We start from the raw sequence: 144,179 nt of genomic DNA on the forward strand, positions 1-144,179 counted from the left end.
AATACTTATTATTAAATAGTAAATGTGATATTAATTTATTTAAAAATATTTAAAACTTTAAAAATTAATAAATTTAGTAGGTATTGATATGATTAAAGATATATATATATATATATATAAGAGAGCAGTGACAAATGTAAGGGATACTAGTGGAGAAACAAGTGAGTTCTTGATTATCATAGGACAAAGTTAATAAGACATTTGCAATCAAATGGGAGGACTGCTATTAAGTCCATACACTTTCGCATTAGTTATAAATGCTGAAATTGGTGTCTCCAATGTATGTTGGAATTAGGAATTCTGATCAATCGATAGTCTGGTTCGATCGATTGATAATATTCCGAATATATGAGTTTGCTCGTTGGATAGTTTTTTTTATTATATAAATTTTGTTGATCAACCATTTCAATTCGATCAATGGGAATAATTTGAAAAAATCAAATTTGCTCTTAGGACACTTTTGAGTATATTCGATTAAATGCTCAATCAATCGAGGGTTGTTCGATTGAGGCTTAGGTCGACGATTTTGTATAACCTCTGTGTAAGTGCGTTGTTTTATTTTTAATTCTGTAATCCGGCTATATAAGCTAAGTTAGTGCAAGATTAGGGTATTGCTAAGACATTTAAGGGTTAGAGAGAGAGAGAGAGAGAGAGAGAGAGAGAGAGAGAGAGAGAGAGAGAGCCAATCGATTTTGAAGAGAGAAAACTAGGGTTTTCTGTTTTGTAAGTCTTCCATCTCTTATAATTTCATTTATATACTGGATTGTCTGTCGCTTTGTGCGTGATTTTTTTCCACAAGTGTTTTTCTGCATAAAATTCGTGTGTTCTATATGATTGTTTTGTTTGCTTTTATCTTTCGTTTATATGATTTGACTATAGTGTTGCTTCTGCGGAGAATACATTAGAATTCGAGTTTGAATCTGAGACATAATGATGAAGGGATTGAACGTGAAGTATGAGACGGATAAGTTCACTAGGTAAAAATAACTTTGACCTATAGAAGGTGAAGATGAGAAGCCTTTTAGTTCAATCAAGATTGCAACAAGCACTCCTTGGTACAATGAAGCATCCTGCAACTATGAACGTTGAAGAGTGGGAAGAACTTGATCAGAGGACGATTGTCTCAATTCAATTGTGTTTATTCGATGATGTCCTCTATAATGTCTTTGATACTATGACGGAGATAATTAGAGATTATAATAGCAACTTAACGTAATGGAGCATGAAGATTGAAGTTACGGTGGAGATTTGACGCAGGGATGAACGTGATGAGGATAACTACTCCGAATCCACGGAGCTTCTCTGGACTCCTCACAGAGACTTCTCAAATCCACGGGGAAAGAAAGCAGAAAATATGAATAAATTATAAGAAATTCGAAATTGATTAATTGATGAATAAAAACGAGTTCACAACCCTTTAAATAGGGGTACCAAGCAATGGGAAAGAAATCAGAATCAAACTATAACTCAAACTCCTAGAATCCGCGACTTACTATAAATAGTAAACTTACTATTTATAGACGGTCGTGATGTCTACTAGTGCGCAAGGTTTTCGGCCAAAAATAGTAAGTGTCCTATTTGGCTTCACCAAACCATTCTCCTAATTATTTTAAGCTCTTTTCACGTTGGGCGCAACTCCTAAAGCCCGACGGATGAAGAGTTATAATCAAACTAAAACTTACTATTTATAGTAAAAATGAAATTAAAACAGGGAAATGACCGTCGATCTAGGGGTTTTTCGCAATTTCGAGCTGCGCAACACGGCGTAGCAGGGTTGGTTGGCTTCAGTAGCTCGTTCTACCCTAAAATCATATATTTTACGTCAAATAACTCATTCTGGATTGCAAGATACGCTCGATTTAAGGTTCGATGGTCTGGATCACTTATGTCGTCGATCGGGCCTTTTCTGATCCATCTTGGCCATGTAACTGTCCGCGACCCGCTTTACATCAGTCTCCTCCACTTCAAAAGAACTCGTCCTCGAGTTCTCGTTATGCTCTAGTTCATGATACTCGGTCAGGTCCGCGACATTGAAAGTCTGTGAGATTGTCATGTCATCTGGAAGATCAACAACATAAGCGTTGTCATTAATCTTTCGGATGATTAGTACCGGTCCAATCTTCTTATTTTTCAACTTGTTGTACGTCCCGGTCGAAAATCTCTCTTTGTGCAGATGGACCATAACGCGGTCGCCCACCTCGAACACTTTTTGTCGCCGATGCTTGTCCGCTTGTTCCTTGTACTTCTCGTTCGAGGCATGTAGCTGGTCTACACTTCTGCATGGATGCACATGATTTTGTCTGTCATATATTCTGCTGCAATGGTCATGCCTGGGTGCTTGGGCAAAGGGACCAAGTCAAGTGTGTAGCGAGGCACTCGTCCGTAAATAATCTGGAACGGTGATCTCCCTGTCGAGCGGTTCACCATGTTGTTGAATGTAAATTCTGCTTGAGATAAGGTCAAATCCCACTGTTTTGGTTTTTCTCTTGAAATACAGCGAAGGAGGTTTCCTAACGTGCGATTCACAGCTTCGGTCTGCCCATCAGTCTGTGGGTGGTAAGCATTGCTGAATTGAAGTCGTGTATCGAATCGATTCCATAAAGTCTGTCAAAAGTGGCTAATGAACTTCGTGTCACGATCGGAAGTAATGGTCTTGGGGACCCCGTGTAGCCGTACGACCTCCCTGAAAAATAAATTCGCTACATGTGTTGTATCGAGAGTCTTCTTGCATAGGATAAAGTGCGCTATCTTGGAGAAACGATCTACCACCACGAACACCGAATCCATGCCGCGTTGTGTTCATGGGAGACCAAGCACGAAGTCTATTGATAAATCCTCTCAAGGACCATTAGGCACAGTTAACGGGGTGTATAGGCCCGTATTCTGAGATTGCTCCTTAGAGGTCTGATAAACATGGTAACGTTGTACAGTTTTTTCCACATCGCGTACTAATTGCGGCCAGTAATACCGTTTTTCCACAAGAGCTCGCTTCTTGTCTCACCCCAAGTGTCCACCAAGGCCACCTCTATGTAGCTCCTAAATAATCTGCTCTCTCAGAGAACTTTGGAGGATGTACAATCGATTCCCTTTGAAGAGAAAATCGTCCTGTATATGAAGGTCACTGGGGTGACCTTCTTGGCACTTCATCCAAAAATCTTTGAAGTCTTCATCCTCGACATACAGCTCCTTGAGACAGTCGAAGCTGACCACCTCGTTGCTCATCGTAACAAGTAGTGATGCACGACGGCTAAGTGCATCAGCCACCTTGTTCTGCTGCCCTGACTTGTGCTTCAAAACGAACGTGAATTCCTATAAAAATATAACCTATCTAGCATGCACACGATTCATGTTAGTCTGACTATTAATAAACTTTAATGTTTGATGGTCAGTTTACAAAACAAACTCTTTTTGAATCAGATAATGCCGCCAATGTCGCAGCGCCTGAACAACTGCGTACAACTCAAGCTCATAAGTCAACTACTTCTTTCGGGCTTCGCTGAGCTTCTTGCTGTAGAAGGCTACCAGCCTGCCTTCCTTTGATAATACTCCTCCAATTCCGACGTATGAAGCATCACACTCAACCTCAAACAATTTGTCGAAATTAGGAAGCATCAAAATCGATGTTGTAGACAAATGATGCTTGATCTCATGAAAGCTCTTGTCAGCTTTATCAGTCCACTGGAACGGTCTTTTTTTCATGCAATCTGTTATAGGCGCAACTATGGTGGTAAAATCTCACACAAATCAACGATAGAAAGTTGCCAACCCATGAAAACTCCTCACCTCATGAATATTTGTTGGGATCGGCCATTCCCTAATAGCTCACACCTTTTCATCGTCCACACGAATGCCTGTGGACGTTACAACAAATCCTAAAAACAACATGTTGTCAGTTAAAAAACTACACTTCTTCAAGTTGAGGTACAACTTGTTAATTTGTAGGACCTGCAGTGTCACGTCCCAAACTCGGAAAACGGGCTCACAAAATTCTCGATCGCCGAATCTAGTGCCGACAGCCTCCGTAGTGTCCCATTCTCGGATTCCGGCACTCTCATGCCAGATTCCGATCCTGGGATCCTACAAGGAGGATTTTCAGTAGAATTTTTTTTTTTGTAATAGAGCATAACCATAAGCGTAACCAAGTCACAAAACAACATCACCACATATCCACTATATCGAAAACTTTTAAGTACAATGCAGAAAGGGAAATACAGGGTGATCAAAAGCTTCAAAATAAACTGATGTGCACTCCTGCCTCAGCGCTGCTGCTATCTCACCTGCATGCAAGGTCGTGCATAAGCTTACAAAAGCTTAGAGGGTGCGTGTGTGAGCAATGCCGCCAAGTGTACAATATCCGAGTAATGCGGAAATATGCGATAAGTCCATGAATGCTATCACCTGTATCAACGCTATATGATGCAAGACATGAATCTATCGGCCATACCAAGGCCATGCGATGCGAGGCCTATGTAGCCAAATGTCATATGCGAGATGCGAAGCAAGCATGTCGGTCCTCATCAAGTACACATATCAGTACAGTTCCTCTCCGAATATCACCGGGGTCTAATACACTCCACACAGACTGCCTCCTCCCTAGTTGCACAGTCGAGCAAGTGGAATAGACCTCACTATCCGCCTGACCATGCCAATACCTACCTGGCTCATCGATAGCGGACTCATTTGCGAGCTGGTCAAACTCAGCCTAGGTTATAGCCCCCTCACTCGGGCGGATAAGGCCACACCCCCTTCCAACCGACCACGAAACGGTGAGAGATGTGACCTACTGATATTCGGTACTCGGGTACTCGTGTATCCACTCGGTCTAGACATTGGAGCATTTCCTGGTACCAAAAAGGTTATAGGACTTTCACCTAAGGACATCCTAAGTGCCCACAGTGCCAGAACCAAACATTTTTGGTATCCGATACGGCCATCCACGATGTGTCTATGAAGCCACGACCCTGATGTCGCTAGGGCGTGCAGTGATCACGACACACATATGCGAAATGCATGAGTCACATCGTCAAATCATGCAGTAATCCTGTGCATACTACGCACTCATGTGGGGGCACTCCGTCTCATAAGGAGTCCCGTAAATGTCACAGCCCAACGGCTTATGCTATGATCAAACAATCCTCATATCAAGCATACATATGATGCGTATGGGCATGTATCATGGAGCTATACAAGCATATTATAAAGTGATGAATTATCCCTACAATGCAGATGGGCCTAGAAGGCCTACACACCACAAGTACGGCCTATCAATGGGCCTTAGGGAGAGTCGTAATGCGGACATTTAACCAACATTATACTTGCAATGTGGACGTCAAACCAACATTGCTCCCAAGGCATAGCTTGCCACAAACCATGGAGAAATCATGCATTGCAATGGACCCTAAGGACAACCCGTTGGGCCTCGATCCATGGGCCTTAGGTACATCAAATGGGCCGTATCATATGGGCCTTACATTCATCAAATGAGCCACATTAATGGGCCTTACCAACGGGCCTTATGTACATTGCAATGGGCTATAACCTATGTGCCTTAGAATATATCAGAATGGGCCTAATCACATGGGCTTTATGTATCTCAAATGGACCACACCAATTGGGCCCCATATGTAGGTCAAATGGGCCTCATAACACGGGCCCTATAAATGTCAAGGTGGGCCTCCTCAAATGGGCCTTAAATATGATGGGTGGGCCACATCGCATGGGCCATATGCATATCAAATGGGCTACACCCAAATACAAGTGGTGGTAATGATTTCCACCATTAAATTTCTAAGGCCCACCATAATATTTATTTCTCATCCAATCTAATTATAAGGCCTCACAGATCTGAATTAAAGGGAAAGACCAATATCATATTTGGTCCCAAACTTAGTAGACCAAGGGTCTTAATGGTGGGCCTTCAAACCCTATAATGTGGTCCACCTATTCCTAGATCCGTCTCATTTTCTTTTTGAACTCAGGCTTTAAAATAAGCTTTCAAGTGGTTGGATGATTTGGATGCAACACATGCATCATGGACCATGGATCTGATTCATTCTTTAGCTCACGCTAAAAAATGAGTTGCAAAATGGATTGACGGCTTGGATGCAACACACGCATCATGGTGGGTCCCACCGTCCAGGTGTGGACGGTGTGGATAAACACATAAATCATGGTGGGGCTCACTGGCCGTCCAGTCCCTGGACGACCGTGGTGAAACACATAAATCTGGTGGGATCCACCGTCCACAGCAGTGGACAGTGGGCCTAGAACACATACATCCCTGTGGGTCCCATGTGGGGCCCACCATAATATTTATGTGGCATCTAATCCGTCCATAAGGTCACTCAGACCTAGATGAAGAGTACAAACAAATTTCAGCTTGATCCAAAAACTTCCGTGGACCCAAAAAGGATTTTAATGGTATACATTCAATTCCACTGATTCATATGATGTGGGCCACCTGAGTCTTGGATGTGGCTGAAATTCGAAGGAGGCCCGCCTCAGGAGGTGACCCATCGAATGAACGGATTGGATGACAAATGTGCATCGTGGTGGGGCCCACGGCTGGAGCCGTGGGTCTGCTGGCCGACCGTCAAACGCAGCACGCTGCTGCTGCTGTGTCAGTGGCAGTAGCCACTGACCTTCTTTGTTTTTAATTTTTTTTTTTGAAAAACCGGTATTTTTGTGGTTGTTCACGTGTGGGGCCCGCTTCAAGATAATCCACTCTAACCATTAGATTTCACGGTTCAAAACAAGTTTATCAAGTCCAATATTGGACTTGTTTCAGCGTGTAGAAAAATTCAGTGAACTTTAGACGGTGGAGATCACTGTTTGTCAAGCAATGGCCCACTAGAATCTCAGATTGACCTCATTTTTCGGCTCAACGCCTAAAATGAGATGGTTAATAGGATGGACGGCGTGGATTGAATCCATTCATTAAGGTGGGGCCTAAACAAGTGGGCCACCAAAAATCTTTATTAACCAAGCTGATATTGGTGTTTCACGTCCAGCGTCCAGGGGACGCTGGACGTTCTGGCGCATGGAATGTTATAAGGTGGGCCCTACCTCGGTGGGCCACCACATGGCTAAGTGGTGTAGAGCAACACATAAAAAGTGGGCCTCACCTACAATGACTCGGATCCAATACATGCTTCATGGTGGGGTCCATCCAAGTGGGCCATACGGCCATGTCATCACACACCAAGATGAATAAATAAAAAGAGAGGGAGATAGAGAAAGAGGAGAGTGGGACACGCGTGATGGAGGGACCCCGGCACTATGGGCCCTCCATTTCAAGCATCCAATCGTACATCAAGTGGGTCCCATTGCATATGGGTCCACCAAATTGAAAATCAACGGTGGAGATCCTTTCTCCACCAAACTAGAAGGTCTAGATGACCATATTCATGCATGAAAATAAACATCATGATGGGGTCCATGGAGAATGGCCCCATCATGGAATGATCTTAAGCATCAAGATAGGCCATTAGCCACATCAAGGGTCCAAAGTGAGATCCATACCATTGATCGGTAGGCCTCACTTGGCCCATCATAAGAACATGAAAATCTAGCCTATAGAAGCACCCACCGGTCGATCTTCTCGGTCCGTTGAAATGCCGATCTCCTTAGGCTTCACTTCAACGGTGGAAGATGGAAAATGAAAGGCTAGGATGGAAGATTTGGGATGGGAAAGTGGGCCACACACATGCACTCTCTCACATGGAGAAGCTTGGACGTGAGCTCTCTCCTTGGTTGCTTGGAGTTGAGTTGAGAAATGAGAAAGAGAGAGGGAGAGATGGGATGTAAAGAGAGAGAGTGATGGATGTGAGTGATGGGTGAGGTGATGTGTACTTGACTAGCATGGGTGTGTAAGAGAGAGGGTGAGAAAAGGTTGACTTTGGAGAGAGAAAGCATGGGTTGCTTGTACTTGACATGAGGTGATGGATGGGATTGATTGATGGGATTGATTTGACACATTGTAGAGATTCTCTTGGGATTGCAAACGCGTGGCGTTTTCTTCGAAATAAACGCCGGCTCACATCTTCCTGCCAGGGTATCGGATCGGTGCGAGAGACGCGGCGTCGGAACCGCGGCGACGGTGCGGTCGCAATGGTACAAGTCTTGATTTAAGCTGACTCAAATGTACAGCATACGACTTAGGGTCGATCGCAACGTCAATTATACGTCACGGGTTGTCGAAATTCGACAGGAAGGATCGCGGGACTCGATGGAACAGTACGGACTAGGATACGGGTCTTACATGCAGCACCTGCCTAAGATGTTTCCTATGCTCCGCCTCATCCTGGCTATATATCAATATGTCATTAAAATATACTACCACAAATCGGCCAGTGAACGGTTTTAGAACTTGATTCATCAAACGTATAAAAGTACTTGGTGCGTTCGACAGGACGAAGGGCATGACCAGCCACTCATACAACCCTTCCTTGGTCTTGAATATCGTTTTTCACTCATCACCGGGTCGAATACGAATCTGATGGTATCCGCTCCTTAGATCTAGTTTAGAGAACACCTTGGCCCTTTCTAACATATCGAGCATGTCGTCCAACCGTGGTATTGAGAACCGATATTTGATGATAATTTTGTTGATTGCCCGACTGTCGACACACATGCGCCAACATCCATCTTTTTTTGGCGTTAATAATGCTGGTACGACACATGGGCTTATGCTCTCTCTCAAGAGATCCTTACGGATCAATTCTTCCACTTGCCCCTGAAGTATCTCACACTCGTTCGGACTCATCCGATAATGAGGGCGGTTAGGCAGGCTAGCCCCAGGGACGAGGTTTATGTGATGTTGGATGTCCCTCATGGGGGGTAATCCATCAGGTAAATCCTCAGGACAGACTTCTTTGAATTCGTTTAGCAACAGTCTTAAACTTGGAGGGATGTTTGAGGGTTCCTCTTCCTCGCCCTTCACCACTACAACTTATACCTCGCCGGTTTCTTTGGATTCCTTCATAAAATTTCGAATGGTCAAGAGGGAACTCCCCTCCACTTTAGAGGCTTCAGGGTGGTTCTCTGGTGCCATAGGGGCAAGGATTATTTTTCGACTATCCTTGACGAATACGTAAACATTATCTCGTCCCCTATGGGTCGCATCACGGTCCGACTGCCAGGGTCGACCGAGTAACATATGACAAGCTTCCATATTGACCACGTCACAAAGTATTTGATCCTTATAATTTTTACCAATTGAAAACGAGATAGTGCATTGTTCAGTTACCTTGGTCTCATTCACCTTTTTTATCCAACTGATTGAGTACGGGGAAGGATGTTTCATCATTGGTAGCTGCAACTTGTCCACCATCACTCTCGAGACGATATTCTCGCTACTACCACTGTCTATGATCACATCACAGACCTTTCCGTTGACGGTGCACCGAGTACGAAATATATTGTGTCGTTGTGGATGTAATTTCTTTCGTGGGGCATACAGTAATCGCCTCATAACTAGAAATTTGTCACAATCCTCGCCCGTCATTTCATCGCCACCTGCTATTTCTTCAGTAATTTGTTCATGTTCATCAAAGCGATGGTCTTTTTCTACGGCCTCATCTTCAGTGCCCCCTTCGTTTATAGTCAAGTGTGTTGTGGGACGTTGAGGACAAGTGTTTGATAAGTGGTCTGGTTGGCCACAGTGGTAACAATTGTTCAACCTTAGCCGAGCATAAGGATTTGGAATCCTGCTCGGACCCACTGTTGTGGGTGCTGCACGTTGAGGTCTGGATGAGCCGCTCCCCGTATCACGGTTTGTGGTTGTAGGAAGTTGAGGTACTGGGTTTTTTCCTCGTGGCAGCACAAGATCCTGCGTGGGACCCGTCATGGGGGATCGAGTTGAATGATATGGACGAGCAGGAGCTCTTGCAAGTTGTGTTTCTACCCTTCCCGCCAATTGAATTGCTTCATCTACAGTCCCGACTGGGTACATCTGAACTCGGTCCTGAATTGTTGGTCGCAACCCACCTATAATCGTGCCACCTTTTGTGACTCAGATTCTGACAGATCGTTTCGTGTAGCCAGCCGTTGGAATTTCTCAGTATAATATGTGATTGTTCGATTTTCTTGTCTGCAATTTTGATATTGTTGGAATAATATCTGCTCAGAATCACTGGGGAGAAATCGAGATCGAAGAAGACGTCTCATCCGTGGTCATGATGAGATGGGCGCCTTGTTCTGGCGGGCTCGTGAGAGTTGTAATTGTTCCCAGCATGCAGAAGCACCAGATTTTAATTTAAATGCTACCAATTTTACTCTTTTATGATCTAGCATGTCCATGTAATCAAAATATCTCTCTACTTCGGCTAGCCAATTGAGAAAATCTTCTATACGTAATAAACCGTTAAAACTAGGAAGTTCAGCCTTACCTCGATAGTTTCTTTCAGCACGATATAGATGATCACCTAGATGGATTGGTCGTCGAGCAAAACCTTCATTAAGGTCATCATCGCTAGAACTTGAATCATCTGGTGTAGCCCTACCGTTTGCCACTGGTAGTGCTCTACAAAAATTGGGGTTACGTCGTACAGCAACCATGGGTGGTGGAGCCACCATGGGTGGGGGAGCAACCAAAGGTGGTGGAACACCGCTTAGGGCTCGGGGCGGGAGTAGCGCATCCGTAAGACGGTCGAGAGTTGCCTGCAGCCCTTGCATGGTCAACTGACTCTCCCGATAGAAAGCTTCCATTCTTTCCGAAAGATAACGAATCCCTGGATCACTGTCCACAGGATTTTGATTCATACCTTCATTGTTTGTCATCGGCCCGAGGGGAATCCTCGCTCTGATACCAATTGACGCAGGGATGAACGTGATGAGGATAACTACTCAAAATCCACGGAGCTTCTCTGGACTCCTCACAGAGACTTCTCGAATCCACGAGAAAAGAAAGTAGAAAATAGAAATAAATTCTAAAAAATTCGAAATTGATTAATTGATAAATAAAAATGAGTTCACAACCCTTTAAATAGGGGTACCAAGCAATGAGAAAGAAATCAGAATCAAACTACAACTCAAACTCCTAGAATCCGTGACTTATTATAAATAGTAAACTTACTATTTATAGACGGTCATGATGTCTACTAGCGCGCAAGGTTTTCGGCTAAAAATAGTAAGTGTCCTATTTGGCTTCACCAAACCGTTCTCCTAATTATTCTAAGCTCTTTTCATGGGCGCAACTCCTAAAGCCCGACGGATGAAGAGTTATAATCAAATTAAAACTTACTATTTATAGTAAAAACGAAATTAAAATAGGGAAATGACTGTCGATCCAGGGGTTTTTCACAATTCCGGGCTGCGCAACCCGGCATAGCAGGGTTGGTTGGCTTCAGTAGCTCGTTCTACCCCAAAATCATATATTTTACGTCAGATAACTCATTTTGGATTGCAAGATACGCCCGATTTAAGGTTCGATGGTCTGGATCACTTCTGTCGTCAACCGGGGCTTTTCTGATCCATCTTGGCCATGTAACTGTCCGCGACCCGCTCTACATCAAGATTGTTGAAAATGGTGTCTCTAATCTATGTTAAAATAGAGAATTTCGATCAATCGATAGTCTAGTTTAGTCAATCGATAGTACCCTGATCATATGAATTTGCTCGCTGATAGTTTTTTGTAGTTTCGATCATCTGATGATCTGAGTTCGATCGGTCGAGGTAATTTGAAAAAATCAAATTTGCTCTATTGGCACTTTTGATCATTTCTAATTGATCGTACATGGAGTGTGTGTACTGACATGGGTGTTTACTGACAAGCTAACCCAAATAAAAAATAAAAAAATAGCCGACTCCAATTTATCTGGACAAGGCTACAATTACTTATAAATCATAGACAATATAGATATAAAAATGATTTCTTTTAAATCTTGAGCTGTATTATATAATTTCAATTGAGATAAATTAAAAAATCTACGTGATTTTGAAAATCTGGGCAACATTTGCACGTGGTTTATATATATATATATTTTTAAAGGAGGTCGGTGGAGTGAAAAATCCGTCACCTTCGGTATCTTAAAAGAGAATGTGTCTGGTCCAATCGGTTGGACCACAAGTCATGATCCAGTTAGTGGATAATTTCCAACTCATTAAGTGCACGTGGAATCCAATCCTTCTAGAAGGTTGGCCCACCACAGATATCACCGACTCCAAAAGTCAGTCCTGCATATTCATCAGATGAGCCCCATCATATAAATAAATTTCTAGCCATTAATAAATACCAAAATATAAGTGTGGTCCACTTAATAAATAGATATGACTTGATGTTTGCACAAGATGACCATAAGGGTTGGATAATGCAACACAAATGAAAGGTTGAAAGTGGATGGTCCACAACTTATAATCCAACCGGTTGGATTTGCCTTCTCTATTTTAGTATCCTTGTAATTAAAAAGGAAACCGGCGTGTATCTTCAGAGGAAGAAAGGGAAAATCTACAATATCTTGATCAGATATTGTGGGGCCCAGCTAGGCTTCTTTTGGGTCGCCATGCTTGACTGAGGACTGCCACATGACGAGAAATTACTGGCTTGATCTGCGGCATGGTTGAAGGCCGAGAGACTTCTCCACCGTACACGTGTCAGGTCTTTCCAAGTATTGGACCGTCAATCTATTGGACCTTACTACCGTGGAGAGGACGGTACCAGGCTTGCAGCCACAGCTACAGAGGTATGGCTGGACCCGGGCTGAGCAGGACCGTCAAATTCCCAATAGCTCGACAGAGCCGTTCAATATCTGGGCCTTAGATGATTCATGGCCCACCTATCGCCACCGCTAAAGAGAGTTGTCCTTGTAATAGTGTTACTGACCTTCAAACGTACACAAAAAGAGAAAAGTAGCTAACGGTCGATATTAAAGGGTTAAAAAGTGCAGAAAAGTGATATCGAGATCATAGGTGTGTCATTTTTTTTGTAATTGTCTGCAAATGAGAATGGGTGGTTCAGATTGATGTAAGCATGCCATGTGTACGGTAAAGATGAGACTTTTTATTCACGCGGATTGGCCAGTGACCCTGCCATTAGCCAATGGCTATTAGTCGGTACTCTGTAGGGCCCACCATGATGTATTTGTTTCATTCATACCATCCATCCATTTTTCTTTTTCTGCATTATGTTATGGTCTGAGCCCATAAATGAGGTAGATGTAAATCTCAAGTGGACCACATCACCTGAAATAGTGTGGATGGAATGTCTACCATTAAAAACTTATCGAGGCCACAAAAGTTCTGAATCAAGCTGACGTTTGATTTTCCCTTCATCCAGGACGCGGATTTCCTGTGAAAGCCTTTAGCAGGAAGTTCCTGCGATGGAAACTATAGTGGGCCCACCGTGATGTTTGTGCGGAATCCATTCCGTCCATCCGTTTTGTGAGCTCATATTTATGAGATGAAACTAAATGTGAGTAGGATCCAAGACTCAAGTAGGCCGTACTAAAGGAAAAGGTGGTTAGAGAAATTCTCACCGTTGAAACCTCCTTGGATCAATAATGATGTTTGTATTTAATCCACACCGTTTATAACGTCATTCCTACTGGGATTAATTTAAAACAAAAATATTAGAATGATTCAAAACTTCTGTGGCCCCACAAATATTTCAACTGTGTATGTTCAATTATCATGTTTTTGGCCCACTTGAGCATTGGATCCGGTTCATTTTTGGCATAATATTCTAAAATGAACTCAAAAAATGGATGGACGGAGTGGATTTCTCACAAACATCACATTGGGCCCCACTTGGTTTCGAGCGTAGGAACTTCTGCATAAGGCTTTTGCAGGAAATCCACGTCCCTTCATCCACGTCTGCATGACCTAATCAGCAGGTTGAATGTCAAATAGGCATACATTCAATCTCGCTGACGCCGATTCCTGCCGATTCCTGCGCAAGGATGCGGGTTAGGGCTCACTGAGATGCTTGTCAGAAATCCACCCGTCCATTCATACTGCGAACTCATTTCAGGACATGTAACCAAAAATGAGGTGGACCCAAAACTCAGGTTGGTCACGCGAGAGAAAACAGTGGGGATTGGGATTCAATAAGCACCGTGGAAATAATCTTATAGCCATAAAAGTTTTGTATTGGTATTTCTTATTTGTGTTTTCACCTTATCCAAGTGAGATTGGACTTATAAGCGGTTTGGATTGCATATAAATATTAGGGTGGAGCTCAGGGAGGTTTCAACAGCCAGTTTCCCACTTTCCTCCCAATCGTTCCACTTTAAGGCTTATTTGTTTTTCAAAGAAATGAAAAATACTTGGGAAATAGTAATTAATTTGAAAAATCACAAGAATTTGTCCCTGTGAAATTGGTTCAAAAGATGTAATTTTAATTTTTAAACTGCAAGGTAATGCAATTGATATATTCATTTCGTCAATGTGTTTTATTATAATATTTTGGAACATGAGACAAAAAATGAAGCAGATCCAACACTCAAGTAACCCATGCCAAAAGAAACAGGGCCCTACAAAGTTTTTAACCGGAAGTATTCAATTCTCTTTTTTTATGATGTGATCCAATTGAGTATTAGATATGCCTCAATATTTTACTCATGCTATGAATTCAACTGGAATAATGGATGAACAGTGTAGATCAGCGAAATGCATCACAATGGGACCCATGGATATTTTGTAATATTCTTAGTTTTCGTGTCAAAAAGTAAGTATACAAATAAGGTAAGCTGTAAATGCGTAGGGTAAGTAATAATTACTTTTTTACACCACATTTATCATTTCACTGAAAATCAAACACGCCGTTAGTTTTGGATCAACTCACTTTCGGTCTCATGTCTTGTATTAAAATGAGCTCAAAAAATAAATATACTTAAAAATATTTAACAAACATCACGGTGGGTAACTATGGCGAAATGCTTTAGCAGGAAATCCGCATCCACATTTACCTCCTATTTAAATATTACTCAGCCCTAAAATGATACTGAAGAACGGATAAAACACATTCATCCTGGTGGGGGCATGGAGCACCAATCACTACCCATTACTAGCCAAAACCGTGTCTGATCAAATCTACGTGTGTCGTTTTTTGGCACGTGAGAGTGGGTGGTCCGGATTTATTTAGCCTGCCATGTGTACGGTAAAGAGGAGTCTTTTTAGTCTGGTTCAATCTGTTTCACCTATCATCTAAGCCGTGCATGACACGACAGCTCTGGCCAATTTTAACTCCAGTCAACTTTCAGTGGGACCCGGCATCTTTGATTGTCCACTCCAGGTTTCATGGGATTTTAAACAAAGCTAGGGGCATTTTAGTAATTAGAAATTGTGATTGATGCGTACGGTTCAAATTTCACTCACGAAAAAAAAGCCATCAAATAAATTTCAGAGAAAATCACCGCTCGGTATGCTACCTTTCATCCAGCGTCATTTATGAAAGTCTAAAACTAACCTTCGCAACTTAGACCTCGGCGGACAAAGCTTTTTAAGACCAAAATACCCCTGCTTTTCACGTAGTAGTGCACATACGGACAGAGTATTTTCATCCTCAAATGCTTTGTCCGTACATACAAGGTCTAAATTAGGAAGGTATGTTCGCGCTTTTCGTAAAAGACGATGCATAAAAGGTGGCATGTACAGTGATAATTTTCTCTAAAATTTACCTGTGAACAGCTTTTGGCTATATGTGTGTGTGAGTGTGGGGAAATGGTTCTATGTGGCCGAGCTCATGGGAACTTCCCAAGCTGTGTGGGCCCACCGTGATGGGTGTCAAACATCTACCCCATCACTCAGATGCACCATTCCATGGTGGGCCTGGGGCTTAAAAATCAAGTCAATCCGTGACTTTTGTGGACCACACCACATGCAAAAGTTGAGAGGGGTTACCCTCTATTAAAACACTCATAATCATTTGTTGGGCCCGCCAAGATGTGGTTCACAAATCTACCTCATCCATTATGTGTGTTCCACTTGGATGAGGTGTTAGGCCAAGTTTTAGACGCATCCAAATTTCAGGTGAGCCCCACAAAGTGCTTTTATATGTTTTAGGCATGTCTTCACATGATTTTAGATGGTATGGCCCACCCGAGTTCCGTATATAACTGATTTTTGGGATATCCCATAATTTAAAGGGGACCCATCGAATGCACGGTGTTGATGGTCGACACACATCACAGTGGTGCTCACACAGCTCGACCTTATGGAAAGTTCCCATGAGCTCGACCTAGAGCTGGGCATCGAACCGAGTCGGATCAAATTGGGTCTAACTCGACTCGGTCCAAAATCTATATGGCCTGACCTGAACTCGATCCGATCCGGGACCAAGTCCAGGTCATCTGACTCGAACCGATCCGAACCACCACTAGCCTGATTCGATCCGAGTCCGACTCGGTCAGCAAAACTGATTCGGATCAAATTCGACAAGGTTCGGATTCATTTTCGGTGAAAATCATTATCCTCGCTGCTATTTTTGATGTGGTTCATTTAAGCTTTAGATATGATTCATTTTTTTTTTTCAAATGCTCTAAAATGATCACGAAAAATGGATAAACAGTATGGATATAATAAATACATCATTGTGGGGCCCATGTAATCTTGATCTCATTTGAGCCGTTCGTATAACTCGAAGCTCGAGGCGTGTCTGCGATTGTCTTATGACACATTACTATGTTGACGTGTTGTGCACGAAACTACATGGCGTGTGGGAGCTTATTAGATACTAACAAGGTCAGTACCAAATTGCTAACGTCACCAAGCTCTGTGGACCTTACCATGATGCGTGTGTTTTATCTATACCGTCCAACCATTTGTAGAGATGGTTTTATGGCATGAGAAAAAAAGAGAGAGATAGATCTAAAGTTCAAGTGGACCCACCACAGAAAACTGTGGGATCAGTCACACCCACCGTTGAAACATTTATAGGGCCCACTATGATGTATTTTTTTAGATCCAACCTATCCATAAGTTAACATAGAGATAGATGAAGTGAAAACAAAAATATAAGCTTGATCAGAAACTTCTGTGGCACCTAAGAAGTTTTGAATGGTGGATGTCACTGTCCCCACTGTTTTTTATGGTGGGGTCCAGTTGAACTTTAGATCTACCTCATTATTTTTCTCATGCCATAAAACGATCTCTCCAAATGGATGGACAGTATGGATACAACACATGCATCATGGTGGGGTCCACAAAACTTGGTGACGTCACTACTGACTTCGTCAGTATCTAATTCGCACGACATATACCTACAGGCTAAGGCTACAGGCTACAACATCAGTGGGGGTGAGGGAAACCATAGAAAGCAAGGAAGAAACCATAGAAAGCAGGAAAGAAACTAATGAAATGCCTGCTATTTATAGCTCAGATTAGACGCATGTTAGTTTTACACCATTAAGAAAATGGTGGTGATTATCCAGAGCTTAGCTAAGTGAACATGCTTATGCAACAAAGCTCACCACATATGTGCTAGCATGGCATGATAACTCCAAGATCTAGTCCATTCATCAGAAAGGTACTGCTATATTGATGCCCTAGCCTAAGAATCAGCTTGATCCAATCATCAGGTGGGCCACAGATTGCAAAACAAAGATTTGGCTATGAAAATTAATCCATTGGCCTGTTTCCAATATTGGGGCCCTCAAGTTGAGTGCTCCAGATTTTTATTTTTTATTTTTGTGAAAACATGTACAAGGTTGGACCAACCTGATGTACGGATTGGATCTTGGTGCCATGTTGGCACACGTGTGGCATCTAGCACATGCCTGTACACCTAGCAAAACTAGACTATCCAACTGTACACAAGGTACCGTTATGAGGTAATCCAGACTATCCAAATGAAACTGCTGTGGATGGAGCATAACTGAATATTTGAGACGAAGGTAATGTCAACCAACAATTTGATAGATGTTAATTGGATGGTTAGGATAGCTTGGTCGGTGTGACTTGGTAGATATGATGGGACTCACAATTTGGACGGTGAGGATCGCTGTGCATCAGTGCCACACGATATGAGATGAGTCACCATCACTTTTTAAATAGTGCAAAACTAGTATAGGAGTATTTCAAAACTAGTAGAAGCATGCGAATTGTCTTTCACCAGTGTCCTAACACTGATGGAATGGGATGGGATTGGGAGGACTTAGTGCTTGTCTTCGCACCACACGTACCTACAGGTTACAGCAGCTATATTATATAGCTGATGTGTGGTACACTAGCCAATTCGTACTGAGTAAACTCTGTTAGGGCCCACCGTGAATGCATGTGGTTTATCCACGTTGTTCATTCATTTTTTCAGATCATTTTAGTAGTTGAACCCAAAATTGATGCATATCCAAAGCTTAAGTGGACCATACCGCAGGAAAAAGTAGAAGTATTGATAAGAATTACTCTGGATTGGGTCGGATCGATCTGGATCCATTTGGATAGGGTTTTCAGATCGGATCAGTTCGGATTGACCACGACCCGATCTCGATCCGAAAAACTGTCGGATCTGAATGACCCTACTCGATCTACACTGATCTTAATCGTCGGTTCGGTTCGGAACGGGTCGGATCGGGTTTGATCGGGTCGGATCCACCAGATCAGGTCAAACATGCCCAGCTCTAGCTCGACCTCATAAAACATTTTCCCATACACACACACACACACACACACACACACACACACACATACACGGTCGAGCTCATGAGAACTTCCCATAAGGTTGAGCTGTGTAGGCCCCACTGTGATGTATGTCGACCATCAACACCATGCACTTGATGGGTCCCCTTTAAATTATGGGATATCCCAAAAATCATCTGTATAAGAAACTTAGGTGGACCATACCATCTAAAATCATGTGAAGACATGCCTAAAACATATAAAAGCACTTAGTGGGGCCCACCTGAAGTTTTGATGCATCTAAAACTTGGTTTGATCCCTCATCCAAGTGGGACACACATAATGGATGGGCTGGATTTGTGAACCACATCTCAGTGGGCCCAACAAATGATTATGAATGTTTTAATGGAGGGTAACCCCTCTCAAGTTTTGTATGTGGTGTGGCCCACACAAGTCATGGATTGACTTGATTTTTAAGCCCCAGGCCCACCATGGAATGGTGCATCTAATTGATGGGATAGATTTTCAACACCCATCAAGTGGGGCCCACACAGCTCGACCTCATGGGAAGTTCCCATCAGCTCGACCATATAGAACCTTTTCCCATATATATATATATATATATATATATATATATATATATAGTAGGCCTCATATAACCTTTCCATGGGGTTGAGCTGCATGGGGCGTGTGTGATGGACATCCACGCCCTGTATTTAATAGGACCTTTAGGTTACTTGATGTGCCAAAAAATTAGCTATATCCGGAACTTAGGTGAGCTATACCATCTTGAACAGGGAGAAATCATGCTTAAAACACATAAATGCACTTGGCAGGGCCCACTTGAGTGGTGTGACCCCCTCATCCAGGTGGGACACACAATGGATGGGCTAGATGTCTAAACCACATCACTCTCAACTTTTATATGTGGTGTGGCAAACCTAATTCATGGATTGCCCTGATTTTTAGGCTCATGGCTCACCTTAGAAGGGTGCATCCGGTTAATGGGATGGATGTCCCTCACACATGACAATGGGGCCCACAAATTTCAACCTCACACACACATAGGCACACACATACACATTTACTAAACCTTTTAAATGATGCATGAAATGTGGAATAAGATATCGGAATGGTTCATTCAATAATATCAATGAGAGGAAGTCATAGTGTAAAAATCATACCATTTGGATGATCTAACCCTTTGAATGAGGCCAATTAGTTACAATTGTCTATTAATTACAAGCCATGATCATCAACCAAAGTATTACTTTAGAATCATAAGCAATACAGAGTGGCATCTATCTAATAGATATTTTAAGACAATGATTGCAAATATTGCTCAATCTTAGTTGTTTATTTTCCATGATATTGATTGGACACTTAAGATTATCTTACTGACATGATTTTCACACAATGGCCTCCTCCTAATTATATAAATGAATGAACAATTCATATCAATAATAAATTATCCCATGTACCATTTAAAGCACCGGGAATGTTGCCAACCTCCCATGGAGGTGGGGACATTAGCAAGCGTCGTACACTTGTGTGTAGCCAACATCTTTTTCTTTTCATATTTTTCTCCTCTCTTTACTCTTCCCTCATCTCCCTCTCCCCGTTACCATGCCCCTAATTATCTTATGTAGTATTCATTTAGGTTGTCGAGTTCTACGCTCGAGTTTCATGGACAATGGCAATTAGAGAAAGACGCATGCTTTTGTGAATGAACTTGTTGTATGGATGCCTTGTATTATGCTCAACGGAGCTTTGTTGGTCCAACCGACAAAGTGATAGATTCTCTCAAATGGTGCAGAGTAGGACATTGTCGGTCCGACCAACAATATAAGAGATGTATTTCTCGGTCAAAAGGCAAGGTTGTGTTAGTCTGAACGGCAGTGAAATGTCTGTCCGACCAATAGTGTTATGCGGATTAGCGTAAGTTAGGGTCTATAAGTTTGATTGTGATTAAAGCTTAATTAAAACGAGTGTTATCTCTCTAAGGAAAATGGTTTTGCGAGGTGAGAGGGTTTTATACACTTGTAAGGTCTTATGAATGAAATTTCTTAAGGGTTAAGGCTTTCCTAACATTGCGCATTGCAAGGGGAGATCATGTTGCACCGTCGGCCAGCTTTATTACGGCTTAGAATTACAACAAAGTGGTATCAAACCTAAGCTAAATTCACAATAGAACTCATCTTTTCTATGTCAATTCATTTTGCAGAAACCATGACTTCTCAGGTAAAGGTGCCAACACCTTAGCTTTTGACTGCCCTTGAACTTATTAACTTGACCCATGGGCTGGGCTTGGGTCCGGCATGCATGATGTGATCAACTTTTGAACTGGGTTGGGTTGAAGTCATATTAGCTCATCTTGGCTAGGCTCAACCAGACCCATTCCAACTTCATGTGTGCCTGTGTTCTATACTACAAACATGTTACTTCAATTCTCAATTAACCAAGTTGGGTTTGTATGACTTGGTATGTATGACTCAACTGAGTCACTGTCCCAATCAGCTGGGTTTGTTTCAAAACTACAAAATGCTTGGGGGAAGGGACAAAGAGGCAATCTCTTCTATAAAAGAGAAAAGATACTATCACTGCACTGTAATGGACATTCATATTTTCTTTGGATATTTTAATTATTTCATCCATGATGGACAACTTTATATAAATTAAATAATAAAATTTTAATCATTAAAATACAGAGTCGAGTTGATTAAAGACTCAGTCGAGTCTTTGAGTTGACCCAAACTGGTTACAAATGAGTTGAGTCTACTTCTAAAACTGTGGTGAGATTTCGAGCCAAGATACTGGAAACTCAGTCCTGGTTACGACTTGACCCTGACTCGAGAGAATTCTTCGAGTCAACTCAGCCATTAGGTGGGCTGTAATCAAACCCAAGACCTCTACCAAAGGCAAGAGGCCCCACTAACCATCATGTGTATGTATGATACTTCATAGTCTATTAGTCTCTTTCGAGTTCCGGGCTGGGTTAGTCGGGTCACTTGTGTTGCACTTTCTAACCTGAGCCTAACCACCCATTTATCTTGGCCCAAGCCCATCCCAAAAGTGGGTTGTACCAATTGACTCGCTGGTCAACCCGAACCATTGCACTTTAACTGCCATTTCTATAGTTTGAGAGTGGCTGTTTTGTATTTCTGTTCCCTTATATAAACCAACGATCAAGATCTAAGATCAACGGTTGAGATTTAAGCCACATTATTCTAGTATAGTCAATGACATGTAAGTATACAAAACATTATCAAACTAAATTCATATTGTTTTCTATAATTATTTTCTTATGTATCCATGGAATGCGTGCATAGGGTGTACATGAACCAAGCTAGCTCGGTTAGCTCGCCGACTCGAAAAAGCTTGATTCGACTCGGTTCGAAGCTGAGTTCGAGCAGAGTCGAACTGATTTTCTGAGCTTGAAAATGAGTTCAAGCCGAGTTCAAGTTGGCCCCAACTCGACTCAGCTCGGATCAAACCCAACTCGAATCGAACTTAGATCAAACCAGTACAGTGACTCGGTTACTTTAATAATGATATTGCTCATAAAGTGTTTGATGAAATGACTTAATGAAGTGTGGCTGGTGGCGAGAAAGGTATGTATATGAAACAAATACTCTTTCTTTTTTTCTTTTTTCTTTTTTCTTGATTTTTATGTTGCTTAGAAGGTGTTTGATAAAATACCTGTAAAACCACTACATCTGTTTTACATACAATGAGATTTTGAAGGTGCAGTCCATGTGTTCGTGAAAATGCTACACAGGTGAACTTGGATCGAACTAGCCCGAGCTGCTGATTGAACCGAGCTGAGCTCGGCAGTCATGCTCAAGGATCGAGCCAAGCCAAGTTCAAGCTAGGGTCAGCTAGTGGCTGAGCCGAGTTGAGCTAAGGCTAGCTCGACTCGATGTACACCCCTATGCGTGCGTTTGGGGTTGGAAATTAGGATGGGCCAGGTTGAGCCCATGAGTCCTGGCCCAGCACATCTGAGGATCAATTTCATCTGATCAAAGCTAGAAGGGTCAAACCTACTTCTCAAACCTTGAGGCAGATTCGAGCCCATGTCCAGTTTGTTAGTGGGCCTAAAATAGGCCCAGATGCAACCAAGGGAAGCGGATCTAGTGGAAGATCGTACAGGGCCAACTTGATCATTGAAATCATGATCTGATTACAACGTGGTCCACCTGAGATTTGGATCTACTTAATTTTTTGAATAATGCCCTAAAATGATATGAAAAAACGGATGGACGGCCTGGATATGTAATACATTATTCAAGGTGGGCCCCATACGGTTAGGGTAACACCACTAACGTGTTACCCGGTAATACTTGAGCCGCTCCCTCATCGCCGTCAGGACCCGTGAAAGAAATCTTCTCCTCAAAGTGAGAGAGAGAGAGAGAGAGAGAGTCCTGATCATCTCGACATGGATCAGGTAATTTTCTCCAAAATCTCAATCGATCTGGATAGATTTTCCAAGCATTTGTTGTATGATTTCGTTCCCATCCGTTTCGTTTCCTGCAAGATCTTGATTTGTCCTCTTTAGTGTAATTTCTGCTCCTCCTCTTTCTTTTTTTTTTCTTTTTTTTTTTTGTGATTTTTTAGGAATTTGGATGATATTTTGTGGATCTGATGCATCCTGCAAGATCCTCAGCGAATCTCTCCTTTCTTTTTTGAATTTTTAGGAAATTAGATGTGATTGCGTTGGAACTTGATTTATCTGTTGCTCGGCTGAATCATTTTTTTAAAGAATTTTAATTATATAATTTGATAAGAAATCACAAATCGCGTTCTAGAAATTCATATGCCATGGTATATTGTCGTTGGATTAGTTAGGGAATTAGTGTTCTATCGTCAATGAAGATCTGAAAATGATGACGATTTTCATTGTAGGGATATAATCCGGTGTGGATGAGATGTATTGGAGACGGTTGATGATCCAGTCATCAATCTGGTCCATCTGTCCTGTGGGCTCCATTGTTGCTCAGCCACCAGACAAGGTTTTAAATGGGTATGTTATAGTTCACTACCGATACTGTTACGTATCGCCCCATATTGCCCTGCATCAGGCTGTTTCAGGACGATACGGGGCCATTAGACTCATATTGTTCATGGCTGATACAAGTACGTATCAGGTGATATATACCAAATTCAGATGAGACTTTAAACCCTTGCGATTTTGATAATCCAAATAGGGGCAGCAAATGGATGGGTAACATAGAACAAATTCACGTTTCCATGCCAGCAATCTGTGGGTAGTTAGGTTTTCGACTAGTGAGAATATTTTTAAGCCATGGGCAATGAAAAGTGTTGCTTGGCCAACTAGATGGACGGCCTAGATCAATGCTTGGGATCTGTTTCTAATAATGAGAAATGCACCATTTTACTGTCAAATGAATTGCATCATTCTATTTCACTTTCCTAGAATTATTTCTAGTATTTATATTTAACAAAAATTAGTTCGATCATGTCTGGTTGACTATCTCTCTCAAAAGAAAAAGAAAAAAAAATGCATCTGGTTGACTTTCTTGATGACTCGCTCATTCTATGTGATTATTTCTTGTTTCATCTGTTTTATTATTTTATTAAGAAAAAATTCAGGCCTTTTGGTAGTTACTGTGTTTGGACTATTTCATGTGTTCTTATTTTATACTTGCATTCCTTTTTTCCTAAGCTGTTTGTATTACTTTCAATCGCAGAATCTCGGGGAAAATTATGCCAATCCAAAGACATGTTTTTTTCATGTCCTCTTCAAGGTCTACTATTTCTGAAATCTGGGTGTATTTGATTTTGCTTGTTTAGACCTTTTTGGGTATGCCACTTACTGTTTTCATGATTATCACAGGCTGCAGCTTTGGCATTCTACATTTTGTCAGCGCTATTTGTTAATAGCTTTGTCATCATCTTTGTGATTACTGTTCTTCTTGCTGCTCTTGATTTTTGGGTTGTCAAGAATGTCAGTGGACGGATATTGGTTGGTCTAAGGTGGTGGAATGAAATAGATGACCAAGGAGAGAGTGTGTGGAAATTCGAATGCCTTGATCAAGAGGTTCTTTTTTGTTTGCTATTGTGTTCTTCTTCTTCTTCTTGTTTCCTTCTTTTGCTGCACTGAACTTGCTTTTGCAGTCTCCTGTATTGCAAAGCCTCTTTCTGGCTGGTGTATCACTTTTTTCCATTACACTCTTCGCATGTGAGGATTTCCATTCTTCTTCTGTTTTATGTTTTCTATTTTGTAGTCTTTGGCAAGAATGAACAAGAAGGATTCATGGCTCTTCTGGTGGACACTTTACCTTGCAGTAAGTTGATCAATTAGTATACATGAAGATGTATCTTAGTAAATTGAAATGTGTATTATGATGGCTCCTTCACTATTTCTATACTAATAATTATCTCCATTTTACTTGAGGACTGTTAATCTTTTGCCATATTCTAGATGGCAGTTAAGGTGTTGTTTGGATATCAAGGATTCCATTTTTTATTTTTTTAATTTATTTTTATTTTTTGAAGGATGAAGCAAATTTATAAGGGCAAAACAGCCAAAAAGACAGAACAAACAAACATAAACAAAACAGATAAACAACAAGAAAACAAAAGCAGACAGAAAAAGAGAAGAAAAATACAGAACAAACCTCCCTACAAGAAACCCAAAAACAGAGCTCAGGCCAATCAATTGAAAAAGGAAAAGGAGATTTCCTTTGATGTGATATTTTGGATCTTTGGAAAGCAAAGGAAAAGGTGGATTTAGAAAACGATCATTACACTTTTCCATGGTTAGGATTCTTTTGCACAATAAATTAGGTGACCATTGTGAGAGGAAAATGAGATTTCCACTTGCTATCCAAACAAGACCCCTAAAAGTAGCATCCATGTTTCAATTGCGCTCATGGAAATAATCATTGCACAATTATTACTTTTTCTTTTCTTTTTTCATATATCAAAACATGCCATAAATGTTTCATATCAATGACCGGCTAATATAGTGCATTTTAATTTATTGGTAACATATTATGCTCACATATCCAGTTGTATCTTTATTTCATTTTTAAGGCTGGTGCCAAATGTCTGGAAAATAAGATCTTTCAAAAAAAAAAAAAAAAGAGTCTGCAAAAGATCAATATTTTGATATGCATGATATTAAAGAGATGTTAAGAATCTCTATTAGAGACGGCGTGCGAATATAAAGAAATGAGATTATTGGAGAAATTGTGTCTGAAGATTTTTGTTTGAATTTGGAGCTGATGCTAACTATTATTGCTATATATGGTACCAACAGATCCATAAACTGCTGCTGTTAGATATTACAGATGGTATTCATTTGATGTTTTCAATCATTTTTTTTTAGTCAAATTTACTTTGGTCTCACCTGACACTTCAACACTTGCTACTCATTTTAAAAATTGGTATTTTAAAATAGATATATGGTTCCTCACCTCACTTTTAGCAACAACAATGCCTTATGGATGAGTGAAGGAGTATGTGGCTTGTGCAAAGCTCATTTTGTTTTATTTTTATTTTTTGAATGGCAAGAATTTCATTTACAGAAAACTGTGTTATGAAACCTCTGAGCAGCCAATTGTGAGTGACCACCTTGTCATGCCATCCTTCGTGAACCTGTTGGCCACCTTGTTAGCATCCCTCTGGAAACGAAAACAAGATACATCTATAGTTGTAAAACTCTCTGACTTGACTCTGTGGGATTGAACTGATTCACTAGGCAACTTGCTTGCGAGAGTCACTTGATCCCTTTTCAACAGGACTTGTCATGTCAGGTCAGAGTTCACCTAGTCAAGCCTTTTTTTTTTTTTTAAAATGAAAATTATTAGGCATGGAGCTTGAACCCACGGCCTTTTATTATTATCATTTTTATTTAATTATAGGAAAGCAGGTCTTTACCAGTGTACCATACACGTTGTAACTATCTATTTCATCCACTTTACATTACTTGTGTTAACTACTTTTTTTTTTGAAGAGCTATGAGTGATTTTATTAGAAATCAGCTAGACAAATTGTCAAGCTGAAAGAACAAAAAAAAAAGAAAAAAAAGACCCAAAAAGGAACGCTCTACATTGCTATCAAATTGTTGAATATTCGAAGCCCATTCCAAGGCGCCTCTCTTTTACTTCCAAAGGACTTGATCCGATGATTTGAACTTGTTGTCAAAGCAACACACATTACGTTCGCCCCATAGATTCCAAAGCATGCCAGAAGGCTCACATTTACATTACTTATGATAACTATTTCGATATTTGTTGATTCACAAATATTAAATTAATTATTAAATACCAAGTTTTGTCAAGTAAAGACTCGTTCAAATCTTCAAGTCAACTGGACCTGGCTTGACATTGAGTCAAGTGTTGTTTTTGAGTTTTTGAACTATGGATATATCCAACCAAGCCCAATGAGGATATAGTCTTCCTTATACATTCCCGATGCCTCAAAGTCCCCACAATCCATTGGATCATATGTCCAACTTCCCTGTCTATGATTAGCTTAATCTCCCTTGGGAGTATTCCTTATGTGTCTAATTTTAAGATCGTGGGCTTCTTACTGTACAGGCAGTTGCATGGATCTTTCTCGGGATATTCTCACTCATAAGGTTTCAAGCTGATTATCTTCTTGTGGTTGGAGTCTGTCTTAGCCTTAGCATTGCAAACATCATTGGCTTCACAAAATGCCGCAAAGGTATGGAATCATTTCAGTGTAACCCTTTCAGTAGTCAATAGCAGGGTTTCCGATTATTGCATGCTGTATTCTAATATTGTCACCTTTCTACTGATATTAGTAATTTCATTATAAGTGCTGAGGAAAGGTTAAAGATTACTGGTAAAGTGCACGAAATGCAATTTGAAAATAAATAAATATTACAGAGGTCTGTTATATTGCCCATCAGCTTAATGACCATGCTGCTGCAGATGGACTGTAGGGGCAGTTTAACCCTAGCTAGACCTATAATGCATAATCCAGTTGGGCATATTCACTTGCAAATAAAATAGTCAGTTGCATACTGTTAATACTCATGTTAAATTTCTGCCGACAGTTCAAACTGAATCTGTTATAGATGACCCCATCTATTCCCCCAACCCTCCCTCAAAAAATAATAATAATAAAAAGAAAAAGAGAAGAAAAAGAAAAAGAAAAAGAAATAGGTTAAGAAGGAAAGAAAAAAGAAAAAGGTTGAATAATCATCAGGGCATATATCGTCATCATCCCCATCATCATCTAAGCCTTGTCCCCAACTAATTGGGGTTGCCTAATAAATTCAGGGCATTTATGTGCAGCCAGAAATACATTTGCAGTTTCTCTTGAGTTCTTCACTCGTTGGTGTTCTGCAACTGAAAGACATAAATCAAGTGCTGATTACTGCCGTCAGTTCTGTGCATTGAACATGCCCCTCGTCTATTGGTATTGGGCATTTTCTTGATTTCAGAGATGAAGTTTATTTAGCTGATTATTATCTGCATCTGGGATAGATTTCCTGAATATCGACTGACTAATTAGGTCTGATCAAAGTCTGATGATGTTCATAATATTAGAGGTCAATTATGCTATATATTGGATTTTCATCAAAAGGACACCACTAGGATGCTGTTGCAATTTTTTGATACCTATAGTAGATGTTTCTGGGCAGAAGAAGTGGAGATGTGCCTATGGAGTTTTATGTGATTGCCGAGTACCAATCAAACTGAAGGGGCAATTCTGTGGGATGGCTTTTAGATCAGCCATGCTTTATGGGACAGAATGTTGGGCAATTAACGAACAACATGCTCACAAGATAAGTATAGCTGAATTTGCTGTTTTTAGGTTCTTAGTAGCCTGTGTAGCTCCCTCAGCGGAGCAGGCTTCCTTCTTTTGTTGTTCCCTTCCTTTTTAAATATAATATGTGACTTTTCAAAAAAAAGATAAGTATAGCTGAAATGGGGGTGTTGAGATGGATGAATGGCATGACAAGGAAGGGTAGAAATATAAAGGAATGCATCCCAGGGAACTTAGGAGCAGCACCAATAGGCAGTAAGATGAGGGGCAGTAGTAGAGTTAGTTTGGCCATGTGCAACGGAGGCCAAGTACTGCACCAGCTAGGAGTTGGTTCAAGTTGAAGGGGCTATAAAAGGGTAAGGGGAAGGGGAAGGCCCAAAAGGATTGTGGGTAGAGGGAGTAAGAAAAGACTTGAGGACCTATGGTTTAATTGAGGATATGGTCGTGATAGAGTGGAATGGTAGTGTACGAATTTTGTGCTTATATATATATATATATATATATATATATATATATATAGAGAGAGAGAGAGAGAGAGAGAGAGAGAGAGAGAGAGGAATGCTCACCTGCACACCAGTTCTCATGAGAACTTTTTGAGAACTCATCTACTTTGATATGAGTGCTGGAATTCAGCTACATTGAGAGAGTTTTCAAAAAAAAAAAAAGACTCTCCTACACTCACTGAGAGACTCTTGGAATTGCAAGCGGATTTCTCCTGAAAGCCTTTCGCATGTAGATCCTGTGCAAGGATTCTGCGTGGGGTCCACTATGATGTTTGTGATAAATCCAACCCGTCCATCTGTTTTTCGAAATCATTTTAGGACATGAGACCAAAAATGAGGAGGATCCAAAGCTTAAATGGGTCACGTGAGAGGAAACAATGGAGATTTAGTGACCACCATTGAAACATTTATATGGCTACAAAAGTTTTGTATCAGTTTAAGTTCCTGGTGTTTTCATTTCATCTCAGTGAAAATGACCTTATAAACGGTTTGGATGGAATATAAACATCAAGGTGGAGCCTAAGAAGGTTTTAACGGTAAGCATTCCTTTCCCCATTGTCTCATCTCATATGGCCCACTTGAATTTTGGATCCTCCTCAATTTTGGTATAATGTCCTAAAATTATATCTAAAAACTAATGGATTGTTGGATTTCACACAAACATCACAGCGGGCCCCACACAGAATCCTTGCGCATGATCTTCATGGGAAAGGCTTTAGCAGGAAATCCGGGTCCCCTGGAATTGGGAAACATATTGGCTACTCCCCTGCCACCTGCCAATGGTGGGTGGTCGGTGCTATGTGGGCCCCACCATGATGTATGTGTTTCATCTATGCCGTCCATCTGTTTTTCTAGATCATTTTATGGTATGAGACCAAAAGTGGGGTATATCTCAATCTCTAGTGGACCACATTATAGGAAACGGTGTGAAATGGACGTAGGCCATTAAAAATTTTAGGACATTATACCAAAAATGAGGAGGATCCAAAATTCAAGTGGGCCATACGAGATGAAACAGTGGGGAAAAGAATGCTTACAGTTGAAACCTTCCTAGGCTCCACCTTGATGTTTATATTTCCATCCAAACCGTTTATAAGGTCATTTTTATTGAGATGAAATGAAAAAACCAGGAACTTAAACCGATACAAAACTTTTGTAGCCATATGAATGTACGGTGGTCACTAAATCTCTACTATTTCCTCTCATGTGGCCCATTTAAGTTTTGGATCCTCCTCATTTTTGGTCGCATGTCCTAAAATGATTTCGAAAAATAGATGGACGGGTTGGATTTATCACAAACATCATAGTGGGCCCCAAACAGAATCCTTGCGTAGGATCTTCATGCGAAAGGCTTTCACGGGAAATCCGCTTGCAATTCTAAGAGTCTCTTCGTGAGTGTAGGAGAGTCTTTTTTTGAAGATTGCATTTTATGCATATATAATTATTTTTTTATCATTTTTAAATAAAAATATGTTCTTTTTAAATACAAGAGTTGTGGCTGGTCTCTCTCTCTCTCTCTCTCTCTCTCTCTCTCTCTATATATATATATATATATATATGTTATAATTTGGCTAGACTCAGAGTCTCCTCATACGCCTAGGCTGAACTTTTGACTTGTAGGGGAGCTTCGTCGTCTTTGCTAACCTGACCAATAGATATCTTATCCGGTCAAGGGGCTATTACACGAGCATTTACTCCCGTACCTTGAGAGCTTTTCCTACCGCTTATAGCTTGTAGAGTTCTTCCTTAGAACACCTCTGATGAGGACATCCGAGCTCCTTTTAAAGTTTATCAGAGATGGAGGAGAGCTACCCCAGTTTCATTATGGTTAGCTGATCATTACATGGGGCCCAATGGGCCCAATTTAAGTTCCTAGCATTGTTGAAGACCCCACATGCATGATCATGCAACTTTGAAGACCCTACACTAGGAAGATGCAAGTAGGTTGCTTAGCTGAGAGTGTTGGACTGTTGGATCATGACTGTGGGATTATCTTGATCGTGGACCCATTGGACATAATGGATCCATTGGGATGGCTTATTTTAGTTATTTTGTTGATTTATTTTTGGCATTTTAGTTTATTTTATAATTAAGTTGAAATAAGGGTGCTTTAGACATTTTATATGCAATAAGGGTATTTTTGTAAATACACCCTAAAAAGGCTATTAAAGGGTCGTGCATGTGAAGCCCTAGGGGGGGGATTGCAAATAAAATTTTCGTCTTTGTTGCTTTGAGCAAAGAAAAAAGCATCATGTGATTGAAGTTTGGTGTGAAGCCATGGAGTGATTCCAACTATCTTCTCTCTCATTTTCTTCTCTTCAAGGTATTCTTTTCACTTTTCTTTTCTTCCCTCTCTTTTTCTTTTGTTTTGTTTGTTGTTCCCCCCCCCCCCCCCCCCCCGCCAAATTCCATCCCCACCATCCCCAAAACCCCTCCAAACCTAAACCTTATCCAACCGTTCAACCGTACGGACCACCCCTCCTATCCGTACAATTGTATAGATGCAACCTTATGGCCAGCCCCATCCCCCCTTCTTCCTCTCTTTTTGGTCTTTGATCCTTCTCCTTTAAAACCCCATAACCCTAAACTTAAAACCTAAAAACCCTAACCCTAGAACTTAGAATTCCAAACCCTAATCTCCCAAGTTCCGTAAACCTTAATTTTCCAAACCCTAATTCTTTCAAACCCTAACAAAGTGCAAGTGAATTCTCAAATTTAGATCAAATCCTATGCTAGATGGAAGTTTAACCTTCCATTGGGCTGTTTCCGATCGATAATCTTAAGATCCATCCGCAGGATTGTGATGTGACCTTGAATTTGAGCATAGTTGATTACTTGGTTTCTTTAGATTTGTGATAGATTGGCAATATTTTAAACTTTGATTTACTCTAATAATCCGTTTATTAATTCATTCCCATCATTATAGTTTAGGCTGGCATCAACCTCACCACTCAAGAGAGCTCGCGTTGAAGGCTGTATTGGTAGAAAATCTCCAAAGAGAATTTTCACATGTACAAAGGAAATTCTTTAATTCTTTAACTTTTGTTATTTTCATTTTATTATGCTGAATATATACATATTACAAAACTAAAAACCGCCTTTACAATTCCGTAGGTTGTTTCGTAAAATCATATGCTAAGATTCATTTACAAACTCGACATTACAAGAATTGACATAAATACTCTTTAAAAAAGTAACTAATGCATAATGTAAGACATGATATATAGACACTTTACAAAAGTAAGATTTCACATAAAGACTGACATTTATAAAAAAGGTGACTAGACAAAGCAAAAGATGTTGTATCTCTTGCAGAAGCTTGAAATATTCTACATGGTGATGCAGACAAACTTTTCTTCCTCTTTAAGCAATATTTACAACTTTGGATCTTCTAGTTAAAGAAGATTAATTTTCTCATGCATGGAGGTTTCTTCTAGCTTGTCCTCAATTAAAATTTCATCTTTGTAGTTTGTGGTATCGGACTTGTTCTAGATTAGTGAAATTAATTCTCTGAAAAGCTCTACAGAGATTAGTTTCCCAATTGTCGAAATCGAGGATGGCTGTAAGAAAATTCCGAGATACTTTATTAGTGTAAAGCTGTTGTTAGATTATTAGAATATCATCAAAGACTTCCTTTTCTATGAGCCACAATATAATATCTAATCCAAGCCCTGTCAATCGTAGATTGTTAATGATGTAGTTGATTCTTTCTGAGGAAGTTAAGAGGAAATCAACGTTTGGATATTCCCCTTGAATTGAACTTTGATTAGGGAAGCCATTTTTAGTTCTCCAACTTGCCTTTTTTGAAAATTGGTATAGCATATTTTGATGGTTCATATTCAAAATAATAATAGGCTTTCTTTTACTTGGGAAGCTCATTTGGGTAATGGTCGTCTTGATGAACTTTCCATTTCGAACATAACCTTTTTTCAAGAGAGGGACCTCATCATTGAAAGACTTTGTCACATATGAAGCCATTTTTTTTTAATCAAAGGAAAAACAAGGAAAACATTTTAGAACAACAGTGGGATAATAGAGACATGGACGGATCACAAAGAAAAATAATTAGTTGGACACAAATAGAGCATACACAGACGGAATTGAGATGAACAAAGAGAGTAGGAAATAGACTTGCTTTTTTTTAATTATTATATAAAAGACGACTCAAATTGGATAGATGGTATCATTGACTCAAAGAAAGAGAAGAAACAAAAGAGATAATTGAATGAAGGATTGTTATGCAAAGAACACATCATGGGTTGCTTTGATTGAACAGAGGCGCATGAACTCCAAGGAATACACAAAGTAAAAACCTTATCCCATGCGGAGGCCACTCTCCAACTAGTTCCTTTGTTCCTTTTTTCTTTCTCATCCACTGATATTTTTTATCTCACCGCTGTTCTAGTTTGTTTTCTTTGTTCTTCTTTTTATTAGAAAAAAAATTTAAAAAAATGAAAGGAGAAATGGCCCTCATCTGCATTACAAGAAAATCCAAAGTCCCCGTCAATGCTCAAGTCCTACCTGAAAATCAAGGGTGCATGTTCCGGACCAGCTGTTTTGGGTGAAAGACTATTTTCCTAATGGAATTCCAAACCGTCAGCCATCCTTCGTAAGGGCAATATGGTGATTTTCCTGCATGGCAAAAGGAACATAATCCATCACCATATGATCTTGAATTCACCATCCCTCTACATCAAATGGAACTTCCCAAGTTCAAACCTGGTGATCATCATGAAGAATGGATTTCTGATCCATTTCCCACCGATGAAATTTGCAATTGGGGAGGCTACTTTATCAATATTGATCCATTACCCTCCTGTATATAACGAAGTTGAATTAGTAGGACCAAATATAGATCCTGAAGGGGTTCTATCATAGGTGTTCTGGCAATTTTCGGATTTTTAGAAAATCAAAACTTTCAAGAAAACACAAAGAAATATAGGTTTTCTAGGTTTCCAGAATAAAAAAGAATTCAATTCTCCACAATTAGTTTAACTCAAACCCATCTTCATCCTCCAATTCAACCCACTCTTTACATTGACCCTTTGTCATTCGAAATTACTTAGTCGCCCAATTGAGATTCTGCACAGATACAAATGATGTGGTCCTACCGCACCTACACAGGCTGAAAGCATGTTTGTAGTTGACGGAGATTGGCCTCCGAAAGCAGCTTATGTGACATCAACGGCTGAACAGTTTGCTAAAGACATGGACAATACAACGCTTTGAGCTGATGTCAGTAATCTACTCCTTCATGATGCCAAGTCTCCCCATCAGCAAAAAAGATGAATCTAGACAGTTGAATTATCTTATTCATTGGACCACATATGTAGAAAAGCAGACCAACTCGTAGAGAAAGCAGCTCAAACAAATTCAGCAGAGTCTGGAAAAAGTGGAGAAGCGAAAGGGAGGAAGAATGAGAGGCGAAATGAGACAAGAAGGAAGTGGCAGTACAAATCCACAACGAGCATCTTCGCTTACTTGAAGCTAACACTGAAGAATTGAAAAAGAGAAAATTGGTACACTCATGAAAACTCTTCATGAAAGCTAGAGAGCTGAAAAGGCTAGCATCCGAAATTTAGAAATATGCGAGGAGTCTTCACATATCAAAATTATGCGCACAAAGCCTGAAGGCTTGAAAGGAAAGCATAATACCTATCAGGATGGGTATATGCCTATCCTAAATCTCGAAGGTATTCAGCTTGAACCCATTGAAGACATGCTGGTAGTCTAGATCAAACGCATGTATATGATCCAAAGCTTCGAAAAAGCTTCCAACGAAAAAAATTTCGATGCACTTATGGGACGCTTTGTTGGCCGAGTTTGACATTGGTGGAATTTCCTTTCTAGTGAACAGAAGTAGACCATTGTAAATGGTGGATTGCAAGAATTGGGATCAAAATTACTGGCATAACTTTACCCATCATGAATCCACCAAACCTCGGTAGACTTGCTACTTTTGAACAAAAGAAAATTAACCAATCTGGTCAATTTTGAGTAGTGCACGGACAAATACACTGCTGAGGTATATTGTCTCGGGTTGCGTAGGTACACCACCCCCAACATTACATTTCTTGCATCCCTGCCAGACGCAGTGCACTCTCTTCAGAAGATATGGCCATCGATACATTGGTCTGTGCTGATCTCATTGGGTATGTTTGGCAAGAAATTTGGAAATAATGTTACAATGTTCATGCAAAAAAGGAATTGCCGAAAATAGGGTTCAAAGAATGCAATGAGATTCCAAGGGCTTAAACATATAATCTACTAAGAAGGCCACGATTCTGCAAGATTCATAAAATCAGAAATTTCAAGCTCTACAAGTTCCTTTAGCAGAACACATAACGAAAGCTTGAACCCAAAAAAGGAGCTGGCTACACCTGCAATCAACAATGGTATGTGGCTTGCAACTGCCCAAACAAAATGCTTGTGCAGATTAGAGCCATGTTTCAGTGAAAGGATATTTGAGAATATTGATCTTTGAGAAGGACAACCCAATGAGAGTTGTCCAAAGGATATTCCTAGAAGGAAGAAATCTTAATCTTAGATTCGGACACCGGCTAACAGGTAAGTAAAAGGGAATCTCCTTGCTTCATGCCTAATCATCTTTATGTACATGTCAAAGTATTTATGTTAAGTTTTGCCTTTGTAAAGTGTCTTTATTTCAAGTCTTGCTTTATGTATGCCTTTTTCTTTTATAAGGAGTCTTTCCGTCAAGTCATGTCAAGTCTTACAAATGAATCTTAGCCTATAATTTTACGAAAGCAGCCCACAGAATTGTAAGACCACTATATATTCAGTGGCATGAAATAAAAATAATAAGAGTTGAAGAGTTGATAAAATATCTCTTTGTACTTTTGTGTAAAAGTTATCGCTTGGCGATTTTCTATAAATACACCCTCTAGTACAACCTCCCTTGAGTGGTAAGGCATTTAAAGGAAAGCTCTCCAGGTATTAGAGTTATGGCCCATGTGCCCCTATAAGTTTGAAGTTCGGCCTGGGCGTATGAAGAGTCTTTGAGTTTAACTAAATCGCAAGTTGGGGGGGGGGGGGGGGCGCTGCTGGCGGCGCGCGTTTCTTTTTTTCCCATGCTGTGCAACCTACGTTACAAAATTCGGTATTCTGAAATACCTTAGAATTCCAAAATTGTGAACTGATTTTCTCAAGGTATGAGATCAGTTCCTCATCCAAGGGGCTCACAAATAACCAATAGCGGATCTTAGGTTTGTGTTGTTGTTGTTGGATGTGGATGTGTACTTACAAAGCAGCTACACATCTTATAAAAGCCAGTTTGAATTCTCCCAAAAATGAAAATGGCTGATGCGAAAAGTCTGCTAGCCACACGCATAGAGTTCAACCTACACTGCTCTTACCAACCTGGCATGTGGTTAAGACACCATAACATGTATCAGTTTGTCATCCAATTTTTTGGGTACATGTGTGACCCACTCAGGATGTATTACTTGGGACCTGTCATTTCATTTTTTTCCCATTGGTGAAATTTATCTGATTGCTGTTTAGAGCTGACATCAGTTGCTGTGGTACTACAAGTTTTGTGACAAGGCACGAATACAGAATACCATACATTATTCTTATTATTATTATTTTTTTTAAGGTGACATTATTGCCCTCGCCTCATCTATTTGTATTGCAGATGCTAAGAAACAGATTCAAGCATTTGCTTCTCAGACAATTGCTTCTCGCGTTTCATCAACAATACAGTCAGCATTCAGCGTCGTGTGAAGTATTATCATACAGAAATATGAAGATTAGGATGCAGCGGACATTCAAAGTGTTGGTGTTGTAGTGGGACACCCAACGAGCTTTTTGGTTCATTCAAGACTATCAGCTGATGTTTGCAGAAATTTGGCACCTATATAGTCAGGCTACGCATGCGTTGTTTAGAATTTTCTTCTTTTTTGCCTTTACACTCAAAAAGCTGACAGTTATGGAACTGTATTAGAGTTTATTGGGATAACATCTGTTGTCAAATTGAAGAATGCAACCATTAAAAGGGAGGTCTAGTACCACCATTTTCATTCTTGGAGGTCATCATGATTTGAACGATTCATTCATCAGAAGGTTCCATAGATGGATCGCATACCAAAATCACATTGATCAGGAAATCCAAACCATGTAAACCATTGGAAAGATCACCAGCAAATTTTAGCAGTTTATGCAACATTCTTGACTTTGCCAACTCTAAAGAATTGTCTGCCACATACTGTATAGAAAAAATGGAAGCAACTTCCATCATCTCCCTTCAGATAATGTTGGCGTGAGTGGCCCACAGTTTAGCCCTTACCAAGGACGGACACCATTTTGATTCATATTATTGAATGATGTTGACTTAACGGAGGCATTAGGGCCCATGATTCGGTAATCAAGACCATCCAAGTCAGTTCCTTATTTATTTTATGCACTTTTGTTATGCTTCACAGAACACATTGGATATGTGGGACATGTTTATGAGATCCTGACGGTTCATCTAACTGGCCTCTATATGCCTCACCACGTTCTTTGGTTGGACGATTATTCTTCACCAACAGAACAGTATGCCCCTCTCGAGTGGGTTAGAATGAATTTGTAACGCTGGTTGAAAAGCAGGATAGGTAAGATATACATAGAGCTGGCACAGCGATTTCTTGAATTTATGCACAATCTTAATTTACGGGTGAGGCATCAAATCACCATGCTGCTACTTAATAATAATAATAATAATAATAATAATTTTTTTAAAAACAATCAGAAGAAAAAAGAAAAACCAAAAACAGAATAAAATAAGATCATGACTATAACAACAGACATCATTCAATGTCATTGCCGAGATTGCTTGGTCCAGCTTATCAAAATCCATATTTTCCACGTTTGATAATACACTTTCCTTTTCCCTTTGGGCAAGCTCCTACTTATGTACATATTGGTATGTACATGCTTTTCGCTTTTTTTTCTCCATCCTCTAACCAATCCCTTTGTAACTAGCTCCATAAAAACAATAGATGTCCCTCCTACCTCCGCTATACTTCAGACGTTTTTGTTGATGAGAGCCTGGGTGGCCCGTCAATGGCAGTTTTAATCCACAAGTAGTACAAGTAGTCATGATGTTTCTGGGCTTCATCAGCTCAAATCGAAACCAGCATCCGCATTTATTGCATACATTAGTTTCATTTCCAGTTGCTCTTTGCTGTAAACCATGAATATTCCAGCGTTAGCTAAAGAAAAATGTTGCTCTGGAAATCACAAGAGATTTATGCAGGGATTAGGAAAAACACATACTATGTCGAATTCCTGCTTCTTCTTCTTCTTCTTCTTTTTAAAAAATAATAATAATAAAAAAAAAGAAATCTAACAAAGTGCCTTCTGCCGATTTTCGAAGAAGTCGAGCAAATGTTATAAAGTTGATAGAAAGATGGTAGTGATAAAGGGCACAGGAAGCTAAGATCATGGGGGCTTTATATGGCTAGGATCCATAAATACAGGGTGAAAAATGGCTGCAAACCAGAACATTCTGAATGGAAGAAAAGAATAGGCAAGGTTTTAAATTAGGTTTTGCGAAGCCCTTCTCATGTTTAGCCCTGCCCATCAAACATTCAAGCAAAGCTTATAAAGGTGGGCGGCAAGCGTGTGCAAGATCTGAGCTGTCTGTCAGATGGGCCACACTATTTAGATCTTCTGGCCCACATAAGGCCTCAAGTGGGCCACAATGTAAATAACAAACGGATGGCCAGCAAAAGAAATAGCTTTATCCATCCATTAATTTAGCACAATTAGTGGCCCACCTGATTGAGATGGCCTGATTTTAGGTCAGAAGAACTAAACATTTTGTCCCACCTGAGGGATAGTTCACATCTTGCATACACGTGCCATTACTTGTGTGGATCAACTTAGGCTTCATACCTTGTGTGTCTAGCAAACCTCTTTAAATTAATTCCTCTTTACAAAATCATAAAAAGAAAATTGGGAAGGATTTTTAAGTATCAAAATGAGGTGATAGATGCCACTATTTGAGCTATAGCTCAGATGGCACTGTGTTGAAACCATGTTGAAGTGGGCCACAAAAGAAAGGTATATTGATTGTTCTGAAAAAGGAAGTGGAAAAATAAAAATGTTTTGCCTCACGCAATGAGGAATTATTGGATATTCAACTAAGGCTTTGCATATAATCAGGTTTTAAATTCTAACAAGTGGGGCCCATGGTTCAGTGGTCCAGTCTATTGGTCTACTGGAACCCACAGTGGATGGACAATAGCCCAAAGTCTCCTCAATAGAACAATCCTAATCACTTGATTGGTGGCCCACAAATTGAGGGACAAGAATACAGACGGTTGACATTCAACCAAGAAATGCCAAAGATTGGTGACTAGGATCTTCCAATTTGGGGGAGTTTTGTACATTGTACATTGTACATCGGTGGTAAGACAACACACCAATGGCCTGGATTACTCAAACCAGGGGCCCACTTGTCAGAACTGAATACCCATGTACATATGCAAAGCCTAGAGTCAAGGATCATATCCTAGTTCTGCTATATGGATGGACCTACACCAACTTCTTAAACATCCACAACTACCAACGACATTTTCTACACCATCTCTGAGTAGGGAATAAGGATGGCAATGTACCAGGCACCTGCCTAGAAAAATTGCAATTTCAAATAGACCCAGCCTGAGCAGTTCAACAGTCGCCTGAAGACTGTTCAACCTTTTCTACTTTCCAAATGATAGACCATGTTAGTCGTAGTGAATGCAACGAACTCGAAGTACAGGCACACACCTTCTATATGGTGGGAGCTTTAGAAGATTCATGCAAGTTGCCGAAGTTGGTAACCGGTCAAGATCTTCTTCAGAAGGATCTCCAGGAGCAGCCCTACAAAATAGAGCCAATAAAAACAAAATGAATCAGACACCGTAGATTTTATGATATAGGAAGAAAAGATGGAAAAGAGACGAAAGAGTTTTAGGAGAGAAAAAGATGTTGAGAGATTAACCTTCTCTCACATCTCATAATCACTTCATTATGAACATAAAGGTACACTATCCTGAAGTAGCACCAAAAGAAAGGAAATACCCATACAAGTATGCACACACATACATGCAATCTCCTACACATTAATGTGGTCTATGGGCAAAAGCAAAATATCAAGAACTAACCTCTGTATGCAGAATGGTGGTTCCAGATACTTGAACCCGAGTAACGGTCCTCGAGAGCATCCAGTCACAAACCTGCAAAAGACTCAGAATTGTCAAAAGCTTTCCACATAATTCTATACAATATTTGGTGACCTTCTAGAGGAATAATATGACAACCCTCAACCTGAAGATATACATGGTATCTACGAGTTTTAAGTTTGCCCCAGTGGGTACAATGGCTCAGTAATCCAGAACATTTTTCCGATGAGCCCCATTGTGGATGGACCTTGCATCGAGATGTCCTAGATTGGAAGATCCCAGTCATCCAATCTTTGACATTTTCACTTTGATTTTGACTGTCTTTACTTAACCGTCTCTTTACAGGCCACCAATTGAAGGCTTAGAATTGTCAAGGAGATTTTCAGGGCATGGTACATCTGTTTAGGGCAGAGCAATCTCTCATACCAACAGTATGGGTAACTGAACCATGGGCCCACTAATACAACCTGAAAACCCAAGCACACTGCATATTCAATGTGCTTTGAAGGAAAAAAGAAAAAGAAAAAGAAAATAGGCTTAGTAGTTAAGAGGGGCCACCCAACCATCCATAGCATTTCATCTTGATCTCTAATTGACCAAAGATTGTTGTGGAAATAACTAAAGAACTTAAACATAAGGAGATAAAAAGGAAAAAAGAAAGAAACGAGAAGGACATTAACCAGATCAAATAATGCTTAAGAGTAGCAATCTTGGCATAACAGAAAATAAATTTGCTAAAATAATTACTCTGTATTACTATTTCAGCATGATCAACTATTTTTTACCTACAAAAGTTACATGATGTGGAGAAATCAATAAAATCCTACAGTGGAACCATAGAACTCACTTCAGAAATTTCTTCTGATAGTCCGAAGGGAAGTTTTTGAGAACTTCCCAAAAAATATGGATGACCTGATGTTCCTGCCAAGAGAAACTTCACGAATTAATGACTCTTCAATACCCTGATGAATATAAATTCAGCAATAAACAATCGTGTTAGTTGGAAGCCTTGTGCAAATGTAAATGGCAGATTTCTGACATTCCTTTAGAATATTTAGGAGGCAAATCCATTAGTTTATCCAGTTTCCTTTGGGGCACAGTAGGCTTCCTGTCCCCAGTTCCACACTGGTGGGTTAGGTCGACAGCTTGCAGTTAAGAAATACAGCTGTGAATTCCAAAAGGTTAAATGTGAAAAAAAGAGGAGGAAAAAATGACAAGCATAAACCTAAAACACTAACATGACAGAGAAAAAAAGTCATCAAAAGAAACCACTTTTTTTTTTCCCTTCTAATGATAAAGAAGAAGGAAATGATAAAAAAGAAGGGAAAAAAAGGGCATGAAACTGACTCAGATTCAGATGCATTTTTCGGTGGTGCATAATACTCAAATGGCTTCTTTGATAAGGAGGTCAGCTATCTCACTAGTAACATGCAAAATGACTAATTAAGCTTAAAGGAAAAACTAAAAAATTACTAAGCCACTTGAAATATCCAAAATCTATCGGTATGTCACTTCGAAACCCACAAAACGCATCATGTGAGTCGCCTTCAAATAGATTTCTCCTGACAAAGATTCACAAAATGTATTTATCCTTGAGCCATGAACATCAAGTGTTTGTCATTTTGGTGGCAACACCTGGCTGCTGTTTCCCATTAATCCAATTTAAGCGTAGGAAACTACATTCTTTTCACAGGAAACTGTGACTCCTAGGGTGGCGATAAGCTTAGAGTTGCAAAAAGCGTGACGCACAGGATCAACAGATTCAAGTGCAGGAGTCGGGAAGTGTCTGTTTCAAAATGTCAGCCAGCATAAGCAGCTAGGAAGCAGGGGTAGAAATGTGAGTCTGAAGCATGATTTGAAGCTGGAGAGAGATGTTTAGAAGGATGGTACTCAGGTAAGCTTTGAAGCAAAATGTTTTATAACAGAATGCCCCATTTTAGTTTACCATCAACTCTGAACCTTTTGCCTGGTTCAAAAAGACCACCACCTTCCTGTCTTATTGCTGTATACAGGATTTCCAACCAAGCTAGGGCATTTAAGTTCTTGGTTTCATCAGTGCCCACTAAAGCAGGCAGCAAGTAGAATGAGCATGTCATTAGTCAAAATATGACAGAGTGCTCAAGTTTCAGCATCACTGGATTTCCAATTTCAATAGGGTGTCCAAAAGGGCCAAATCAATTTCTACTTCTTTGTTTGGAAAAAAAAAGAAGGAAGAAGAACACTGATCATCCTGTCAGACCTTTGGATTGAACATTAGTTGTTGGATCTTCAGATACATCCTTCCTGGTTCGTGAAGTTTAAACATTGATTTTAAAAAAATATAGCAAGTAACTCCAGGCTTCATTGGTTCGGAGAAACTGATGAAATAAAGACGCCATCAGCTATGTGATGATCTGCTTCGCACCAATGTTCTTAAATAAAGATTGAGATTCATTGCAGTGACTTCAGCATAAGCCAGTTTCTTTAAGGTGGTTAATTCAAAGTAACATATTGTAAGGTATATAAAGCAGTTGTATTTGTTGGAAAGGATTGAGGATTTTCTGCAATTCTTTTGGAAAGCTGATCGCTGAAGGTAACTCAGTAATTTAATATCTTGAGGTACAAAATAACATGCTCAACTCCCAAGCTGAAGGGGTTGTGAGAGAGAGCTTATGTATTGGTAGTTACTTCCCTCTCACCCAACTTAATTTTCTGGTTCTTAATGAAAGTTTTCATCACATTAGAAATAAATAAAAATTATGTCTGATCCATGAGGTTGTCATTTTTCCCCTTTTGCCATGAACTTGCTTCCAGGCTAAACATTTCCTTTGCCCATGATGTCAGCGGGATGAATGATTTGTCCAGCACCTTAGGAAAACAAGGTATAAGTAGGGGAATTTTTGCACAAGAACTCTTTCTTTCTTCTTCGATATCTCTCCTCTTATTGAAAGAAGGATTGTTATGTCTCAAAACCAACAGAAAAAAATACAAAACAAAAATTTGAAAAAGAAGAAACAAGAATTAGAAAAGAAAAAAGAAACAAAAGAAAGGGGAAAAAGAGAGAGAGAGAGCTGTATTAGTCATGAAGATGGTCTAATCCTTCAAGAATTTTGAGGTTCCTTATAAGCATCTTTATTTAGAGCCAGCAAATGGCATCTTTATTTAGAGCCGGCAAGTGGTGCAGCTGACATGTGATCAATAATAGAGCTTCTAGGTCAGATAGAGAGGTTTTGGTTTAATCTAGAAGCAGGTTCTGTTGCCTTATTTGTCAGCTTCCTGCATGGCTAATGAAATCCATCTTCACAATCCACAGAAAATGTATGTTGTGCAAAGAGAAGTCCATTAGTGGGATCAATTTGTTTCCAACACATACTGCACCATAATTGTTGTGTCCCCAATGAAAATTGATTGCTTACCAAAAGAAGAAGAAGAAGAGGAAAAGAAGAAGATTGATTCATAAATTGTAAAAGTAGAAAACCTTTTGAAATTGCCTTGTCACATTTTTTAAGTCCAATACATTATCATCAAAGTTTTCTACAACATCTTGAATTGACCAGTTACAAAAGCATCATTTTACATTTATTGATTTACCTAAATAATATTCAAATTATAGATTTAATTTTATTTTTAAAAAAAAAAAATGAAAACCTTCAATTGAATTGATATTTGATGGGATGTCTTACCAGAAACATGATGTGAAAAGATAGAAGAAACTACAATCAACAATACTGATGTTAATCTTCTTTCCTTTTTGAAGGATGAAAGATAGAACATAAAGCTTACCTCATTATAGCCACCTGCATAATGAGCATTAGCCCGCAGGTCATTGACATCCATGCCCTCAAGTGAGCCTGATATGAGAAGCTGGAAAAGCACTTTATGTTAAATAAATTTGCAATCATCTCCTTGAAACAAAATATATATGAAATATTTATCTAGATATAGAAAAACTACTTCCATTTATAAATGCAGAAAGTCAGGGAAACAAAACAACCCAATTCAATTTCTCATTTGAAGTCATAAAAAAAATAAAAATAAAACCCCGAAAAGCCTCATGACCATGAATAGTCTAAAAGGATGGAGTTTAATAACCATGTGATTTCCACCCAAAGGAAAAACCACAACACTAACCCAATTCACAACTCCTTGAAATCAAAGACAAATATCCAATGTGCTCAATTAAAGACCAAGAATTCAACTCTAAAGTGACTCGCTCCCGAAGATTTCCTCATAAGCTCCCACAAATTTTTCTTTCAAATAACAGTAGTGAATTGTCTACTCTCTTTTGTTTCCATTTCAAGCAAATTCTACTCTATGGATCCACCAAAGACAACACTAGTGATCATAGTGCCATTGTGATCACTTGATGAGACATCAAATGACATGGTTGTCTATTTTCTCATATAACACTATGAGAAAACTTCAGAAGTGGCATCCACAGCAAATTCTGTCATTGCAGATGCTTTTTTGGGAAAAATCCTGGTAGCAAAAGGCGATGATTAGGGATGTAAGGAGTAGATGGATGAAAAACATGGCCTCAGACATTAATAGCAAAAGAAAAATGGTCGATGTATTAGGAATCAATAACTCTCATAATTTGTTTCGTGAATGTTAACTGAAAGAATTGATGGAGAAGGAATAGAAAGAGGAGGAAGAGAGAGAGGTATTGTGTGTACCCTCTTTCCTTAATAGTTTATTTATAATCTTAATTCCACAGTAATCCCAATTAGATAACAATAAGGATAAATAAAAAGATAGAGGTTAAATATAGTAGACGTGGCTTTTGTAAAGACATCTGCTAGCTAATCTTTTGAACGAACAAAAGGAGTATGTAGAAGCTTAGCGTTCATTTTTTCTCAAATGAAGATCACCATGTAGAAACACGTTTTTAATATCCAATTGATACTGAGGCCATTGACAATTGATGGCAATAGACAATAGGATACAAACATAATTCAATTTGGCTATCGGGGCAAAGGTTTCATCGTAATCTTCACCATGCTTTTGAGTAAATCCCTTGGCAACTAGCCGCAATTTATATCTATCTATTGAACCATCAGCGTAGTATGTAACGCTGAAAACCCATTTGCATCTGACAATACATTTGTTAGGTGGAAGAGAAACTAATTCCCAAGTATTTTGTTTTTCCAGGGTAGTCATCTTTTCTTCCATAGTTGCTTTCCATTTAGGGTCGCCAAGGGCATAATGCAGGGGCATTTCACACCGGGTTCAAGTGGGGTCGCCTGTGGGATGCAGGGGCACACTCGGGGTGGGCGAGGCCCACGGGGGAGGTCTCGTGTTCAAGACTCCTCACCGAGAGTGATTAATGCGCATTTCACACCGGGCTCGAGTGGGGTAGCCTGTGGGATGCGGGGCCACACTCGGGGTGGGCGGCCCGTGTTAGGCGGTACCCATGTGATTTGGGGCCCATGAGGGGGGTTCGGCCAAGGCCCTAACCCATGAGATGTGGGGCCTGGGCTATGAGATAAAGGGATTAATTCGTCATACTCTAACAGTTTGAGCTTTTAGAGCAAGTGGTTAATTGTCTTGCATCAAATTGGTATCAGAGCGGGAAATCTCGTGTTCGAGATTCCTCACCGGGGGTGATTAATGTAGGGGCATTTTCACATCGGGCTCGAGTGGGCTCGCCTGTGGGATGCAGGGGCACACTCTGGGTGGGCGGGGCCCACGGGGAAGGTCTCGTATTCGAGACTCCTCACCAGGAGTGATTAATGCGCATTTCACACCGGGCTTGAGTGGGGTAGCCTGTGGGATGCGGGGACACACTCGGGGTGGTTGGCCAGTGTGAGGCGGTACCCATGTGATTTGGGACCTACAAGGGAGGTTCGACCGAGGTCCTAACCCATGAGATGTGGGGCCTGGGCTATGAGATAAAAGGATTAATTCACCATAATCTAACAGTTCGAGCTTTTAAAGCAAGTGGTTCATTGTCCTGCATCAGGGCATCTTCAACCTTGGTTCGGATATTGAGAAATGATATAGAAGAAAGGCATGATTGGTAAGAGGGAGAGAGATTTTCGTAAGATACAAAGTTACCAATGGGATGATTTGTGCATGACTTGGTTCCTTTGTGAAGAGCAATTGGAAGATCCACTAAGAGTGGTGGTGCTCGGAAAGAGTAGAAGTCTTCTTACGCCGAGTGTAGACTTTGAGTTCTCTGGATTCAGTGGAGCACGGTCCATCTGCAAGTTGGGATTCATCTATGATAGGAAGAGGAAAGCGTACAAGAGTTGTACTTTCATGTGAATTGAAATAAGGCACATTTTCAAAGAATGTAACATCCTTAGAAACGTACCTTTTTCGATTAATATGACAATAACACTTGAAGCCTTTCTGAGAGTTTTGAGTACCCTAGGAACACACACTTAATTGACTGTGGTCCTAGCTTTGTGTGAGAAGGTCCAAGAATATGGACAAAACAATTGCACCCAAATACTTTTGGCGGCAAGACAAATAGAGATGCATGAGGTTGTAAAACTTGCAATGGGTAGTCACCCTTGAGCACATCAGTCGGAGTTCAATTAATTATATATGTGGCAAGCATTGTTTGAATTATCTCCGATATTATCGTTATCTCCAGGTTAACGATACCGATAACCAATGTTCGAAATATCGGTATCGCATAACATATCACACCCTTAGGATACAGATACGTATCGGTTATCGCATGGGATATATCGGTTGTATCGCGTAACGTATCATTGTTGTTGGAAACATGGGGAAACATTGGGAAATTTGGGGAATTTTTCAATGAAATTTTAGTGATTATTAAAAGACATCAATACGTACTTATAACTTAAAACATTACAAAAAAAAAAAAAAAAAACAAGTGCACATAATAGGTTTTCTTTGTATGGGGTCTTTTTTCTTTCTTTCTTTTTTTAACACACGCAACACACACCCACGCACTCACACCACTGTGGTTTTTCACCATAATGGGTACTCGAACCCATGGTCTCATGTTGAAATTCTTGTGAGTCTACCACTAAGGCATGAGTAAGGACCCAAAATCTATTCATATATTGTCTAACTGAATTGATACAAGTATATTCAAAATCTATTCATATAATTTATAACTGTAAGAAGACGTGTGGAAGAACAAACAATACATTCAAAAGCAAAAGAAGAATCACTAGATCAGGTTACCTACATGTTTGATTTTATGTTTGGACACAGATTGCAACCGATTGGCGAGAAATTGAAATTTTTTTATTTTTTTCAGAACATGGCCCATCTCCTCCAAATCTCGAAATCGAAGTTCGCAATCCATGATTTTTCATGCAAAACATGAAAAATCATGGATTTGTCGCAATTTGACACCAATTTAACATTATTTACAGAAAAAAAACAAAGGATCGAAAATTGAAAATGCTCACTGGATCAAATATGTGGGATTTATCCCACTACTTATGTGTTTCGTATCGCATAGGTGGGATACAAGATATATCGTGGGATATATCGCCCGATATCATCAATACTAGAAACAGTAGGGGGAAGCCTCCCCTCTACCTTTGGGACAATCCTGGAAAGGTTGGAGCGGAAGCTTTCCCCATGGAAAAGCAAGCTTTTGTCATTGGGTGACAAGATTAATCTAATCAAGGCTTCTTTGTCCAATTTACCCATTTATAATGTCTCTGCCATGAGTTGGCCGCCCATTTCTTTTCCTTTTTTACTTGTTATCTTTGGGTTGTATTCTTTTCCTATCTTCCGTTTTCTCTAGCGAGCTTTCTACTAAACTTTTTGCTCTCTCTCTCTCTCTCTCTCTCTCTCTCTCTCTCTCTCTCTCTCCAAAAAAAAAGTGGGGAGAGGAGGACCTCATCTTTGGAGAGCCTAGTTTTAATATTGGTGAGTCGATTTTACCGCTTGATGTTTTATATATTGGTTCTTGGTTATTAGACTGTCTGCTTTCCTTTAAATGATAACCAAAATTTGTTGACGAAAACGGAAATAGGAAGTAGAGTAAATGGCAGGGAAGAGGTAATAAGATCCAACAACTACAAATCCTCATCACCCCTTCTTTGGCAAGAGTGTTAACAAACATTATTTGCCTCCATTAATTGGACTACCAGCCTTTTTTTTCCCTTTGGGTTGTTGTCTTCATTATTTGCTGCAGTTTGGGATCTACTGCATGTCGATTGGTGTATGGATCATTTTATCTCCCTATGACCCAATCTATGCATATTAAGACCATGGAAAACTATGCAGAATGAAATGTGAGGATCAAACGACAAGAACAAGTGGATCACGAATATCTAACCGTTGATCACCTGTCATGTCTTTACTATGAACATCCAACCAAAGACGAGGATAATGAAGAACCCAAAAAAAAAAAACAATCATAATTTACATCCTGACAGAAGATGAAGAATGACATAGTTAAAGACACCAACAACATTACCTGAAGTTCATGCTCATTGAACATTTCCATCCAATCTTTCTGTATAAGTTGCTGAAATCCTCGCAAAAAATGTGAACTTTGATGACGTATCTGTATATGAGAGGCCTTCAATATTAGATCTGCATAAATCTAGGGGTAGATATACAATAGGAAGTAACTCAAAAGTAAATTGCAGAGCATCACATCACCTGAAAATTCAAACGATGGTTGGCAATAAGATGTATAAATGTAATAACATTCTCATTTGTAACACGCATCTCTTTTCCACCTGGAAGGAGTTCCTCTTCTGTCTGCTCCCCATACTCATTGTTTACAATGACAAAATACAGCTCCAACTCTGAAATATCTCCTTCATAATGCTGTAGATAATTACCCATAATTGACATCTCTAGTCAAATGATGCATACAGTCAAACTAGACAAATGTTCAAAATTTTAGAATGAATGGAGAGAAGAAGCTACATAGCTCTACTTACCCAGACTACAATAAAATATTTGCACTTAAAATAATCAATCTCTCAACTTGAGGCTATTTGATTGCAACAACTTCAGACATTGTGGGCCTACGGATTGATGAGATTGGACAACATTGCTTACCTACTGAAGACTAGGCCGTCTGATTGAAGATCATAGGGGCCCCAATTGAAGATCAGGTCTAGATCAATGGACCAGATTGAGCTGATTAATAGGTATGGAGACTTCAATGATCCTGATGCGACATCTGGACTAAATTAATGGTCCAATTGAATTGTGAGACTGATAGATCCAACCAGATGGCCATATCATCCACTGATTGGACAGTGGGGCCCACAGATCAAATCAACTATCTTCTTAGGGTTTATACACAAGGCCTAGAGCATATTTTAGATAAAAGCTCTTTATTTAGACTTTTCTTCTAGTTTTCTCTTTATTTTATTAAAAGTTATGATAGGATTGTTTAAATTAAAGGCTCAAACCCTCTCTATTATACATAACATGTGTAGCCATCGGCAAAACTTGCATGAAATTAATTTTTGCAATGGCAAAATTTTGCACTATACACTGGTACTAGAATGTATCTTTTTGGAGATATGAGGAGAGAAAGGTCGAGAGAGAGAGAGAGAGAGAGAGAGAGAGAGAGAGAGAGAGAGAGAGAGAGAGAGAGAGAGAATGTGAACGGTTTTTCCACCAAAAACGATAGGGGGAGGGACGTTGCTGCAAGTAATCGATCAAAGGGGCTGATTTTGTGGGAGAGGTAGGGCAAATGAAGGGAGGGGAGGGAAACGGTAGCGGTTCGTTGCGGGTTCGTGAGAAGAAACCGATCTCCAGAATCTCGTCGGCATCAGATCTGTTGGAACTTCCAACGCTTTTTTGTGATAGGGTTACCTAGAAGGATGGCTCCCAATTAATTTCACCAGAGTATTTGGGAGGGCCAAAGAAGTTATGGCAGTATGCATCCCTCACGATCAGGATACTTCCCACTACCATGGATTTGCATTCGTTTGTATGAGCATGGAGGAGGAGATGGAAAGAGCGATCAAGATGCTTCATGGCAAGAGTTTTGGGGGGAAGAAAATAAAAGTTCAGTGGGCCCATTTCAGTTTTGCCATGAAGAAAAGTGAAAGGAAAATGAAGCAGAACTTAAAAGGAGCAGCTGCTTCAAAGAGTGGCTAGAGTTTTCCAGTCAAGCAGAACGGGTCAAACTTCTCTAAGGAAAATGTGTCCTTTCGCGATGCTGTTGTGGGGACGCAAATACAGAAATAGGTAGTGTAGCTGGGCTCAAAATGACTAAGTAGATACTCCTGATGCTCCTAAGGAAAACGAAGCTCAAAACAGCCAGAAATAGATTTGGCCAGAGAAATCATCGGATGGGCTGACGGTTCATATCAGCCCGCAAATAATTAATAAAGCTCTGTAAACGTTGCAATAGTCCTTGATCGCGGAAACAACATTCAATGTATACCTACCTCAGATTCAGCAATGGATTATAATTGTTGTGGCATATCAGAGCCGGACTTTATAATGAAATCTATCGATCATAATATGGTCTGGATACATTTCAAATCAGAGATGGATTTATACAACGCTCTGTTGGGAGATTCTTCAATCGGAGTCGGACCTATCATTAATCTCAAGAGGTGGTCAGAAAACACCCATTTCAACAAGGAAAGTATGGTTTTTTAATTTGGGAAGTTCCTATGGAGCTTTGGTTTTCGAGATGTCTTCCTCATGATTGGGTCTTGCTTGGGCGATTTGGTGTCTATCAATCAAGTGACAAAAAATGGAGAAGAACTTGGTATAGTTTGCTTGTGCGTCAAAAAGAGACAAAGCTCTGCCAACTCTGCCTCCATCAAGGTTCTTGTTGGGGAAGAAGAACAGATTCTGAAGGTACAAAGAGAGGTCTGTTGGGGAAATCCTCCACGGTGGGGTGAGAAGTGGCATAATCGTCGGATTGACAATGTGTTACCCTGCGGCAATCGGGCGTTGGGTGATGGAGTATCATCCTCGTGCTCTGGACCTACACCGGATGTTATCCCTACGTCATGCGAGCTCCTCATTGGCCCGTTACGGGTAGGTATGTTGAGGACGAATGAGAGTTCGTTTTTATTAGTCTCGATGCGATGTGGGTGTAGATACTTCTTCATGTTCTAGCCCAAACTAGAAAACGGCACCAGGTTTGCAATCGAACCTCCAGGCCCAATCTGATTGTGTCTGCTTCAAGCAGCCTCGGGAGGAGCTTCGGTCGACGTGTGACGAGGAGAGAGCGGTCGAGGCTTGTCATCGGGCCTGGATCTGCTCCGACCGTCTTATTTCAAATAACTCAAGTATTGCAAGCGATTTCGACACGTGGCGATGAACCCTAGCTCTCCCTTGTGCTTGTGTCTTCTCCCCCATGTAAGATCAACTCCTCTTTTTGGATGCATGTGGATAAAGGTCGCACGTTGGAAAATCTAGCCCTTTTATTCCTGAACCTTCCGAGCTTTTGAAGGCCTTCAAAGAAGCTAAGGTCCTATGTTATGTTTCTCAAATAGTTGTAGCTCCGGATGAAGGCTCTTCTCTTCCCGATGTAGTAGATGCAAGCTAGCCCAATGAATTAATTCATGATGACGATCATTAGGATGAATAGCCAACCTCAGACGGACAATCAAGTATTGATGATTTACTAGAAGAGCTTAATGGCAATGCTCTTGCAATGGAAGTTGCGATCCCAGAAGATGGACTTTTGGAGAACGCGGTGGTAGTTACTCCGTTGTGTGGCTCGGTCGATGTTAGTGCATGTTCTCGGGTTACAGCAGCTGAACCTTTGGGTGCTCATATTGAATCTTCTGAAAATCATAACCTATCCTCGGCCCAACTTTGTTGGTCCCAGGATGTGCTCGAAAGGGTAGAAGGTATGGTTGGTCTTTCCTTCGGAGCCAAAGAAGAGGATGTTTATGGTTTTATTCAATTCATTAGAAACAAAGGGGCCCAACGTCTTCAGGAAGAATAGCTGTCAAAGGCCAAGAAGTCACCTAGAGGCTGGTGTGAACTTCTGAATTTAGAATGCTCGATTAATAACAATTCTTCAAGCAAGTCAAGTGGCAACAAGAGGACCAAAACGGGCAAAGTTGGTGATCATTGCTAATCCTTTCCTAGAATGCCAGAGGCTTAGACTGAAACGGGCCAAGTGAGGCAGATTTGCAAAAAGTCAAAGGGCTGAGATCATTGCTCTGCAGCCTATAGGAGACGAAGCTCCATAACATTGACAAAGGTATGCTATCTTCAATTTGGGGAAATTAGAATACTGATTGGGTTCAGCTAAGTGCTTCCGGTTCTGCAAGAGGTATTTTAGTTGCTTGGAATAATAATATTTGAAAAAGGGTCAATAGTTCTGTTGGTTCCTTCTCCCTTTCTATCATTCTTCGGGATGCTGCTTCTGATTTTCTTAGGGTTTTCATTGCAGTTTATGGCACTTGCCATCCTAATTTACAAGATCAGTTGTGGCCAGAGTTCTCATCTGTTAATTAGAGATGAAACCTTCAGTGTGTATCAAAGATGACTTAACGTAGTGCAATTTTCCCACGAAAATTCTACAGGGGGTCATGCAACCAACAATATGCAGAAATTTTCAGACTAGGTTGCTGCTCATGAACTAATTGATCATCCGTTACAGGGTGCTAAATTTTCATGATCAAATAATCAATCTAATCAAGTCCTATTGCGTTTGGACATATTTTAAGTGTCACAAAGCTAGCTTGATTAACTTCCCTTGGTTAATTAATGGGGTCTTCCGAGAGCCATTTTTTATCACAGGCCGACGATTTTTGAAGTGTCAGATGCAAATTGGGGCCAGAAGGCATTTAGATTTGAGGCGGCTTGGCTAGAAATAGAAGGCTTCAAAAATTTGATTTCGAAGTGGTGGTCCTTCCATGTGGTTGGTTATGTAGGGTTCACTCTTAGTCGTAAGCTCAAGATGTTCAAAGAAAAAAAAAATTGGAAAAGGGAGGTTTTGGGTGCTGAAGAAGTCGAATTCGAATCCATCTTGCCCAAGATTCATGATCTTGATATTAAGGAAGAGGCTGGTCTTTTAACGAAGGAAGATATGGTAGAAAGATTGGCTTTGAAAGCTCAATATACCTCAATTTCTAAAGAGGAGGAAATTAAATGGCGACAACATTCTAGAGCTTTGTGGCTTAAAGAATGGGACAAAAACACGTGCTTCTTTCATAATATGGCAAGCACTTGTGCTAAGTTAACAGAATTAGCAACTTGGTGGTGGACAACTCTAGAACCTTGGACAAAGGGAAGATTTGTGTCTCCATTGTTAAGTATTATAAAAGATTGCTCTCTTTGATCAATGACATAGACCGGAATTAGACGACCTAGTACTTCGTCTCTCTATTGAGGATGCAGTCTCCCTCAAGAAGCCTATATTGCAAGAAGTTAAAGCGGCCTTGGATTCCATGCATGGAGATAAGGAGCATGATCCTGACGGATCCCTGATGTTGTTTTTTCAAAAATTTTGGTCAACGATTAGGGGTGACGTTTTGAGCTTTATTATATTATTATTATTATTATTATTATTATTTTAAAGTCGCATTTGTAAAGATCTTGGTGCCACCTTTGTAGTTCTAATCCCAAAGGTCAAAGGAGTGGCTCAATTGAAAGATTTTTTCCCCATTAGCCTAATTGGGAGCCCGTACAAGATCTTGGCCAAGGTTCTTGCTTTTAGATTTAAAAGCATTCTTTCTAAAATCATTTCGCAAAATCAAGGAGCCTTCATCTCAAGAAGACAAATATTGGATAATGCACTCATAGCCCATGAAGTTATTGATTCCAAACATTGTGAAGGAAAACGAGAGTTGGTTTACAAGCTTGATAAAGAGAAGGCCTACGATCATGTCGATTAGAAATTCTTAGACTATATGGTAGAGAGGCTTGGTTGCGGTCCCAAATGGAGAGGTTGGATTCAATCCTACATTTCGACTCCGTCATTCTCTATTCTAATTAATGGGAATCCTTTCGGTTTCTTTAAGGCTTCTCGCGGTATTAGACATGGTGATCCTCTCTTCATATCTTTTTGTTGTGATTGGGGAAGCATTTAGTATGATGCTTCATAAAGCTGAGGAAAATGGCTCAAGTAAGGGCTCCAAGGTATCGGATGTGGGGGTGCAAGTTAGTCACCTCCAATATGTGGATGATACAATTCTCTTCTGTGACGATAATGTTACAGTAGTTGATGACCTTTGTAGGATTGTTATTTGTTTTGAAGCAGCCTCGGGACTTAATGTTAATGTTTCTAAATGTGAGATACTAGCAATCCATGTGGATCGTGAGGAACTTCGTCAACTAGCGAATGTGTTTAGGCGCAAAAATAGTACTTTCCTTTTTTTATTTTGGGTTGGCCCTTTGCATCGGGAAGCCGGCTAAACACTTATGGGACAAGGTCATCGAAAGAATTGAAAGGGAGCTTTCATCTTGGAGGCATCAATATCTTTCATTGAGAGGTCGGCTAACTCTAATCAAAGCATCTTTCTCCAATATGCCTATATATTTTGTCTCATTTCAAATGTCCTAAAGCCAGGGTGTCCCGTATCCGTTACGATACGGCCATATTGGCCGATACGTAACGGTAACGGCTGGCACCGTTACGCGATATGGGGTCAAAACGGGCACCCCCCGATTCTGTGACCGTAAAGGCCGTTACGGGCAAAAAAAAAAAAAACCATACCTTTTCTTTCTTCTTCTTCTTCTTCTTCTTCTCTCTCTCTCTCCCCCTCTTCTTTCCCTCTTTTCTTTTTGGTTTCCCTCTCTCTTCTTTTTCATTTCCGGCATCAAAAATGGAATGGACCGCGTGGTTGTGAGCTGCGGCCCTGCTGCGGCTTCGACCGCAGCTTCTTTCTTCTTCTTCTTCTTCTTCTTCTTCTTCTTCTTCTCTCTCTCTCTCTCTCTCTCTCTCTCTCTCTCTCTCTCTCTCTTCTTTCCCTCTTTTCTTTTTGATTTCCCTCTCTCTCTTCTTTTTCATTTCCAGCGTCGAAATTGGAATGGACTGCGTGGCTGTTTCACAGCCACGCACTTATTTATTTATTTATTTATTGTGTTCTGCGGTGCACGCTAAACAATGCACTTACACTGTTTTGTTACACGGTCCGCTATAATGTTTATTTTCCATCTAACCTGTTAATTGGGTTACACTGACGTGGATGAAGGGAAAACACACATGTCAGCTTGATCTAAAACTTTTGTAGCCCCCAATAAATTTTAAATGGTGGACGTTTAATTATTGTTGTTTCTTATGGTGCGGTCCACCTAAGCTTTGGATGTGCCTCATTTTTGGGCTCATGCCCTAAAATTATTTGGCAAAATGGTTGGACGGTGTGGATATAACACATTCATCACGGTGGGGCCTAAAAAACTTTGACACTCGTGTACTACACTTCACAATCCGAGTCTCGCCTAATTCGGGCCCTTAAAAAATTGTACACAAGACATGTATTAACTTAAAATTTACCAATTAAATTATGAACTATAGTTGCTAACTCACAATGCCAAAATCAAATTGTTTGAATAGTTATAATTGTTAATTTGTGGACGCTTATGTCTTAAAATAGGGCCTTTTGATTTTTTTCATGATTCACCATCCAATAAATGTCCACTAATTTATAAGTGGGATAATGCCAATAAATTGCATGAATTTGAGGCTGATTTGGGGCATGGATTGGTCCTCCAAGACAGCCCCAAATTGACAATGCCATCTACCTGAATTTAATTTCATTTAAAAAAAAAACTATTGGGAGAAATGATATCAAATTGTTAAGTATATAAATTATATATCTAGAAAATTAAATATATGAATTTTGTAGTCAAATTCAGGTTATCTGGTTCATAAATTCATCAGACAGTCCGATACAACTTCTCACCAAAGAGTAGACCGTTACACCACCATAAACATGTTCCAATTTATAAATGAATGCATATTTGGAATGCTTAGAATATTCCGGATTTAATCCATATTTTTTTGGCCAAAAAAAAAAAATTTGCACCGTTATTGGCCGTTACACCCCCATATCCGTATCGGTATCGGAAAGCACCGTTACGCCAACCGATACCGATACGGGATACCTTGCCTAAAGCGGTCTTAGAAAGACTCAATAAATTGTGAATAGACTTCTTGTGGAAGGGACCGAGTATAAAAGGGAGTTTAATCTGTTCAATTGGGACAATGTTTGTAAGCCAATTGACAAAGGCGTCGGGTAAAATATTTTGGGCCTTATAAATTGCTTTTCTTGGCAAGTGGCATTGGAAGTTTGGGTCGGAGGCGGGGAAGTTATGAAGGGAACTTCTAATCTCCAAATTTGGTACTCAACTAGGTGATTGGAACATCAAATCCTCTTCTCTTTATCGCGCATCTTATGTTTGGAAGGCGATTGTATCCATTGAGCTTATATTTCGTAGAGGAATTTCCTTTTCTCTTGGGAGGGAGAATTGTATTCGCTTTTGGGTGGACATTTGGTGCAGAGACGGGCCATTGCAATATTTTCCCAAGTCTAGCTAATATTGCCTTGGATTGTTATATTTATGTTGATCGTTGTTATGCTATGGTTGGAGGACATGTTGTTTGGTCTCCACCTTGTTAGAAAAATTTGACGGATGATGAATTCAATGATCTTATTTGCCTTCTAGATCATTTGAAGCTTGTTTTGCCCCAATCCTTTGAAGAAGACTCCATGATCTAGGCCAATTGCTCCAGTGCTTTCTAATTCTCGGCGCGGTCTTTTGACAGTTTCATCTCTAAACCTTCTGTTTCGGCATCCTTCCTATTCCATTGTTTGTCGTGCAGGGCCCCTCCGAAGATCTCGGTGCTTGTCTGGCATGTGTGGAGAGAGTGCTCTCCATAGACAATCACCAAGGGTCCCTTATCCTTCCAAACATTTGTTTAATGTGCATGGGAGATGTGGAGTCGATTGATCACATTTTCATCCATTTGTTCCTTTGCTACGAAAGTTTGGGAGCATTTCCTTCTTTTCCATATAGCTTAGGTGATGTCGAAGTCGATTAACCATCTCTTATGGGCTTGGCATGAAGGGGCGGTAGGTGGAGCTCGGCAAGCTATTTGAAGGCTTCTTGCGATGGGAATTCTCTGGTTTATTTGGAAAATTTGTAGCGATCTTCATTTTCAAAACAAGGAATTTTTAGTCGAAGAGGTTATTTGCTTAGTGAAAAGTGTTGTTTCAGAATGGGCCTCATTTGTAGAAGTAGCAAAGTCTGCTAATCTTTCTTCTTGGTTTTTGTCCTAGTCTTGGGTTGTATTCTTTCCTCGTCATTTGGCAGGCTTTTCTAATAAATTTTCAGCTCTCTAAAAAAAAAAAAAAAAAAGGTTGCACCATTCGACGCCATGGGAAGGGTTTTAACCCAAGTAGAAATATGTAATTTACAATTGAGTCCATACATGTGTTGCAAAACATGTGGATAGGATTTTGCCCACCCCCCTTAAGATAAGAGGATGGTGGAGATTTTACCCGCTCGCTTAAACCTACTCAGCCCCTTGCTATTTACTTCAGGACTATAGCACTTTGTTTAAAGCCATTTTGAAATGATCCACACTATTTATATGATGGACAACAAAGCCGAGGTTGATAACCAAAATAAAAATCAAAATAGGAAGACCCTATGGATGGCCCATGAAAGACTGTTGAAAGGACATGGTCCGTATTCAAAGGAAAAGAGTTAAATGATCAAAGGGTTGAAGTATTCCAATATGAGATTATTATTTTTTTCGGTATCCCCCCATCAACAATGAGGACCGCCATATAAACAGTTTGGATCATTAAAAAAGGACCTCAAATTCAACAACTACAGTACATACATAAAAATAGCAATACCTAGAGACATATTGTGGCAAACCCCTACTTACAGAACTTTTCACAACCATTTCTCCATCATTTTTTTCCCATGCCTTGCAAACCACTTCCTCTCTCTCCTCCACGTGCTTTGTGTATGCCATATCCGCTAACGTAAGTAACCGGTATTACAGAAGTGCAAACATAATCATAGCAAAGAATGCATTACTGTTCTTCTACCCAACAAGAAATGCAAATGAAAAAAAAAAAATTTGAAACCACGCTGGATCCTAAGGTATTCAATAACAGTAATGGTGCCGTAACGGCCACCACTATTACCGTTACGATACAGGCCGCAGTAGTCATTAAGACCCTTTAAAAAAGGCCCCCTTGTTATGGGCCATTTTTCCATTATGGCCCCATATCGCATAACAGTTCCCGCCGTTACCGTTTTTTAATAACTTGTTGGATCATGTGATTCATCATCACCACCACCACCATCATCATTAAAAGTAACATATGAAAACAAGTTAAATATCCTCAGCTGGTGTTTGAGACACTCACCAAATACTGATCGATTGACGATCTTACAATTCTTGAACATGATTTTATAGGTAAAGTAGAATTCTTTGGGGCATGTTTTGGAAAAGAGTGTAAATAAGAAAATCATTTACTGTGTATCACCATCCCTTCTTCAATTCTTGACCATTTCTTTCGGGCCGAGAGGAATAGTAGGTGTTTCTGAAATTGGCATAGCTTCCGAATGAAGTGTTCAAAAGGGTGAGTTTGGCTGTTATAGCTTGGCTTTGATTCTAAAATCTTTTCTATATTGCCTGTAGCTTTTTCTGGATTCTTTCCAGTCTCTCTTGCTGTAGTTTTGTGGGGATTTCTAGTCCTCCCTTCTTCAATAAATTTATCATTATCTTTCAAAAGTCAGCCATATATTCTAGAAAATAATGAAAAAGGGAACAACGTGAAATCATTATGCAAAGAACCATGGCATCTTTCAGAAGTCAGCTATATATTCTAGAAAATAATGAAAAAGGGAACTACATGAAATCATTATGCAAAGAACCATGGCATCTTTTTTTATTGTTAAGTATATTAGCAATAAGAGGCTCGCAAGTAATATCATTTTTTTTCAAGATTCCCTATAAGGAATTCCCTTATGACATAATTTCTTGCTACACCAAACTAAATAAATAAACACTGCTGCATTGTAAAATCAGCAACTCTTAGCTAAGTGAATATTTTTGAAAAATTCCGCGGGATGGTGATCTTTGGTGAATTATCTATAATAGTTTAGACATGTGCCCATGTAAATGAATTAGGAATACTTTAGGAATAATAATTATTCTGTTCTTTCATGTGAATTTATCCAAGAACTATAGTCCATAGCCAAGTTTGGTTGTCACCATCAGATAAAAATACCATAATCCAAAATAACATCTGAATACCATGGAAACTGTTAATAACTATTTGATATGACCAACAATCCAGAGAATAAAATTACTAGAGAACTTCACCTTTAAGAAAAGAAGGTGCCGATATAGCTCAGGATCTAGTGAGGGCAAATCATTTAGATAGTTGTACCTAATCAACACAAAAATGATTTCCCATATTTAGATAATGTAGAAAAAGATATAAACAGTTGGGCACATTAATTTAAAAATGAGACTGTCATACTAGCATCATATACTAAAAATTGTTTACGGTGCTAACAAATACCATTCCATGAACAGGAAACTCTTACTAATAGATTTAGTTAATCTATTCTCAACCACCATGACCATATGTCCAGCCGTTCCAATATAAACAAAAATTTTAAAAAGATAAACAAGAAAACAAAACAATATGCAGTGTCTGCCAAAATTATCTAAACAACTAAACTCCATATCGACAATCTCAACATAATCGAAGGAGCTTGGTTTGCAATGAGAAAAAGAAGAGAAGAAATTGGGCAAATGTGGGTTTGGATCAAGGTGTCCCGTATCGGTATCGGTTGGCGTAACGGTGCCCTCCGAAACCGATACGGATACGGGGGCGTAACGGCGATACGGAGGCGTAATGGCCCGTAACGGCGCAAAATTTTTTTTTTTGCCAAAAAAATATGAAAAAATATGGATTAAATCCGGAATATTCTAAGCATTCCAAATATGCATTCATTTATAAATTGGAATATGTTTATGGTGGTGTAACGGTCCACTCTTTGGTAAGAAGTTGTATCGGACTGTCTAATGAATTTATGAACCAGATAACCTGAATTTGACTACAAAATTTATATATTTAATTTTCTAAATATCTAATTTATATACTTAACAATTTGATATCATTTCTCCCAATAGTTCTTTAAAAAAATGAAATTAAATTCAGGTAGATGGCGTTGCCAATTTGGGGCTGACTTGGAGGACTAATCTATGCACCAAATCAGCCTCAAATTCATGCAATTTATTGTCATTATCCCACTTATGAATTGGTGGACATTTATTGGATAGTGAATCATGAAAAAAATCAAAAGACCCTATTTTAAAAAATAAAAGTCCACAAATTAACAATTAAAACTATTCAAACAATTTGATTTTGGCATTGTGAGTTAGCGATTGCAGTTCATAATTTAATTGCTAAATTTTAAGTTAATAATGTCTCGTGTACAATTTTGTAAGGCTCGAATTAGGCGGGAGTCGGATTGTGAAGTGTAGCACACATGTCAAAGTTTTTTAGGCCCCACACGTGATGAATGTGTTATATCCACACCATCCATCCATTTTGCCAAATAATTTTAGGGCATGAGCCCAAAAATGAGGCACATCCAAAGCTCAGGTGGACTGCACCATAAGAAACAATACTAATTAAACGTTCACCATTAAAAATTTATTGGGGGCTACAAAAGTTTTAAATCAAGCTGACATGTGTGTTTTCTCTTCATCCACGTCAGTGTGACCCAATTAATAGGTTAGATTGAAAATAAACATTACAATGGACCTTAAGAAATTTTTAATGGTGAGCATTCTATAACCACTGTTTCCTATGGTGTGGTCCACATGAGATTTGGATATTATTAATTTTTTAGATCCTGACGTAAAATGACGCGGAAAAATGGATGGACGACATGGATAAAATATATACATCATGGTGGGGCCCACTCGGGTCTGATCAAATCAGATTGGATGGAAAATAAACGTTACTGTGGACCCTACGAATTGTTTAACGGTGAAAATATTATCTCCGCTGCTATTTTTGGTGCGGTCCAGATGATCTTTGGATATAATTCATTTTTTGGGTAGTGCTCTAAAATGATCTCTGAAAATAGATGAACGGTGTAGATGTAATAAATACATCACTGTGGAGCCCATATAACTTTGATCTCCTTTGAACCGTTCGTACAACTCGGAGCTCAAGGAGTGTCAGCGCTTGTCTTAGCGTGACACATACCCCTAGCTAGTGCGCGATATGCCTGAAAAAAAAAAAAAAAACAGAGAGAGGGAAACCGAAAAGAAAAGAGGGAAATAAGAGAGAAGAAAAAAGAGGGAAAGAGGGAAAGAAGAGAGAGAGAGAGAGAGAGAGAGAGAGAGAGAGAGAGAGAGAAGAAGAAGAAGAAGGCCACAGCCGGGGCCGCAGCCGCAGAAGAAGAAGAGGAAGAAGAAGAAGAAGAAGAGGAAGAAGAAGAAAATAAAGGAAAAGAGGTATATTATTTTTTTTTTTTTAAAGGCGTAAATGTTTTAGTATTAGTCTAAAAAAAAGAGGAAATAGGCTTGGGAACATAACCCTCGGTACCACCGTTACGGTTACGTATCGGCCGTTACGGCCGATACGTAACCGTTTTGGGACACCTTGGTTTGGATTGTGATTTAACACTCAAACACCTCTTCAGCACTCTCAAAGACAACGAATTCCTCTCTCTAAGCTCTAAAAGTCATTACAAAGCCAAAGACAAGTTACATTGCAGAAATTTCAGCTTATTCATACATTCGCAATTAGCAACCCTTCTAAACTACCCTAACAACCTCCAGATACCCAACTAATTCTTGCTGAGGTGTCAAACCCCTAACTAACCCTCTAACAACTAACCAACAACAAAAGGAAATCATAAAAATAACCCTGAAGCCACTGCCCAAATGAAGTTGCTCAAAACTGTCCCAAAACAAGGTGCACACATCACTCGGCCCATTTTTAGGCCGTCCTGTCTCAAGTCTCGACACTCCAAGAATATGAGGCACAGTTGGGCTGCATCGGTAAGCCACCCCCTTTTTTTTGAATAGTGTAAATCATTCTATCTACTTCTGTTATGAAGAAAGAACCACTGAAGAAGGATAAATTACATGTGCATCTTGGAAGGACTCTAGCAGGAAGAAATATTAATGCAACAAATCAAGAGCTTTGAGAAACATAAAGCCATCATTTGTTTTCTTTTTCTTCTTCTTCTTCTTCTTCTTTTTGGAGAGAGCAGCAATTTGTCAGAAAACTCACCAAAAGACGAGAAAAAATACAGCCCAACTCTACACCTCAAAAAGAGGAGAGATTAGCAGACATCATGACGAAGTTAGAAAATAGAAGTTCATTTATGGAAGCAGCTCCAGCATTGTTTTGAAATTTCAAAGAACCCAACATCTGACTGTCATAGTAATGCACGCATTTCTTTTACTGTCAGAAGTGCTGAGCAAGCACCCACCTTGTTCTTGCATATACCTTATTGGGTTATCAAGGTATTATGTAACAGTATTGGCCACCGTATCAATCTGTGACACTCAAATCAAGCATGATTTGGTGGATTAGGCCCGTTACATCTAAATATACCCCCCCCCCCCCAAAAAAAAAAAAAAAAGAAGAAGAAGAAGAAGAAAGAATATATGAAGAAAAAAAATTGATGGTTTATGTTTTACCCCTTCTTTTGATATTTCCCAAAATGGTTCACTCTGCTTTGATTCATCAAACCCTTCTCAAAATTTGTGTTTTGATCCTCAAAATAGGCCTAGATCTAGTTCAAAATTAGTTTCTAAGCTTCCATCATGATTGAAATGAAAAAAGAAGTGGAAAAACAAAATAAAAATTTTCAAAATGGACCCTTTATGGCAGTATTGGTCTGCAACAATACAGACCTTTTTTTTTTCCATAACCGACCAATTCACCCCCATATCACGTAACGGCGTTGACCATACCTTTACGATTCGTCTGATACGTACTGTTTTTGAATACCATGATGGTTATACAAAGAGAAAGGTAAGCCAGGAAAAAGTTACAAAAAACCTTTAATAAGCATATTGGTATCATGATAAAAATATAGTGGAGTTACCCAACAAGGTTTGGGTGAGCAGCCATCACTGTGGGTTTGCTCCCTACAAGTATGGGTTCGACTCCCCTCCTCAGCATTACCCGATACACGTGGTTGTAGGTGATTGTACGTATCCGCAGGGAATAGTCTTGCCTCAAAAGGGGCAGGGACACCCCATGTCTTCAATATATATATATATATATATATATATATATATATATATATATATATATATATATATATATATGGAGTTGAAATTTCTGGATGAGTGAAAGTGACCTATGGGAATGAACAACATGCCGAAGAAACGGAACGGGTGAAATTGAAGTATAAAAGGATTTAGTCGGTGCCTTGTAGTATCATATTGTACCCACACCTGGCATGGTTCATTTAACCAATGTTGGTAGCCTATTGCTCTCTTAGCTGGAGGAAATATTTCCTTTCCATAGCAGGAAAAAAAAATATTTCAAAGACAGTCAATATGACAGGTATAACCGAGAGATGCAGATGTTCAGGTTTATAAATCAAACAGAGCAGCAAAAATCATTACTAAAACATTTTAGTAACATGTTATGGGTGATAAGCATTCATTTTTGGCTTGATATTTCATACTTGTGGCCAGTGGAGAACTGCTAAACAATCTCTTAAACATTCTCTACATTATTTATCATACCTGTGTATTCAACTTTTTCAATGTGTTCGAAGCATTTTAGACATTCTATAGAGTCATTAGTGCTTTGAATGCCTAAGCCAGTTCTCCCAATTAGACAACATGATCTCCAGTTATCACTTAAGGCAATGACCTTTTATTGGTGGAAAACAGCATATTGACGATAATTGAGGTATCTCTCCTGGGAAAATATATCCAAAATTGGATTTTTTATTTTTTATTTTTCCCTTTTTCATTTCAATCAGCTCTCACATTATTTGACCCCCGGATGTTGGAAGTCCTGTTTGCACCTGAGAGTCCTCTACAATTTCCTTATGCATGGCTGATAATTCCTGGGTGAAAATATTTAGGTACATACAGTGAGGTTTGTGCCGGTATCAATTCTGATCTAGTTTTATGATCCAGATACACTTGTTATTCTTTTTGAGAACCCAAGAATAAATGTTTTCCCACATTTCAAGCAACATTAGCAGTATTCTAGCACCTGCTAGTCACTGTTAGAGACATAAAATCTCAAAAAGAATCCTTGTCTAGGCTTGCTGAAAATATTGGTACATAATTTAAGATGAAAGATTTGAAGCAGCTAGAAAAGGTTCACTATGGGATGCACAACTTACTTTTGTTTTAATTTGCTCAAGAAGAATGTTGCAAATGGTATATCAACAAGAATCCCTTCAAACATTGCCTACAAGAACAGATAAAAAGAAATGAAGATCAATAACAAAAAGAGCATTTAGATAAAAGTTGAGGTTATGCAGACCAACACTCTTGAGGACATTCTGAAATAAAACTGCTTGGTAAATAAAAGGTAACAGAGATCGATAAACAATGGGTTGCAGAAATAGCAGAGCCATATAATAAGCCACCTTGTAAATAATGTTGATAACATTTGCGGTTTTGGAAAGATCATCCCCATGTATAGAGGACTAGATATGATGGTGTAGCTCATTCCAGGACTCCTAAAACCAACCAGATTGGATTGGATGGAGGCACCCACCTGCCACTAGACATCCCTAAACCATCTGATCAGAATGGAGCAAGAGGGTGTTGCACCCAAACTCCAGTTCGCAAGATTTATCACCGTATAGGACCAAACTAGATCAACCCTCCAATACAGGTTTACCCCCACAAAAAAAAAAAAAAGAGAGAGAATTTCAGCCTTGCAATTTTATTTTTTTCGTAAAAAAATTGGCGAGGAAATTGGATTTCCATGTCGACCCTTATATTTGCCTCAACCTTCAGGTTTCAAGAAACAGCTTCCAATCCATAGCAAGGCGGAATTTGGAGTTCTTTCTTCATCTCCGAATCTCTATAGAGCCAAGGCCCTCAGTAAAGAGCAAGAAGAATTTCAAGACAGTTTTCGAAAACAGCATTGCTACATTTCCATCATGATTCTAAAAATCGATATTGTAGAGGCCAATAAGCGTGTATCATGTCCGTATAAGCTCGATATGACCGATATGGGTATAAAAGAGCAAACACAACCCCCCCCCCCCCTTTTCCTTTTCGATCTCACCCTACCTCATTTCTCCTCCAAGCTTTCAAATCACTCAAATACATCATCATATAGGGATTTTCGACACCATTAACAACTACTTGGAGGATCAAAACATCAACTTTCAGCGGATTTAAAGGATCAAAACAGTTTCTGATATTTTTTTCATATTTGTTGGCTTAAAAAAAAAATTGACCGATATGGCCCCAATTCCGATATGCGATGTTGTATTGTACCATTTTTCCGCGGGGCCGATACCATCATTCAAAACCATGACTTCCATCCATTCTACACCCCAATTTCTCTTTGTTTATTCTCTCTTTTTTTAATGTCCTTTTGAGTTGGGGATTATACCCTTAAGCTCTAATCTTAGAAATCTTGATAACTATGAAGTGGAGAGCATGTGTAGAAGCGGGTGGAGACGGTTCCTAATTTCTTCTTTTCCATAACCAAGGGCCTTGCCTGGAATCTCTGAAATGCTAGATGATAAGTGGAATCATTCAATCAAACTTCTAATCCAAGCATTTGGATATGTAGCTCTATGGTTTCTAGCATCCCGGGGAGAGATCATCAGCTAGTGGAAACTTCTTTTGTTTGTAGAAATTTTTTGGCGAGCTTGTCTGTCTGTTTCACAGACTTGGTAAATAAAATGTAAAATAGATTGATAAGCAATAGGATGTGGAAATAACAGTGCCATATAATAAGCCACCTTGTAAGTGATGTTCCTTTTCTTTATTTTTTAGAATGGTACCTTGTAAATGATTTTTGTTTTGAAGGGTAAGATACCATAGAAATGACGTTGAGAACAATTGAGGCTTTAGTCAACATTTTTTAATTATAACTGCAATTTATTGAAAGAGAAACAATGGCAAAAAATGTGACATGATGAGAGATCGTCTCCCCTGGATAGAGGACTAGAGATGATGGCTCTGTTGGTTATAGAACTCCTGAAGCCAACCAGATCATCTCCCCCAAAAGGAGAGATGGTGACACTGCTATACTGCAATGATCTCAAAAGGTAATTAGCATTGATGTATATTATCTTGTGTTGTACAGATAAATGGATGAGCACATTCACAATTGGCTTGAGGAGGGAGAAGGGACATGAACACTTGTAAACTTTCCAAGAAAGGTCCTTCAAAATGAATATCGGCGAAACAGGACTTGTAAAGCCAACCCCAATTAGCAGGGACAAGGCTACGAAGATGATACTCATAATACATAACTGATAAAGAAATCTCATTCATATCCATTCTAGAGCAGAAATACCATAAATGAGTTCAATATTGAGAACGCAAGTTTACATTCTCTAAGAGTAGTGCAGATGATGAAATTCCTCTATGCCATCCCAACCCATGTGACCACTCCATGCACTGACAGTCTGACACTAGTAAACAGTCTATCTCTAACTCAAGGAAGTGAAAGAAAGCATTTCCCTTGTATGCATTCTCTTTTAAAAACGAAATCACCTCTAAGCCAGTCAGCTCTCCTTTCCAATGATTTGGAAGCATAACAATCTTTCCTACAGGTGCAAAATCATTATTTATCAAAAACATTAGTTAGTTAGTTCATTCCAAAGTAAGGTAAATTTGTTCTACTCCCTTCCCCTCTCATTCTGCTGTTTGCCCTCATCCCCAACTCATTTTCAGAAAAGATTAGTTTTTTTTTTTTTTTTTGTATAAAGGTAACAAGATTTATATTAAGACAAAACAGTGTACAAAAAAGGAGGAAAATCCTGCTGAGTTAGCGAGAAAAGATGCCTTCGGAAGACAGAAAAATACAATCCTTAATATAAGCAAAATTATAGGCCATTCAGCAATGTGCTGCTGCACTTTCTGAACTGTTGCTTCCACTGAGATATTGATATCATTGAAGCATCTCCCATTTCTAGCTTCCCAGACTGACCACCAAACCGCCATGAGACAGATTTTCCATATCTTATTTCTCTGGATTCCTAAATTAGAACCAAGCCAGGCTTTGAAGAGATCCTCAGCAGAGCAAGGAAAGCACCAAGAGATATTGAAGGATCTGAGAACAGCAGACCATACTTGGGAAGTGAAGGGACAATGAACAAACAAATGGTCCACGGATTCATCCGATTGCATGCAGCAGAGGCAAATATTGGGGATAATCATTCCCCTTTTTCTCAAGTAATACACAGTCAACACTTTCTTTTTAGCCACTAACCAACCAAATGCTGAAATTTTTGGAGGAACTTTTAATTTCCAGATTTTCCTGAGCATATCCTTTTCCTTTACTGCTAGATTTGAATTGATGAAATCATACAGAGATTTAACTGAAAATGGGTCTGAATTTTCACGTCTCCAAAGAAGGGCGTCTTCAATAGATTGATCAGGCTTAAAGCAGGATAACCGACGTTGAAGAAGAGTGAATTCCTCAATCTCCCATTCATTGAAATTTCTTCTGCAAATGATGTTCCAGACGTGATCTTCCCCGACTTTTGAGACACAATATGCCACCAATATGGAACGATTTGGAACCAGACGATATATGTTGGGGAATTCATCTTTGAGGAGGGATTCACCCGCCCATAAATCTTCCCAGAACCGCGTTTTATTTCCTTTACCAATTGCTATGCTAATTCCAGCCACGACCTGTCCCTTAGAAGATAGAATACCTCTCCAAACAGCAGAGGCTCTATACGTCGATGATTCTTTTGTCCCCCCCCGGCGCAGAAATACCGTATTTGCTTTTGATAATTATGTTCCACAGGCTACCTTGATCTGTACCCAGACGCCACGTCCATTTACCTAGAAGGGCCTTATTCATAATTTTCAGATCTCTAATCCCCATTCCTCCGTGATGCTAGTGCTTACACACTTCCTCCCATTTGGCCAAATGAAATTTCCTGTCCTCCTTTCCATTCCACAAAAAGTTTCTTCGAATATTACCAATAGATTGAAGAATGGCACCCGAGCATTTGAATAGGGACATGAAGTAAATAGGGAGATTGGACAAGGCAGATTTTATTAACGTGAGGCGACCTCCCAGAGAAAGGTATCGACATTTCCATCTGGCCAGGAAGGATTCAAATCTATTGATGACTCTATCCCAAAGATGGAGAGGAGGCTTTCCAAGACAGAGGGGTAGGCCTGCGAAGGAGGTCGGAAGAGAACCTATCGGGCAATGAAGACAATCGCATAAGTCTGAATTTCTTCGATTTCAGATTTACACCGACCATCTTGGATTTAGCTAGATTACTTTTGAGACCCGATACTACTTCAAAGCAACGAATAATGGTTCTCAAATTGTTAACTTTTTCTTCATCTGCGTCACAGAAAATGAGGACGTCATCTACGAACTGAATGTGGGAAATAGGCAAATGCATACCTTTCACCTTACAACCACTGAAGAGCTTTTCTTCTTGGCCTTTAATCAACATTCTGGACGGCGCCTCGCCCACAATAAGGAATAGAAAGGGAGATAGGGGGTTACCCTGACGAAGACCTCTAGAGCCACTGAAGAAACCTTTTGGGGAGCCATTTAGGAGAATAGAGGATGAAGCGGACCGGACACATTCCTCCATCCATCCTATCCATATAGCACCAAAACCCATACGATTCCTTATGTAAGCCAGAAAAGTCCAATCTACACTGTCATAAGCTTTTTCAATATCCAACTTGCAAATGAAGCCCTTTGAACCCGATTTGTGGCACGAATCCGGGCACTCGAGAGCGATGAGAGAACTATCGATGATTTGTCTGCCAAGGAGGAACGCACTTTGATTGTCTGAGATGATATTATGAAGGACTACTTTGAGACGGGCTGCGAGGACTTTTGCCAGAATCTTGTAAGGGGAGCCTAGCAAGCTGATTGGTCTAAAGTCAGATATAGACTCAGCTCCCGGGCGTTTGGGAATTAATGCAATGAACGAAGCCCCTAGATCTTTAGATAAGCGCCCTCTTTTATGGAATTCCAAAAGAACATCCATAACGTCTCCCTTTAGGACATCCCGGAAGGCTTGGAAAAAACTGATTGAGAAGACATCCGGGCCCGGAGCCTTGTCACCTTCCATAGCATCGATCACCCCCTTAACTTCTTCGTAAGAGAACTCTAGTTCAAGAGACAAAGCTTCCTCGTTTGATAGATGACCGAATTGGAGATTAACGAGCTTTGGTCTATTCCAATCTTCCTTTTGATACAAATTGCTGAAGTATCAGATTGAAGCTTCTACGATTTCTTCCTTATCCTTTGTACAAATCCCATCCACGGTTAAGCTGGAAATTTTATTCAATCTTGCCCAGGCGTTATGAGTGCATTCTCTTTCTTTTTTCTTTATTTGGTATGTGCTTCCAGTTGTACTCATATGCATTAAGAGTGGCTTTTTTATGCATTTCTGACTGTATTCACAGACTAGATTCACATTTGTATCCAAGAAGATTTAGAGGTTTTGCTAGTGTCCAGAAACATTTTGAGGCAGGGTCAGGCAATCACTTTTTTTAGCAAATAACCCTTTTTTAAAAAAATAATGGAGCCATCCTAAGTGGTAAACAACTCGTAGCTTTCTTGACTGCTCTGGTTTTGTATCAGCAAGATGATCAACTATGCTTGCATTATTCCATCAGAGAGATATGCTGGCAGTTCCTTGCATGAAAATGAATCATCTCACATGTAACCTAAAAATAGTAAATTCCTACATTTGCCCAAAACCTTCAATACATTCAACCAAATCTTTACCCACTCACAAACTTTTGTGCAACAATTTCTAATACATATATGGGCCTCATGCATTGATGGGGTGAAACACATATGGAAAGTTTCTGTCAAACAACCATTTACTCTAAAAGCTTAGCTTAAGCTTTTAGAGTAAATGGTTGTTTGACATGGTATCAGAACGAAAGGTCTCATGTTCGAATCTCGAGAGTAACAAATATGGCTCACTAATATATTATTCTCCCACGGGGGGTCAGGAAAATCAGGTCCGGCCTAGGGACCGGGATATCAAGCCCGGCCTATTTATGGTGTGAGTGTCCCTCCACCCTTGTCAATATGTTCCCGTGCGGAGTTCCCACCCCGCACGTGTGGGGGGGTGTTAAAGTGATAAAGTCCCTTGATATACATTGATACACCACACTCTGACAACTTAAGCTTTTAGAGTAAATGGTTGTTTGACATGGTATCAGAGAGGAAGATCCTATGTTCGAATCTCGAGAGCAGCAAATATGCCTCATTAATATATTATTCTCCCATGGGGGGTTAGGAAAATCAGGTCCGGCCCAGGGACCGGGAAATTAAGCCCGGCCTATTTATGATACCATGTCAAACAACCATTTGCTCTAAAAGCTTAAGCTGTCAGAGTGTGGTGTATCAATGTATATCAAGGGACTTTATCACTTCAACAGTTTCGAGCATGAAGCTTCTTTCCCAACCATGCATTACAATTATCAAGGCATGCATTTCCTAGCCCGACAACATTAGATACCTCTCTTTAGAGTGTGAAACTCCAAATGAGTCTCAGTACAACCCTAAGAGCCAACCAAGCCTAACAATACCCCGTGCCCTTTGTCAAGTGGAATCTCAACCACCTGAAGAGTTGCATATATGTTATGCTCTTCACACAACCAAAATTTTCAAGGTCAAGCACAAAAGCTGAAAACAGAAGCATGATAGACAAATTGAAACGAGCTTCAGTAATTTTACTTAAGCATCCTCATTGCAGATAACCAATGCGCACTTCACATCAAATTTGATCTGGTAGACAATGAAATACCATTTAAGAATAAAAGTCAAAGTAAACCACAAAATATTTCGAGGAAAACATATAATATTGTTGTCCTGCTTGCCTACACAGCTAGGATAGTCATGCTACATTATAACCAATAAAATTCTATTCTCTCTCAAAATAGAGAGAGAGAGAGATGCATTGAAATCAGTAAATTTGTCATGAGAGCAAACCCAATATTCTTGCCAGTACAAATATGAAGATAGATACAGCAGCAAAACCAAACATAACCATGAAAATCAATCATTAAATACATATGCAGAGATATCATCTTTTAACATAATTGGTAGTCCAGAAATTGAGTTTGAGCTTGATTTTGTACAAGGCGCCTTCTTCTGGCTTCATCAAAGGTTTTAGAGTCGGTAATCCAGAAACTAAAATCTCGCATCTTCAGTTTGCGGATGACACTCTTTTGATGTGTGAAGTATCCAGGAGATAAATTTCCATCTGAAAAGGCATCCTTTAATGCTTCATAGCAGTATCAGGTCTCCATGTCAACCTTAATGGAAGTGTTATGGTGGGGATGGCTGTGAATGATGATATAGTCAAATCTTTGGCGGCAAGTATGGGGTGCTTCCTGGCACTTAGTTGGGTCTTGCCCTTGTAAGTAAGCTGAATATCACAACTTTTTGGGATCCCATTATCAAAAGAATTGAGGAAAAAATTAGTGACATAGAAGAGGCAGTTTCTATCCGGGGGGAGGAAACGAAAGAACTGTGGAATAAGGTGGTGGTGGGCAAATATAGTTCACTGGAGGGAAGTTGCTTCCCAGGCATATGTCACTGATCAAGAGGTTCTGTGGTGTGGAAAGTTGTTAGCAAGTTGGCAAGCATTCATCAAAGATGGGGACATCTCCATTCTCCACTAGGGTTGGTGAACAATTTGGCAAGGGCATCAGGTTTCTAACTGGAAAAAAAAAAAAAGAGGAAGTGAGTCATCTAGCTCGTCTGTTTGGTTGCAGGGAGGAGGGGTCATTCCCTACTTCATCCTTGGGTCTTCCTCTTTCCATTGGGAAGGTGCAAAAGCAGCTATGGAATCTCGTTATTGAACGGTTTGAAAAGAAACTGCTGATATGGCAGGGTAAAACATTATCTTTGGGTGGTAGCCTGGTAGGATAACTCACATAAAATCGGTTCTCTCGAATCTTCCATTGTATTACATATCTCTCTTCAAGTGCCCGAAAGGGGTGATTAAAAACTTGGAGAAGAATAGAAGGGATTTCCATGGGAGGGCGGGGAGATGAAAAAGAAATTCCATTTGATGAATTGGGTGATGTGTGTAGATTAGAGGAGGAAAGGGGAGTAGGGATTAGGAGCCAGAGTCTCATGCATGAGGCATTACTAGGTAAATGGATTTGGAGATTTGTTTCGGAAGAAGAGGTTATCTCTAGAAATTTTAGGGTGGAGAGGGAGGGTCGGCGGCCTAAGAAGGTCCGTCATATAGGGGGCCGGGTGTTTGGAGATCCATTATGACTTTAAAAAGGAGGTACTCAAAGGGGTGGGTTTTGGGGTGGAAGATGGGTCTAGGACTCTAGGGTGAGATTTTGGAAACATGCTTGGTTAGGAGTCCAGTCTTTCCAAGATCTTTTCCTAAGGCTGCTCTTGTAGCAGCAAATCTGGACATTATGGTAAAGAGTTGCATTACAAGTCAAGGTGCGTGGCTTCCTCCATGTAGAAGAAACCTTCTCGATGATGAAATGGCCAATCTAGCATCTATTTTAAATCTCTTGTAGTTGTCGGGAATATGGCTTTCAGGTGAAATCAACTTGGCGTGTGGGCTGGAATAGAGGTCAAGTCAATTTTCAGTTAAACCCCTTTTCTCCATGCATTCAGGGGGCCCTGGTAGAGGTCCTAAAGCACACACACCTTTTATTTATGGTTCTACACAGCTCCCTCCAAAGTGGCGGTGTTTACGAGGCTTCTTGGATAGAATAGGGTTCTAACCATTGACAGTTTAAGAAAAAAGGGGTGTACTCATTGTAAAGGCTTGTCCTATTTGTTGGCATGATGAGAAATCAATGAACCATCCCTTCCTTGACTGCAGGTTTGCTAATAGAGAGGTTTGGAATAGTTTCTTCAGCATTTTTGGGGTGTTTTGGGTTATGCCAGAAACAATCAACGCTTTCCTATTGCAGTGGCATGCAGGTGACTTAGATACTCTGGGAGTTGAGGTGTGGAGGATTTCTCTCCTTGCAGGATCATGGGCCATTTAGACGGAGCGGAACAATTGGTGTTTTTGGAATGTATCAGGTTGTCCAAATGGTGTGTTCCTTAGGGCCAAATCATATGAAATAGAATTGACAACGGCTTCCCCTAAATTTAAGGATTCCGGGGTTGTTTGGGGTGTAATTTGTTCACTTTCGTGCATTGGGTGTCTTTCTGTTTGCTTTGTATTCTTTCGGTTTTGCCACTTTAATCAATAAATTATCATCCTTCAAAAAAAAAAAAAATGGAAAAGATGATAAACTGCAGTTTCAGAGAGATGCTAGGCTAATCTTCTAAGAATATTGGTGATGTGAATGTTGACGTTGCTCCAAAGGATACGAATAAGTGTGGAGATGGTCTCTACATGGGGAGTTTGTGGCTAAGCCCTCAATGCTAATGGAGAGTGAGGGGGATTCTCCTCATGCAAGATTGTAGAAGCCTCTAATTTCCCCCACGAGTTAGAGCTTTTGCATGCGTTGGTAGTTGCGACAGCTAACAAGATCCTTACGATGAACAACTTGAAGAAACAACACGTGGATTTTCCAAACATGTGTTATGCGTAGAAGAGAAGTCTATCAACCACTTGTTCATTCATTGTCCAATGGCAAGGGTGAATTGGGATTCTCTCTTATCTCTCTTGGAGGTCTCTTGAATCTATTGGTGATGTGCTTTTGGAATGGTAGGGTGGTCCTCTCGAAAGCCATAAGAAGGTTATTTGGAAGATGGCATTCTTCGAGATCCTATCGGGTTTGTAGAAAGAGAGGAACAACAGAAACTTTAAAGGCAAGGTTGCATACAATGGGTCAGTCAAAAGAAGTATTTTCTTCATGAGAATTGAGTGGGCACTCAAAAGAAAATAATTTAGAGGCCACTCTAAAAACTGACCATCTGTGGGAATGGGGTAATCTTTAGTTGCATTCTATTTGGGACCCATCTTGTGGGGTGCCAAGGTAGTTTTGTTTTTCCTCCTTTTCACCTTCGTCGCCAAGTGACGAGTGGATGAGTTGCGATGGGCTGTTGTTGTTTCTATTTTCCTCTTTTTAATAAAACTGTAGTCTTTCAAAAGGATAAACATAACCATACCTTTTAGTATCCCCTCCCACCAGCTGAAGAAAATTTTAGTGAAAAGGTAAAGAAAACAAAGGGAGACGCAAAACCAGCAAACAAGCAATTCAAAAGAAAGAAAGAAAAAAGGAAAGAAAAATGAAAAGAAAAGAAGAAAGAAAGTGACCACAATGCTAGGTCTAAAGATGTCCATCTTTTGCCAATTTGTCAGCCAAACAGTTTCCTTCTAAATGAGTATGTGAGACAACAGCAAAATCATAGAAGGAGATATGTTCAATCACCTAATACTTATGAAAGGACCACCAGCGCAGAAGAGAGTCTTTTCTCAACCATCACATTGCATTCAGATAGTTGCCTTCAGTTCATAGGAATAGCTTTGATTAGCACATCACATCTTCTTATCAGAAACTAATTTTTAATCTATATAAACATACAGAACTTTTTCCCTTGTTGACGAATTCAGAACTTTTGAGTGGCAAGCCTTTGCTAACAACTAATGCTGCAGAAGCTGCAATATCGAGGAACTAAGGTGCACCAAATAACATAACAGAAGCTCCAAAAGTAACACCAATAAATAAAGGGCCTTAGTTACAAAAAGAAATAAGGAATAGACTTGCAAACTATATTTCCTCAGTACAGGATACAAAATTGTTTAGTTTTTAGTGAGTTTGGATAACAAACGTACTACAGCAGAAATTCCTAGAACACTTCAAGAAAATGGAAAATAAAATTAAAAATGGAGATGCAAAGCAACATAGTAGAAACATTAACCTACCTTTCCAAGAACACTTCCCAGAAAATGGAAAAATTGGAGGTGCCGATCATGTATTAATCCTGACCCCGGGTTTGGGTATAGTAGGTGATCTGTTGTTTCCTGAAAATATTGTGAATATGATAAAGAAGACCATCAATGATATAAATGAATGCAAAACGACATAACAATGCAAAATTGTACATTTTACAAACAGGAAAGTATTTATGTTAGTGAATATCTTAGTATTAAACTATTAAAAGTTTTTGATGAGGACGACACCAATTCCTTGGATGTCATCCTCTAAGGGCATGAGGCCTATGCACCAGCTAAGCAAAGGAAAGGAGAGTGATTATGAGAAGTCGATTGCCAATGGATTTCATCCTAACAAATTGCAAAAATACCCCCAAAGTAATTTCCAATCCAAATAACATAAGGACTACACTAAAATAAAAAGAAAACACAAGATTTTCTCCCATCTCGAACCTGTAAATCATCAGAAACCCCTATAGTGCAGCTTGAAAAAGGTATGAAGTGTTGAAAAGTGAATATCAAAAATTTTATATTTCAAATAATTGTTCTATGGATGACATTTTTTAAGAGTCAACATGTAAGAACTATGTAAATAGGTGGCTCAAGAAACATGTTATGGAGGGAAAGATAAGGGCAATTCAACTAGTGAATCAGCAAAACATAGCGGTGGAAAAGGTGGAGAGGAAGCTATCAAGATGGAAAGGCAGATATTTGCCATTGGGGGGTAGGATAATGCTAATTAAAGCAGCCCTGTCCAATATGCCACTTCACTTTATGTCCCTTTTAAAATGCCTGAAATCAGTGTTGAATCAATTGGAGAAACTTAGAAGGGACTTCTTGTGGCAAGGGTCGGAAGACAAGAATAAGTTTCACCTTTTATCATGGAAGGAGGTGTGCAAACCCCACAATGAAGGGAAGCTAACATAAGAGTTTTGGAGACTATGAACTTGGCACCTCTTGGGAAGTGGTGGCAGCAGTTTGGGATATAGGAAATTTCTCTTTGGAGAAAATCAGGCCTCCATAATGCCATATATGGTTGCAAGGATGGAGGATGGTGGACAAGAGATACTACCTTCTTTCGAGTGTCTGGGTTGTGGAAGGGTGTCTTTAGTGTGAAAGCAAAATTTAAGGAGGGGATAAGTTTCTCAGTTGGAAATAGAGAACAAATCAGATTCTGGAAGGATTTTTGGGTGATGGAGTCCACTTTGATGGATGAGTTTCTAAGGTTATCCCGGTTAGCGACGGATGGTGACATATTGGTTGTGAACTGTTGATCGGTTAGCAGATCCTCAAGGGTGTTGTCGTCCCCATGACATCAGAATTTGTCAGATGAAGAGAGAATACTTTTTTAACTCCTTCAAAGAATCCACTTGGATAGCCCTTCTACCAGGGAGCATGACAGTTTGGGTGTGGCGAAAGAAAAGATCACGGCATTTTCGGTTATTCCTTCTATAAGATGTTGCGCTTCCACTCATTCAAGGGCCAAGCCCCGACGGCCTTGCTATGGCAGCATGGGGCTCCTCCAAAAGTGGCAGATTTCATGTGGTTAGTTGGTATGAAGTGAGTCTTGACCATTAATGACCTTTGTAAAAGAGGAATAGTGATCACAAACATTTGCATGTTGTGTATGGGCATTGCAAAGAAAATTGATCATTTGTTCATTCATTGTCCCTTTACTAAGGGGATTTGGATTCTATTCTCTTTGTTCAAGGTGCAATGGTTCATGCCTGCCTCGATGGAAAGTTTATTGGAGGTGGGGCATGGGATTCAAGGTGTTCAATAACAGTAATGATAGCCATAACGGCCACTGCCGTTACTGTTATGATACAGGCCATTATGGCCTTTCTTTGAAAACTTGTTTCGAGACCATTACGGGCCTGTTACAGGGCCATTACAGGCCGTTACAAGGATTTTTTTCTGTAACAGCCGGTATGGTCGTTTCAGCCCTGTAACACGTAATGATTATGGTCATTACCATTACATAACCGTTTTTGTATATCATGATGGGGTTTGTATTTAAAAGCAAGCTCGTGCGGAGTGGTAGTTGGTGATCTTAGCAGCTTTGGTATGTAGGCCATCCATCATGCGGGGCGCACCTTGGATGTGGGCCATTCATCATTAGGGGCCAACCTTTGATGTGGACCGTCCATTATATGGGGCATCCATCATGTGGGGCCCACCTTCAATATCCATTGCTCATCACGCGGAGCCCACCTTTGATGTGGATTGTCCATTTGTGGGCCCCACCTTCAATGTGGGCCGTCCATTATGTGAGGCATGCCTTGGATGTGGGCCATTCATCATTAGGGGCCAACCTTTGAAGTGGACCGTCCATTATATAGGGCCCACCTTGATGTGGGTCACATCCATCTTGTGGAAGCCACCTTCAATGTCCACTGCCCATTCTGTGGAGCCCACCTTTGATGTGGACCATCAATCGTGTGGGCCCCACTTTCAATGTGGGTCATCCATCATGTGGGGCTCACATTGGATGTGGGCCAATCATCATTAGGGGCCGACCTTTGATGTGGACGATCTATTATGTGGGCCCACATTAATATGGGCCATCCATCATGTGGGGCCCACCTTTGATGTGGTCCGTCCATCATGTGGGCTCCACCTTTCATGTGGACCATCCATCATGTGGGGCCTCCTTTGATATGGACCATCCATCACATGAAGAGATGAGAGGGAGAGAAGTAGAAAAGTTAAAGTTAAAAAGACAAAAAAAATAAATAAATAAAATTATGGGGATAAGTAACTTTCATCACACAAGTTAAACTTAAGTTTTAAAAAAGTTACTTATTGGAGAGTATCCAAACAGGTCCTAAATGAGACAGTCACAAGGATTAAAGTTACAGATTCTATCCAAAGATTAGGATTTTAATGTATGGTAGTGAAGCTAGATGTTACAAATCAAAATAATAATAATAATAATAATAATAATTAAAAATAGATGTAGAATTCAGAGACAGGCCGTGTCCAAAAATGATATAGACATATAGTGAGTGGTTATTAGCAATACTGATGCCAGAATAACGGCATATTGGAATGGAACAAGACTACAGATTTGGTTAAGTATAAATATAAATAAAGAGATTATGGAGAACTGCAAACCTTAAATAGCCCATATTGTACATCAAAAGCTGCTCGAGTGATGTTCTCCATGAAATCCTTGAAAATCCCACCACCATCAATACCAGCTTCCTCAACTCCAAATTCATTGACAAATGTTACACGTATCTGAAAAACCCCAGATGCAGTAAAATAATTACAACTCAGCACCAGATCAAATAAGAACAAACTAATAACTCAAAAACATGTTCACATCTGAAGATGTCATCCTAAACAGGCAGAAAAGGTTCGAGTTTGCATTTGAAGATTGACAAAGGGCACAAATTATTGTATTGCAAAACATGAGGCCATACCATCCCTCGAAGATCCTCCTCAGACAATACACTGATCTGATTAAAAGCATCTTCAAAAATATGATCTCGTCTTATTCTGAAGCGATGTCTGGTGAAAGCAGCATTGTGACCATTTCTTTGCCTGGCAGCTGCTAACTGTGACTGATAGAAATTCAACAAGTTCAGAAGGCGAGTGAAACAGAGGAAATGAGCTACTCTGAAAATATCTTTCCGAGGACCACCAAGCCTCCAAGAAAGCAGCATTAACAATGCAATTTCAAATGAAAAGGGAATTACTCATACCAGACCTTTAATCAAGCTTCTTATCAACTGTGCAAGAAAATAAGCAGGTGAAAGGAATCAAAAGCTAAGCAAGTTACAAGTTAATTACTCACAGTGAATATTTTAACCCTGCTTGTAAATGGCACCAAAAAGGGAGCTTGTTTTAATATGTCGTATGCTCTAGTATTTTCAACTGCAGCCTGGAAAAAGAATGTATGAAAAATAAAAACATAGAAGTTTAAGAAAACATCTTCAGAGGAAAAATGCATGTAAGAAATTAATACCTGAGAGACAAAAATATCATCCACTGCTTCTTGTGCATGAAAATCAGAGGGGGGTGTAAACTGCCGTCTGTTATTCCAGTCTTGCAACTGAAATGACATAAAAACAGTAGGAAACAATGGATTAAACATTTTGTTTGGGAACATGAACCAACATTAGATTGCTCAACAGTTCAAAAACAAGGCCAAATGCAATCCAAGTGTTCTACCACTGAAACGCGATTATGAACATAAAAGAGTTCCAAGAAACAATAGCCAATAACTTTTCCTATTAAGGTAAAACTCTTGATATCAAGGCAAATAAGCAGATAGTTCAAAGAGAAATTAGAAAGGAAGAAGCAAACAGTTACATAGAATGAACGAAGTTCAGATACTAATATCTAGCATCAATCATTGTCAAAAGATAAAGTTCAAAAATTCACAGCGACTTCACTCACCTGAGTGAGGAGCTCAGAGGTTACAATGCCAACTTTATGTTGAATGAAATGTATAGAAAGTCTCTTATGATCAGAGAAGTTGGTAGCAGACTTCTGGAAGGTGGAGGACTTTCCAGGAATGACCCATAGGAGTTGCCACAAGGCCTGCAGCACAGAGAAAAATGATGATATGAAACAACGATTGGAAAGCAAAATCACAATGAGGAAGTATGATTTCTCAAATATGTGGATCTGTCAAACAATAAATGGTAGCCTTAAGGCAGAGCAGTAATGTGAATGATTCAATTAATTGATTCGGTCATAGTTGCCAGGCTGATAAACAACTGCAAGGGGTGAAGTGAGAAACAGACAGGAAATACGTTGTGTTAAAACAATTATCATAGTAGACCAAGATGTGGAGGATGCAGGTATAATTAAAGGGAAATGGATTTTCCTGGGGTTATGGGTCTCATCACAATGTTTAATACAGCAAAAGTTAAGACAATATATAGGGCAATGTAGCAACTTCATATGATGAGAAAGCTTTTTAAAAGGCAGAAGTATCATTTGGTCAGCCACAAATTCACAGCTCCACAAATAAGAAGCATTCAACTATAGTTCAGCTTAGGCAGCTTAATCCACAACAATATGGAATCTAGCTCTTCCTTTTGAAGTGAGAGTTTAGATTTCAATCTCTTAAGGACTAGTGGGCATCAACTCACGAACCACAGACCTTTCTCTAGGACTTCCTGACTTTCATCAAATTGTTTATGCAGTCCTTTTCTATTATTGAAAGATATTCAGCTAAGGCATGTCTTTATTTACAAGAAATATAAATGAGATGCTGCAAACAACCTGTTTTAGAATAATAATCAAGCCTCTGATATCCTTCAGTGAGAGTGGTTTCTCTTGCTCGTAGAACTCCTCATTATCAACTATCATGAGCATATGCCTGAAGCAACACATAAAGTTGTACACTAGTCACAACAGCTCACAACTGACCTTAGAGCTCACTGTTTTATTTTCTTGATGACAAAAGGCAACATATATTCAAACAAAAGGATAATCATAGCAATTAAAGAATGTTGGACAAAAGGAGTCCATCCTCAAGAAACACAAAAGGCCAAAGACCAAACAAGTAGTCTTACTTATACACAGGACAGAAAACAGCGAGAGGTAATAGCCAACCAGGAGCATCTCCAGATAAATGTGCTGTTTGCTCAGATAAAGATGGCCATTGTTGACGCTCATGGCACCGCTTCATAAATTTCCAAAGTATAGGAACGAGCTCAGTTCTGTAAGCTAGTGCAGTCATGATGCGTTCAAGGGGCAAAATATTGAACGTACAATGCAGGAAAGCACAAACTGCACCCACGGCCACCACATCCGCATTGTGCATCCCATTGCTAGATGAGGCATCTTTAAACAAAACATTTACCTGTTCATGGAAGACAATTTCAGTTCCAACCAGAATCTAGCAATTCAATTGCACCCACAGGAGCAAATTAAAAGTTGTGTTACTTTGGAAACTGACACAACAGAATGGATGAGTTTTGAAAGCCAAACCGGACCAGACAGTTGGATTAGACCCATCCACCAAAACAGGTCAGGTGACTAGAAGCCCATTTAGGGAAAGTTATCAAACCACCCTTGTCAACCGGTCTGACCATATAGGTCAACTGGTCAGACCTTTATTTAATTTTTTATTCATTTATCATGTCATGTTGTCAACGCAGGTCAGACCAGTTTGGAGTGGCAGTTGGATCAGTTCACACTGAACCGTCCACAAAAATGGTACGGGGTCAACTCCTGGTTTTGAAATATACGGATGGATGTTAATGAATTACACACCAACTGCTGAAGGAAGAGTGGATCTATTGCATTGGAAATCTGTCGCTCCAAATCCTTGCTCAGAACTTCAACAAATTCCTCATCAACAGCCATTTCAGCTTCACCCAATGTCGAATCTAAGAAAAAATAAGTTAAACGTTGTCATAAACCTTTTTATTTTCCGATTGGTAAGTTATGATAAACCACAATGGAGAAAGTAAAAACATAGAAATCATGATAAGAGGCCGTCTACTTCATTAAAGCAGCAGTCTTGAAATGGTTGGTGTTTTGAGAACAAGGATTCTTCAGTTCAAGAGGTCATCTACTACGTTAAAGCAGCAGTTTTAGGATGGGCCCCTTTTGTTGAGGCAGCTAACGCTGCCAATCTTTCCTTTTTGTTTCTTTCTTAGCTCTGTTGTTCCTCTTTCCCGTCTTCTGGCGGGTCCTTTTTTATAAATTTCAGTTATTCTTCAAATATATATATATATATATATCCTTTTTGTTTCTTTCTTAGCTCTGTTGTTCCTCTTTCCCGTCTTCTGGCGGGTCCTTTTTATAAATTTCAGTTATTCTTCAAATATATATATATATATATTGTGACAAGAGAAAATGTTTCACAGTAAGCTAGTAACTGCTAGAAGCTAATACCACTACACCTCGAATATGGTCGTGTACAATGCGCCTGATGCAACAATATGAATCTGGACACAAGGTTTTTCAACCCAACCACACATCTTTGAGTTAATCTACAATTAAGCCTAGCAGCTGCAGTTCAATTGATTTTTCCACAATCCAATCCAGAATCTAATAAGAAGAGGACTCCACCACTGTAGGATCTTGTAGTAAGTTGGAAATGATTCAGAGGCCTTCACGCATCAACTTTGTTTTTAATTCCACTGTGTCAATGTATCTTGTTGTCTTAGAGAGTTATATCCCTAATCATCACCCTAGCTATACATCTCATTCTCAAAACCAGGTGGTGGGCTTGGCCTTCTAAACCTTCCTCCAAGGCTGATGCAGGCCAACGGCCCACCATAGGGCCCGGCATATGCTGATTTTGGACTGTTTATTTATGGAGTTGGGGCCTAAATATCAAAAGCTACAATTTACTATTTGTAGGAGATATGGGGATGTGATTGATGATATGGGGGCTGATTTAAATATGTGATTGAAGATTTTCAGGATTAATTCCTACATTTGCTTTTACTGTTGTTAGGCTTTTGCTACCTTAAGTAGAATAGATTTATTTGAAATCAATCTCTTAGTTGGGGGGACTCATTAAAAATTCATTTATGTTCTAAAAGGGGGGATTGTGCATGAGTGATCGGTGATATGGGGGCTGATTTAAATATGTGATTGAAGATTTTGATGATTATTTCCTACATTTGCTTTTACTGTTGTTAGGCTTTTGCTACCTTAAGTAGAATAGATTTATTTGAAATCAACTATGATTGATTTGAAATCAATCTCTAGTTGGGGGGGATTCTCATTAAAGATTCATTTATGGTCTAAAAAAGGGGGGTTGTGTATGAGGTAAGCAGTCCAAAATTTCCTTAAGTGTGAGTTTTTCTCAAGTATTGTAAGTAGAAGTTTGATATCAATAAAGTTATTTCTCCCTCTCTACCCCATTATTCTTGTGGGTGTACTCTTGTCCATTTCTTTGCGATTATGGTGTTGAGATCTCATTGACTCGATAGCTAGGTTGCGGCAAAGGCAAATGAGAATCCCTCTACACTCAACTCTAGCTTCCAACAACCAGAACAAACAAACACTCTCCTCAAGATCTCTTTGGCTAGACACATGAAAACAGGACTTACTTTCTAGGTAGAATAAAGGGGTGACTCCACTACTCCAAGGGACATCCTATCAAGTAGTGTTTAATTTTCACTATTACCTTATGTACCAGCCTCACTTCATCTTCAAATATTCCCATACTCCTAAGTTCTTTCAAGTATCAGCATCAGCCGGCATATCAGCCAGCATGCTGACTGGTACAACCCAATCTCATAATGGCCGTTTTTCTTTTCAAAATTCTCAAAAAAATATTGAAATTCAACAAAATGTGAGGATCCCTAATATGTTTTCTTTTTTGTTTTCGACATGTATTCGATGGTGTAACGGGCCATTCTTTGGTAAGAATGATGTCTGTTAGGTTGCCTGTTTAAAGTTAAGTACTAGGTACCCAATTGATCTAAGGGCATGTTTGTATATATGGAATCCAAGGCAAAAGAAATGGAAAAAATAAAAATAAAATAAAAAGAATAATTATCTAATGATGATTTCGATGAGAACTATTGAAACATAGATTCCAATTTTGAGTTCTTGTTTTGGTAGCAAGTGGAAATTTCAAATTCCTCTTACAATACTCACCTAGCTTCTTGTGCCAACAATCCAAATTATGGAAAATTGTAATGACTACTCAGTTAAACCCACCCTTTTATTTGCTATCCAAACTTTTTTTGAAAAAAAAATTGTCACATCAGTGGAAAACCCTTTTCCTTTTCCACTGTTTGGCATGGAATCTATGGTTTACAAACATGACCTAAAATTCTTATGTGATATTCTAAATATCTAATATCAGTAAATAAGATTATAAGTTGACACAATTACACAAACCACAAGTGAGAAGTCACTAGTATAATGTATGATAAACAGATAAAGTGATCACAGTCAAAGTGTCAAACACAAACGTAGATACAAATAAGTAAATAACTAATAAATATTCACGATTGAGTGAATAACACACACGCTAGTGCATATCACTAACCTATATATGCCATTTCTACTCAAGAAAACTGAGGAATTTTGTTTTTAAAAAAATGGACGAATAGTCCTGGCCTAATTTGGGTACACACTTCAATACCCTGAAAACAGCCCAAAATTTGTGCAATCCATGGGATTCATCCCACTAGTGCATCTATAATCTATATATACTATTTCCCTCAAGAAATTTGAGGAAGAAATAAATAAATAATGATGAATGGTACAGTTACTACTATCAGTCATCTTCTTAAGAGCACAAATCAAGTAGGCCTCAATTGGAATGGGGCCTGTTATATTGAATCTGACCAAACAAAATACAAAAAAAAAAAAAAAAAAAATGGTCTACCAATTTTTTTTATTTTCTCAAAAACAGACCAAAACTGCTTCAGGCATTTGATTTGCACTCAAATCCCCTCTTTCGATCTTGTATCTAGGCAATAACGTGATTGAATCTAATAAACATTCCTCTTGCGTTTTTCTTGATAAAGAGGTGAAAAGGTGGGAAAAAATTAAACGGAATGGTTCTTATAGGTGTAACACCGACGCACTGTTACACCTCGTGCGTCATGGTGCTGATATGCCCTGATACAAGGGACTTTACATGCCCTTTTTTAAGTTCAATTGGTTCCCCCGGTAATGTGTAATGGCAGTGACCAATGCAATTACATAATGGCCAATATGGCCATAACGTGACCGAATCTCAAAACCACACGTACTTTGCCATATGAAAATACCCCACAAGACGGCACCTGAGAGCATTTGCCTCTAATTTTCCTCGTTCTCTAAATGAACCCACCTGCCATCCTTCAAAAGTCTCTGCCACTTTATGACGAAGAACCCAACAACAAACAAGTGAACGAATGGGCTCCAAATTGCAGGAGCCACTATACAACCCACAAAAAGGTAGGCAATATATTCCTCTGCTTCTTTCCAGATGAGACATTTGGAAACTGAGAGAAACCAGTGCTGAAGATGATCCAATCTGAGGATTTTATTGGTGACCACCATCCAGCAAAATGTGGCAACCTCAGTCAGATTGGTTGTCCCGAACAACCTCACACATGGATAGACCACCTATCAGTCCATGTTTCTAAACAGCATCACCACTGAAACATCTGTACTTCAACTTACTAGGTATCTTTAAATTCTCTATAATATTTGTATACACGTAAATTCTCATTTGTTTCCCACATTGGGTTGTTGCTTTGTCAAATTCTGCTTGTTAGCCATTGTACCAACATCTCCTCCCAGATCGGGTAAAGGAGAAAGGTTGATGTCAGGTTGGCTGCCGATCACCAAACTACAGCCAGAACAATGCCAAATAGCTGCTACAGAGTTACTGTGATGATGATGATGATGACGACAACGACGACAATATGTTTCAAATATTGACCCATTGCAGTGTCAACTCAGCTTGTTCAATGAGATAATGATAAATAAATAGTTACAAAATAGTGGATGTTTTAAATTAAACAACACAAAACTTCCAAGCAATCAAACCTAGTACTGGGGTAAATGTAGCAAGCTTAAAAAATGTAACCACATTCCATCTAAATCAAGTAAAAGACCTGCTTTAATTGTTGTGTTCATTGGCAGTGTGAAAAAACAGACCTCTCTGGAAAATAGTGTGTTAAAAGAAATAAATCAAGTATACAATAGAGAAGGCAAACTCTTCTTACTTGCTGTAATGGAAGATTTTATAGGCGGCAATGCCTCCAACAAAAATGTTGAAACAGCTGCAAAGTCTATGGCCTAATACAGATGAAAGAATATACATAAGTATTCAGCATCTCAATATTTCTTATCAAAGTTGAATAACAAAGGCACATTTTTTAACAATAAACAATTAAAGGCAGATGTATCTCCATCTACAGCAACGACCAGAAAATGGAAAGAACAGTCAACTACCGGGTTACTTGTCGGCTAGACCTAGATGCCATGAGAAATTAACATATTATCATCATCTACATCATCATAGCCTTGTCCTAGAGCTGGGACAAAGCTATGATGCCTTGTCCCAACTAATTGGGGTCAGCTGCACGAATCCTGTCCTGCCATTCCACTCTATCAAGGACATGATGATGATGATGATGATGGTATGTTAATAAATGGAACCTAACTAATAGGATACCTAATGCATGTTGCATTAGTAACCTGTGCCTCAATTGTTTTTTTTCCTATATATAGGAATGACACTGTTCAATTACAAATGTGAACGGAAAAAATGGAAAGTTCAATAAGACCTTAAGGCCTCTGTTTGGTTTTCCAATTTCCTATGAAATGCAGGGTAAATGAGCCATCATTATCATTTCCAGATGTTCGTTTAAATGGGAATTATGGCTCATTAATCGAAATTTAAATACACTTGTAAAAGTAGGTAAAATAAATGGTAAGCATTACATTTTCACATTAAAGAACTACCATTTTTACAATAATTTTTTAGGTGAAACAAACAATGTAGCAAAATCATCATTGCAGTCAAATATAAGTGATGTCACCATACAATTACGAGAGTAAATAATCATTACCCATTTACAGCAATTTACGGTTGTAATTGGAAAACCAAACAGGCCCTTATCTACTAATGGGAATAACAGTGCTTAACACAAACAAATTAGCTTTATCTACATTATTTGATCTTGGCATCTTGCTAAGAAGACAACTTCACGAATCACGCCTATGGGCCAGTTGCGATGACAATCCCGAATGATTTTCTGAAAACAGATATCAATGGAACAGATATTCTGGTACGTCAGTTCCCTATGGCTGGTTTAATATAAAATTGTTATTTGGATGGCAATGTCAGTTTTCATGTTTATTTTTATAATGTCATTTGCATGTCAATGTCTTGAAAACAAAAATCATTTTTATAAAAAGAATGCAGTATCGAATGATAAGAATGATGAACATGTGGTGGGCCTTGTATTTACAACATCCAATATGACGATAAGGATGATGGTGAATGGGATAATCCACTTCAAAAATAATTGGACAAAAATCAGAATCCATCATCACCATCACCATCACCATTATCCGGGCGTCATCATCACCATCATTATCTTGGCATCAACATCATCATCATCACTATCATATCATCACCATTATCCGGCATCATCATCACCATCATCATCTAGACAGCAACATCATCCTCGTCATCGTCACCACCACCACATTATCCAGGCATCAATATCATCATCCGACTATCATCATCATTACAGTACAGGAACCATCATCATCATTCGGGCATCATCATCACCTTCAACATCAGCTGGTCGTCATCGTCGACGACGACATGTCATCATCATTATCGTGTCAACATCACCATCATTGCATCATCATCATCATCTTTTGAGAAGATCGCATGATTCATTACAATAGACAAAAAAAGAACAGTACAAAGAAAGATATGAAGAGCAGAAGGGGACCCTATCATCACTCTGCATTGAGGCTACCAACAAAAAGGAAAAGAAAAAACTGAGGCAACATTCAAGTGCAGCATCCACAGCCAAATCTCCAAGATAATCACCAAAAAAATTATTCCCAACCCCTTCGAAGTAAAGCAAGAGAAGTCCCTGCAAACTCAGGAAGCACCAGAGCCCACCCAAAGACCAAAGAAATTATGGACTGCTAGAGACAGGAGGGGAGACTTGCCATAAAATATTCTAGCATTCCTCTCTCCAAATACCCCGCAAGACATGAATGGGAATAAATTCAAATTAATCTTCTGTGCATCAAGAAAGGACCATCAGCCCATTATGCAACGACATCAAAGAGTGATCTTTACACAGTCCACTGAACTTTAAATATCTCGAGGAAATGATCCCATATGGCCTAATGAAGAAACAAGTAGTCAACTAATACCTCCTCATTTCTACACATAAAGCATAGGCTCGGCATGGCTATTTTCCTCTTCTTGAGATTATTGACCATTAGAATTTTATTCTGCAGCATGCCACAAAAAGGCTTGCACCCTTGGAGGAATAGAAGCCTTCCAAACATTGGCACATGAATATCCAGATTTACCATTCTAGGAAATAGAAGAAATTTAGAGGAGAAGCTAACACTTGCCAGCCACTTCCCATACTTTCTAGCTCCACTTGAGGCACCAATGCTAGGCATCACAAAGAATGCTAATGAGATACCTAAAATCCCTCATTTCCTATCATTAAAATTTCTTCAAGGAACACATTCCACACAATGGAACCCCCCATGGATACAAAGCAGCCCATAAACTTAGCCACTTTATTAATTGCTAAAGAGAATAGATATGGGAAAGAAACTGCCAATTGTGTATCCCTAAGCTAAACATCCTTCCAGAAACCAAATTACATCACCCCAATCCACCATAATGCAAGTCCCATCCTCGAGCAACCTACCTTCTTTGTCATGGATTGGCTGATCATCATGACCTGCTCTTCTTTTAACGTGACTAATAGCCTTCCGAAAATTCGACCAAAACCTCTTAACATTCCCAATGTAGAAGCCTTGGTCATCAACATACTCAAGCTCTCAGCCACAATTGTGAATAAAAGGAGGGATTGCAATCCCCTTGGCAGAGACTTCCAGAATTGGAAAATAAAAAACAAAAACCGGCAGATAATAATGGGCGTCATCGTTGCAACCACCACCACCTCCCCGGCATCATCATCATAATCACCATCCAGCCAGCATCCCTATTATCATCATCACAATCCATGCATCATATCACAATCATCAACAACCCACCCACCCCCCCCCCCGGGGACGGACATCACCATCGTTGCCATCATTGTCTAAAGAGATAGAGAGACATCATGAGAGAGTGGGAGAGAAAGGGGAGGAGATCTAGAGAGCGAGGAGATTGAGAGATCCTGAGAGAGAGTTCTGGTGGGAGATTGAGAGATCCTGAGAGAGAGTTCTGGTGAGAGATTGAGAGTGAGAGACCAAAAATCTTTGGTTTTTTCTTTTTTTTTCAGGAAGTAAAATCGAATTACTCATTATTTACTTCAGACAGTTTTAAGGGCCGAATTTGGCTCCAAAATGATTGTTTTTTCTCCATTGACAGCCAAACACATCCCAAGTGTGCCTATTCTGGCGGAAATTGGTGAAAATGGAATGTGCACATTTTTTGTAGCGCCTAAATAGGACCTAAGCATATTAACACACTACAGACATGTCCAAAATATAATACAGTGTTGATATGCAGGTCACCGCATAGAAATTCCATGTAGGTCCCAGATGTGTATAAAGAGCTATTATCTAGTGCAGTGCTGATATGAAGGTCACTGTGTAAAGATTCTATGCAGTTCCCACCAAGCAGTAAATGTCACAAACATGTATAGTAATCAAGACTCTTGTTATGATGGACTAGCGCATGGAGTCATGGATAGGCCATATCACAAGGATCAAGGGGATTGGACTGTGGTTGTCTGATAAAGATTAGAGCAGCAATCCAAATTTAACCAGCAAACTCACAACAACCAGATGTTGGAGTCATCCTATCACTGCAATTTTCAGCCAATCGCCTACAAACTTATGCTTAGCAAGCTTCTTTGCCATTGTGTGCTCTAGAGTCTAGACTTTAACTGTTCACAATTCTCCTTTTTCTGGTAACACAACATAGTTAGGCTAAAACGCAGTTTTAGGCTACGATTATGTTGCATGTTAGTAGTGTTTGAAGTATCAGGTGGGCTCAATGCTAGTCTTTGCAGCCAACTACTAGAAAATATCTCTTCCACTTATGGTTCAATGAAAATGGCATGCACAGTGGGCTACCTGCTATTCTTTGCAGCCAACCACTTGAGCTTGTCCTTTCAACTTATGGTCCAACGTTGGTACATGTTTGTGTCAGTGCCAACTTGGTGCCTACGTTTATTACCTGATACAAGGGTCGTTAATGAGCCACGCAAGTAGTGGAGATTTTCCCAAAACAAAAAGATCTAGATAACCCCTCACTAGTGAGGTTATCTGGTACCCCACCAGCCTCAGCACATACATATGTAAACATAGCATGAGCGGATTTGTGAAATCAACAATTCCATCACCAATCACCAATGCATGCTAGTTTGATGCCTCTTACATTGCCCACAAGATGAAATTACTAGAGTCACCTTCAACCACTTGAGGACCCTCCAAATGGCCTTTGAAAATTTCCAACCCTTGAAGTAAGGTTCCCGCCTCCACCTTAAATTGATGAAATTTGGTCCAAATAAAATGGCCTGTGCTTTTCAATTTAATTATTTTTCAAAAGATTGGTATCTTAATTAGAAATAAGAGTGTCTATATCTGATACCTTAATGGGAAACTGTCCAGGGGATCTTATGTCATTTCAGATAGGCTATAAACAAACTTAAAAGTATTAAACCATGGCAACCCCATGAGGGGCACACTGTCGTCTGATTTGAGGTTTGGAGTGTGATTTGAGGTCTGCTGTGCGATGGTATGCTTTGCCGATTAGAGCCAGTGCTCAATTATGTTCACAAATTTTATCATTCTAGGAGATTGGTATTTTCCCTATCTTCAAGCAGGGAAGGGAAGGTCTACAAGAAAGATAACTCACTTCAAAGGTCTAATCAAGACCAAGGGAAGAAGAGATACTAGTAAGGTCTAAAGAGCATTGAGGGTGGACTTGCATGGATAACCAGAGTGAAGCCCTCATGCAAACTATCAATATAGGGAATGAGGCACACCATCATTCCTTCATAAGGAAGATTAAAAACCAAGTGAATACTGCATTAGTTGATCTGGAAGAAAGAGGGAGAAGTGGACCTCTCTCAGCAACAAAGCGAGTTTCGTCTTCTAGAAGGTTATAATTTACCATCCTGTATATCCTTGACTCAAATAAAGAATTTTGAATGCAATACTGAGGAAGGATAGATCAAAGAGGTCAGTTGCTTTTATTGTTGTCAACCACATTTCCCGAAATCAATCATTTGGGTGGATGAAATTGCGGATTAAAAAAAAGAAGTTAATTTTCGAAATGGGGAGCTTCATAAAAAACTGCCTACCTTTCTTACCATATAAAATTACATCTATGTCGGTGCTCCTAGTCATGGTTGTTCTATTTCTCTAGTCTTGGCTTCTTGCTTCTCAGTTTCAATGTTACTCTAATGTGGTGGTGGTGGTGGTGGCAGCGGCGATGATGTTATCTATGCCTGGATAATGTGGTTGCACACTTGTTTCAAAAAAAAAGAAAGAAAGAAAGAAAGAAAGAAAACCATACCACACACAAGTTCACCTCAGAAAAAAGAATATTGTGAATAAAATTGCAGTGTATTACAGTGACCAGCAATGTCACAGGACAGAGTTCTTGTATCCTTCGGCAAAATGGTAGAACAGATACAGATACAGTTCGTGAACCACATAAAATAAAAAATAAAAAAATCAAGAATAAAGCTACGATAACCAGCATGATTGGATCTATCTCAATACACAACGATCCTCCAGCGCGCCTCCTAACTTGACATTTAATACAGCTGTGATGCTGTTGAAAGCAGACTGCATCTGGTACTAAGGCAATGCATTTTCATTTCTCTTTCCCATAACAAATGTCTACTCAGCAATATCATGAACCCACAACTCACATCAAGTAACCAAATATATTCTTATTCTTGCACGTAAAGAAAGTATTTGAAGAAGGGAAATAAACTTCAGTAGCATGCAGCAGTTCCTTACCATATCAAATGTGCAGTTTGGTTGAGAAAAGGCAGCCCCAGCAGTTTCTAATATGTTTCCAAGCAGACAGGCATACCCAGGAAATTCGTGTGATATGTCATCAGGAAGAACATTGGCATGACCATGAAAACACAATGTCATCTGATGAATATAATGGCTGCTTAGGCCCCGAGTTGCAAAGACCTGGAATGCCAGAAAAATTACTTCCAATGAAACCAAAAATAAAACCTCGACAAATAGAAAATAGCACTTGACAGTCAAGTGACATGGCAAAACTTATTTAAATGTTTCCCAAGCCTTGATAATATAAATTTGGCAGTTTAACTTTTGGATTCTGCAAAAGATAGATTATTTCCCATAATTCACCCACATGGTATCTGCTCACCAACAATACTTCCAGCACCAAAAACTTGGGTACATCTAGATTCTATACAACATAAAACATATACAAAAGACAGATCTGCTACTTAGCAAAATTACCTCTTTTAAGTATGGAAAATGCTGCCACAAGAAAGGTATGGAAAGAAGTTGTGAGGAGAAACTCCACCGTGAGTCAGAATTAGAACAACTACATGGGTGCTGACCGATATGCGAAGCAATTAGCGTAACAACTCGTTCCAAGGAAGATCTACTTTGAGAAGTATCCCGAGTCTTCACATTTCGCTGCATCAAAGGCATAGTTATTACTAAAACAAATTGACATTATACATGATTATACATGAGCAGCATCAATGCATACAGTAAGCCTAAAATGATCAGATCAGAAATTCTTTCACCAAAAAAGAAGCATAGCAAATGGAGATGTAGAAGGAATATGTATTGGATGGAGATGCTAACACTACAAGGCTGCAAATTCAATTGTAATGCTTATTATTGCATGAAGTAAACCTATGAGGTTGAAACTGTGACACTTGGTTCCTTCAAAATCCGGATACACCGGATATACTCGGACATACTCAGATAATGGCAACAATATGGGATTCCCTTTGCTAAGACCTGAAATCCAGATCTGCTGGGATTTTGAACTCCAGAGCTGTTAGTTATTTAGAACTGATGATTAATCGTACTAATCCAGCAACAAGTGTTAGGAAAATATTTCAACAAGATTACGCTTATGAACAGTATCCTATCTTTCCCATGCCCATATATCCATAAGTTGGATTTTCAAGATCTGCCCAACCCCATCTTTACTGTATTACCCGTACCTGTATCAGTTATATAGGTTGAAAATAATCCACAAGTAGGGCCCATCACCAACAAATAGCAACCAATCCAACACATGCTTCTGCTGAACATTTCTGGGGGTGATCCTTCCCACATAAGCATTGGATGCCAAATACATGAGTCGTGGTCTATACCCAAAAAAGAACTATGTAATGAAAAATCTTGAAATTTAATGGTCTCAATCCCTTCCATTGGATGGAGGTTAATGAAATTTTATCTCATTAAGGAAAACAAGCTCCACCACAAAGCTTTCTAGAGCATGACCATCACCTCTCACTTCTCTAAAGAGACACACATATTAACACATTTCTTTATCTACCCCTCAATGTCAATATTGGGCATTGTTTGACCAAACAAGCATGGAGTTTAATACTAGAGCTAAGCAAAAAAGAAAAATAGTGAACTCGTTCAAACTTTTCAGCATGCTTCTCCTTGATGCAACGCCTTCGGAATGGTTTTTAAAAAAAAAAAAAAACAGTATGTGATCCCTTTTTTTTTCAAAAAGGCAACAAATTTTATTGAAACGAGCACCAGGACCGTCATCCATTTAATGATACCTATTTTATAGCATGCATCCTTAATTCCCTCGGTAATCATGACTCCATTTAAAATGGAGTTCAGAATATCCAAGATCTACATAATTTAAGGGCCTGTTTGGATTCGCGTATAAGGGTGTATTGTTTTGTATCCACCTACTGTTCATGTATACGTTCGATCAATTTCAGAATACATCCAAATCAACATACCATAAATCAACGTTTGGACAGGAGGTATTGTTTGGGCAAGTATACAAATTCTTCCTTCGATCAATGTTTGGATACGACGTATTAGGGTTGCATATTGTATATACGTATAATATTGATAGCACTTGTATGACGGTGGCTATTTTTAAGTTCTCAAACTGAGAAGCCAAGTGGGGCCCATTGTCATGTTTGTGAATAATCCTACCCGTCCATCCGTTTTGTGATTTCATTTTAATTATCAATTACGGCAGTTTCCTGTACTATGGTCCATACATCGCGATGAGTCCCACAGCCAGGGGATGCTGCGCCTATGCATGACCTGGTTATCCATCAATCTTAACTGTTCAACTAGTGGGCCTCATCTCGCCTCCTGATCTTTCTAAAATCGTACTTACCATAGCCATCTCTTGCCCTTGCTTCCCATCACTGTTTTTCTTTCCCACTGTCAATATAAGTCCGCGGTTTAGACGTCTAGGATCATTCGATCATCAATTTCCATCTAGTGGGTCCAACAAGATGAACGATCCCGATTGAAGCCCTGCCACATGTACTGCATCTGTAGCAATATGGCTCTACCGCACTTCAGTTCCCTTGCTCTTGAAATGCAACCAAATTCCATCCGCAACTGAGAAAAACGCCCAACCGTTCAATTGAGCTTTTGCTTGGCCCAACATACTACTGACGTGGATCCATCCTTGCCATAGAAAAAATTGCAGGACTCGCCTTCTCTGGTGATAGAAATTCCTGTATGGTTGGCCGCATGATGGATGGAAGAAATACAGAGCACCCTTTCCCTTCAGACAATCCCGACCATCCAATTTGGGCCTTGTGAAAAGTGGACATGGGGCATGGCTCATGGATTAATGGCTTAGATTGTATGGGCCCAACTACGACAAAAAAATACATCTCCCAGTCTCAGATTTTGCATTGTATAAAATAGAGTACCGCTTGTGCATTACCAATTACGATCTGGGGTACATCTAAACGCACCCTCTCAAAACTTAAAACACAACCCCTTTTAATCCGACCACTTGCTCATGTACAGCACAAAAAAACGAAACAAAAACAGCAAACTCCACTCCCCGATTGGCTTTCAGGCGTCCGATCTAGTTTACAGAATCTCTACTCCGTCCGATCCAAGAGCTCGAGGAGAATATCAATTGTATAACCAACCTCACACCTTCGGAGAAGAAATGGAGCAGTTGAATGTCCTCATGCAATGGAAGGGAGATGATCTATGGCGATGCTGGTGTAGGAAATTTTTTTACTCCATAGATAGAAAAATCTTCGAAGCGATGGCTATGCTCTCGCACGAGAATACAGCGCAATCAATAGACTGCACTGCACGATGCAGTGCCGTCTGAAAATAGATTACCGCCCTTTGAAAATTTTGAGTTTCTGATGTATTTGCGCGCATGGTAACCCATGGACGCGAACTCTAATTCAAACATTGTATAATGTCAAAATTGACCTTTAATACAATACTATACAATCCGGACCGCGAATCCAAACAAGCCCTAAGACAAACTACCATCCATTTAAAGTTGTACCAAATTAGCAAATCTAACAGCAACTTTGCTTGCTTCGCTATCTGCATGCTGAGTGAATCCAATCTCCATGAGAGGAACTAGTAAACAATGACAAAAAAGAGAAGAAATAAACCCAAGTGGTACGATCTTGGTGCAAATCAATAACATTTAATGAATCACTTTCCATGATAATCAGGTTAGGTGGCAATTGCCTGAAATCCAAGGGTTATTCCTCAAAATAACTGTTTTCAAAATGGTCACATGTACCACTTAGGATCCTAACATAAGCTAGACGAAGCCTGTCATGGAAATACTCTTCCCAATAATATGGCTCCAGGTTAATCTAACCATTTCTGTCAAGGTGTTCCGAAACGGTAATGGTAGCCATAACAGCCACCACCGTTACCGTTATGATTTTTATTTTTTGAAAAAACTGTTATAGGACCGTTACGGGGCCATTACGGTCTGTTACAGTCCGTTACGGCCTGTTTTTTCTGTAATGGCCATTTCGGCCCCGTAATGCGTAACAGTTATGACCGCTACCATTATGTAACGGCCGTTACATAACCGATTTTGAATACCTTGATTTCTCTCAAGATAAATCTCAGCATCCTAATGACAGGGCTCTGGGAATCATGAGCAACTAACAATAACAACCAGCTGGAATCCAACAAACCTAAACCAACCTAACATAATATGTTAGAATGACACAGCCAAAACGAGGCTCAAGAATTTTTTTTCGACTCCTAACATTCAACCGCTGGGCCAAGGAGAAAAGGGTCTGCCTTTCCCACATGATAAGTGATCTCGAGGAATGGCGGTCGGCAAAGGCTTGACAATAACTCAATCTCAATGCAGTGATGCAAAGTAGAAACACAAAGTAGTATAACGCTACAATCAACTACCGGTGAAAACAGACGCAAGTTCCCTTTAAAAGCATATGCCTTTAAATGCAGCATTTCACAAGAAGCAACTGAAATGGATATGGAAACATGTTATTGGGATGAAATGTAGTACCCCTGTAAGGACGATATCCCGCAACAAGCCATGTGTATTTCTCTGTGAGAGATAGCCAACAACTTTGCAAACCCATGGAAGGTTGGGATCTGTCAAGGTAACAACTGCCTCCAGCAAGATGACTGTTGGTACACTAGAGGACTCAGGTGACATCAGAAGTTGATCCTTCAGCTGATCCCTATGAACGAAAACATTTGTAAGCAACTCTGTCTCAAGGAACCACATGTGAATCTGTTATCAAAATATCCGCAAGGAAAAAATCCCACCAACAAATAGCAAGTTATTATGGAACAAAGTACAAAACATTATTATAGTTAGATTAAGATTTAAATAAAAATAAGCCTGAGGCTAAAAAAATTTAATACCGAACACGTTTAGAAACAATAATTATTTTTTTCTTTGAAAAAAAAAAAAAAAAAACAGCATCGGGTCCTAATATATGTGATGCATTATAATGATAACAAAAAGCATACAGCTACAATCATGCTAATAGAAATATCAGCTCTGCTCATCAACTATGCAAGAATCATTGTTTTAAAAATGGTTACGATCCCGTAGCTTAACCGTATCAGTCCCCACAGTTACACAATACAGGGGTGAATCGCCTGACTGGAAAGGAAAAAATGGACCACATCGGCTTATACAGTCCGATACAGGCTATATCACCACCATTATGAGGCCCATACACCTAATACAGGCCAACACGGCCAAAAGGGCCCTCTTTTTTGTCTATTATCTTATTTTTTTCACTTTTTCTTCACTTCAACCTGGAGGAAGCTCAAAACTTCTTTTTTTACGGATAATTGAAGTTTTATTAAAGGCCCCCCCGAAAACAACCAAAAACCCAGCTGCGTACAATATGCCTCTTTTTTGCGAGGCAGATGAGGCAAAGGTTGACTATCGGAGTATAACTTTAGGTGTTTCAAAGCAGTCTAGGGGCAGAAGGTTACTTGGGCTAAGTGTGAAATGCTAGGAATCCACTTGGAAAAAGATGAAGTCGAGTCCCTAGTCGGGTCTTTTGGTTGCAAGGCAGGGTCTTCCCCTCGTCTTATTTGGGCCTCCCCCTTCGTATCGGAAAGCCGACCAAGCATCTTTGGGATAAATGGTAAAAAGATTTAAGAGAAAATCGGCAAGTTGGAAGGGGCAATATAGCCGATATTAGTCGCTTGGAGAGTGAATCACCCTCACTAAAGTGGCTTTGTCCAACCTGCCCCTTCCCTTAACTTCATGTCACTATTCAGGTGCCCAAAAGCAGTCCTTGTTCACTTTGAAAAGCTCAAACATGATTTTTTTGGGGGGTGACTCGTTTGAGAAAAAAACGTTCCATCTGTTAGAGTGAATTTTGTAAACCCTACGATGAAGGTGGCGCTAATATTCAAATTTCGGTCTTGATGAATCTGGCCCTTTTGGGTAAATGGTGGTGGTTGTTTGGGGTGGAAAGGGGAGCTCTTTGAAGAGAGATCATTGTAAGCAAATAGGGATGTCTGGGAGGATGGTGGACGAGGACGAGGGAGTCTTCTAACTACAGAGCATCGGTAGCTTGCAAAGATATCTCTAGAGTGAAAGGTAATTTCAAGGAAGGTGCGTTCTCTTTGGGGGAACGGGGAGAAGATTCGGTTATGGGAAGATGTGTGGAGGGTTGTACTTGCCTCTTCATACTAGATTCCCAAATATTGCTTGCCTTACTCTGAATCGCAATGTCATGGTCAATAGATGATATGACCTTTGTGGCAAGTCGATTGTGCGAACTCCACCATGCCGCCATTACCTTCGAGACGATGATGTAGATGAGCATGCCACTCTTTTGGAGTCGTTGCATCTTAGTAGGTCTATGGTTGGTGAAAGCGACAGTACAATATGGACTAAAGACAAGTCGGGATGCAACCCCCCGCCCAAATAAAATAAAATAAAATTGCAGCTTTTGTTGGCTTGTGGGCAAAAATAGAGTCTTCATGATCAACAACCTCCAAAAGTGTTCTATGGTTATCCCTAACATTTTCCTTATGTGTATGTCCAACACCAAGTCAGTTAACCATCTATTCATCCACTGCCCCTTTGCAAGCCGAATTTGGTCATCTATTCTCATTAGCTTCAACTTGGCTTGGTCCATGCCTTCAGATGTTGGAGAACTCTTTGTGGCTTGGCATGAGGTAGCCCTTCGCAAAAAAGTTCAAGCTGTTTGGAGGTTGTCTTCTTGCCGATTTATGGTCAATATAGGGTGAAAGGAGTGGTAGATGCTTCCATAATGAATGCAAAAGTGTCAAGCGGGTTGCTAGTAGTAGTTGACTTATCGTTGTTGAGTGGGCGGTGGGTAAGAGGTGGTTGGCAAAGTTGTAATTCTTCTTTTTCAATCTTTGTAGGTTGTGCTTGTTGTTTTTTTTTTTGGCGCTACCTCAGCGCCTTTTTAATGATAGCTCCCATTATCTTTCAAAAAAAAAAAAGTGGGGTGCATAATCTACTTGGTTTTAGTTGAGAAAATACATGCCCCATGTACAATTTTTGAGTGGTTGCGTATCAAGTGTCACATGCAGACTGAGTATCATATGACTCCTCTTTTAAAAATTCTTAATATTTGTGGGGCCCACATTAGACTGTATATGCCATCCAATCCAGTCAAATTATGACTCTCACCAGGCTAATTGGACTCCCAGAAAAAAACAGCCCATTCAAAAGATCAGATGGGCACCACAAGCAACAGTTGGGATGGGGATGTTCACCATTAAAAAAATTCTGATTATTTGTGGGGCACTCCTTGGACAGTATATGCCATCCAATGCAGTCAGATGGTTCATATGATAGGATGATTGGAGACTAAAAAAATCAGGCCATTCCAACAATCATGTGGGCCACACCACAACCGATATTTGTGATGGGTGACTAGAATTTAACAAAATCTCGTCGTCCGGTGCAGTAAGTATTGAAAAGTCTCTTTGATAATGTTGTCAAAATCCTACGATTTACGATTTGAGTCAAATCTTAAGCAATGATTTGAATCCCGCATAGAGCTGGACACCAAGCCAAACGAGTCGAGCTTGGCACAACTCAGCTCGGTTTGGCCAGCAACCTACCTCAGCTAAAGTTTGGCTCGGCTCGGTCTTTGAGCCTGACTGGCCAACTTGGCTCGGTTTGGTCAATAGCATGGGCTAGCTCGAGCCAAGTTCAAGCCGAGTTCGAGCTCAAGTGCCCAAATAGAGTGAGGGCGAGAGAGGAGAGAGAGAGAGAGAGAGAGAGAGAGAGAGAGAGAGAGAGGGTTACACGCTCAAGTGCTGGTACAGGGATGGACGGCTAGTAAAGGAAGCTTGAATGCTCGATTGATTGCTCGGGTAGGGACGAAACGATCAAGCATTCGGACAAGGACGAACAGCCGAACAAGGACAACCAAGTGCTCGGACAGGGAAGGATGGACGGACATGGATGACCGACTGCTCAGACAGGGAACGACGACTAGAGAGAGAGAGAGAGAGAGAGAGAGAGAGAGAGAGAGAGAGAGAGAGAGGGCTGGTTGGGTCTGCTAGGGCGGGGAAAAAAAAAAGGAAAGGGGATTTGAGAGGGTAGGAGGGCCGGTCAGCTAAGGCAGAAAAAGGAAAGGGAATTTAAGGCGATATTATATATATTTATATTTAATTTTAAATGTATATAGGTCGAGCCGAACCAAGTCGATTTCGAGTTGAGTCGAGCTTAGGTCAACTCGAGCTCGGCTCAAAAATTTTCCGAACTAAAAAGAAAAGGCTCGACTTGGCTCAAACCTAGCTTTCGATCCGAGCTGAGTCGAGCTAGCCCGGGCCAAGTCGAGCGAGTTAACCAAGCTAGCTCAGTTCGTGTCCCGTCTAATCCCACATTTGAATCCCTTTTTATATGAATCCTACGATTTTATGATTTGAATCATACAATTTACGATTCAAATCCTGATTTATGATTCAAATTATACTTGTTTTCTTCTATTTTATGCGATATGACAACATTGGATGGGTCCACCAACCAATAAAACTGTCCAGATTGTTAGTGTGGCCATCCTGATTTTCAGATCAACCTCATTTTTGAGGCCCAAGGAAACAAAACGGGGAAAAATAATGGACAGATTGTATATACTATGCTGGGCTCAGCAAACAGTATGTGTGCACCATCATACACGCACAGCAGTGGGTACCAGGGTACCCCTCCTACTCTTTTGATCTGGAACAAGCGAGGAAGTCAGCATCACTATGAACAGAAAAATAAAAGGAAAACCTATGATCAGGTGGGCACGCTAGTCATGGTGGAGCGTGAAGGGGTCTTTGGTTGCTGGATGGCCAGAGGCAGGGAGAGAGAGAGAGAGAGAGAGAGAGCAGCTGCAATGCTCTCTTTGAAGGTGTATTTGTTTGAAAAATATGACCATTAGGCTGCAATCAGATACAGCCATACAGGTAATCTGAAACACAGCTTCATGCCAGGAAGTTTTGGAAAAAAAAAAAGGGAAGCTCTCATTCCCTGTGAAGTGTTTACAGACCAATTCAGGCATCCAAAGACCACATGTAATGTGTTTACCTGTAACCTTTCATAACTAAAGGATTTTACTGGCATCCAAACTACCTCTTAATGTGTATAATATAGTTAAGCTAAACCGAATATGAGAAGAGCAAATTTTGTTCTTTTTCCTGGTAGATGAACAATATCAATAATGCAAGATGCAAAGCTATGAAAATGGACCAAATGATAATGACTCACCTGTTATGATGAACAGCCTGGAGACAGGCAAATGCAAGTCGTTTGACTCTGTTCTCCACAATAGCATGCTTTGAAGAATAATCCGTGCTACCAAAGAGGTTCATGACATTCCCTATGCATGATAAAATTTTGTCAACGCTAAGGTATAGGTTATAAGACAACTAAAATGAAGTACCCACCAAGCCACCACAATAATTTGAACTGAAATAATGAGGACTGAAATATAAAGATAATAAACTGTAATATCATACCATGAACAAACTTATTCCTTCCATAAAGAGACAAAATAGGCATCCAAAAGCAATTGCATCAGACATCATGCGCGACTTGACATCTTTTGAGTTGTTTCGCATAAAAACATAATTTTGGTCAAGAAATCACGATCCAAGAGAAGAAATGGGGCGGAATGCACTTGGTAATTCATTTCTTTTGTATAGATTAGGAAGAAAATAGTTGCAAATCCAGGATACACACATGTGTATAGAAGTGCCATGCTGATGGTCACAGTTGCAGTGTCTACACAGTATCCACTGATGGGCATGCTGTTTATAAATCCCAGTATCAGACCAAAACATCGCATGCATCACGCAATGTATAATAATATGTATTGATATTGCAATATATCGCATAGGGACACTATATAAAATTCATTGTATCATTGATACATGTACCAATAATGCATACAAAATCTTGCAAATTTCCAAGATAACAGAAATTTTGTTATTAAAAAAAAAAAAAAACACCCTTTTTTCTTCAAATTTTGTTTGGGGAAGGTGTGTGTTGGTGTGTTTTGACGACTCCACTTGAGTTGTTTCACATCAAAACAGAATTTTGGTGGAGAAATCGCAATCCAAGAGTGGAAACGGCTGGAACGCACTATGTAATTCATTTCTTTTGTATAGATTAGGATGAAAATAGTTGCAGATCCAGGATACAAGTGTATGGCAGTGCCAACACGCAACCGCAGCCACAGCCGCAAGTTGATGGTCACAGACTCACAGTTACAGTGTATACACAGTATCCACCGACAGGCATACTGGGGCAGTTTGGTAAGGGTGAATGCCAAAGATATGTAAGAGCAGACAACCTTATATCATTGGCTCATAAGCTGGGTGCAGTACTGTCATTATGTCGAGCAGTAGTTTTATAGTTGCTCCAGTCCAGATAGGAAAACAACTTCCAGGTTCCAGCTACTTTGTAAATCCATGTGTATTTTTGCTTCTTTTTGGTTTTAGGATGTGTTAGTTATGTTTTATTTTTTGCATTCTATAATATTTGAGTGATAAGAATGGGCACAGTACTTTTGTTAAATGGAGCAACTTTATGGTTGCTCCAATGGGGATGAGGACGATGCCTTCCAACCGCCTTGTAAGTCCTTGTGGATATGAGTCCAAGGTATATTTTTCCTTCATCATTTTTTTAAAGTATTATTATCTGTGTTTAATTACTTCTCCTTTTTTTCTCTTTGAGCAGTTAGTTTAATTACTTTTTCTATATGGGATTTGAATAATATGAACTCATTGCATAGTTTGGGCCCCTATACAGTGGAAATCTATTATGAATAGCTGTTCTTTTGAAATGTTTTGAGTTCTAAGTGTGTAATCATGTATATTGTAACGTGATTACACAAATTGTAACATCTCTTTCCCAATGTTCCCAATCATATATCTCTCAAAAAAAAAAAAAATCATTTATATTGTAACATCTCTTGAAGTTCCATTGAAAAAATCCATCATTTTCCCAATGTTTCCTTCAGATTATAATACATTCCCCAATACATGCAATATTTCCCATGCAATACCAATATACTCTTCCATATCCCAAGGGTGTAATACAGATACATAAAAAACACTGCTTAGGTAGTACAATCCAAAGAAGGCCCGCTCAGACAAACGCAAGCTTGCCAAGATGGAACTGTCCCAGTCTTTGGACAGTCAACAATGCCTTGTGTTGGGTTTGAGAAAGGTACTTCCAGCCCATCACAAGCTCGGGGCAAAACCACCTATTACAGTGCTTAGCTCCGGTAAACTGCAGTCCAGTCTATGCTAATAGTAGTTTCAGCCAATCATGATATAAGTAGACACTTTGTAAATTAAATAGCTGCTAGGATAAGTGACTCCCTAGGGCCAGTTTGATAAGCGGGAACCCATGGTAAAACAAAGGAATTCATCATCATTATTTCATAAGATGCTATTGAGAAATGGATTCCAAGATATTCCATTTTAAGTGGTATAATTGATTTGCAAGTGGAAATCTCCACTCCAGCTCACAAGGGTCAACTTGGAAGTGGAATCTTGTGCTTGAGAACCGTAGAATGTGGAGAAGTGTAATTATTACAAATGGAATCCATGATTTCCCTTGCAAATCAAACAAGAAAAAGCATTAACGATTACGCTCTTCCTTCCTGTTTCCACGGATTCCCACTTATCAAACAGGTGCCTATTGCTAATATGGTTCCACTTTAACTTTTTGATAGGATATCTTGCCAAGAAGAGGGAATATTAACAAAAACGGTGATAACATCTACAGTTCACAACATTCGCGCAGACTCACAAAAAAAGTATCAAAGCATATAAAACTAGAACACAACACATACAGAAATTAAAGAAGTCAGCTGAGGAAGCCTGGTCAAGTTAAATCATGGAGAATCTCATCGACTAATTAAAACCACATTGGATTTGCTTTGGTCAAACACGCCTTGAAGTAAATAGGCAGCAAAAACAGACTAAGAATAAACAAAGCTTGGCCAAATAACTACATTCGAATACAGATGCATCAATAAGCCCCAGTTAAACTTACCACTAACTCGAACAAAATGCTGAAGTAATCGACATGTCTCCACAAGGAGAACACAATCGCTGCTGTTGCGTGCATTGAAGAAGAAGAGCAGTTGACGGAGGAACTCCGATTCAGAATTGAAAGAATTCCTTGCCACATAGAAATACACAACGTAAAAAAGTTGAATATTTATTATATGTCATCCAACGCCATATTTAATTGGAAAGAACAAACTAAATCACACAAAGCACTCACAAAAACCAATGTGATATTTAATTGCAAAAAAATAAACTAAATCACACAAAGCACTCACAGTAAAGTAGGATGCTATTTCATGGTACTTGCCAATTAAAATATGGGTAATAACCTAACAGAGACCTACCCGTCTACCTTTTGGCAGCGCTCCCCAAAACTAATATGGAATTGTTCTCGCACCTTAGCACGTTCAGCTTCAACAGCCTTCCTCCCTCTGAAGCATTTCTGCAGCTAATAATTAGTCAAGTTCTATACTTCACATATAAATACAGTAGAAGAGAGACTCCATTTTATAAACCAATCTCATGTCAGATGAAGTCAATAGAACCATTAGGAAATGTTAATTTATCTTTTATTCTTGTATTTAGCGGTATCTATATACTGTTTATATAGTCCCTTCTTTTAATTTTCTGAGTTATTAAACAAAATTATAATAATCCATTTTTCCTTGTACAGACATCAGCTGGTCAGAATTTCTAGGATCCCTTGTCTAACAACGCGTGTCCATGTTTGAGACCAAAACAAACCTAGTTTACACCATGTACAAATGAACATCCTGGCCAACGTGGCAACTGGATTCCATCATGTTGATGAATGGGTCAGAAAACTTGATTGAGAAGTACTTCAACCTTTGTTTATAGCAGGGACTGTCTCTGATTCTTTCTTTATATATATATATATATATATATATATATTTATATATTTGATATCCTTTAATATCCTCTCTTTTTTTTAGCTTCATAATTTAAATAAGACAAAAACCTAGACACCATCAGGGTGACTGGAATCATCCAATGGTTTGTAGTTTGACTAGGATATAATCAGTTTAAATTAAAGCTCTAGGCATCTACAACTGTTTCAGATCAAAATTCAACAGAGCGTTCACAAAGTTTCGAGTGGATAAATGGTCCAGATAGAGCATTTTGCCAGTTTGTACATCACTGCAGAATACTGCTTGGCATGCTGGATACTCTGAGATCTCGATTGGGTAGAGATACTTTCAACCTTACGGGTTATTGGATATGATATGAATACACTGATACAACATAGAAACAAAATGAGCATAGCTTTTAACTAAAAATAAGGTATCAAACATGGATTATTGGATATGATATGAATACATTACCCATTTTGAATAATATGGGTATAATGGGCCAGGCTTCTATTTGAGCAATTTCACATGAATCCCCCAAAGTACAACTTATAATCGGGTTATATTTAACAGATGGAATTTCCTAATTTCCTTCAGCTTTCCCTATATTATTATCTAACTGTGCCTACTTTATCCAAAGATGAAGAAAAACATGGAGTGAATGAATCCCATCTCAATAAGGATAATAATCCACACATCACTTCTCGGCTTCACAAAAGAAAATTAAACATTGAGCGGAACTATCCAACAAAACTCTATGGCTATCGCTTTTGTGGTATGAATAATTAAAACAAGTAAGATTCAAATCAAAGCCTTGTCATACCATATGATACGACTGATATAAACCACATTATCTCTTAGCATGGGAGTGATGCACACGAAGATCATTGATCATAGATAGCATAAATACATGTGTCCATGCATACATATGCCTTACCCAAATTAATTGGGGTTGGCTGCATGAATCATGTTCCTCCATTCCACTCTATCAAAGGCCATACCTTCAATTAGACCATAGATCATCAAGTCTTTTCTTACCACATCCATCCACGTCCTCTTGGGCCTTCCCCTTGCCCTTTTAGAGCCTTCAACTTGTACCCACTCACTCCTAATCAGTGTGGTTCTTGATCTCCATTGCACATGACCAAACCATCTAAGTCTACTTTCCCTCATATTATTACCTATTCCCTTGAATGAATTCATTTCTAATTCTATCCTTCCTCCTTTGGCTACTCCTCCATCTCAACATCCACATTTCGGCTATACTCATCCTATGAACATGTTGTTCCTCAACTGGCCTACATTTTGTTCCATAAAGCATGGCTGGTCTTATAGCTATCCTATAAAATTTCCCTTTCAGTTTGAGTGAGTGCGCATGCATACATACATACATAACCATATATAGCTAAAAATAAGAAACCAACGACAAAGTAACCATGCAAGTAATTGATTAAATTCACATGCATATACATATATATAGACATACACAGGCACATGTAGAATTAATAAAACCCATCTAAAATATCCACCTACTGTGCAGTACTATTGTAATAAACGATTCTATAAATCAAATATCTAGCACAAACAACACTAAATTGTACACCATACAAGAAAACCCACGCACAGGTATATTCACATATTGCCATCAATATGAAAATAACCTTAATTCATCTTGCACGTGGTAAGTAATTACTTCAGACAGTAATTTAACTAGATATCACAGTCAGATGTGTGTCTACTTATGGAACGTAAGTTATGTATACTTAACTACCCTCAAGTATGCACGCATCAAACAATCAGTGTTGTGTTAAATTTTCTAAACATATTCAATAGTTGGAAGTCTTGCATTTTTCTTCAATTGAGTAAAAGTGGAGAAAGGAAATCCACTCGCCTGCTTTCATCTAAGGTAGTGAATAACGTGTCCTGACAGGCTAAATATTCATGAAATTGCCGAGAAAACTGAAAACCACTTCACGAGAGTTGATATAAACAAAGCTCATTCAACAAGAGAACCTGATATCTTCAAGGGGAGCTGCTTAGAGACGAACCTGAATCTTGAGAGCAGCTGAATTCTGCTGCCGCAGCCCTAACCGCCGCTTCCTCTCGAGCCGTGTCTGCTCAAGAAGCTTCTGCCTGTCTCTTTCTTTTGAGCTCCGTCCACCTAAGTCGACTCTCTTCCGCGTGGATGGATCTCCCGAGAAGAACATTTTCCAACAGAAAACAGATTTTCTCCCTAATTTCAACAGGAAATAACAAGAACAATCGAATCTGTGAAATAAGAACCTCAAATCGATCAAAATCTCTCTCTCTCTCCGATCAAAGGAGCTTCTGGATTACAGAAGAACGCGCTCTTAAATCGAAGAAATTCTCTCTGATCACAGAAGCTTCCGGATTGTAGACGAACGCGCCCTAAAATAGAAGAAATTGGGAAATCCTCGGTTCGGGAACTGATCTGTAGAGCGAGATCTCTGCGTTTTAATGAAAAAGTGTGGGAGCTTGCGAGAAATGGGAAGGAAAGACGCGCAGAGAGGAAGAGGTTTCTTGCGTTTCTGCAGGGAGAATCCCTCCTCAAATGAGAAAGAGCGTTTCTGAGCGGTCCGTCGAGTATAAATAGTAAATCTGTCGACAACACCTGTTTTAACCCGCGACTAAAACATCCAAGCTGTGTGGAGCCCATCGTATGTTCGTGTAAAATCCGCTCCGTTCATCGGAGAAAAAAAAATCAGATGGGCCACAGCAGAAGCGGATTGCGTGGTGTGCGACAAACCACCCACCGACCTCCTTGGTGTGTTGACGTCACCAAGTTATGTAGGCCCCACCATGATATGTGTTATATCCCGACCGTCCATCCATTTGGTCAGGGCATTTTAGGGAATGGACCCAAAAATGATGCATATCAATAGCTTAAATGGACCACACCACAAAAAACACTGATATTTGTGTTTTCCCTTCATCTAGGTCTATAATACCTTATAAACAGGTTGGATGGCAAATAAACATTATGGCCCTAAAATGGTTTCAGCCGTGAGCATCATTGTCCCGACTGCTTTATGTGGTGTGGTCCACATAAGCTTTGGATTTAGATCATTTTTGGTCCCATGGGCTTACATTCGCTCACCAAATGGATGGACAGTTGGGATATAACACATACATCATGGTGAGCCCATGGAACTTGATTACCTCAACACACTGTCCATGTCGGTGGGCGTGTCACGCCATGCAATCCGCTCCATGAGAATCCAAACGTTCACAATACATTGCCGAACGAATAGTAACAATGTAAAGTTCCTCCTAAAGACTTGTAAGTCAAGGTGTTGTGGCCTACCTGGGTTTTGCACGAGGTGCGCTCACATGGCACGCTGTGGGGCCCACTGTGTTTTATATGTAAAATCCTCTCCATCCATCAGATGCATTCCTCGGTGCTGGTCCCTGTTAAAGGGGAGAAAAAATCAAAGGCAGATGCACTGCTCAGGGAAAAATAAAGATGGACTGCCCATTGTGTATCTATCATCAAAACCGACTAACAAGCACAGAGGTATTTAGTGCAATTTTACACCATTATCATTGGTGGGCCCATCTGAGTTCTTTCCTACCAGGCTAATCTTTTCTATGCACGGTGAACATCCAACGGCTGTCACGGAAAGGACGGTGTGGATTTCATGTAAGCAAAGTAGGTGTTGTACATGTTACTTAGAAATTGCATTAAATGACTTGTAAGTGAGTCGAATTAAACTGCCCAGATTATGATTCTTAGTTTGTATACATTGTAAAAGCAAAAATTACTCCTACCTCATTACATGATTATTTAATTAACCTTGAGTTCGTTAGGGCATGTCTGGTTGTTGGGATTAAATGGTATTAAATTGTATTAGATGAGATTAACACCATTATTACACAATGGTTGCATGTCCAGAAATTATCAAGGTTTTTTGGTCATCCAATCCCAAGTTTGGGATAAAATTCCTGCTAAGGGAAATAATGGATTAAGCAAAATGTGGGTTAATAGAATTAAAATCAACAAACCAAACTCATAACGGATGTTGGTCACCTGTATGCATATATAAGCAAAATATCATGCATAAAGGGTGTATGTAGATGGATGACATCGATGAACACATACATCAATGTAGGGCTTACATGTGTAGTATATTTTAAAATTTATATAAATCCCATATGGGACCAAATGCAATTCCATCCGACTTAATCCCAACCTTTCCTATCCTTCCAAAATGCTCGATGGAATTTACATAGGATTAAATGCAATTCCATCCCACCTAATCTGGTCAAATACCATGCCCCAAACACCCCCTTAGGTTTTGAAAATCATAATGGAAAAGTGAGCCCACAGTATCCAACTATGTACATTAAAACTATTACGGGAGTTTACTCCGAATCAAGAATTAGGAGTTAGGACATTGGAATCAATTTGATTGTGAGATTGTGGCTCCTTGATGGTGGGATATGGATTTTAGCCGGTTCATATCGAGTTAGCACATGCCATGTGTACAATTTTTTTATGGATACCCGTGGATCAAGTGTCCTATGTGCTGAGAAGCGTCCTACTAAACTATGGTATAGCTTGCTACATAAGTAAAATTGAGGCAAGGGCTGGTTCATAGAAATACCAAAACTTGAATAGATAAAATTTCTTAAGAGTTTAATTTGTCTCTCTTCTTCATTGATGGGCTAAAAAATAGAGCATTTGGATTACTAAAAACGGACCCACTTGTACCAACTAGGCCATGGCAATGCTGCTCAGGTTATGACAGGCGGGGAGCTATAACTTCTCACCATAGTTGGCAAAATGGCATATAAAAAGGAAGGGGAAAAAAACGACAGTACGAAGATGTTCATGTTTAATTCAATATTAGTCATTGGAAGATGATAGAAAGTTGGGTCAAAAGAATACAGATACTGAAAATCCGATAAATTAAAAGTTTAGATTCAATGCAGTTTGGATTAAAACATTGAGCGGAAAAAATGGCTATATTCTTATATACATACAAGTTATGTATGAATAAGGTTAGAGTAAAAAAACTTTCATTAAGATAATTAAAATTTATATTGTTATGGGAAAAATGGACCAAGGCCCATAGGGTCGAGTCCGACCGAGACTTGTCGTGCCAGTGGGCTAATGGCAACGAAAGAACTGATCATTGAGTGGTAAATGAAAGTTGGCATAACCAATGTCAGAATGACCAAGGTTAGCATGACTTTCAATGGACTCTTCGAGAGATAACTTTGAGAGTCTGTCAAGACTCACGAAGAAGTTAAAGGCTACAAAAACTAGAAATCACAGAATATTACAATGACTTTTGATTGATTTAGTCGGCGGACAATGCCGACCTTCTCATATCTCGGTCGGCATGTCCTTCTGCATTGTGACTTCCACCAACTAACCTTAACCGAAGCTCGGATGACCACGACCAATCGTGTTTTGCTAATATGTTTCTCACCGTATGAGCCTCCAAGTGAAGGATACACAAGATATTCTTTGGACTTGAACTTGGAAGTGGGCCACCAAGATGGACTGAATGTTGGACGGCTACAAGCTTCCAACCTGGGTTACCGAAGAATCGAGCCCATTGGATCAAGAGTATAGATTTCGACAGCTACAAGTTTCCAACCTGGGTATCTGGACAACCGAGACCATTGGATCAAGAGCCTGGATCACCAACCAATGAGACCGCTTGCCAGTTCGAGGCTTGAGGGAACTCTTCCTCACTTAACACCTTTGCCCTTTGCTCACGGCTACATGTGATGTAACCGAATAAACATGCCCTAGTTTGACGAAAAATAAACATTTAAATACTCTGGCAAATGATGACGGATGACACGCGGGCACTAAAAATTACATAAAGCTTGCACACATGGCATACAAGTAGTTTAAATTAAACTGTCCAAATTATGGCTGCCAGTTTAAACGTATCATGGACCCAAAGACAATGTTATCTGATCGTCTGATTACTGGATCGGTTGAGATTTATTGGATGGTTGAAATTGGTTTTAGTTCCATTTCAACAAACAAGTGTCCACGAATCAGAGGTTAGGATTGCTCGACCAATTCGATCTTAGTACTGTGATTTAGCAACCGCGGGTTTCACATTTTAGTCGGTTTGGTAACTTTAGTTTGAGTTAATGTATCCACTTTGTACAATTTCATAGAGCCTGTGTATCAATCGTCTAACTCTGCCAAAGTATTAAAAAAACTCCCTAGCTTTAACAAGGCAATAGTCATTGCATGGGCCACACACGTACAAGATAGGCCGTGATGGATCTCAGCCACTGATTGGATGACCTTCAATGGCCACAAATGATTGATGGCCATTGTCAGCGTTCTGGATTCAATGATCAGCCGCCGTTCCGTGCCGTGTGGGGATGGTTTGTACGGACGCGATGGCTAGATGAACCCACCACCAAAATGGCTACGTGGTGTACGGAGTATATGAGGTAACTGTGATGTATGTATTTTATCCGCGCCGTTGATCTGTCTTGTCAGCTCCTTTTAGTGCTTGATCTCAAAATCGAAGCATATCCAAAGCTCAAGTGGACCACACCACAGGAAACAGTGGTCATAATGATGTGTCCCATCAGCATAAGCATTAAGCAATCCACGACGGAATCGATCAAATGGAAGGATTAGATTGTTGAATAGATCTATTTTATACGAATGATCTTGACCGTCCATGTTAGAGGCAATTAATGAGATAGTTAATACTGACAGATCCATGTAATTTTAGCATGATAGCCCATGAAATGTATGTTTGATCAGTTGGACGGTCTAGATCAATCGGTTGGCATGTTTAAGTGTCCAAATGCAAGTAGGAGCACTGTATAGGTTATACCGATCTAAGAGCACTGCAGCGGAGCAACTATCTTCCAGAAGAATTGGTGAGATATTATTTTACATGAGGGTTGACTTGACGAGTTTCTAGAATCTTAGACGGCTCAGCGATTCCTTCACGCCCAGGGCTGGCGTTGAATCGCCCAGAACACAGGGCTAGGTCTTGTTGATTTTCCTTGATACATAGAAATCCTGCTAAATAAGTAATTATTACTTTTTCACCTGGTTCAAAAATGTGAGAGTAATTTCACCTCGAAAATCAGTACAAAAGTGTTCACTTAAATCTATGGACGCTATTATAATGTATATGATATATCCTTGTTGCCTATCTATTTTATTAGAATATTTTGAAGCATAAATAGAAAAATAAGGCAGATACAACGCTCAAATGGCCCACATGAAAGGTAGCAGTGGACCTAATTCATCCACCATTGAAAGTTGCTTTTTTCACTGGGCCCACAATGATGTTTATTTCTCATCTTACCCGTTCATAGTGTCACACAGACATAGATAAGCGGAAACCACAAATATCAACTTTGATCCAAAACTTTTAAGGGCCCCAAAAAAGTTCTTAACTGTGAGCGTTAGATTCTCGCTGATTCCAGTGGTGTGGTCCACTTGTGTTTTGGATCTGCCTCTTTTTTTGACTCATGCCCTATATTCAGCTGCACAATGAATGAGCGGTGTGCATAAGTCACATGCGTTAGGATGGCCCCACATTGATTTTGCAAATTTCTTGATTTAATCATTAGAAAAAAAAGAAGAGAAAAAAAAAAGCAGTCACATCTGCACTGAGAAACATGAAGTAATTACCTAGGTAAACAATTATTACCCGAAAAATCAATGAGGGGCGTAGTTGATTTGCAGTAATTACAGGGAATTTGGTGTAAATAGGTAATGATTATTTACTTTACTATTTAGTACAATGTTGATAGGTACGGTAGTGTGATGCCAGTACATGTCTATGGCAACAATGTGTGGACCCCACCATGATGTATGTGTTTTATCCACTTCAACTACTCAATTTGCCGTATCATTTTGGGGCATGAGCCCAAAAAATGGGGCAGATCTAAAAGCTCAAGTGAACCACACCACAGGAAGTAGTGGGACTAATGATGCCCACCACTGAATCCACTTTTTTTTTTTATAGTGTGGTCCACTTGAGCTTGGGAATACCTTATTTTTTTTGGCTAATGCTCTAATATGATATGAGAAATGAATGATAGTGTGGATATAACACATACATCATGGTGGGGCAAGTTTTGGCTTGGAAACCGTTGACAAATTAAGAGTTTTTTTTTTTTGGGTGAAATTCCACCTATTCCAAACAGCCTGCGCTTCCAATTATTGTGATTTTACCACTGTTTATCGGTATTTATAAGCAGCCAAAAAAGCACAGTAAAGGGCCTGTTTGGTTTTCCAATGGAATGCAAAGTAAATGAGCCGTTATTACCATTTCTGAGTGTTTGTTTAAGCATGAACTTGTGGCTTGTAAATCAAGAATCAAATTCACAAATAATGTACCAAAGTCATCATTGCAGTCAAATGTAAGTAATGTTACCACACAATTGCAAGAGTAAATAATCATAACTCATTTACAGCCATTTAGCGTTGTAATTGCGAAACCAAACAGGCCCAAGAGCAACAAAAGGCTGCAACAGTAAAAAAAATGGATAACTTGTTATTTCTACATATCCTGAGCAAAAACCATGGAATGCTTACTTAATGATTAGATGATCAAATCCACCTAATTAAGGTTTTGAAAAAGGACACTAAGATCATTATGATCATTTGGCAATGGTAACATTGGGGCCATAAGCAGTCCATGGTGGGCCTTTCCTATCCAATCATCAACCATGATCATAGGTGGGTCCTGTCCTGCACAGGAATTTTTAAGGTAAGAACAATTCGAACTGGATCTCAACTGAGGTAAACCAAGAAAGGGAGGTCAAAACCCAATTGTAAAATACAGCAATCCCAAATATGCATCAAGGGGTCATGACCCTTTGCAGATATCAATTGCTCTTTCCCAGCATCCATTTTATTGCTACAGTGGCAACCGATAAGACTCTTGTAAATGTGATAGAGGCGTCCGGGTTTCAGTGTCTTTGATCCTAGCTTGGGGTGTGTTTGGGTGCACCACCAATCAGGATTTTGCAACACAGCCAACCAAATAACTAAAACAAACTCAACCTCTAGTGAAATTGTGGAGAAGGGGTTCTGGTTCCAAAAGGTCAACATGATTCGCTGGTGCAATGGTCGCGAATATTTGGGACCTTTCCGTGCTTGTGACTTAGGCAGATAAGGCAGCAAAGTCGGAATCTGCTCACACAAGTTTCTGCCTTCCAATCGACCCAAACACAAATTGCACCTTGTTATTTGGCACTACTTAGTCTCACATGCTACCTAAAAGACAGGTGTGTCCCATCACCAAGAAATCTACAGTGAACAAATCTCGGGTTATGTTCTGTAAGAACCGACAAATCAACTAAAAACAATGGATTGATTACTTGAATGCATAGATGTACAATTCAAATCAACAAAATAAATAAATAAATAAACATCAAAGAGAGAAAGATAGAGAGACCTCAGTGACCAAAACTTCAGTTTTGCTCGTCGCAAGCACAAGATTCAGCCCATCACCTTCATTACTCTGAAGGACTCCATAACTCGGCGCAAATCGCCTTCTTCCTCCAAGAATACATTTTCTGGGGTTTGCAATCTCAGCTCATACAAACGGTTGTTTTCAACTCCTAGAACTGAAAGGTAACGCCTGTCCCATTCAAGACGAGTTATCCGGTCTTGTGGCATAACAGCCAACTCATTGCTGTTAGCATATGACTTTATGTTTACCTGCATAAAACAACCAAGAAGCAAAATCATGAAGAAGAAAGAAAGAAAGAAGAGATGGGAATGTTTGCATCACAATAAGAACGAACCTGGATATTAATCAGATGTATTATAGGATCCTCAACCCAAGTCTCTGCACAATGTATTTGGGTTGTCAGTTCTGACCATGGTTTGGTAATCCACTACTTGTGTTCCATTTTTGTGGATGAACCATCTCTCAAAAATCTCCTCGATAGGACAATCCTAACCTTTTGATTTGTGGCTTTGAATAGATTATTAAGAAAGAGAAATACAGCAATGGTTCACAATCAATTGAATATAGTCCCAAGATTAGTGGTTACAATCTTCCACTCTGGGATATTGTTGGAACATGATCATCAATGGTGGGAGGCAACAGAGGGATTATACAGATTACCTAACCCTGGGGCCACTCGTCAGAATAGAGGATCCGGGTTAACACGGAGCAAAGCTTCCACTCGAGGATCCTATACTTCCTCTATTAATCAATTGCTACCACAACAGAATGACTGCATTTGTGTAATATTCAATTAGCAGGGAAAACAATGAAAAGTGCATTTAGCTTGCTCAAAGACTTGAGTGGTTTAATTTGAAGAAGTCTTGAAGAAACGGTGGGCCAGTACAAATCTGCCAAACTTCTCTGATAGTTCCCAACCAGTGTTCGAAATATCGATATCGCGTTACATATCACATCCTTGAGATACAGATATGTATCGGTTATCGCACGGGATATATCATTTATATAGGGCAATTTATCACACTTTTTGGAAAACATGGGGAAACATTGGGAAAATGGTCGAATTTTTCAATGAAACTTCAGGGATTGTTAAAAAATATCTTAATTCACACTTTTAAATCATACCATCTCAAAAAAGAAGTGCACGTAATAGGTTTCGTTTGTATAGGGTCCTAAGTTATGCGTTGGTTTGAGTGAACTAATGCAACTATATTCAAATTGAATGCATAACATTTAGAGTGTCTGTGATGATCATTTCATCAAACACTCATAAATACTTTGAAATTAGTCTCAATTGACAGCTGGTTAAATGTAAATTTTGAAAAAAAGAGAGTTAATATTTTAATTATTTTTAATTAAAAAATTATTTTTATTTTTTGAAAATTGACAAGGACTTAACAAATCAGTCGATCAGCCCTCATACATGCTTGATTTCATGTTTGGAGTGCAACATTACAAGCAATTTGAGAGAAATTGGGAGATTTTCAAAATTTCCCCAAATTTTCCTAAATGGGACCACCTACGCTAGAATTTTGAAATTAGAGTGTATGTGATGATCATTTCATCAAATACTCCTAAATACTTTGAAATTAGTCTTAATTGACAGATGGTTGAAAGGAAAATTTCGAAAAAAAAAATAGAGAACATGAAGAACCAATGGATAGCGAAATCAAAGCTCCAACTCTATGATTTTTCATGCAAAAGAAGAGCAAATGGATTTGTAACCATTTGACACTGATGTAACATAATTTCAAAAAAGAAGAAGAAGAAGATTGGAAATTGAAAATGCTTACCGGATCGAACATGTGGGGATATATCGACACTACCCGTGTGTTTCGTATCGCACAGGTGGGATATAAGATATATCGTGGGATATATCGACCGATATTCCCAACCACATTGGGAGTTATCAAAAGACTTTTGATTATGAAAATCTTGGTCCTGCCAAGAAATCAAACCAATTGCTTGTTGAATGTTTTCTCAGGTAGGGTGGAAAGAAGGACCACAACTCGCCTGCTAGCAGTGTGGGTCGATGTTACCAAAGCACAGGAGGAAGAAAACTGTATTATCTTTTTCTCAGAAACCATCCTTTCTACATATACAAAGAGTGCATGTTGTACATGTGCGTCTAGATGTGTGTACATTCTGTCATACATGTACATGTGGAATTTCACAGATATTGGAGATTATGTGTCCACTGTACTCTCTCTCTCTTAGGGCTGTCAATGGGCCGAGCTTGAGGATGGCTTCAGCCTGGATTTTGAACTGTTCAGACCAAACCTATTAAAAACTTTGATCTTTCTTGGCCTGGGCCTGGCCCATTGACAGCCCTACTCTCTACCTTTATTTCTATACTCCCCCTCAAACTGAGGTTGGGTAAACAAGATCAGTTTTTTTTATCAAATACACATCTAGTTTGAGTCATTGCCTTAGCAAAGGCATTGGCAAGCTGATGTTTGAGTCATTGCCTTAACAGGAAATTTATTAAGAAGGTGCCAAAAGATGCAAAGAATTACAGCCTGAGCAAGAAAGAGAGATTAAAATCTTGTACAGAGCTTGTACAAGAAATCTACTCGGCTACCAAGTTCGTAACCTTAGAAATAACAACTGCTTCCTTACAGGAATCATTCCGTTCTCCTGCCACGTATTTGTGATGAACAAATGACAATCAGCCTCAATGTGCTTTGTATAGATGCGAAAGATAGGATTGCAAGCACCAAGGTTAGTCATGTTATCCTCATATAGAGGCATTGAAGAGGAGAGATGGATATCCAAGTCCTGTAGAAGTCCTTGTAATCATGTGAGGCAGAGGACAATTCTCAATTATGCTTTAGTGGATGACTTGGAACTAGCATGTTACTTCTTGCACTTAGATGAGATCAGAGAGTTCCCAAGAACCACACAACACCTAGTGGTTGGGTGACAAGTATCAGGGCTGTTGGCCCAGTCTTCATTAGCACAGGTTCACAATTGGAGAGAAAGAATGGTCCGTTGTTAGTAGGGTTCTTACGTAGCGTGTGATGCGAAGGACACCCGTGAGGTGGATGCGGCAAGGGTTGGTAACAAACTGTCTAACAACTTTAACAGCATGAGATATATCAGGTCAAGCCACGGTCAGATTAATAAGAGGTTGTCGGCCAATTTTTTCTAAGGAGTTAGATTATGAAGTTTCTCCCCATCATCTCTCCTATATTTGACATTCACCTCCATATAAGTATCATCTGTTTTTCATCAATGAGATTTGTTAATTGAATCTTGTCGGCCAGTTTTCTATAAGGAGTTAGATTATGAAGTTTCTCCCCATCATCTTTAATGCAGGGGCATTTTCACACCGGGCTCGAGTGGGGTCGCCTGTGGGATGCAGGGGCACACTCAGGGTGGGCGGGGCCCACGGGAGAGGTCTCGTGTTCGAGACTCCTCACCGGGGGTGATTAATGCGCGTTTCACACCGGGCTCGAGTGGGGTAGCCTGTGGGATGTGGGGACACACTTGGGGTGGGCGGCCCGTGTGAGGTAGTACCCATGTGATTTGGGGCCCACGAGGGGGGTTCAACCAAGGTCCTAACCCATGAGATGTGGGGCTTGAGTTATGAGATAAATGGAATAATTCGCCATGCTCAAACAGTTCAAGCTTTTAGAGCAAGTGGTTAATTGTCCTGCATCAAATTGGTATCAGAGCGGGAGGTCTCGTGTTCGAGACTCCTCACCGAGAGTGATTAATGTAGGGGCATTTTCACACCAGGCTCGAGTGGGGTCGCCTGTGGGATGCAGGGGCACACTCGGGGTGGGCGGGGCCCACGGGGGAGGTCTCGTGTTCGAGACTCCTCACCGGGGGTGATTAATGCGCATTTCACAACGGGCTTGAGTGGGGTAGCCTGTTGGATGCGGGGACACACTCGGGGTGGGCGGCCCGTGTGAGGCAGTACCCATGTGATTTGGGGCCTACGAGGGGGGTTCGGCCGAGGTCCTAACCCATGAGATGTGAGGCCTAGGCTATAAGATAAAGGGATTAATTCGCCATTCTCTATCTTAAAGGAATCACTAAGGAGCTTTTTCAAAGTCCAAATATGGTAATAGTCATCACCAGTAATAAGGATATCATCAATGTAGAGTAAATAATCCATTTGGCAATTTGATGGGTAAATAGATAGTCTTGATGCTTTGTGTATTCCCAACATGAAGGATGGCAGAGTGAAACCATTCAAACCACAGTTGAGGGTCCTGTTTTAGTGTATACAGGGACTTCTTTAATTGACATGCCACTAATTTGTTATTATCATGTGCAGGTGGTGGATGCATATACTGATATACACAACTTGTTTCATGGAAAAAATCCATTTGTTTCAACAATAGAACTATCAATCGAACATGACACAAGATCCTAGGTGTTGTTTCCACCAGAGCACTGATCTCTGTGCCCGTAGCTTCCTTCCCCCAAGTTATTTTGGAGGCCTGCAGGTATGAAGAAGTAATATCAATGGAATCAAGAGACATAAAAAGGGTGAATGATGTGTTAGAGACACGAATGACTGGGAGGTTGAGAGATGTGGAGTGAATGATCAATAGGAATGGGATTTTCAGTGTTAGAAGTCGACGAGATAGAAAAAGCTTCAACTTGCTTTTGGGCCATGAGCAATATTGTTGGAACTAACAGATGAAGAGACATGATTCAAATAAATCAGCAAAGATGGAACAGATGATCCAGTGGACCAGGCAATCAAGGATTAGTAGAATAGGCTTTCTAAGAAAACTACATGACAAGACACATGAATCTGATAATTGCAGGATGATAGCATAGGAACCCTTTTGGTCAGTACTATAATCCATGAAAATACAAAGTACTGCCTGAGCATAAAATTGTGTTCTTTCATGCTTAGGTAGATGGACAAAACACATGCATTGAGAAACATGCAAAAAGGGATAATCGGGATGAACATTAAACAGCATACGATTATGGAAACTGTGGGGCCCACTCCACCCTCTCTGTATTTATCTCTACAGATGTCAAGTTACAGCTGGTTGCCAAACCTCTGCCGAGCAAAACATGAGAAAGACAACCCTAATAGCTGGGAGAAGACTATGATGATGATAAGGGGAAAAAAGAGGGAAAGAAAGTCTACTTTTTTATGTCAAGGAGTTCTAAAGCATGATGCATAAGTCAGGAGATAGCATCCTGATGCATCCATTGGGCCCATGGTTCTATGTTCAAGCCATTAATCTGATGGCCCCCATGTAAATGGAGTAATGGAGATGACCCAAAATCTTTCGGATTGGAAGATTCTAGCCATCCAATCTTTGGCTTTTTTCTTGAAATGTTGCTATAGTTCATTTTCCTAACCAGCTACTTGTAGTTTACTAGTTGGGGGATTTGGATATTCCAATCTGGGAGATTTTTGGGAACCTAAGTCCACAAAGGGCCCATCAGATCAAATTGTATGGATTGTTGAATGGGTTCCACTTGTATAGTGGCACATCAGGGCACAATTCATGTCCTGATGCATCAAGACCATGAATTTAAGTAGCAATTTTGGAGAAAGAGGTAAGACTCGCCCTGACTCAGTTCTGTAGCAGTGTGGTGACTCGTTTCGTTTTGTACCAAAGCCAATACGACTCAGATGATACCGGGTTGTAGTGGATGATTTTTCAAGCTGCGATCTAGACTGACAGTCCCTAATGCTACGCACTGTGAGGCTTGGCTCCCAATCTTCATGTTTGTTGAACTTGAACACTGCAAATTTTACAATTGAAGTATTTTGCAATCCGTCACACCCTTACCTCAACTTGATAGTAGATCCTCCCATCATCAGCAACTCTTGAGGATGTGGAAAGGATGTTCGATTCGCGCCGAACGCCGAGTCTTGTGGACATGAATTCAGTCAAATATTGCTTTAGGACTTTCTCCCCAGCTGTTGCCGGAGGACCCAAGTCTTCGACACTTTTGTATCGAGAGGATGAAGGAGACGATAACTCCACAGACAGATTTTCATCAAGAACGAAAGGATCCCTGAAGAAAATATCTGCACCAGCACCTCGAACTTGAATCCAGTTCTGAGGATAGTTGAATGTATAGCCATCAAAGGTGTCTATGTATTCCCTGAACCCGATTGACTGCTCGGCCAAGGCGACATCACGTGCACCCATTTGTGAGAAGATTAAACTCGACAACATGAAAGCCGTTACATGCCTCCTTGGAACTGCAAAAAATTTAGTCTGATTATAATAAAGGTGTACTGCACGAAATCATGTCAGATTGAAGAGAAATTTAATACAAGTTCAAGCCCATGATTTAAGCAATAGATGAGCAGAAGATTATGGTAATGAGACCAATAACTGCATATTTACAGAGGCTGCTGATGAATGCATGCTCAGCTATTTTCTCTACATAGAGAAAACTTGATAAGAACCAAAAGAACTAATTCGAGCCCATAATTTAAGCAACAGATGAGCAGAAATTATGGTAATGAGACCAATAACTTCATATTTAAGCATATTTACAGAGGCTGCTCATGAATGCATGCTCAGATTTTTCTCTACATGGAGGAAACTTGATAAGAACCGAAAGAACTTGAACTGATATGGATAGGTGAAAGTTCTTAAAGACCCAAGTTGAGCAACCAGTTTACTGCCTCAACGAACCATGCATAAAACGATAGTTTCAGACTGCCAATACCTAACCCAATTTGATAGTCACCTCTATCAGGCAGAAAACAAAAAAAAAAAAACAGCTAATGAAGATTCAATATGAGAAATAATGGAAGTGAGGATCTGTTTGCCTAATGACAATTCTTACATGTGCCTAATTCCATAAGTTTGAAAGCATGTGCCTGATGGAATATGTGTGGTGTGATGCAGGACAACTAACCACTTGCTCTAAAAGCAGGAACTGATAGAGCATGGCGAATCAATCCAACTAACCATGGCCGAACCCCCCTCATGGGCCCCACATCACATGGGTTCCGCTTCACACGGGCTGCTCACCTTGAGTGTGCCCCCCCATCCCACAGGCCACCCCACTCGAGCCCAGTGTAAAAATGCCCCTATATGAGGAGTCTCGAACATGAGACCTCCTACTCTAATACCACTTTGATGTGGGACAACCAACCGCTTGCTCTAAAAGCTTGAACTGATAGAGCATGATGAATCAATCCCTTTATGTCATAGCCCATGCCCCACATCCCATAGGTTAGGTCCTTGGTCGAATCTCCCTCGTGGGCCCCACATCACATGGGTTCCGCCTCACACTGGTGGGGCCCACCGCATACGGGCCGCCCACCCCGAGTGTGCCCTTACATCCCACAAGCCACCCCACTTGAGCCCAGTGTGAATATGCCCCTGCATTATGGTGTGGATTGTAAAATACGCATATTAAAGATGTAATTTTTTATGTAGGCTCGTGTGAGGCGGTACCCATGTGATGTGGGGCCTACGAGAGGGGTTCGGCTGAGGTCTTAACCCATGGGATGTGGGCCCTGAGAGATGAGATAAAGGGATTAATTCGCCATGCTCTAACAGTTCGAGTTTTAGAGCAAGTGGTTAATTGTTCTACATGAAAGTGGTAGTAGAGCGGGAGGTCTCGTGTTCGAGAATTCCCACCGAGGTAATTAATGTAGGGGCATTTTCACATTTCACACCGGGCTTGCCATGCTCTATTAATCCCTGATGATTACTAAGGCATACCAACAATAGTGTTTGAACCATAGTTATTATCAACAATATTAATCTTAATTGAGAAAAAAAGATAACTTGAATTAGCATAGGCGAGCCAACAATCAAGAAACAGAATAAGGTGCCATGCCCACCATGCAGATATGTAATTTTTCAGTTCCCTGGTTTGCCAAGTTACTTGTGGCATAATGAGATTCTACATACATATGGGAGACTACAATGTGTTAGTAGCATTCTAGTGGTAAAGAAGTTTTGGTAAAAATGCTAATCAAACTGCAACTCAGGTGCCCATTTGATTGCATTTGAAGAGTGCTCTTTGATCAATGTAAGAATATGGTATTTTTCGCATGCAAATATTATTAGACCACCATCAATCCCCACTATAGTTTTTCTTGTTCTTGGCTTTGTTCTATGCTTCCTCTCTTAAGACTGACCTTAAAGCAATAGTTGTGGCTTTCATATTGTCTATTTATACCACCAACTTTCCTAAAGAAACACACTAATAAAACCCCTTATTAGTTGTAAGAATCTTCTGCTTGGTCTACAGGGCACACTTCAAATTAGATTTTCAAGAATGCTTCCTATATGGAGTGGAGATTTTTGTGAATCCGTTGAATACCCTTTGATGGTGGAAAGGGATTCTTATAACGTGATTCTTGGGCTTCCGGGAAATGCACTTCTCCTTGGGGTCCAAGCGACCATTAAAACTGGGAGCCTCAACTTTGACACCCTTCATGACTTGGGCAATTGGATCATGACGGTCATAACGTTCTTCACGTAGTGGTGGCACTTCTGCTCGACCACGGTCAACGCCTTGGCCACGACCACGCTCCCGCCTATCAAATTGATCTCCAGCCCGAGATTAAACGTCTTCCCCAGTGTCGGGGTTTGCCTGTAAGGAGGCCTCAAGTTGATTGACATGTGCATTGGTCGCGGTTAGTTGAGTGGCAGTGGTTTCATTGTGCGCTTCAATGGTCGTCAGACGGTTATTGATAGCATTACGTGCCTCGGCAATCTGCTCTAGATTCATTATGGGTTGTTAACCAAAACCATGTCCCGTACGAGTGGGCATACATAAGGAAACTCCAAAAGGGAAACTCTAGGTCCTAAGACAATGTGATGCAGAACAATTAACCACTTGCTCTAAAAGCTCGAACTATTAGAGTATGACGAATTAATCCCTTTATCTCATAGCCCAGGCCCCACATCTCATGGGTTTTAGGACCTCGGCCGAACCCCTTTCGTGGGCCCCAAATCACATGGGCAGCCCAACCCGAGTGTGTCCCCGCATCCCACGGGTTACCCCACTCGAGCCCGGTGTGAAATGCGCATTAATCACCCCTGATGAGGAGTCTCGAACACGAGACCTCCTCCGTGGGCCCTGCCCACCCCGAGTGTGCCCTTGCATCCCACAAGGGACCCCACTCGAGCCCAGTGTGAAAATGCCCCTACATTAATCACCCTCGGTGAGGAGTCTTGAACCCGAGACCTCCCGCTCTGATACCAATTTGATGCAGGACAATTAACCATTTGCTTTAAAAGCTCGAACTATTAGAGTATGGCGAATTAATCCCTTTATCTCATAGCCCAGGCCCCATATCTCATGCGTTTTAAGACTTCGGCCAAACCCCCTTCGTGGGCCCCAAATCACATGGGCCGCCCACCTCGAGCGTGTCCCCACATCCCACGGGCTACCCCACTTGAGCCCGGTGTGAAATGCGCATTAATCACCCCTGGTGAGGAGTCTCGAACACGAGACCTCCTCCGTGGGCCGCACCCACCCCGAGTGTGCCCTTGCATCCCACAAGCGACCCCACTCGAGCCCAGTGTGAAAATGCCCCTACATTAATCACCCCCGGTGAGGAGTCTCGAACCTGAGACCTCCCGCTTTGATACCAATTTGATGCAGGACAATTAACCACTTGCTCTAAAAGCTCGAACTATTAGAGTATGGCGAATTAATCCCTTTATCTCATAGCCCAGGCCCCACATCTCATGGGTTTTAGGACCTCGGCCGAACCCCCTTCGTGGGCCCCAAATCACATGGGTAGCCCACCTTGAGTGTGTCCCCGCATCCCACGGGCTACCCCACTCGAGCCCGGTGTGAAATGCGCATTAATCACCCCTGGTGAGGAGTCTCGAATATGAGACTTCCCCCGTGGGCCTCGCCCACCCCGAGTGTGTTCCTGCATCCCACTGGCGACCCCACTCAAGTCCGGTGTGAAAATGCCCCTACATTAATCACCTCCGGTGAAGAGTCTCGAACCCGAGACCTCCCGCTTTGATACCAATTTGATGCAGGACAATTAACCACTTACTCTAAAAGCTCCAACTATTAGAGTATGGCAAATTAATCCCTTTATCTCATAGCCCAGGCCTCACATCTCATGGGTTTTAGGACCTCGGCCGAACCCCCTTCGTGGGCCCCAAATCACATGGGCAGTCCATCCCAAGTGTGTCCCCGCATCCCACGGGCTACCCCACTCGAGCCCGGTGTGAAATGCGCATTAATCACCCCTGGTGAGGAGTCTCGAACACGAGACCTCCTCTGTGGGCCGCACCCACCCCGAGTGTGCCCTTGCATCCCACAAGCGACCCCACTCGAGCCCAGTGTGAAAATGCCCCTACATTACAATGTTAAGACAATGATAAAACTAAACTAGAGATCAAGCTGGACACACCAACCAGAAAATTCAGCAAGACGCTATTCTCTAATATTATGTTGAAAATTCAACAGGGTAGTAATATGAGGGTGCCAAAACTGAAAATTTAGAAAAGAGTGTAATATGAAAATTAGAAACTGAAATTTCAGCAATGTGACAACCTGAGATTACTATGTTGAAATTTCAGCAATGGTACAAGTGGAAACGCTAGCTGAAAATTCAGGATACTCCCAAAAAATTCAGCAATATGATCCTATGTGTAATAAATGCTCTACCCTAGATGTGACTCTAACCTAAATGCAATACAAAAATCCTATATTAAACCTATTGCTCTGATATCAAATTTGATGTAGGACCGATGCATGAATCAAATATTATGTGAGATCGAGTAGCAAAATTACGATAATTAACAAAAGAAAAAAAACATAAAGCTTGCCATTATCATCACAAATACCAAGAAAATCAAAAGAATATCATGCATTATCCTATCTTAGGTTACCAAACATCATAGTACAAGACCATTAAATAAAGGAAACTAGGATCTAATGGATGTAGGGACATCCAATTAGCATAGGGAAAAGATAGTTGAATGATATTCTCTTTTATGAAAAATCTCTTGTTTCTCTAAAGTAGTTGTTGATGGGGGAGGGGGGAAGTGATATCTAGTTCAAGGCTAGAGGACTGTTGAGCTTGCTCACAGTCTTACATTCTTTTCTCTTTTATGGTTAAAACTTCAATCCAGTACATTAATTCTTATTGCAATTAGTTTCTTCCTTGATCTAGTTGCATTATGCACACATAGGGCTCTTACAAGATGGTCGGTGGCACATTATAAAAAGGAGGGGTCACGTCCCTCAATATTTTAGTAATGACAATTCTATAAACTAGGCAAAGAAACGAAAATTGGGCATTTTTCAGGAAATGAGAGGGAAACGGAAATGGCGTTTCAAAAAATTTACAAAAACAAACAAAGAAAATGCCATTTTCATGGAATTGATGTCTAAATTTATATTTCATCAAATAAAAACGGGCACTTACCTCCCATACTTGCCCACCCCCCAATCTAAATGTGTCTAAATACAGTTTGTAAGAGTGTTTAATTTCATCTGAGTTACAATTAAGGCCGTCCAAATCGTGGGGCCCATTGTGGATGGAGCATAGCCGCACGATTACTCCGACCAGACAATTTAATTATCTGATAATGCATGTTCAATTTACACACTGAGCTTTTTTAACGGTCCATTTAGAGTCCACCAATTATACGGTTGGGATTGTCCGATCAGAGTGATCTTCGAGCAATGGTCCATCCACGACAGGGCCCAAAATTTGGACGGTCTAGATCGACACATGAGCATGCGCGGTGGATGGGTTGCCACAGTAAAAGGCACCCATTTGTCAGCCCCTGATTCGGATGCCGATTTGCATGCGGTACCAAAGTAGCATTTCAGTGGTCCAGCGCGAATTGAGCGCTGGATGCTGCCGGTGCACGTTAGCAGAAACCTTACCTTTGGTAACGGTCTCCTGCGCCTTGCAGACAGTTAGCAAGCGGCTCCTGGCACACGCCGGGGTCGGTGCTAACGTGAGCGGTGGTGTACAGGCTCCTATTCTCGAGCGCTTCCCTTGGAGCGTTGAACAGCATTTCGGAGTGGTGGAAACAGCTGTACGGAAGCGATGAGAGCGAGGTATGGGAAGGGATTCGAAGACTGTGGTCATGGAAGAAGAGGAGCAGGTTCTTGAACTGAATAAATTTACACAAGTGCCACTCGAGAAGAGATATGGAGAGAGACGCGGAGGGGGAAACGGATGAGGATCTAGGTATAAAGAATTCCACGATCGCTTGAGATGGATGGTGGTGCTTCGCGGCACACGTGTTTCTTGAATCACGAGTGAAAAATTAAGGCCACTGAAAATATACCAATAATTGATAGTTCTCAATTGAGATGATTATTAAAATTTTAAATTTTGATTTGAACAGCACGTATTAGCAGTTTTTAACTGTTCATTTATTTCATATATAGTGGCCAGAATAAGCTCTATCAAATGGCCCAAACTTTTGCAAGAGAATTAAAATGAATTTATATACTTAATGAATAGACAGATTTTTCTTATGTGGTCCAAATTGGATAATGTAATGCGATGTACGACGTCCATCTCAAGCGAGAGAGTAGATGGAGTGATGTTGCTGACAATAGAAGGAATGGTATTTGATACTCCGGCCGAACGTGATGGTTCATGCTCACGCACAAAGAAACAGATGGGACTCGAATTAAACGGTCCAAATCGTAGGACCCACTATATAGATAGGTCATAACCCTAAAATGAGGTCTATTGAACGTTCCAAAACTCACACGGAAGAGAGTGAACTCGGTGAGGCCATGATCGTGGGGCCCACCTTGATACATATGTTGTATATCCATGCCGTCCATCGGTTTTTCCATATCATTTTAAGGTACCAAAAAAAAAAAAATCAGATCCAAGCCTCAGGTGGACCACACTACAGAAAAAAGTGGTGATTGAACATTCACAGTTAAAAACTTCGAAGGGCCCACCGTAATGTTTAATTTCCATCCAACCTGTTAGTAAGGTCACACAGGCCTGGATGAAGGGAAAAAACAAGTATCAGCTTGATCAAAAACATTTTTGGCCCACGATAAGTTTTTAATGGTGGGTATTCAATCATCACCGTTCCATGTGCTGTGATCCACATGAAACTTGGATCTTCTTCATTTCGGGCTCACGCCATCAAAAGAGCTGATAAAAACGGATGGACGGCGTGGATATACAACAGAAACATCAAGGTGGGCCTCACAGTCACGGCCTCACTGAAGTTGGTATTTCCCCGAACTCACCGAAGGATATTTCATGTTGAATTTGGATCGTTATCTGTGCTTCATTTTGGCCGTCCATTAGATGTCAAGTAATCGGAAAGTCAGGACAACATTTCAGAGCAATTTTTAATCTAGGTCCCATCTAACGTATAATCCACAATTTGGACTGTTGATTAAGAAGGATCGCTGCGATCAGCCCTGTTCCAGATCGTCAGGAATGATCCAGACCGTCTCTACAGTGTCCCACCGTTTGTGGCGAAATTTCACTGATCAAGATCGTCACATCAACTCAATGTGTGGACGCCTTGATTCAAGACTGATGTGATCACCAGGTGGCTACACGTGTCCAAAGAAAATGACCTGTAAAGAGATAAAGTTTGACGGTCCAGATTCGTATATGTGTAAATTTCCTCTTCAATCTAGACCGTCCAAATTAAAGGTTTTGTTGTAGATTGAGCATATATCGAAAAAACAAAAAAAAGATAAGAAAAAGATCGATCTGTTGATCGCAGCCATTGATGTCCAACAAACAGTGACTGAAAAGCAGCTCTTCGTCCCAAGTTGAATGGCAAGATCAGAGAATAGTTAGTGTCATCTGATCATTATGGTCCACGGGCTATCTTCGGTCGATGATGGGACCATGATTGTATGGTTTGGATTGATGTGCATGGATGCCACGTGTATGGTGGATGAGTCGCCGAAGCATAGTAGAACTGTGGCAGCTCCCACTGCAGTAGAACATGAGAGTGACCACACTCCACTCTGGCATATCCACAGCTGAGATTAGGTGGGCCATCACATCCAAGGCCCGTAACTGGAAATTCACTGCCGCTGGATTATCTTAGCCATCTGATCATAGCGATTTTCACCGCTTGGAAAATGTACGGTTCCTATCTATTTCTCAGCATCTTTCACAACCCATTAACATCCCTGGCCCAACACTAAAAGCCCAAGTAGGATATTAGAATGGGCTAGCACGGAGGCCCATTCCAAGCCCAAAATTCGGTTGGCCGTGACCTGACCGGATCGGCTTGAAATCGATCAAACCCCTATTTCTTCAGGTGCTGCTTCTGATCCAACCGCTAATTAGGTGGGCCACACATGTACAAAGAGATAAACAGAAAAGTAAAAACCAACAGTCTACGTGCAAGATGCATTTGTTTTATAACCAATGATCGGATCGGAATATTGGAAAGATGGGAGCCGATGAGGTGCGACTCAGGCCTCACCAAAGAGGGTGCTGTCCTTACCGTGGGGCTCACCTTGATGTATGTATTCTATATCCATGCCTTCCATCAGTTTTGGCAAATCATTTTAGTGCATGAGCCTAAAAATAAAGAAGATCCAAATCTCAGGTGGACCATACTATACGAAACGATGGTAATTGAACGCCCTACCATTAAAAACTTCAGGCCCAACATAATGATTATTTGCCATCCAACCTGTTGATAAGTTAACACAAAGGGTAAAAAACAAAAATCAGCCTGATCCCATGCATGGTTGAGACTCAGGCCGGTTTAGGCCAAGCCTGGACTCAGGCCTGGCAGGATACAACAAATGCCGGGGGAGACCAGTTTGGGGCAAGTCCGGACTGATTGGGTCGCAATTATAGAGATGTACACGTATCAAGTTAGCTCAGTTAGCTCGCTTAACTTGACTTGGAAAAGCTCCACTTGCCTTGGCTCGAAATTGGATACGGATCAAGCTGAGCCGGTTTTTGGAGTTTGAAATTTTTTGAGCTGAGTTCGAGCAGGCCCGACCTTGACCCGGCTCGGATGGAACCTCAACTCAAATCGACTTGGATAGAATCAGCTTGGTGACTCGGTTATTTTAATATTGATGCTACTCGCCGAGTGTTTGATGAAATAACTCAACGAAGTATTGTTTTGGGTGCATACATTCTCCGCAAGGTCAGCTGGTGGCAAGTAAGGAATAAATATAAAATAAATCACCTAAAAAAAGAGAACTTTACATTAGAAAGCTACCATTATATCTTGATCTTGATGATGCCCCATCAGTGTTTAATGAAATACATGTAAAAGTGCTGTTAATATTTTGCACTATGTGAGATATTGAAGATACATTATATATCGCAGAGGCTCAAATTCAGCTGGAACTGACTTGAGTTGCTGACCTAACTGAGATGAGTTGGCTAGTTAGGTTCGATTGTCGAGCTGAGCCGAGTTCGAGCTGCGGTTAACTATTGGCCGAGCTGAGCCAACAAGCTTGACTCAATTCGACCTGTGTACTGATCTAGCCATAAATGTGAGGCTCGAGGCTGGTCCAAAGCTGGGCACAGTGGACCGTCCAGATCATTTCTACCATATAGTGGCTCATCAGATCAATGATCCTGACCAAGCTAGCGAGCACCATCCTAGCTAAGGTTATCAGAGTTAATGGACAAGATACATGATACGTGTCAACCAAAGCTTGGCCCACCGCCTATCAATATTCAGGCCCGAAATTCCGACGGAGCCCATCCACGGGCCTGGAATTTGGGCCCTATTTTGGTTTATTCAAACACAAGCAAGCACGAACCTGGGTTCCCATCACCCATGCTCAGCCCTTTGATTTGTTGGGCCTGAAAATCAACCCTGACAACGGCCGAAAAATGAGGTTGAGCCAGCACAACATCTAGTCCAGAAACCACGGCTGTCCAGCCCAGCCGATTCACTACCCTAGCATCGCATACATGCCCGTTTGGCAGACGCTCCAAGATTTTGGAGGACTTAGATCAGGGTATTAAAAAAAGGTTTTGTAACAGTCATCACGTAAAATAACGGCACGGATTGCGTCCTAACCCCGCCCATCTCTAGCCACGAACAGGCAGTTTTGTGGTTGGGCACACCCTAATATATCTATTTATACACATCATCCATCCCTTCTCTCCGGTCATTTCATCGCATGTGCAAAAAATCGGCAGATCCAGCGGTTAAGTGGACGACCACAGATGACTCTTCCTTTTAATGCAACAATTATCTGTTGTGGTCTACTTGAGTGTTGGATCCGCTTCATTTTTCTGCACATACCTTAAAATGATACGACAGAAGGGATGGATGATGTTATAAACAAATACATCAGGATGGGCCCACCCACATAACTCCCTTTTCTAGGTTGGAGAGGAGGGGGGTTAGTAAAATAAATGCTACCCAAATAATGCCTGATCTGAAAATAAAAGCCTATATTTCCCTTCTATGGCTCTAACATAGGATGTGGTGTTGCCATTAAAATCAATTATCAAGAACCTAATGAGTAAGCTAAGGGCTTGTTTGGATGATAAATTACTTTAAATAAGTTACTTATGTCTCAAATAAATTATCTTTATTTCTATTAAATTAATAGATAAACATGTTTGGTAAGTATTTTTTTAAAATACCTTGTCTAAAAAGTATATTTAATTAGGAAACACCCAATTCACACAGTGGGGCCCACCTTAATGTATATGTTATATATTTATTCCATCCAAACATTTTACTAGTTCATTTTAAGGTATTGGCCCAAAAATGGGCCGATCCAAATCTCAGGTGGATCACACCATAGGAAACAGTGGTCATTAAATGGCCATAATTAAAAACCTAGTAAGGCCCACCGTGATGTTTATTTGCCATTCAATCAGTTGATAAATTCGCATAGGCAGAGATGAAGGGAAAACACAAATATCAGCTTGATTCAAAACTTTTGTGGCCCACAAGAAGTTTTTAATGGAAGACGTTCAATCATGTTCAATGGTCATGTTTCCTATTTTCACAAATAAACCCTTTGATTGAAAAACTTACCGATTCTTCATGAGTTTTGACTAAAAGAAGACATGTTAACACCTTAACATAGATGATAATCTCCTATGCTGTCGAAAATGATGATTCACATGGACGGTAATCTAGTATGTGTTGAAAATGAGGATTATGGTCTCTCATTTTCTATTTTTGTGTACTTTTGTAGATCTGAAATTGGGATTTTGACCCAAAATTCCCCAAGATTCAGATTTTAACAAACAAGGTCTCAACATTCGACCCACAGGGCCAATGTTTATTGTTCTCTCCTAAGAAGTGGTGGAGGCCTGTATTGTGGGGCTCACTTGGTGTGTGCATGACATCCAACCATTCAAAAGATGCACCGAACATGATGACGGGACCAACAAAAATTAGCGCCCATCCAATCATCAGGTGGGCCACACCAAAACAAAAAATCTCCACGAGCGAAGTACCTCTAGACGCACATGTGGCCTGCCTAATGATCATACCTGTTTTTCTTCCTTTTTTTTTCATTTTCTCATCATCATGGGTCCACATATTGGCCGAGTTGGATGTCATGCACATACCACAGTGGGCCCATAATACTTGATTTCATCACTTTTTAGAGAAAAAATAAATAAATAAAGGCATTTTGGTCATTCTAACAAACCTACATAGGAATCTAGAAACTAGGAAAAGGAATCTAGAAAGCAAACAAAGACTAATAACTAATCCTAATTGATATGTAATTACTAATCAAATTTAAAGTCTAACAAGGTGGGCCATAGCCCATTTCTCTAAACCGTTCGTTTATTTTGTACACATCATCCCCGCCACAACGGTTTAATTTTTGAGACATGACATCTATCTGCAAAGTGGGGATTGCCTGATGAGTGGCTATGATACCATCAACGTTTGCATCATGTCCATACGAGGCAATAGGAGTAGAGTTGTACACGAACCGAGTTAGCTTGGTTAGCTCCCTCGACTCGACTTCAATTTGACTCAATTTGAAACTGAGTTCGAGCAGAGTTGAGCTAATTTTTTTAGCTAGAAAAAATTTTGAGTCAAGTTTGAGCTTGCTTGAGCTCGACTTAACTCAGTTCAATAACTCAGTTACTTTGATATTGATGTTGCTCACCAAGTATTTGATGAAATGACCCAATGAAGTTTCATCTAAGTGGCGAGGAAGATGTGGATATGAAACAAATATTCTTTATCTTGATTTTGATATTGCCTACCGAGTGTTTAATGAAATACTTGTAAACTGTTGTCGCTATTTTACACACCGTCAGAAATTGAAGGCACACTCCATATGTTTTTGAGAAAATGCAACACATGCTCGATCTTGGCTCAAACTAACTCGAGTTGCTGACCGAACTGAGCCGAGTTGGCCAGTTAGGCTCAAGTACTGAGCCAAGCCGAGTTTGAGCTAGAGACAGCTAGTGGCCAAGCCGAGTCGAGCTGTCCCAAACTTGACTTGTGTACATCTCTAAATTAGGGCTGTTCACGAGTCAAGCTAGCTCAAAAAGCTCGCTCGACTCGACTTGAGTTAGTTCGGATTGACTCGGCTTGAATGGCCGATTCAAGCCAAGCCAAACTAATTATTTGAAGCTCGAGTTGAGTTCAAGCCAAGTTTGACCAGGGGCATTTCAACTCGACTTGACTCAAACTCGACTCAACTCGAAGCTTGAACTCGAGCTCGACTCGGCTCAATTAATAAATATATTAAATATTAAATATTATATTATATTATATTATAATATAAGTTTTAAGTTTAAACTTAAAAATTAAAAAATAAAAATAAAAAACAAACCCTAGAGTCTCTACCCGAACGCACGTACCCCCTTCTCTTTCCCTTTCTTCTCTCTCTACCCATTGCCAGTTGCACGCCAGTTTTCATTTCAACTCCACAATAGTATGATTTCAATCTCTTGAGATCTACTTCTTAGGCGAGAAACCCAAGAAATTTGAGATGGGTTCTTCTCAGATTTATTAGAGCTTCAAGGAAATCTAATGATCTGATTGGCTAGAGCTCTTTACTTGGATTTCTGATCTGTGTTCTACTCTGTTTCTTTTCTAGTACTTAAATTTCTGCTGGTGGAAGAAGATCAAGAACAGATCGGTTCTTACAGGTTTCCTCATCAGATTCGAAGATTTGTTTAGTTTTTTCATCGGGTTTTGTTTTGATTCTCTTAAGATTTTTGAATTTTTCATCAATGAAGGAGGATCAAGAATAAAATCCATTACTCTCTCACCCAACAAGCTCGAGCTCGACTCGAGGTAAACTCGACTTGACTCGAACTCGACTCGACAGCTTTGTCAAACAAGCCAAGCTTCAATGTTGAGCTCGAGGCCGAGCTCGAGCTCGAACTTGAGTACATCATGGACAAGCCAAGCCAAGCTTGGCCCACCTCGACTCGACTCGGCTCGATGCCCACCTCTACTCTAAATACAAGCTTGCAGGGGGTGCACTTTGCATTTTAGGGTTGTATATAGATTCAATGCTTCACGGATCAAATATACTACATGTATAAATATACCGTTCAAGCACCTTTATTTTGTTCTTGACATATGTCACATGTGTCAACATGCACGTGCATTGTAAATACCGCGCTTGTCTTTATCTATATTAAGTTCTGCATATGTATTTTAATAATTAGTCTTGATAGCATGACTTAAATAACTCTTAAGTAAATGACTTAAGAGTCCACAACCTTGCTTGAGTCCAGATGGCCCATAGATTCTTTACATGGTTTTTGTAGAAAAGATGCTTCTTTCCGTTTAAAATAGGAAAGTGATGCCTCCCACAGATTAGCAAACCCTTGAATAAGTGGCTGTGTTAATGAAGTCGTCGTTCAATAGTTCAGATGGCTGGTATCTTTATTGCCGGGCTGTGGAGTGTGCTCCAAAAATCTACTAGATTGGAAGATTCTAGTGCCCCACCTCCAAGATTGGAAGATTCTAGCTAGTGACCCACCACGAGGGGCATGGTTTCCTTCAGCACCTAATTACCTGTGATGTCTGTGTAAAATCCACTCCGTTCATCAATTTTGCCAAATCATGTTAGGTAAGAGGGCTAAAAAATTATTTAGATAGAAGGTTCAGTTGGACCACACCATAAGAATTAGTGGGATGGAATCGGCCACCATTGAAATCTTCCTGGTTGGACCGGTCCATGTTTACATATCATCTAACCTATTCATAAGGTGGGTCCCACAAGGATGGAGGGGAAACACAAATATCAGTCTCATCCAAGAGTTTTGTGGGTCCCAGTAAGGTATTAATGGTGAGTGAACTGGATGCGGATTGCATCCTACCCCTGCTTGGTTGTTAATGTAAGTGTTTTTCCACGCAGTACATCACTTTTCTCGTATCATTTTAAAATATGGTTCTAAAACTGAAGCAGGTCCACAGTTCCAGTGGACCACACCAAAGGAAGTTGCAGTGATAATGACATGCACAGTTAAAACCTTTTTAAGGGCCACCGTGATTTTTTTTTATCATCCAACCTATTCATAAGGTCATGTAGATGTCGATGAAGTGAAAAAAAATAAATATCAACTTGATCCGAATCTTCTCCAGCTCCTAAGAAGTTTTTGACGGTGGAAGTTCAATCCCTTTTTTGTGGCCCACTTAAGAGCTGTAACTGTCTCATTTTTTGTATGATATCTTAAAATGATATGAGAAACGGCGTGGATAAAACACTTACATTACGGTGGGCCGCACATAGCCCATAGGACGCAATCCGCGTCTGGTTGAACTTGAGCATTGGATGTGGCTCATTTTGGGATCTCACGTGGACACAACGGTTGGTCCACAGGGCTTTGTGTCGGAAGCGGTGCTGCTGGTACGTGTCACTCGACGACGAGCACTGACGCTCGTTGAGCTCCGAGTCGTACGTACGCTTCAAAGGAGATCAAAGTTACATGTGCCCCACAGTGATGTATTTATCATATCTATACTGTTTATCTGTTTTGAGATATCATTTTAAAGTATTATTTAAAAAATAAATTATACCCAAAGATCATCTGAACCACACCATAAATAGCAGCGGAAATTATGATTTTCACAATTAAACAATTCGTAGGGCCAACATAACATTTATTTTCCATCCAATCTGTTCATAAGATCAGAAAGAGGAAAAACAAATTATATATTGATCAAAAACTTCTATAACCCCAAAAAGGGTTTCAATGGTAGACATTCAATCCCCACTGCTTATTGCAGTGTGGTCTACTTTGTAGTTAGAGCTATTTTATTTTTCCTCTTAAACCTTAAGACAAGCTCGCCAAATGAATGGACAGTTTAGATATAACACATAACTCATTATTAGATTCACAGAACTTGCCGCGTCAATACAGCAGCTATACAGCTGGTGTGGGGTACACGGTGCACCAGCCCATCCGCTTCCTTTGTGTTGAAGGAAATCCCTGTTTACAGGTGGTTCAGGAATCCTGTCCTTTTCAATTAGATATGAACCATTGTTTTATATATCTTCTCAATCATCCATGGGCCACAAATCAGACTGCTAAGATTGTCCCATCTACGACAACCATGGTGGCACACCACAGACCAACGGTTGGGATCATTGATCCGTGGACCCCTGCTTTGCAGGATTGTCATGGAATTCATTAAGATAATAAACCAAAAAGGGTAACAGCAGATTCCCGAAATTCCAACAAAAAAGGAAGGAGAAAAACGAGTCTTGCGTGGAAAAATACTCCAGACCAGATACACGGAACTGGAATAACAGAATTTGGTGGGTCCATCTCTCCATGGGACACGTGGCAGCTTATGTCTGAATTGGGATCGTCCATCTAGTGGTTCGAATCATGAGTTGGCCATTTTTTTGAAAATCACACCTACCATTTACACCATCTGCTCTCATTTGTATTCACTTTCATATCTTAATTTGGATTATTGGCCTTTTTTTGGGTACCGTTGCTTTGAAGGCCCAGTTATATAACTGATAGGATCATCCAATCTACATGTGCCTTTAAATCTTAGCCATCCATAGTAGGGCCCCACAGATGCAAGGTGCCGATTGATGCATTAACCTGCCACGTGTACTGTGGAGAGATAGGCTCTACGATCTCATCTGACTTGGTTAGCATCAACTTTTCGGATTGTATTTAGGATAAAACGCAATTTAAATTTATTGCGTTTGGCTAATTGATTCTCTACCAGTGAAAGAGCCCTACCAAATTGGATAAAATCATGGGAGCTAGTGACCCCAAAACATATGCCACTGACACACGGATGAAACATCTAAGCCATCCATGTCGACCTGATCATGGTGGTCCACCCAAAAATTGTGTCATGAAATTAGAAATTAGAGGATGGGTTGGATAACTTCGATTAAATTTTCACAACCGTACATTTGTTTAATTAATTGTTGCCCACCTGACTACTGGACAGTCTGGACTGACCTGATTTTTGGTACAGTGATACCCTTTTGATAGATGGCTTGGATATTGGACGCTAACTGCCCCCATAGTCACTAGCTAGGAATGTACGGTGGCTCTGAGAGGCCACCATGATACATAGATATTATCCACACCGTCTATCTATTTTTTCTTATAATTTTAGGGTAAAAGCACAAAAATAAGGCAGATCCAAGGCTCAATTGGACCACACCACAGAAAGCAGCAGTGATAACGACACCCACCCACCGTTGATACCTTCCTAAGGCCCATTTTGATGGTTCATTTCAATCCAGCCTGTCCATAAGGTCACATGGATCTGGACGTACGGAAAACACAAATATCAGCTAGATCCAAAACTTCCGTGGCCCTCCAAAAATCCTCCAAAAATTTTCAACGGTAAGTGTTTAAACCCGACTGTATGGTCCACTTAAGCCTTGGAACTGGCTCATTTTTAGGCTTTTACCGTTAAAATGATACGGATGGATGGTAGAATAATAAGGATAAAATCCATACATCACGATCGCCTCTCATAGCCTCTCTCCATTCCTAGGTGTTGCCGAGTGACACTAACTAAAGTTTTACCCTAACGTGGCAATATATAATTGGTCTGCAGAAGCGTGTTGAATAGAGGTGGTACTGGACCTTAGAAAGTTCATTGCCCAGTCTGACAGTTTCTATAGCCAATGATATACTGCCACATCACCTAATCTATTCTCGTCCCTAGTTAGCAAAGGACCTAGGTAGGGTAGTACCCAATCAGCGTCCTTGGATAATCAACCTGTCTGCCATGTTGACACATGTGGTCATGCATACATGAGCCGCCTTCTACACTTGGGCCTAGAATCAGGCAAGACCGAGCTAAAACAACCCAAGCCCAAGCTCGGTTTGAAAATTACGCAGGCCAGTCCCACAGGTCTAGCTAAGCCCATTACCATCCCAGCTTACGAGTAGGTTGTAGTTTTGGAAAAATACCTTGAGCTGTAACACCTATGTTTGGACATCAAAGTCAAAAAAATCATGTGTATTTTTGACCAAAACTATGTTTTCATAATAGTTTTTGATACATAAATAATACAAAGTATGGTAGCATTTGGTCCACGTCGTCGCCGTCCTGCCTTTTAATTTTCTTCTCACCTTGCACCGACGTGGACCTTCTCTCGCGACGCCACCTGGCCATCCAAACAGAAACTTATGAAATAAAAAAAATAAAAATATATGGTTGGTAATACTTCCATGTGTTGTTATAACCATGATAGAAATGTTTGTGAAAAGTTCATGCATCAGTCATTCAATAATCCATGTATATGCCACAACATTATAGTGCTAAGAACATGCCATCCACGCACCTGAAAGCTGCCACGCGGCGCTCTATAAACCCCAACATGTGGAAAGTGAAAACCGAAGTGAATCATATATATTGTGCCGCACGCTACTGCTTATCATGTCTCATGTGGAACTATGGCCCATCACATCAAAGATTAGTCAAATGGTAAAATTACTGTGGACAGCCAAAATTCACATTAGCCCAAGTTCAGTGGCGGGCATTGCGGCAGGGTGTGGTGTGAGAGGGTCTGTGGCGTGAGCTAGACGACATGCCACGGCAGTCGTTGATCTAAAATACAGGGATTGTTAGTTTAGAACTGGTTTACAGCTATTGAATAAGCTAGGATTAGAAAATTCTTGGGAGGAGAAGACCCTTTTAGAAAGTGGACCTAAGACATGATGAATGCCATTGCATCTAGACTACTTCATCTCATTTCTATAATTCATCATCCTTTGATCTTTGTGACCTTTTTATGTGTGGTGTTCACACGTCACTGTCTTTGTACTTTTCGCCTCCACTATGGCTACATAGCGCAATGCCATCATCATCATCTTCACCATCTTCGTCATCAGTCTACCTCATGAAAAATGGGCTTCTATCCAAAACTGCTTTTGCATTGCCATAAATGTTTTATTTATGTTATTTATTAAATGTCTCTATATGGCATAATTAAAAGCTTGTTTGGCAGTTTGTATTTAATGTTTATTAGTAGTTATTATGGAATTAATGTGAATTGAAATTATTAGTTGTGTTTTGTCGTCAATAATTAGAATTTATTAATTTTTAGCTAATTATATTTTGTAACCTATGCTTGAATTGCATTGGTAAAGATAGCAAAAGGAAGAGCTATTACTTTTGAATTGGTGGTAGCAGGTATAAATAGAATCCATGTGAAGTGGAATAAGGGGTGCACATGGTTTCCTTCGGTCTTATTTTGGGGTGAAATCAAAATCGAATTGTATCCAATGGTTTTGGGAAAACTGGAACTGGAACCGGACCGTTTACATCTTAGAACCGAAACTAATTTGGTTGCAGTTCAGCTCTATGGTTCTAGGCTTTTATAATCCAGTTCAATTGTATGATTTATTTTTATAATCCAGTCCAATTGTATGGTTCTTGGGAGATAGAAAAAGGCTAAGAGAGAGAGGGAGAATAAATAAAAGTTAGGCTCCTGTTTTTATGTTTTAAAAAAATTAACTTTAAATATTTATTGATTAGGGGGTCTGGTTTCAAGTTCGGATCCAAGGTTCGGTTTTACGGTTTGATCCACGGTCCAATTCAGTTCTACATAACCCCAAACGGAGAACCAAATCCAATAAACCAATTCTTTGATTTTCGAAGCGGGAAGGGGACAATGCCCAGCCTGGCCGTCTATTGGTTCCATTGGTTCCATGTGCAGTGGAATCCTGTGAATTTATTGTGGATTGAAAAAAAAGAGTCTTTTTTTTTCTATATTTGATGTAAATTAGATTAAAATTCACATAAAATACACCATCCAAATGTGGATGTAGTTTTGTTGGTTAACTTAACACCAGCCAATTAATGGATGTCAAAGTTTTGTGGGCTCCACTACGATGGATATGTTTTATCCATGCCGTCGATCGATTTTCCATCTCATTTTAGGGTGAGCCCAAAATTAAAGTAGATCAACCAACCGCACCATAGGAAATAGCGGGGATTTAAATGGTGGATGTCATTATCATGGCTACTTTTTATAGTGTGGTTCATTTGAGATCAATGTTTAGGCTTATGCCCTGAAATGAGCTCGTAAAATGGGTGGATGGCATGATAAAACACATACATCATGGTTAGCCCACATAGCTTTGACACCAGCTACCTAGATGATGGTGGGGTTACAAGTCAAACCGCATCCCCCAAACGCACCAATCACGACCGACTACACGCTCCCAAACGACTCTTAACTTGTAGTGGAACGGTCTATTGTCTACTGTGGGGGCTACATCTACTGTGCATCAGATCCACGGTCCTGTCCATTAGATGCGCCATTCTATGTTAGGCTATGCAGCCTAAAAGCTTCCTGTGTTGTTTATATGAGATCTGATCCATTCATCAGACGTGCCCAACTAGGATGAAGGGACCCACAAAAAATCAGCCTATTCCAAAACCTATATACTATGAATTAAGCATAAGAGGTTTTAGCCATGATTTTACATACTCCCCTGCCGTGTGGCCCACCTAACTTTTTGGGTCAGCCTGGTTTTTGGTTCTATAGTAAGCATGAGGGGAAAAACATGATGGACGGTGCAAGTCGTATGGGTAGTTGATGTGGGACCCACAGAAGCCCGGCACTACCACAAGATATGAGTGCACCTCTTCCTTTTTTTGCCCATTAACTACCCATGTTTTCAGATCATAACCATCCGTTCTTTGTTTCTTTTCCTCAAGAACTGTATTCTTTTCCTGACAACAGATCATCCACAGCAAATCTACCACTTCAAGTTGCACCGTACCATCTTGTCAGTCAAGATGCTTCTTGTGTAGAACGTCAGCACCATGAATATGGGAGGCCCACCATGAAGATGACCTGGCAAACCAACCCGATCTGCTAATCAGGCATGGACTGCATGGTTTGAATCGATAGACAACCAACGGTCATACTCAACATATAGGCGTGGCCCACCTATCGATCAGATCAGCCTGGTTTTTCCAAGTTATCCTCTTGGTGGGGCCTATTGTTTTCATGCTGGCAGGAAAATGATCCAGTACCAGAAGTTGTGGTACAGTTGCTTGTAGCTGATCTATATTCTTCTTTCTTAACCGTCCATTCTTAGGTCACAGATCAAAGGGCTAGGATCTTCCAATTTGTGAGATTTTTGGCCCGTTCTCAATCCATGGCAGGACACATGAGATGAATTGTTTAGATGAAAAAACGACGGTCCTGACCTGTCGATGAACACTGTCCACATCGGGATGCTTCAATATACCTCAATCTACTCTCTATTTTCACATGGTTTGTTAGACATCCGTTGAATAAAATGACCTTTGATAGCTACAAACGGCAGTGATCAACATGAAAACGTAACCTCGGATCGTTAGAGCCTCAGGCATTGGGAGATCTCCCCATCCACTGTTTCAATCCTCTCCCTTTCTAGTCTGCCATTGGACTTTTCACACATCCTTCCCAACCCAAAGAATATCCAAGACCCATATCCTAACAAACCCTTCAACCCCTGGGCCCACCAATCACACCCACCCCATGTCAATGGCCCAAAAGGCATATGTGGGGCTCACCCAAGATCACCCACTCTAAAAGGTCCCTCTCACACATCTTCCCATTACAGGACACGTCCCCATCATGGACCGATCCGATCCATCCGATCGACATGTGTCGCTACGCCATGAAGGCGGGCCATCCACGTGGCCACCTGGCCACGTCAGACAGGCACCAAATACACTATTCAAGCTATGACTAATGGAGATTGAGTGAGAGGGTGGGAAACATAACAAAGGAAGGGAGGAGAATTTTCACTTTGGAAGACAGCAATGTGGGCCCAACCTCTATCCATCCAACAATCAAATCATTTAACTAGTAAGCTTATCATGACCATTGCCTAGTGGTTTCACAACACGCCAAATAAATAAATAAAATAAAATATTATTTTATGGATGGTATAATATCTATAGACGCGCACACACATTAAAAAACCAAAAGCACTTCTAAAAAAAATGCTACATTCATAGGGGTAGGAGTGCATTACGCGTAGGGTCTGTGACCCACACCAGAGCCGGTTTCACTTTGTGGCCGCAAAGATATAGACCGTTCATATGGTGTATTGAATGGATCTGGCTGTCGATTTGATCGGTCCGATAGAATCCAACGGTCATGATGGTTGGATGTTCCAGTGGCCGGATCGGCGGCTTTTTTCAACGGTCAATGAAATCTGGTGTGAATTTTGAGATGTGGTTCATCTATAGAAGTGGGTTATGATTAAACGGTCCTGATTTGTGGACATATGGATCAATTGGACGGTAGAGATGGTTCATATACATAGCACGTGACAGTTGTTTGTTTATTCGAAACAAACGTTGAATGTGGTCAAGGGAAGGAATAGAAACGCGTTAGTCTCAGACAGATGGGTACTCACTTCCAAAGCCTCGCTTTGGCGGCTGTATTTGAATGAGTTGTTTTTTATTTTCCTCAAAGAGAGCGCTGAAACTAGAAAGTGTATATTTTAGTAAGAATCAGACCATATTACAATTTAATATAGCTACACATCGACATTCTGTCATACACGAAGCATGCATTTAAACCAATTGAAACTATTCATATAAAGGGGCGGTGTTGAAAAAAAGCATCTTGATACAATTGATGCAAGCTATCTGCAGCTATACAAGAAAAAAGCTAATGGCCTGTTTGGCCAGCTGTATTAGGTGAGATTAAGGTGATTGAAATTGTAAAAGTTGCAATAAATGCATGTAAAAGGTATTGTTCCCGGGTGCATCCCATGTTTTCCTACACCATGTTTGGAATGTATATATTAAAAAGTAAATCATAAGATTTACTTTTAAATTGCATTTAGATTGAGCTGGATGAAGTAAAAATTCATAATTTGTGGGATAAGCTCATTTTCCAAAGCCAACAAAGTTAATTTTAATCCCATCTCACACTCTTTCCAAACATGTCATTTCATATTTTACAGTGGGATTAGTAAATCAATCCCATTTAATACAACTTAATACCACTCGCCAAATAAGCCCTAAATGAAAAGTTCTAATAACAGGAATTAAAATGATTTAAGTGGTTTGACAATACGTATATAATATGGACAACAACATAATTTTTTCTTCTTCACTAAAATAAAATAAATTAGAAATATAAAACTTATATTTTTTTTCTCACTTTTCTACACTAAAAAAGCTATTTAACTAATGAATGCTTAGGAAGAATACTTTGTTGAAGTGATAAGATTCCTTAAAATATATTGATACGCCACACTATGATAACTTAAGCTTTTAGAGTAAATGGTTATTTGACATGATATCAAAGTAGAAGGTCCTATGTTCAAATATCAAGAGCAGCAAATATGCCTATCTAATATATGATTGTGTGGTTAGGAAAATCAAATTTTTAGGTGAGAGGATTCTTCTAAAGACGTGACCTTTCATTTTTATTTTTTTTCTAATGAAGAAAAAAGTATTACTATATATATATTGGCAACTTTCAAGTTTTTGTTTAGCTTTTATTTTTATTGGTTTTACTTTGCCTCCATCAATTATGGATAGGGGCATTTCCACAACACATGCGACCTGGTAAAAATTAACAAGAAACACATGATCATGACCATAAGTTCAACGGTCATAAAATAGTAAAATTAAAGAGATATGATATTGTGAAGAGATACTCACCATAGTGACGGTACAAATGGTCTAAAATGACTGCCCCATTATGTGTTCATGAAATCCAACTGTGAAAAAAAATAGAATAACTAAAAAAATCAGAAAGATACAACCATTACATGGGCCACACTATGGAAAATATCAAAAAGACCCAAAACCTATAAATTCAAGTGTCGGGCCCGCCCACCGTTAGATTGGTCTTGACTTTTGGACCATTCCATCCAAGCTTTAAAACAGTGTATTAGCTGTCGCACTGTTCACCACCGATGCGGTGCCATATCTCCCCATATTGCTCTGTATCAACCTGTTTCGAGTGATTCGAGCCGATACAGGGTGCATGGGACCACAGCCGCCCAGACTTGTATAGCCAGGGCTGGCTGGATTGGACATTGACACCAAGGTGGGCCCAAATGGTAGAAGCCATAAAAAAAGATCTATACATATACAAATGAAGGTTGTGGGGGTAAATTCATAATAGTAGGTCTCACTTGATGGGTCCTTACTCTTGCTCGGGTGCTAAACTCTGGGGAGTTTCAACACCCGGTCAAGGGTTTCAGTACCCATGGGTGGTGAAATTCCACTAGCGTGAGTGTATGGGGTGTGTGCGTGTGTAAAATAAAAAAGAAAAAAATAAGAAAAAGAAAAAAAGAAAAAATGAGAGAGGTCTCACTTGATACATGTGCATAATTCAAATGTAATATTGCACACATGTCAGTATACCCCACACTAGCTGGCTGGGGAGCATGGAATGAAATCATAGATCTAGGCTGCGCCAAACGACCCTAAATCTAGGCATTTTCTACGGTAGGCATTCCCTATGATGGTTACCCATGGTGTGGCCCACCTATCTTTTTCACTATACTCTATTTAAGTATGTTAAAATTCCTCTCATTTTGTATACATCCATCCACGTGGAAATACAAGAAAGGGTCAAAAACAAATAAAATAAGAGGCAAGGAACCTCAGTTTGGGTCAAAGACGCTTAGCAGCTGAAGAAAGATGAAAGTATATAGAAAAAATAAAAAAGAAATGAAGAAAAAAATGAGGAATCTGAGTCATCGAAGTGGAAAGGTAGAAAGTAGGTATTTTTTTTCTACTATACACCGTCCAAGGAAACAAGACCATGGCCCCTGAATACCCGGCCCATCTTTTTGAAAAAGATAGCCACCGTCCATTTCGCCATCGGACATTCCATCTCCTCTTCCCCTCTGCTGGTTTCCCACCACAGTACCTAATCGGGTGTGTCTGACACACAAGACATCCGGTATGAATGTCCACGTGCAAAACATCC

At 40.1% G+C, this 144,179-nt stretch overlaps 3 protein-coding genes across 9 annotated transcripts; 1 reads left to right on the forward strand and 2 right to left on the reverse strand.

The window, feature by feature from the left end:
* The first annotated feature begins 22,945 nt into the window (after window positions 1–22,945).
* Window positions 22,946–36,853, forward strand: LOC131225702 (Golgi apparatus membrane protein-like protein ECHIDNA). Its single transcript, XM_058221278.1, has 6 exons — window positions 22,946–22,993; window positions 24,258–24,314; window positions 24,404–24,607; window positions 24,795–24,854; window positions 27,114–27,240; window positions 36,469–36,853. The coding sequence occupies exons 1-6, from the start codon at window positions 22,985–22,987 to the stop codon at window positions 36,555–36,557; spliced, it is 546 nt and encodes a 181-aa protein (XP_058077261.1). The 5' UTR covers window positions 22,946–22,984; the 3' UTR covers window positions 36,558–36,853.
* Window positions 36,854–37,572: 719 nt separating this feature from the next.
* LOC131225703 (E3 ubiquitin-protein ligase UPL6) lies at window positions 37,573–107,029 on the reverse strand. 3 transcript variants are annotated; one of them, XM_058221279.1, is made up of 26 exons: window positions 106,491–107,029; window positions 103,918–104,015; window positions 103,557–103,684; window positions 100,758–100,869; window positions 96,054–96,231; window positions 92,021–92,203; window positions 91,541–91,723; window positions 85,567–85,639; window positions 81,146–81,261; window positions 80,443–80,732; window positions 80,150–80,246; window positions 79,316–79,459; window positions 78,882–78,968; window positions 78,711–78,797; window positions 78,337–78,477; window positions 78,026–78,151; window positions 74,900–74,998; window positions 64,235–64,302; window positions 59,205–59,271; window positions 48,569–48,739; window positions 48,381–48,470; window positions 43,745–43,825; window positions 40,830–40,903; window positions 39,965–40,036; window positions 39,588–39,680; window positions 37,573–37,998 (listed from the first exon to the last, which is right to left on the reverse strand). In XM_058221279.1, exons 1-26 carry the CDS (start codon window positions 106,647–106,649, stop codon window positions 37,932–37,934), a joined length of 3,084 nt encoding a protein of 1,027 aa, XP_058077262.1. In that variant the 5' UTR covers window positions 106,650–107,029; the 3' UTR covers window positions 37,573–37,931. The 3 variants fall into 3 exon arrangements, 2 of the variants coding, with proteins under 2 accessions (XP_058077262.1, XP_058077263.1); XM_058221280.1 differs by having other exon boundaries at window positions 103,926–104,004; window positions 106,491–106,628; XR_009161491.1 differs by lacking the exon at window positions 37,573–37,998 and having other exon boundaries at window positions 40,830–40,944.
* A 5,765-nt stretch (window positions 107,030–112,794) lies between these two features.
* On the reverse strand, window positions 112,795–126,016 carry LOC131225384 (psbP domain-containing protein 1, chloroplastic). 5 transcript variants are annotated; one of them, XM_058220914.1, is made up of 4 exons: window positions 125,724–126,016; window positions 119,666–120,084; window positions 113,874–114,139; window positions 112,795–113,159 (listed from the first exon to the last, which is right to left on the reverse strand). In XM_058220914.1, exons 1-3 carry the CDS (start codon window positions 125,929–125,931, stop codon window positions 113,918–113,920), a joined length of 849 nt encoding a protein of 282 aa, XP_058076897.1. In that variant the 5' UTR covers window positions 125,932–126,016; the 3' UTR covers window positions 112,795–113,159; window positions 113,874–113,917. The 5 variants fall into 5 exon arrangements, with proteins under 5 accessions (XP_058076897.1, XP_058076896.1, XP_058076893.1 ...); XM_058220913.1 differs by having other exon boundaries at window positions 112,795–113,725; XM_058220910.1 differs by having other exon boundaries at window positions 112,795–113,753.
* Window positions 126,017–144,179: the final 18,163 nt, after the last annotated feature.

This window comes from Magnolia sinica, chromosome 14 (assembly GCF_029962835.1).
Source record: "Magnolia sinica isolate HGM2019 chromosome 14, MsV1, whole genome shotgun sequence".
NCBI lineage: Eukaryota > Viridiplantae > Streptophyta > Magnoliopsida > Magnoliales > Magnoliaceae > Magnolia > Magnolia sinica.

Bases quoted from the DNA above. Each gene is read 5' to 3' on its own strand.
- LOC131225702 (XM_058221278.1), top strand. The intron at 24,315-24,403 runs GTCTACTATTTC...TGATTATCACAG, and splicing joins TTTTTCATGTCCTCTTCAAG to GCTGCAGCTTTGGCATTCTA. The intron at 24,608-24,794 runs GTTCTTTTTTGT...TCTATTTTGTAG, and splicing joins TCGAATGCCTTGATCAAGAG to TCTTTGGCAAGAATGAACAA.
- LOC131225703 (XM_058221279.1), bottom strand. From the start codon at position 106,649: ATGTTCTTCTCGGGAGATCCATCCACGCGGAAGAGAGTCGACTTAGGT. The intron at 43,826-48,380 runs GTAATGTTGTTG...GTGCTTTTCCAG, and splicing joins TCAATGAGCATGAACTTCAG to CTTCTCATATCAGGCTCACT. The intron at 40,904-43,744 runs GTAAGCTTTATG...TTCTCTTGGCAG, and splicing joins ATGCAGGTGGCTATAATGAG to GAACATCAGGTCATCCATAT.
- LOC131225384 (XM_058220914.1), bottom strand. From the start codon at position 125,931: ATGACCACAGTCTTCGAATCCCTTCCCATACCTCGCTCTCATCGCTTC. The intron at 120,085-125,723 runs GTAAGGTTTCTG...AATTTTTTGCAG, and splicing joins GCAGGAGACCGTTACCAAAG to TTCCAAGGAGGCATGTAACG. The intron at 114,140-119,665 runs GTAAGGGTGTGA...TGTTTTATGCAG, and splicing joins GGATCTACTATCAAGTTGAG to GTAAACATAAAGTCATATGC.